Source organism: Eurytemora carolleeae, unplaced genomic scaffold, assembly GCF_000591075.1.
Source record: "Eurytemora carolleeae unplaced genomic scaffold, Eaff_2.0 scaffold299, whole genome shotgun sequence".
Lineage (NCBI taxonomy): Eukaryota > Metazoa > Arthropoda > Copepoda > Calanoida > Temoridae > Eurytemora > Eurytemora carolleeae.
The window spans coordinates 1-114,325 of NW_019396463.1; the positions used below are offsets into that span (position 1 = coordinate 1).

Here is a 114,325-nt window from a genome sequence, read left to right on the forward strand (position 1 = left end):
ATATATGACGGCGCATGAGGAGTTAGGCCCGCGGAATAGGACTAACCCGATCTGCAATGTCAACAGGTTACACAAATGATAGATATAAACAGGTTTAAATACTTGTATAAATCTTATTAAGTGTAGATTTTATATACCAGTTCAATGCACGCTTTGTGGTTCCCAGATACCACACAATGTTTTTAACTAAATTAATCCATCAAATTATTGTAAACCACTGGTGCTCTTAACATTTCTAAAATAATTGAGATTGGTAAAGGGAGTGTTTGCGAAAAATTAGAGGGGTGTAAAGCTGTTAAAATGTATTGAAATATACTTATATAATTATAGACCTGTTAAATGTTTTAGGTTGGGTAGTGTTGCGAAGCTCCCACTTTAAAAACAGGCACTTTAAAGGGAGTGTTCACGAAAAATGAAAGGGGGTATATAGGCTCACATCAAAAAATATTCGATGGTGATTGCTACTAATCTTGCTTTATCTGTTGCGTCTATAAAAAAATTGTTAAAAACGAATCATACCGAAGAACAAGACGTCCTTACAAATTTAAAAAGTTGTAATATTCGACTCGGATCGTAAAGCATCAACTTAATTCCAATCAAATCATTCGGATATTACAAATTATAATCATCGTTTTTTTTGACGGATTCGTACATATTTGATATTTCATAACATTTTAAATTTTTTTAGTTTTTTATTAATGTTTTGCTTAAAAGTTGGTCTGTTGCTTTATTTTTTGTCTAATAGTTAACGGTTTGCAAAAGGCAGTATTGAAAATTTTTGTATGCAAATTTTGTATTAATTTTTTAGCAACAAAAAAGCGTTACTTTAACTGCATCTTAAGATTTTTTTGTTACAGCTAGAAGTAGTTGAGCTATGTATTATACATCGACTTAGTTAAACCACTTTTCTTGTTTGCTAGTTTAAGATCAAAAGAAGTGGCTCAACTCGGTATACATAGCACTGGAAATTCCGGTTCATTTTGAATACCAGACAGATCTATAACCTTCTAGAGCAATCTGTGCTGTACATATTGACATACAGATGTTATGAGGCAAAACAGGACGGTTCATCAAACTAACAATCCTCTTCTAGCGAAATTTATGTGATGGTTCCGCTATATCTCGCTAATTAATTTTGGTTCCTATTTTAGTCTACCTGATGAAGTTTACCGAAAAAATTCAGGGTTGGGATTTGAAAGAGAACTGAATGATTTCTGAAGTTCTTTTAATCCTCATCTCCCTGCTCTTAATTATCAGAGCAACCCAAGGAGTATGAAATAGAAGGGAGATACAACGGACGCGGCCCGACCTACCATATAAATATACTTGCTTTGTAGACGGTACTCTATTTGTATAAGAAATATTTGTCTGATGTACAATTACCGCGAATACAATAACCTATTCTGAATATTTCTTATACAAATGGAGTACCGTCTAAAAAGCGTGTATAATCTTATTCATACGGAGCAACCATCAAATTCCAAAAAATTTTAAAAATTAAATTGAAATTATTTTGATTTATATTTTGGTGTTAATAATGCTCCGAACCTCACAGAGTAAATAAAACAGGTGTCAGAAAACATGATTTGTTTGGAATTAAATAGATTTTTTTACGGTCTAAGTAGTATGTTGCATCTTTCTGAATTTGTATGACCACTACGTTCTTTGGTATTTGTCGTCTTTAACAATTTTCTCCTTATAGACGCAACAGATAGAAGTAAGATTACTTGCGATCAAAAGCGCTTTTTTATCGCATTAAGCCTAAACCCCCTTTCATTTTTCTCGAACACTCCCTTTAAATACGTATAATTGCCGCATATTAAATCTAAACCAGAAATCTATCCAACCGTATCTTGTAATTAATGGTTCTTCATAAACCTTTTATTGTTTTTTATTTTATATTACGTTGTTATACTGTTTTAAGGGGTTCCACGTCAGCATATAGGATTTCAGAAATAAAATAAAGCTTTTCAATTTATATATTTATAAAATAGAAGAAATATTTTATTTCCAAAAGAAATTTAATTTAAAAACTAAATCCTAGTTTTTAGTTAGGTTTTGGTTTCTCTGCAAAAGCAACTTGCAGATTTACACCAGGTCAAGGTCAAGGTTAAGGTCAAGGTCAAGGTCAAGATCAAGGTCAACACTTTTCAAACTTAAAGTTAACTTTTCTTAAAAATGTTGGAATATGAAAACAGAGTAATTATTGCAAGTATTTGTCAATGATTTGTGATTTTTTAATATTTGATGAGTTGCCTTTTTGCAGAATCATATATGGGTAACAAGAACACATATTATTGAATAATTTATTAGTATTCGAAAACAAAGTTTTCAGTGCTAAATAGTTTCCTTCGGGATTTAAATTTTATGTTGTAAAATTTTTTAACTTTATTTGTCTCTTCTGGTTTTTTATTTTAATATTTGTTAAGGCTATGTAGGGACCTTTAATTAATGTGTTATTCAATAAACAACATCAGTAATATTTCTAGTACAAAATTGCAACTGCTTTAGAACTAGAGGCCAACGTTGTACAAGGTATTCAAATTGAAATACAGATTGTAATACTTAAAACAATAATGTCGTTATATTGTGATACTATTACTCAGACTAAATTATTATTCACCAATTGGTTTCCAATCTAAATGATTTTTGAATACTGTTTAAAGATGCAAAGTTATGATTTTTACCGCCTTTTGACCAACAGAGGGAAGTTAGGTTACTTAACGCCCCTTGGGGCAATTATCTAAAATAACCAACTATTCTGCGAAGTTTTCGGGAAAAAATTCGCGCTTTTTCATCTCAAAAGACAATAAAATTGTGTACAACTACCTTTTTGGCAAATTAAAAATGTTACTTAACCACGGGTTTCCTCGACCAATTTTGTCTACCAAACATCCCTCGCTGCGCTCTGAATGTTTAGTAGACTAAATTGGTTTGGGAAACCCTTGGTAAAGTAAAATTCACTTAACTGCCCTGTTAAGTAGTTGTAAATAATTAATTTTAAGAGTTTTGGTTTTAAAAATTATAAAGAAATTAACTTTCTGAAAAAAACGTAAAGGATGAGACTGTAAAGACGACCTGAAACTTTTTGGATGAAGATGTCTTGGTTAAACTTAGACTTCTGTCTAGAATGTCTAGAATGTCGTTTTTTGGATTATTTCATGATGTGTCGAAGAAAAAAACAGTTTACAGAGAGCCTGTAAATCATAAATAAAAGGAAACAGACAGTATACATTCAGTACAGTCTTCTCTGAAGTCTTTGATAGTAACTCTGTATATACGGTAAAGCATTCAAACGTTGATAACAGAGCATGAAGAACATTTATTTTGTTCTTAAATTTAAACAGATTTAACTGATGTTTTGTGGCGGATACGTTTGCTTTTTGGAACTTTTAAACTTTGAAATTTAAAATAAGTAAAATTCCCTGTAAGAGATTGCAGACGCTAATCAAACTCTGTTTATTAAAAAAATGGCAGATTTTTAACTTTTTTTAACTGATTTTTAACTGAAAACTGATTAATTTTATTTGTGGAATTGCTCTTGCGGAATTTACAATCGATATTGAAGTAGTGATTCTGCGGATAGATAACTACCATGGAACCTACAAAATATTGGCCACAAAAAGTAGTTAATTCATTCGTAGCATATTCAAATTTATAAATTCTGAACTTAGATTTAACTTATTATCAAGAATCAAGAATGAAAATGTTTGGTTTTCTGTTTTATATCCTTTTGCTGTTTTGTCAGGAAATCAGGTTATATCCCTAGTCACATATCTTAAAGTGGAAGTGCAGGGGAGGAGGGTGGGGGGGATTATCAGGTTATATCCCTAGTCACATATCTTATAGTGGAAGTGCAGGGGAGGAGGGTGGGGGGGGGGATTATCAAAAATTCATTATTTTCAATTATCTGTAAAATTCAGAAAATTGGTAGATTTTAAAATTTTATTTGAAATCTCTATTTTCTTTGGATGATGATTATATGTCCAATAAAATCAATTAATACTGAAAAAAAATGAAAAGTCAAACTTCCCTGTGATTTTCAGGTCTCAAATAGCAACATACTCTCTTGAAATTAATGAAAATGTGGCGGATGGTATATTCGTTTTAGATTTTCAGGTCAAACATTATTATTTCTTTGCTTAATTCTTTTCTAATTTTAGTGTGAAATTTATACGGGGTATCCCAAAATAACGCCCTTTAAGCTCTGATCATGGTTCAATTTTTGGTCATTTTTGGTCATTTTGCAATTTTGGTTTATTTTTTATTTCTTATCTTTTGTAATTCGTGTAAGGTATATGATTTCAATAGGTCAAACCTGTAAAGGCTGGGGGGTCCGAATCTAGGGGGGGCGTTTGGCGCCCCCCCCCCCTAGAAAAAGGCCTCAGAGAATAGGTATAGGGTTGAAATGAATGTTCATAGCCCAAATTTTCATGGCCAGCTCAAAGAAAAAAATTAGACCGATAACTTTATTAGTTTACGTACTATGGAGGGGGAAAAAATGCCTAAAAAGGTAAAAAAATGAAAAACATATTTTTATGTTTTAAACAAATATCAAAGTGTGACACATGTTTCTAAATGCATTTTTAAAGGGCTTTTCTAAAAAAGTTTTTAGATCTGTAGCTTTAGTCACAAAGAATTGTTATGGGCTATTTTAGAGTTATTTGTTCAGACCGGACTTTTTCCACCCTGTACCCAACCCTATTAATAAATTAAATATTTTTTTTTACTAAAAAACCTTTAAATTACTATATTTTAAAATTCACAAAATTTCACGGTGATANTGTTTAGAGCTAAAATAGAAAAATTCTTTAAAAATATATGAAATTTAAGGATCATCATTCATTACACATTAGATGAAATTAGATGAATTTTACTGAAATTCATTTTTGTCAATATTTCTAATATTTTACCATAAATTAAAGAGTGTTTTTGGAACAACCTGTAGGCTGTATTTTGCTGAGTTCTTCATTCAGCTAAACGAAAACAGTTTAATTCTTACTTATGGGTTAAAGGTTGTATCATAAGGGTGCAAGTTTGTACAAATACACCTTTATTAATATTTACTTTCCAGCCCTGTTTGCAATTACAAAAAAAATATTTTTTTTGATAAAAAAAGTTTAAAAAAATCTTTAATCGGTTTTAAATTTAATTAAAAGTGTAGAAAGATGGGTATGCTACTACCAGTTCCTGGGCAGAATACAACGGAACACTTAGCAAAGAAAAATATATGAATACAAGTGGTCTTCTTTCCTTTACATACTGTCACAGGTATCTGTATCTTTATCTGTATCTGTATCTGTATCTGTATCTGTATCTGTATCTGTATCTGTATCTGTATCTGTATCTGTATCTGTATCATGTATCTGTATCTGTATATGTATCTGTATCTGTATCTGTATCTGTATCTGTATCTGTATCTGTATCTGTATCTGTGTCTGTATCTGTATCTGTATTTGTATCTTTATCTTTATCTACTAAGGTTTAAGCTGTACTACAACAGACCAAGAATGTTTATTATGACCTATGCTTACAATGACCAGGATACAAATGAGCTTTACTCAGGTTGGATTTAAACCCAAAAACCCAGCAAGAACGGGTAGTCTAAAATTGACGGGGATACGACGTCCTCAAGATCCACAATTACTCCTACCGAGGTAGTCAAATTTAGACCGATATGACGAGGTTCAGGACGCTGCTCATGAACCCTGGGGTATCGGGTTACTAATGGCATTTGACTTTGCAGGGGTCCCTTGTGTGTGTTCGTATTTTTGTCAGTGTGTCGCCAAATTTGTTTCTCTGGCAGCTGTCAAGCTGTTCTCCACCCCCCCCCCTTCCCTCCCTCCACTCATCTTATATTAACTGACTTAATTCTTTAAGACGTCCTGACTGTTCTTCACAGTCGCTGTCAATTAAGGGCGTACACAGGGTCCCCCTCCCAAAAAAATCTCTTCAGTAGGATGTCCTCAAGAAGCATCTTCAGTACATCCGGACTGGGTCTTCACAAGATGATGGCATACATCATCCTGCTGACAAGAATATTAAAAATGTATTAATTGTATAAAATTGTACTTTTTACCTCAGAGTGGCAGATAACACAGTACTTTTGGCCAATAGTAACTTCAGATCTAGGTCTAGGTTTCCAGTAAGGATCTGCAGCTAACTGTACAAATTCGACTACAATCTCAACTAATTATATTATTTTAATTTAATATGAGAAAAAATTGGGCTTTTGTGAACACTCATGAGTGGCTGGGGGTGTAATAGGCCTAAAAAATCGAAATTTTATTTTTTCAACATTTTTAAAATTTTTTTTTTTAATTTAAAAAAAATATTTCAATGTCCGGTCCTTTAGCTATTATCTCAATATTACTAGATTTTGATATTTTTTGGAAAATAGAGGGTTTTGGGGAGTCTTCAGGACGTCCTCGACCTCGTCCAAAACGCTCTCATTCTTGCTGGTTAGATTATCAAGTACAATAGGGGGCAACAGAGAAATGGACAAATTATACACAACTTCACAAGTGTCAAATATAACAAGGAAACCGAAATGTTCTCACATTAGTTGACATGTTATCCAAGATTAGATAAAAAAAAGTGTAAAAACAGGAAATAAAGAACACATAAAATTGCAGTAAGCAAGATAAGCACTTAACACTAAAATGTTTACTTATATATTGTACTGAATCTATTCACTTAAACCTAGTTTTGAAATGGTGTCATGATTATAACGTAAAATCACAGGAATTTCATTATCAGTCCTGCCTTGGGACCTTTTGAGCAGGAAAAAGCTCTCCTCCTGAGTCCCGGGAAGGTTATCCGATTTGTTATTGGTCCGAACTTAACAGAATTCGGGTTAAACTGAATTCAACGCATTCCGTCCTACGAGGCCTTTTGGAAGAATATTTAGACTCTGTGCCAAGATTTTTATAGTTTTAAGAAGTTGTTTACTTGTTTACAAGGTTAATGGTGTAAAATGTAGTCTGAAATCAATGTTTAGAATATCATCTTGGAAGATCTGCTTTTCGAGCCTGTAAGATAGGAACCAAGTTCTGTGCTTGGCATTATGAAATGCCACAATATTACATCTGGAGACATACATGTCTTGTGAGTAGTTTTTATTTATTATATAACCCTAAAAGGCTGTTGGGAAAGGGAGATGTACATGGTGTAAATGTGTAAAACCTNTCCTCTTTATTATTGTTAATTATTTTTTATAAATGATAAAGCCATGTTAAATGACATAAAATCATATTTATAAAATCATGTTGAACTTGTCTGTAGTAAGATGGCTAATTTACATAATGGCTTTTAGCTTAATTTGTCAATAAAGATATTAGTGCAAATATATGGATTCGAATCGTGTTATTGTATCTTTGGTCTTTGATTTAAAGGAAAGTCATGCAAATTTTTTATATAGAGAACGCAGTTTCATTGTTTTTAAATTATTTTTAACTTCTGTCAAACTCTGGATCTCATTAATCCTACTCTGATGAAAAGCTTTTAACTAAAAGAGTTATTTTGTAGACCTACGATGCATACAGAGATACGTGGAAGCTTTTTGTAGATGGAGAAAAGGTTTTTTATATTTCTATTTTCTTTTTGTAAGTTTTGGTTTTACTTTTAGTGAGACAAACAAATATTTTAAATTTTTTCTGTCTATAAAGCTCAGAAAAAAATTTGCTTAAACATTTAATTTTGATAAATAAAACTATGCTTTTAGACGACGATATGATCGTTTACTTGAAAAAAAAAACAATAGTTTTTGAAAGTTTGTCATTGATAAATGTTTTTACATTTAATTTCGAATATAAGAAAAGTTTAGTCGTTTTACTTAGGTTTTCAAATCGAGGAAAATGATCTTGATATTTTCTGACCTAAGTTTTTTCTAATCTATGAGATTTCAAACCAAAAAATGTATTATGTCTAAAAATGGTTGACATGTACATGCCCCGAGAGAAGTTTATGAGAGTTGCCTGGCAAGTTTTGACATTTAAGCAAACAAATCAACATTAATATGATAAATATTATAGAGACAAAAAGATACATTTTTAGATTGATTCTGGAGCATTCGCGAACGATAGAAGAGTTGAACCTATTCGGTCTGGTGGAGTATTTATCTTAGGACAAAATCAGGTTTTAAAAATAATATGAATTTATTTATCCAGGTTCCTAAATCATAGATATATAACTGTACTCCAATAAAAACTATTCTTCGTAGTAATTTCGCGCCAATGATAAAACTCTTTCCTGAAGTAGAGGGATATATGCAAGGTAATAATGCAAGGAAATTTATTTCAGAGGTGTCCGTATCTTTTGTACTGCAGTGTACTGTCTCTGGGCGGCAATATAAACTCAAGACATAAAAAATCAATTAAATATTCTGGTTATAGGAAACTGTTATGTGAATTATCAAAACTATCAAAATTAAAGGCTTTTAACCTCCTCGGATACTAAACGAACTTTCATGCATCTTTTCTTGTTTACAAATTCCGCCAAGAGAGAACTGGTTTCAATATGTACGCAGAGTATACGCCACTTCAATTAACTTTCCTTGCATTATAACCTTGGATATATGATGATATGTACAACATTTTGTTTAAACAATTTTGTGATTCATTAAATATACAGTAATAAATACTCATACCGTAATTACCAGAAAACTGTGGAATACGGAGACGACATTAAAGTAATAAATAATTGTATTTGATGTTGTTACAAAGCAACTAGACTAACTATAGCATACACCCGAGTAGAATCTATGAGTCTGAAAGGGTCTGAAATGTGCTCTTAGGCGCCTGGCAGACCTTCTCAGACCCTATGTATTTGGAAAAAAATATCAAATTTCACCAAATATTAGTAATTGGAGAAAAAACATTAAAATATTTGAGCATTCCTCTCCCCATCACTTTCTTCAAGCACCCCTCCATATATGTGTTATATGTCCCAACCCCAGTTTAGGCTGTCTTAGGCAGGCGCCTGTTTTTGGGGTCTTTCGAGTCTTTTTCAGACTCAAATCAGAGTCTTGGGTTCTATGCGGGCAGCATGGTTCATACAAACCTCGTTCCATTTTTCGCAAACACTCTCATTAAGTTGGAGCAAAGAGGAGGATATGACCCTCGTCAAACCTGGAGCGGAGCTGTTACTCAACTCAACATCTGGGATTTTCCTATGGAGGAATACCACGTAGAGGTAAACTTTCATTAATCAGAGTTGTAAATTAATAAATAACATTTAGTGTCTAAAACAGCCATGGCTTGTTACAACTTCCTATCTTTCGTTCATTAAACTCTTTGTGTCATTTTAGGTGAATTATATTTTAATATTCTTTATTAGAATTTGGCCAAGTGTCGATCTGATGCTTATGGTAATGTTGTTCGGGTAAGGTATTTTTTATGAACATTCTTTTTAATATTGGCTTCTAATCCATCTTTGCAACCTAATATTTCAACATATGAATTGTCTGATATCAAATAGTCAAAGTTAGATTAAACATAGTGATTAAAAATTAGAATTTGAGTTGAATAAAAAGACCTATTTATGAAGTGGGATGAAGCCTACTGGATACTGGGTAGTGTCGATGTCAGCAAGGTTCAACAGTATGAGCTCTGTGCTGATTCTAGAACAGATTCTTCGTAAGTTAATTTACATTTCAATCAACCCTTATATGCCTGAGATGGAATTTAAAGAATTTGAGCCGCGGTTTAAATCCGCCAAAACCCGGTTTAAATTCAGCGCCGGCTTAAATCTTGAAACCAGGGGTCAATATAATTCCCAAAAAAGCTGATTTTCTCGATCCCAAAATAATTTTTTGCCCCCAATTTTGAAAAAAAATGCCCCCAATTTTTAAGAAAAATGCCCCCAGTTAAAATTTTTTTTTCAAATTCCACTCACACATTTGCCCCATTGCCCCCAATTTTTAAATAAAATGCCCCCAATTTTCAAAAAAAATGCCCCCAATTTTTTTTTAAATTATCATATAAAAAAAATTTGCCCCCAATTAAAGAATTTGCCCCCATTTCTTTCAAATTTGTCAATCCCAAATGGGATTGAAAAGGGAATTATATTGACCCCTGCTTGAAACATGTGATACAATTTTAAGTGGAACAAACCATATTTAAACCGCGGCTTAAATTTAAACCGCCGCTCAAATTCTTTAAATTCGGCCACTGGTGTCTCAATAAACATGGGAATTAATTGACAAATCTTTGATCTTTTATATTAGTTTTAGAAACCCGTGTTAAACAGTTCCAATTTTGTGAATCAATTATGAATATTATACATACATTACACACTGATTGTTATTCTTTTAATTCATTAAGAACGTTCTAACATACTTAGATAATTATTATTATCTTCGTCAACTAAACGTTTTTAGGTAAAATATTTTTCATTCATTAACTACAAAATCTAATTCAATGTATGAGATTAAGTCGTCTGTATAAAGTTCCAATATTGTGAAACACCTTGTCGATAAAAAAAATCTTTTTTGTTGCACCAAAAAGTGGTTGTTTGCAAATTGTAGTTGCACTGTTCTTTTGATTATGACCATTGTAAATATTTAAGCATTATTTTAACTTTTTACTACACATTGAAAAACACTGAATGGAATGAATAGTATACTTATCTATTTTTTAGATTTTTCCTGTTTCCTGATCCTTTTGATTTTAAATTTTATAATTCTTTTTGCAAAAGCTTGGGAGGAGAAATACCATTTCCAGTGAGTATTCTTTTTTAAAATTTTTTATTTATCTCACAAAACTTTGATTTTAGACTAGTGAGGATAATTTCCAAGAGATAATGGATACTACAGAAAATCTTGTTTCTGGAGAAATCCATGAAAGATGTATGCATGCGTCAGGTATTATATTTCCCTTCTACACTGCTGGACTAACCAGGACTATATAGAAATCAATCGAGTTTTCTTCAATAATTTAACTATCTTTAAATTAAGTGGTTTGTCCAGTGTCCACACCTTTTCATATGTCGAGATAAAAGTGTCGAAGAGGAAGTTAAATTGTGATGAAAAATCTAATAAGATAATTGTGATGAAAACTCACAGCTTGGTGGAATATGATCAGAACTGGGAACTTAAGAATGGTGGATATCAGGATAAATGCTTAATCCTCTGTTTTTGCTAATCTCAAGACTAACATTATCTCGAGATTATGTTAGTCTTGAGATTAAATATTTAGATCAACAAATTGGATTCTAAGAACGCCAGATTTGTTGGTTTTCTTGACTGAAAGAGCCCTTAATTAATTTCTCACCCATTTATTTCTTGATACATTAGTTAAAATTGGTTACAAAAGAATCTCAAACGTATTATTAAATATTTTTCTTCACCGATTAATTTACAAAATGACCGACACTAAATTCTTGATTTGTTAGAAATTTGCGGATTTCTCTCATGGGATAGAATTTATTTACAAGGCTGTCATTGGTCAATACAATTTATGAACTATATTCCTACACTTTCATTGGAGAACATAAGTTAAGGATATCCAAAGAGAGAGAAAAAGAGTGGATTAAGGACTAAGATTAAAAGTTTCCACAGTGGATATTCGGATTAAGTAGTTGGGATTAAAGGTTATCCATTCTAAAGTTCCCAGCTCAGAACTGTTAAATCCGCATAGAGAAAGCAGTTTACATATCATTTTGGTTTGTAATTTTGATCAAAACTGCAGTGGTTTCCGGAAAACCTTGTAATTGGAAGATGAATGTTAAACTTGAATCATAATTTTAGTCCCAATGATCAGCATCAAATACACATGATTGCTCAAATGTTGTTATATAAAAAGCAATAGATTATATTGGAAATAAATACAGAAAAAGTTAGAATGATGGACGAAGAAGAAAAAAGGAATTTTTAAACGTAACATAAAAAGTTAAATTGTGAAATTAGAAAATTGAGCTTGCATTGCACTAAAACTTAGTATTTTTACACTTCTCTCAAATATTAAATATCGAAGAAATTTTTTTTTTAAATGATTAATTTAAGGAAACGTGATTGTTTGGCTTGGAATAACTGATGAATACTCTGAGGGATTATGGGTCAGCTCATTCACAGGGTATCTCATTTATCAAAAAATATTTAAAATGATTTATTTTGAAAAACACTTTCAGGGAAGAGCTTTCATTTCCTGGTTATTGGGAAGTAGGTCGACCTCTAAAATCAGATCGAGATAATTGTGCAAGGAAATTACAGATTTTTATCAAAATTACAGATTTCAAACAAAATTACAGATTTAAAAAAAGATAAAAGTTTTAATAAAAATTAAAGATGTAGATTTTAACTTACAGATTTTTAAAAAGCTACAGGCTTTAAACAAAATTACAGATTTAAAACAAAACTACAGATTTAACCAAAATTGCGGGTTTTAACCAAAATTACAGATGTAGATTTTAAATTACAGATTTTAACTAAAATAGCAGAGATTTTTAATAAAACTACAGATTTAAAAAAAAATAAAAGCTTTAAACAAAATTACAGATTTGAAACAAAGGAATTGAGTCTCTGCCACAAACTCTGATTTTCTAACTTCTATATCTTTACAACTAATTGTCGTAGACCTTTGATATTTCAAACTATTAATTCTACTAAAGCTTATAATCTAAGTTTTAAATATTTAAGATTTACACCATCAGGCTGGATAGATATTGGGGTTATAAAATCAGAGTTTGTAGCAAAAACTCAATTCCATTACAGATTTTAAATAAAATTACAGATTTTAAACAAAACTACAGATTTTCAAAAAATACAGGTTTTAACCAAAATTACAGATTTCAAACAAAATTACAGATTTAAAAAAATTACAGGTTTTAACCAAAATTGCAGATTTCAAACAAAATTACAAATTTGAAACAAAATACTTTAAAACAAAAACTATGTAAAAAAACTCGCTTGCTTTCAGCAAAATCACAAATTTGCTACAAAATTTTAACATTTTAAACTAAATCTCTGTCTTTTACCAAATCCTGTATTGCAACAAAATTACAGAAAAGAAATAAAATTAAGATTTTAACTAATTTTCATAACAAATACTTTATATATTTGTACTTTTCTAAAGAACTTTTGTCGACCGACGGTGGGCAGATGTGGAATGCAAAGAAAGGTAGAAAAATCTTAAACAGTAAATAAAAAATATTTAAAATTCCATTTTTAAGTTTTTGTTCTGTTTGTAAGTTTGGAGCAAGGATGAATCTGACAATGCGAGGATTATGTAAACGTGGTCAGTTAATTTATTCCTTTTTATTCAAAAAAATAAATCATTCTTGATAAATAAAGCTTAAAACTATAAAAGGTAATTTTTTGTGAACTATTCTCTTCTGTTTCAACGATTACATATTGTTTTGATTGTTTAGCGTTCAATAATTAAAACTATTTTTTTTCGTAATTGACGCTGCCAGAGGCTGGGGATAGATGTCATATTTGTGTCTGCATATTCTTTGTCATAGCCATTTTCTCTCCAAAGAATCATTAAGTTCTTATAATCATGTCCAAATTGTGAAGCAAGAATATCAATTGACGACAAGTACAAATTTTGCAACAAGGATAATGAAAAAAAGAATATTGTAGAAAGGGACTGCGTTAATAAACATTAAAAAAAAATCTAAAATTATATGCAACCCTTAATAATGTGACACATAATGGGTCTTTAAGAATATATATATTAAACAGGAAATTATATTTTATTCGATATTTGAACCTTAAAAATTCTAGATCTGTTAACCATTTTTGAGAGTACAATTTTGCACATATTCCTTTCTATAAAGTAGTATTCATATTAAAGTGTTACATTAAAAACCTTGAAAGAACTTTTCCATATAGTTTAAGCTCAATTTTTAAGGAATTTTTTTTTTCATCGTTACATCTTTTTTTGCTTAGGCCTTATGGGTATTAACGAGCATATAACTCTTCAAACAAAAAGTGACTTGAAGTGAAGAAGACAATCCCTTTGTAAACAAATAGAACGCAATTCATCTATTTACCCATTCATAAACAATAACCCTTTAGTTGACTGATAAGCTTATATGTTACAGATACAAAGCTTATGGAGGGATTTTTCGACACTGAATACTTTATATCCGGATTCAAGAACTTTAAACCACTGTGGAGAGGATTAGGAAAGAGTCATATATTTTATTTACCATCTGAGAAAACATGGAAGCTGGAGTCACTTTATGCAAAGGAAAAGGTATCATGAACCAACTTTAATAATACATATACAGGTGTCTCACGAAACATGACAGTATGGTGAATAGTTTTAAATGTCTTCTCCATAATTTTCCGTTTTTTGATACTGCAAAGACGATAATAAAAACATCATTTATAAGTCATTTGGCAGTGAAATGGATTTCAAAGCGAAATTTATCAGAGCAGAAGATTTTTTGACAATCAAAATAAACTGCAAAAAGTCTTTAATATATAATACCGTATATTATAAAGAAGGCATTCAAATCTATGATCTTTGATTTGTTTAATATATCATACATCACAAAGAAAAAAAAAATCTTAGATTTTAATCAATATCAGAGATATGAAACAAATTCAAACACTTAAGACAACATATAGATTTGGATAAAAAAAAATTTGAAAGATTTGAAAAAAAATCATGAATTTAACAACATCATAGAATTGAAACAAAAGCATAGGTATTTACTGTAACTCTAAGGAAAAATATTTATTTTTAATCTGCTTTCAGTTTGCTATTCTTGGGGCTGATGACACTGATCCAAACAATTTTTTCCCCCTTGGAAGGAAAACTTGGAAAGTTGCTTCTGGTATTTGCCAATTAGAAGATGGTAGGTACAAAAATGAGGGGCGGGGAGGGATAATACCCCGCCCCCCACACACACAAATTATGCAAGACATCAATTACAACCACTTTTAAATAAAAGCTACTTACTTTGAAAGGAACTGAGTTTATGGTTGTTTTATTCTTGCAACCCGATGTCATGATGTTATATTTCAAAGTATGAATAATATTGGATGAAAGAGTCTTAGTTTGAAATAAGAAAGGTTTACACCATTCAAAGATAAAGGGATTAGAAAATATTAGTTTGTCGCAACTTCGCAAGAACTTCAAATCAAATCATATATTTTCTGTAATAACAAATTGAACAATATATAAAAAATAAAAACATAACTAAAATTACTGCAGCAGGATGGCTCAGCTAGCTTAAAGCTGATTTCACAGAGCAACGCCCCCCCCCCCCCCCCCTGTTGTCTTATTGAAATTATATTCTTAATTTAATTGTTCAAATCAAATTCTACAAGATTTTGTTGAAGTATGAACGGAATATTTTTCATTCATTTTTATACTCATTCAAAATCAAAATAAGCTTAAGAAAATGATAAAGGAAGGTATAAAGGATAACCAAGCAATATATTTAACTAAAACGTTGAAAAGTTGAAAGTTAATAAGAAACTTTCATACTTTAATTTACGAAACTGTGCAGACGATTTATTTAGCTTTTACATCAATAATGACTTTCTTTTTATAATGATATAATTGAATTTCAGGTGCTCCGCATCAGCTGACTTTGACCACGTGTTTTCCAGATAAGTTCACGTGCAACGACGGAAGCTGCGTTAGGGAAGCCATTTTTTAGTCGAAAACCACAAATAATAAATTTCTTTATAGTTCTGGCAAAAGCAAATAATATTCGAATGTTTGTTAAATTAAAAATTAAAGATGTTTGTAAAATAATATGTTCAAAACATTAAATATGGTTTGTTCAGTATTACGCAGCGCTGTAATCTTGCAATTGACTGTAAAGATGGGTCAGATGAAGAAGTAAGTTTAAAATAAAATTCATAAATTCCGTACAGTCGTCTTTGAAGTCTCATCCTTTTTGAGTAACCCTTCAAGATAATTCAAGCGTAAATTTTTTTTTATTAAATTGTTACTTACAAATTACATATTTTGTTTTTAAGTAACTTTTCTTAGGCCGAATTTAAAGAATTTGAGTCGTGGCTTAAATTTAAGACGTGGCTCAAATTTGGTTGTTTCCACTTAAAATTGTTTTCAATGTTTCAAGATTTAAGCCGGCGCTCAATTAAAACCGGTTTTTGGCTGATTTGAGACGCGGATAAAATTCATGAAATTCGGACTCTGGTTACTTCATTAAAAAATAGTGCCTTCAACGAAAGAACTAACTCTGCAGTCAGCAGGCCTTATTGTACGCTATAAAATAGATATATTGGGTCAATTAATGCTGATAATTTTATTTATTTAATTCATTGCCTTGCACTGAAAAGAAATTTTAAAAAAATTGGCAATAAATGATAATTATTTAGGATAGTAAACTGCTGGCGATCAATTATGATTATTTAGGATAGTAAACTGCTGGCGATCAATGATGATTATTTAGGATAGTAAACTGCAAGCGATCAATGATGAGTATTTAGGATAGTAAACTGCTGGCAATCAATGATGATTATTTAGGATAGTAAACAGCTGGCGATCAATAATGATTATTTAGGATAGTAAACTGCTGGCAATCAATGATGATTATTTAATATTGTAAACTCCTTGCGATCAATGATGATTATTTGGGATAGTAAACTGCTGGCGATTAATGATGATTATTCAGGATAGTAAACTGCTGGCGATCAATGATGATTATTTAGGATAGTAAACTGCTGGCAATCAATTATGATTATTTAAGATTGTAAACTGCTGGCGGTCAATGATGATTATTTAGGATAGTAAACTGCTGGCGATCAATGATGATTATTTAGGATAGTAAACTGCTGGCAATGAATGATGGTTATTTAGGACAGTAAACTGTTGGCGATCAATGATGATTATTTAAGATAGTAAACTGCTGGCAATCAATGATGATTATTTAGGATTGTAAACTGCCGGCAATCAATAATGATTATTTAGGATAGTAAACTGCTGGCGATCAATGATGATTGTTTAGGATAGTAAACTGCTGGCGATCAATGATGATTATTTAGGATAGTAAACTGTTGGCAATCAATGATGATTATTTAGGATAGTAAACTGCCGGCAATCAATGATGATTATTTAGGATTGTAAACTGCCGGCAATCAATGATGATTATTTAGGATTATAAACTGCTGGCAATCATAATGATGATTATTTAGGATTTTAAACTGCTGGCGATCATTGATGATTATTTAGGACTTTTAAGCAGCTGGCGATCAGTAATGATTTTTTAGGATTGTAAACTACTGGCGATCAATGATGATTACCGCGGAGAACTGTTTCCTCGAGAAAAAGATAATTTTGCTCTTCGTGTTTTCCTCAATGTTTCAATTCTTTCATTTCCAAAAATAGATTCATTGGAGTTATTTTTTACAGGTCGTTTTTTTGAAACAATCTGAAAATGTAAAAATATATTTTCATGAACAATGGTTAAGTTTGACCCCCCCCCCCCGCAGTCTTTGTATTGGATGAAATTCTTCTTCTTAAAACGTAGAATTGCTAAATCGTTTGTAAGCAAATCCCAACATATCTCTTAAATTTATAGATTCTTCATATATCCACGGGAATGTTTTGAGCTTGGTTTTAAGATTCTAAGTTGAGTAGGTCGACTTAAAAAGCGAAAATTCAGTTTCCCGTAAAATCGTTCAAGCCCTGGCGGTAGTAACTTATAGTAACCTGGGCAGCGCTGAGTTCCCAGGCTAGTTCAAAGTAATCCAACAAACATGAAGCTTAGCAATTGTGCAATGTATACACAGAAAATGGACCCATTTCATTATCAAGCTACGTAAAACTAGTTTAGCCATCTTAAATGTCGTCTTCGTATATCACTCTTTACGGGCTTCCTATGTATTTATTTTTTTTTAAACTGAAAAAATAGAATCAAAGCAAAGCAAAACACATACCTTACATAGAATTTTTAAAGAATTAAAAAAAACATAAAATCGGGCATTATCTTCATCTTTGAAGATACTTTAATAAAAATTTAATATTATTTTTATCATTTGTTTAGCTGATTTTGTTTTGAGCATGAGGTGGCATGATCCTAGATTAAAGTTTACAGATCTAAGAGAGGATACTTACCTAAATAAATTATCCTCAAATACACAAGTTAGTTCAAAATTTGTGTTTACATTTATTATTCAAGTATGATTATATTTTACCCAGAAACGACAATACATATTTTCAGCGTGTTTCTGAGCCCAATACTTAAGACAGCGTATCGCTTTGAGATCCAGTTTTAAAACCCGGGTTTCATGAAAATCAATATTTTATTTAGTTTCTTCATATTCTCCAAAATCTACAGAAATGATAAGACCCCAAAAAGGAAACTCGGGAGTTTCGTTCAATGATACTCTTTTTAAATTTAGCCCTCAGGTCAAAGTTAGCGCTTATCTATACAGTCATAATCAGAAAGACCAGGAATTAATTATCAATTAATCAGACACTTTTAAATCTAAATTTTTTTTTAAAGATAATTGATGAAACGATAACGATAATAAATAGCCCTAGTCTTGCCATTTCCAAAATGTGGTCTGTCTCATGGTTATATAATAGGTCTGTCTTTTTTCAGCAATTAAAATTAAAAGTAAAGTAAATGTAAAGTAGTCCCAATTATCTGTCTTTCTCATTATGACTGTAAAATTATTATCTCTTGTAACCTTAAACAGGCTGGGAGGGGAGGGGGGCGTAAGCATCCAAACTATTAAAGTTATCAGTCTAATTTCTATTAATGGGCTAGCCTTGGAAAATTGGACATGAGCATGCATTTCAACCCTATACATATTCTCTCAGGCCTTTTTCCAGGGGGGGGGGGGCGTGAGACGCTCCCCAGGCTTTACACAGATTTAGACCCCCTAGCCTTTATAGGATTAAGTGAATAAGACAGCTGATTTTTATTTTATAGTCTCTAATTAGTCAAGATCAGATTTTTTTTTGCTTCGGATTGGTTTAATTGATCTGATTGGTGGAGATAACAAAAAGGAATTAACTTAACCCGTCAGACCATCTTCAAAGTATACTTATTAATCCATTCTAAAAGATTTCGCTACCAATATAAAACGTAATATTTAATATAATATGAATTTGCATAATTTATAATTTAAAAATATTAAAAGGTTTGCTCATAAGTTTGCAAATAAATGAGGTTTAGAAAATCAGAATTTGTGGCAAAAAATCAGATTCTTTTTTCAGGCTCGCATCTGGTCTCCTTCTATTGGATATTCTAACGCCAGGGTGATAGGAGGAACAAAGGTACAATTTAGGATTGTTGATTGTTCTGGTTTGTTTTGGAGAGTTTTTGGGCTTTTAAAACTTTTGAAGTTTTTTTCTAAACATTTGCTTTTCTTAAACTATGCCAAAACAAAGAAAAAACTATTGTTTTTTTGGCTAGTTTTCTTTTATATTTTCTCTTAAGACAAAAAATATTAAAAAAGCTAATAGATGTAGAAAGTTTTGGTAAAAGTTTTAAACACGAACCCAAAAGGATAACAAACTCTGTGCAAAAAGCTGTTAAGGGGATATACAGAGATACAGAGAGCTATTCAAATTAAGAATCAATTATCTAGAACAGGCGGACTTTGAAGTTTCGTTACATCTTGGACTAAAGGGGTTTTTCTTTCACAATAACCCTCAGGCATAGTCCCAAAGGAGTTACGCGTAGCTCTCTGTCTGTCTTGTAATTCAACGCCGCATGTGCGTAACTCCTTTGGGCTGGTACCTCAGGGTTAATGTGAACCCCTAAAGCTTGAAAAGTTTCCTATCTGTTATTGTTAATTAATCTATTATGCTAACAATCTCACTTACATTTGGTCGCTGTTTCTAGCTTTAGTTTAAAATTATTGAGAGAGCCTACACATTTTTATCACTGTCGCAGGCAATGATCCTTAAAAACATGATCGATATTTTTCCAGAGAGTCGGTAAAGCAAGATATTATAGTCGGTAAAGCAAGATATTATAGTCGGTAAAGCAAGAAATAATATTCGGTAAAGCAAGATATCATGAACAAGCATTGTACTTAACCCTTGAGTTTAAAAACTATTTAAATAATTGTGTCATTTTTAATAATTTTAATTGAATTTATTAATCTAAAACGCTATTGCGGTTATATAACAATATAATTACAAAGAAAATTTAATATAATCAAATTTTTTTCCTTTAATTTCTTCCTTTTCTTTTAGGTTGATCGTATTACAAGCACGGTGGCTCAAAAGGGAGGAAAAAGAATAGATGATGATATAGAAAGAGCATTTGAGGTAAAGTTATTTGAACTGACTTAAGCAGTGAACACTTGACACAAATTCTAATTTTCTAACTTTCTAATTTTCTAATATCTTAACAACCTTTGATAATTTTTAAATTTAAAATATCAAAATATCTTTCTTCTTCTTTATGAATAAACATTGATTGGTTACGCAGCGCATTCAAACCTCAACTTGTTCAAAAAATGAAAACCTACACGTGTTGATAACTAGTCAGCTTTAAAAGTTGTTCATACATTTTTTAGACAGCCTCTACTTTAAAGCGTCGCAGTGCCTTTGCCTTGTTATACCACACCAACTCAATAACACTTTTGTTATACCACACCAACTCAATAACACTTTTGTTATACCACACCAACTCAATAACACTTTTAGACTGCAGTGTGAATTAAAATGTTAAAAGCGACTGCAGTGTGAATTAAAATGTTAAAAGCAAATGCAGTGTGAATAAAAAAATACAATTTGAGTTTCTCTGCATAAAAATGCAAATTTATTCACTGAAGAATCAAACAGACAAAATTTTAGAAAATTGTTTTGAAGAAAAACGACAATATCTTCCACATAAGATCAAGGTTTAAAGGGTACCGTTGTGAATCGAGAAAGCATCTTTTAAAATGTAGACTTGTTCGAAATTACGTCTGCATTCACTTTAATCAAGAGATTTTAGGTCAACTAGATTACATTCACTCATACATTTTTTATCTTAAACACTTGATTTTAGATTTGTAAGATGTTGCTTGAGTTGAGTGGAATTACGAAGGAAAATGTCGAGCTTGAAATAGATTACGACGGAGTAGAGTACACCGGAAAAAAGGTTTGGAGGATTTTTACAGAAACCTCAATTTCAATTATAATTTTCTTGTTTAAGGTTCTGCTTGAGTATGTAATAGGAGACATGTTGCTAAAAAGCCTCACCAACGAAAGCGACACAAAATATTCAACTCTGAAGGTTTTATTAAACCCCTAAAATTCCTGTTGCACTGCCCCCTTATGTTGACCTATTTATTGATTTAAGGAATAAAAATCATTAATTTTCCAACCCTGACATTTTCATTTCAAAATATCTTTTTATCAAGATATATTTGTGACCAGTTTGTAAAGGGAAAAAGGGAGAAAATACCCCCCCCCTGTCAGCTGATTTCTGTATTTATTTCAGGTTTCTCTTTCGTTTACTCGTAGATGGATTTATCATCTATTCGCAGTGTTCATTCAATCTATTCTTCTACTACTAGTTGCTTACATGACATTCTACTATAGAATAGATAACTTCAAGGTCAGGATCTATTCTTCTACTACTAGTTGCTTACATGACTTTCTACTATAAAATAGATAACTTCAAGGTCAGGATTTATTCTTCTACTACTAGTTGCTTGCATGACATTCTACTATAGAATAGATAACTTCAAGGTCAGGATCTATTCTTCTACTACTAGTTGCTTACATGACATTCTACTATAGAATAGATAACTTCAAGGTCAGGATCTATTCTTCTACTACTAGTTGCTTGCATGACATTCTACTATAAAATAGATAACTTCAATGTCAGGATTTATTCTTCTACTACTAGTTGCTTACATGACATTCTACTATAGAATAGATAACTTCAAGGTCAGGATCTATTCTTCTACTACTAGTTGCTTACATGACATTCTTCTATAGAATAGATAACTTCAAGGTCAGGATCTATTCTTCTACTACTAGTTGCTTACATGACATTCTACTATAGAATAGATAACTTCAAGGTTAGGATCTATTCTTCTATTACTTAGTTGCTTACATGACATTCTACTATAGAATAGATAACTTCAAGGTCAGGATCTATTCTTCTACTTCTAGTTGCTTACATGACATTCTACTATAGAATAGATAACTTCAATGTCAACAACATTGTTTTAACAAATTTTGTATACTAATCTAATGATAGTTTTTATAAAGGTCTTGTGTACAGTTCATGCTCAATTTTATTTTAGCAGTCTGTAAACTAATCATATTTAAATCTGTCTGTTAGATTAACTGTAAAGTACATATTGCTCTGTGCAATAAAGTTTATTTTTTTGTAAAGGTTCGTTAATTTGTTTAACATTCATAACGATATATCTTAAAGAATGTTTAGGACCGTATAATGGTTGCTATTACTTGCATGTTGGTTATTGCTAATGTTCAGTCAGCTATTAATCAAGATATACCTATCACTTCATATGTAAAGGTAAACTTTTGATGGAATTAAGCTATAAAGGTTTAGCTTCTGAATCTTACGTGACAACTTTTGAAGTTTGGAGTTTTACTTGTTTTATAAATTTAAATATCTTAAACAGCAGAATTTTATATTTGCAAAGAAAACGAACACTTGCCACAAACTCTATTCTTATAACCCTTAAATCTTTGCAACCTGGTGAAAATTTCTTATTTGTAACCTTTTCCCAAACGATACATTCTGCAATATGTTAAAACAAAAGTTTGAAATGCAAAGATACAGTGAAACCCTTAATAACGAATCCATCGGAAGAATTTATCAAATGTCGTCTTGACAATTTTTCATTGAGTTTTATACTATATTACGTTAATTTCTGTATTTGCGAAAATAAATAAATAGCCATGAATATGCGGGAATAGTTTTAAAGAGTTCCATATAATCATTTAATTAAAAAATTAAATATCTGCAACATTCCATCATCAGAAAGTGAAGAATACGACATTTGATGAATTCTTTCGATGTATTCGTTATTAAGGGTTTCACTGTAGTAAAAAGCCAATGTTGTTTATTAAATTTAGAATTTCATCTTCAGCCAACTATCAGCTATACGTTATATGAATATTTTAAGTACATTTCTAGTACATTGGAGCGCTTCCAGAATATCTAACCTTAATAAACAACCTTGCGAAAAGTATAGTTGAAATAGGTTCTTTTTGATACATTTTAAAAAGAAGAATTTCAATGACAACTTCTAAAATAAAACAAAGTATTTTCTCGTAAATATTCAATAAAACTTTTTCTTTTAAGTCCTATTCATGAATTTTGATGAGAAAATAAATCAGATAAAAACAAATTCTGAATACATACATAATTTTTTAGAGAAATACATGTAAAAAGTTTTCTGAATTATTTTTTAAAATTTGCAAATATTTTGTAATGCTTTATTTTACCTTTTTCAACACAGAAACTGAAAATAATACTATAAAAGGAGTTTCAGTAAGTCTGAGACAACAGCTTTTTATAATTTAAAAGCAATTAATTTTGAATATATATTTTACAAGAATTTATCATCATTTATTATTGTTTAATTATTAGATGGTTGATTACTTTCTGCTGTATGCATTCAATATTATTATTGTTATTATGATCTATCATACATATATGGTAAATATGCTTTATATCTTGAACAAAATATAATTTAAACACAATTTAAGTTAAACAATGTTTAATTCCTAGCACTTTTGTAAACTTTAATTAGGACAAAATACTAAAAACTACACATTTCTGAAATCATCCGATTTGTGAAAAGGTGAATTCACTTTTTTTGGAACTTAGGTTTTTAGATCAGCGTGATAATGATAAAAGCTTAATTTGAAACCAACATTTTGATAGTTCATGATCGACACATGTTTATTGATACTGTTTTTGAAATTTTCGTTTGAGTTTACGAAATCTCGAAGATATCATTTACTGTCGTGGCTTTATTTCACTGTTTGTATTAAATAATAGACCATTAAAGTTTCAAGGTGTATACAGGTTTGCATTAAATAATAGACCATTAAAGTTTCAAGGTGTATACAGGTTTGCATTAAATAATAGACCATTAAAGTTTCAAGGTGTATACAGGTTTGTATTAAATAATAGACCATTAAAGTTTCAAGGTGTATACAGGTTTGTATTTCTGTTTATATCTGAATAGATTGCTCACATATCTGAAGAATATTTCTGAATAGATTGCTCACATATCTGAAGAATATTTCTGAATAGATTGCTCACATATCTGAAGAATTTTCTCCTAACGAAGACGACTTTGAAATTGAAAAGGTTAACATACTCCACAGGGTAGCCCGCAAAAGATGAGACTGTAAAGACGACCTTTAACTCATATAAAATGACGGTCCAAATTAAGTCTTCTGTCTTGAATATAGTTTGGTTTGGTTTGGTTTGGTTTGGTTTGGTTTGGTTTATTTCATGATTTGGCAAAAAAAAGTTGATACGGTAGCAGAGAACTGTTCAGGAAACAGATAGTATTAATTCCGTACAGTCGTCTCTGTAGTCTTTTCCTTTGTGGGTAATCTTGTATCTATTATATACTTTTCTCCGATCAAGATTTTTTTTTTAAATCAAGAAATGAGCTAATATTTTAGATAAAGAAGCTTGCAGATGACGACATTCAGGATGGAATTCTTGCAAAGTTTTTTAAACAAGTAAAATTTACTCTTTTACATCTAAAAGAAAGGAAAAGAATTTCAGATAATAAATTGCACAAAAAATAAGCATAAAATGTACTTACTGTTTGTCAATTAAACAAATATATATTTCAGGGCAGTTTCGCAAATAAATTAGAAGAAGCCGCAAGAATAAATAAACAGGTTTATTTAACAAACTCATGACTTAGAAGACGACCTTGAATTTGAATTATCCTGTTTTAGGGTCAGATTGCGTTTGTTGTTGGATTTCTTGTGTTTCAACTTGTTTTTTGGGCGATTTCTCTCAGTGAATATTTCTCAGAGTAAGTGTTGCATGTTTTCTTCTCTCTAGAAGTAAATATGATAACATTGAAGACGACATTATATTTAGGAAAGATATTGTGGCATTAACCGCTTTTCAAGAGAAACTGGAAGCTTATCAAATTCAGAACTTTCTTTAAACCTATCTACATTATTGATGTATCGCTGCATAAATGATTAAATCAATTTTATACCTAAACATATAATTATAAAACAGTTATTTAACATTAAGGTTTTTATATTAAATCATGTGATGCTAACTTTAAAGAAAATAAAGGATATTAGAAAAATAAAAGTATTTAAAGACCTATATTTTTTTATTTTAGAATAGATAGAATAAATTAATAGATTTCGAGGTGTTTGTTTTCCTTGCTTAGAAATTTAAATCCCGTACAGTATGTACAAGGTACACTCTAAGAAATTTCAAATTTTCATTTAACAAAATTTGTTGGAGCACCGGCATCAAATTCACCTTAACAGAATTTGACAAATGTTTCTGTTAAGGGAAATTTGATGCCGGTGCTCCAACAAATTTTGTTAGATGAAATCTGAAATTTCTTTGTACAGTATGTACAAGGCTCACTATCTATAATTGCGCAAACTACAGTATAATTGTACAATTGTACAATCATACGTGGTATATTTATATAATTGTAAAGGGTTAATAAGTATATACTACTACATGGTATGTATATTTGTACAAGGTTTAGTATGTATAAGCCACGGCTATAAAACCCAGTAAGTTAAATCTATATTTACGAAAACCAAGTTATAAGCTGAAGCCTTCTTTTAGTCTTGAACTTTGTGTTACTTCAAAACAATGAAAACACAGCTAGTATAATAAAGTAAAAAAAGAAATAAAAAGTTTTGATTTCAATTCAATGTCAATATCTCCTCATTGGAAGTTTGAAAATTTAGAAGTTATTGCCATTGCTCAGATAAATATTTTGAGTCTTTATTGAAATATTGAAATTTACATATTTACATATTTAAAGAGATGCATTCATCTTTATAATAAAAACCAAAGGGATTAGATCCGACCTAATTCTAATATAACCTTTCATTTCAAATTTAAGCTGTAAATCTTGTAGATAATACAAGGGAGAAATAAGCTGTAAACAACTTGTAGATAATACAAGGGAGAAATAAGCTGGACAACTTGTAGATAATACAAGGGAGAAATAAGCTGGACAACTTGTAGATAATACAAGGGAGAAATAAGCTGGAAATCTTGTGGATGCTTAAAGGATAAAATAAACTGTAAAATGGCTAAATTAATAAGATTTCAAGACCTGCCGGATATCTACCATCTTTAATAAGTTAAACGTGTATTTTCATGGTATTGTTTTAATCGTCATGATCTGTAAATTGAAGAGACAACTAAAATTATGTTTACACTCCCTTTATTTCAAAACTAAAATGATGTTTACACTCCCATTATTTCAAAACTAAAATTATGTTAACACTCCCTTTATTTCAAAACTAAATTTATGAAGGAAGATATCCAGGAATATAGGTTAGCTGAGGTGTTGACAATCCAATACTAAGATACGATTGTCCAAACTGTCCGAGTTGTCCGAGTTGTCCAAACTGTCCAAGTTGTCCAAGTTGTCCAAGTTGTCCAATGTGACCAGGAGGCCCAAGCCCGGATAAGAAACCCTGTCTCTGAACCAACTTCAACCTAAATTATTTCAAAATTATTCCATTTCTATTTTTACAAGTTTTTCTTCAAGTAAGTATAGTAATTACTAATTAAGAATGAAGAGGTTAGGAAAATATTTTTAAATTGGTTTAGATCATGCAAAATATAAGCCAAGTTTTGCCATTAGAGACTCTTAATGCCTAGAATATTTCATAAATTTGTGAAACTTTATATAAACGGTATAAAGAGATGACTTTTTGGTCTCAGTTTTTTAAGCACTTGTTGCAAATTGCAAGCGCCCCGCATCTCTTACATTTCAAAAATTATAATTTCTATAATATCAACATATAAATATACTGTGATTCATTAAGCTATGGAAAATTTTAAGAATATTTGAATATACATTCTTTTTTTTTATTATGAGATTCTAGGGTTTTAAAGGGCGTTTTGCGACTCTATTCCCGTAACAAATTTAGCTTTTTACTGTTGGACTCAAAAACCATTTTTTAAACGTACTCAAAGACAAAAGATTTCGCGGATTGTTTAGTTGAAACTGGTTAATTTTTAAAAAATTGTAACAGCTATCCCTAGCTATAAAATCAAAAATAGAAAACATGAGTTCGTAAAGTCGTCCCTCTGTATTTCCTACCTAGCGGTCATCTGTTTCTTCCATTTAGTTCTCCTGTTTTGAAACCAGGTTTTAATCTGAACCTCAGTCAGGTTTAAACTCCGGGATAATTCCATTCTCTTAGATACAGACAGATATTTGTCCGTCTAAAAATAGTAATTTATTATCTACAGGGTGTCCCACGATAGCTCTGGGATTTCCAAAATGTGGTCTGCCTTTTTTGTGCTCTTAATATTACGGGAGATATTTTTTATCTTGTCCCGATTTCGAGATTTTGGTTTTATTTAAAAAAATTGAAATCTGATCGAAATTCTCAATGTCTTTGAAAATATTGGCAGCACAAAAAATACAGACCAAATTTTGGAAATCCCAGAACTAGGAGAATTTTGTGGATATTGTTTCAAGATTTTTAAATTAGTCTTTCTCCTGTTATGTTTGTGGGACACCCTGTAGTAAAACCAGGATAAAGCAAAATAAAAGTCGTCTTTGTTAAAATTTGATTCAGAAACGTTGCATTAATAGGATTTTGTTATTTATAATTGTACAAATGAGAAACTAGCTTTGAACTTATAACGGGATATTTCAATCAAAACAGTTTTAGAAACAGATTAAGCAGATTATTAAAAACTTTTCAACTGATATTATAAATACAATATCATAGATAAAGGTTGAATTGCAAAAAAAATATTTTTTTTGTCAATGGTGGAAAGGAACAAAATGTCGTAGACAAAATTTCAAGTGATTCTTTGGTTCACAACAGGACCCTTAAAGGGAGTGTCCGCGTGAAAGGGGGTACAGGCTTAATGCGATAAAAAAGCGCTTTTGATCAGGCGCGCAACTAGGGGGGGGCCAGGGGGGCCAGGCCCCCCAGCCTGATTAAGGGGGAGGGCATGCCCTCCCTTAAGAAGTCTTGCCCCCCCCTGAAGGGGGGGGGGGGTAAGAAGTGACCAAGTCCACCCTGTTTTGCAATTTAGCGATTCATGAATCCTGACCCTGAGGAAATTTAAGAGCTCTTATCGTAAAATAAAAAAAGATGTTGAACGTTAGTTTATTGAGCTTATAGTTCAATCGATATAGCACTTAATACACCATATACACACACACAGACCCCATTCGTCTACGAGCCTAACTACTGCCGTAGATCAGAACAGGTTGACAAGGTTACAATTGGTGCCTTAATCTTTGTTTTTTTTTTATTATGCTGTTTTTTCCTGGGAAAGAGAAAGGGGGTTTATCAAGTATTTTTTAGATATTTTCACTATCAGTTCTGCCACTTATTATGATATTGCTTTAATACTGTAGTACAACTGTTAAATTAATCCTACATATTCACCCCAAATATTGTGTGATGTGTCATATTAAAAAAAAAATATTTTTCATGTAAAATCATGAATTTTTAATAAAAGGCATTTCTTGTCAGTTTTTGAGTACAATGTACATATTTGATTTATGGATAACTAATGAAAATTTATATATTTATATATAATTTGTATTGAAAATTAATTATTTTTGTGATTTATACCAGAATCAGGGGCGGATGAAGGATTTAAGTGAAGGGGGGGGGGCAAGATTATTAAGGAACAAAAAAATTCATAATTATGAACCAAAAATCGCGGCGCAGGCGAAAATTTTTTTGACTTAAAAGACTCAAAAAGACTGAAAATTAATGACTAAAGACTAAAAAACTAGATTTTTAACTTTTCACACATTATAGTTTATAAAGANGTTAGTTATCAAATATGATAATCAGTTAGAAATTTGCCAGGTTCAGAATTTTCTCTAGATTTGGAACTGAGTTTTTGCCACAAACTCAAATATTCTAATCCCTAAATCTTTGCACCGAGTGGTGTAAACATTTGATATTTCAAACTTGGAATATTTTACCATAAGAATTCAAAGTTTGATATCTACGAGTACTCTATAAACTCAACACAAATAAAATGCAGTTCAGAACTTTTTTTTACATTAAATGTTTACAATACCCTTTAGCCTTGAGAATTGAGAAAGACAAAATTATTCTTTTTAAAACTAACTATAGTATAATAAAATTTCTACAATAACTCTATTGGTTTTCTTATTCCTGTGATACTGATTTTCGCCATTCTTTCTTTCTTTTCATTCTGCGGGGGGGGGGGCGCCCCCCCCTCTCAGGTGCTAGGGGAGGGCGCGCGCCCGGCCGCCCCCCCCCCTAGTTACGCCTCTGCTTCTACCGGTCCTACCATATCCTTGTACTGTACCAGGATTAATTCTGTCCACAATACACAGACTGCTTATCTCCTTCCACAGGGTGGGCTACGTAGGCCTAAGAATTGACCCGGCACGATATGCTACGTTTTTACGACAGGTTTTTAGAGTGCCATTTTACGGCCACTTGATGAATATAATACCCATTCAGGGGTTAAGTTTAACAACTTTTAAAGAAATACTTCAATTTTAAATATGAAACATAACATTTATGAATTCAGTCTTTTTTTGAAGATTTTGTGTTTCGTATCCAAAGGATCCCTAAATATCCCTGAATACAGATGTTTGCAGATTGGCCGTGTACTGTACTTGTACACAATAGACAATGGTTCTGTCCCATGATTGGTTATATTTCAATAGTTTATTAAAAGTACGACTAATTACAAAACTATTTTCCTTGACTGGAATTTACATGTATCTGGTTTGTAGTGACCTCAAAAACAATCTGGAGGAAATTGTCAGAATTAGACACTTCTCAAACTAGAAAAATGACGTCACTTGTCAAATTTGTAACCCTTCGAGAAGATGCATGCATTGTTATTTGCTTGAACCTTATTTCTATGTAACATTGTTTATAATTCACATTTTACAACCTGCAGTACCTTGAACTCTGCTTCAAGCATATCTAGTTGTTTGGCACTATACGCTTGACGGGGTTTCCGGTCTACACCAGGCTTCCGGCTTCTCCGCCCACCAGATTTGGGAGCTGAAACATCAGATTTAGTAGCTGAAATATTAGATTTAGTAGCTGAAATATCAGATTTAGAAGCTGAAATATCAGATATAGGAGCTAAAATATCAGATATAAGCGCTGAAATATCATATTACGGAGTTGAAATACAAGATTTAAAAGCGGAAAGATCAGATTCAGGAGCTGAAATTACAGATGTAGGAGCTGAAATACAAGGTTTAGGAGTTTACATACCAGAATAAGGAGATGAAAAACAAAATTTGAAAGCTGAAATATCAGATTTAGGAGCTGACTTATCTGATGTAGAGCTGAAATACGAGATTTAAGCTGAAATATCAGATTAGGAGCTAAAATGCCAGATTAATGAGTTGAACTACAAGATTTAGGGACTGAATTACCAGATCAAAGAGCTAAACGGCCAGATTTAGAAGCTAAAATACAATATTTAGGAGCTAAAATTTCAGATTTAGTAGCTGAAATATCAGATTTAGAAGCTGAAATATCAGATTGAGTAGCTGAAATATCAGATTTAGGAGCTGATATATCATATTTAGATGCTGAAATATCAGATTTAGTTGCTGAAATACCAGTCTTAGAAGCTGAAATATCAGATTTAGGAGCTGAAATACTAGATTTAAGAGTTGAAGTATAAGATTTAGAAGCTGAATTACCAGAAGTAAAAAATGTTAAAGCTGATTTTTTGGTTAATGAAACAGAACTAATTAGGAATCGAATTATACTAGAATAAAAGAGATAAAATACTAAATTATGAACAGGAACCAAAACAATTGGAAGAACATATCATGGTGTATTAATCAAGGTGTATTATTTATGGTGTGAATAGATCAAACGACTTTTTCATTATTTTTGGACCTACCGAGCCAAAGAATTATAATGTAAAAATAGTTATTTCAGAGGTGTACGCATTTTTAGTACTGCAGTGTACTGTCTCCGGGCTGTAAAGTAAACACAAGACGAATGTCACAGTCTGACATGGGATCCATCTTTTACATAAAGAAATCAATGAAATATTCTGGTCATAGGAAACTATTATGTTAATTATCAAAGTGTTCAAAATTAAAGGCTTTTATCCTTCTCGGATACTAGAAGAACACTGATGCATCTATTTATGTTTACAAAACCGCCCAGAGAGAACTGGTTTCATTATGTACGCAGAGAATACGCAACTGCAATTAACTTTATTTACCTTATTACCTTTTACCGAACAAAACAACACACAACAACCTGTAGGTTTTGCTTTTTTATATTAACTCATTTTTGTTGTCAGCCCACCATGCTGAAATAACTAAACAATCTATAAATTTATTAAATTTAATCTCACCAACCTTGTAAACCAAAAAATAAAGCAGATGGGTTGCTGTGTTCTAAATTATTACAATTATTAAATGTTTTTAAGAAACTTAATATTTTAGATGTTTTTCCAAATGTTTTAGAATGTAATATATCTCAGAAAATGTTTTAAATGCAATATTAAACGATACAAATATTACAAAAGCATGACATTATAAACCATAAAAAACGTTTTTTCTCTATCACTTAACCCTTAATATTGAGAAAAATCTGAAGAATTTTTAAACATTTTCTATAAAATCCTACATAAAAGTATTGCTTCTCATCGATTTTACATAAAATTTAACAACCCCCCCCCNCTTCCTACCCATGTACTTCAAGACTACGAGATACAAAACCTTCAACTGATTAACAATGTGTAAGATATTGTCCTTTTTTAGGTTTTGGGAATGAAATATTCCCCAAACCTCAGAGTATTTGGGAAATTTCCCAAAAAGAAAGGCATGTTGAGAAATTTCATATTAATTAAATAATAAAACACCCTAAGATTCTTTAAGGATTTTGGGGAATTCCCCAGATTCCCAGGAATTTTGGGGAATGAATTTCCAGGTGTTAAGGGAATTTTCCATGGATTCCCAGGTATTTGGGAATCTGGGGAAATTTATTCTTCAATTATAAGAAATTTCTCAAATGCCTAGCTTTTTGGAAAATTTTCTAATTACTCAGAGAATTTTCCAGATTCTCAGGCTTTTGGGGAATTTACCGGATTCCCAGGTATTTGGAGATTTTTAAATGCTAACCAATTTGTTGTACTCCCTCCAAATCGGTCATTTCCATCTTTGCATAAAGGGTCACTTGTAATTACGCTTACAGAACTTTTAAGATTTAGAATAATTGTTTTTCCTTGAGTCCAGGTAGTACTGAGAATAGATGAAGAAGAATGTAGAAGTTCTCCCATCATATCCTAGACATTTATAACTATTAATTAAATTCTAAAAACATTCTTTAAATGGCCTCACTTTTTAACACTCTGCTGCACGTAATTTCGCGTAAGAAAAAATGTAATTACGTTGGAAAGCCTATCTGCAATAATTAAAGATTTTTTATAATATAGTGCAAAACCAAGTAGATGCAATTTTAATTTGTTTTTACATTTTTTTACGAACAATCAATTTGAGATTAATTTCAAAATGGCGTCAATAGAAAAGTACCTGATTATTGTGTAATGGAAAAGTTGGGTGTCGAATAAGAAAATGGGGTCGTGGCTGTATTGGAACTAGTCCTGTTCTTGAGGGCTGCAATTGATGTTCATGCTGCTGTTCGTGTTGAAGCTGCTGGTCATGTTGAAGCTGCAGTTTTTGTTGTAGCTGCTGCTGTTCAACTTGAAGATGCTGTTCCTGCTGAATCTGCTGTTCTTGTAAAAGCTGTTTTTCCAGATCTTCTTGTTTCAGATTCTCCCCAGGCTGATATTGGTCTTCCTCCTGTCGAAGTTTCTGTAATTTCTTTGCATGAATCTGACCTTGATCTTTCTCTCTAAACAAGTCGATATGTTCATTGTTCTCTGGCAAAGATATTTTAGATTGATTTCGATTTAAAAACTTAGTATAGTCATGAGTAGATTTAGGTCTTTTTAGTCTTGAACATTCCAGCCCATCGTTAATCTTGTAGGGTACAGAGCTTCGTCTTATTCGTTTTGTATTTTCACTTTTATTTTCCAAATTACTAAATTTTGTTAGAACACCAAACAGCAAATCTATTCCTTCACTTTTTAAAATATCTTCTTTTTTATCGCTGTTGGCAATAGTCTTTATTTTATTAAATGCTTCTTCCGAATTTCCGCTGTCATCATATTTTTCAGATTTAGTAAAATTTGCTGTTTCAGTTTCCTTATCAATTTTATCAAAGATGGAGGCTATTTCTTTTTCCTCGTCTGTTTCATCAAAACTAGATTCTTCTTTAGCATCATTTATGTTTTCCTCTTCCTCTTTCTTTCAATTTAAAGATTAGAAAACGTAAAAGAATTTTCCGCAAAAAAATAGTATTAACATTCAAAATTCATTAGTAAGTCAATTCTTGAATAATGTTTCAAACAAATAGGTTAGATACATTTTTTTTAATTTAAGAATTAAATATAGACCGATAGGCTTTTTGTTTAATTCTTCTTTTCTAATTAGTTCCTGAAATTTAGATAATAATGACTGTTCTTCATAATCTCTGCCTAAAATAATTTATATAATAAACAGAAAGCAATCTACACAGGGTTAGTTAAAAATGAATTTATAAACAAGATTCATAAATTTGAACTTTTTGATCTCTTTTATTTAAAGGCCCTCTACCCCCCCCCCTAATTAATTTGTTTTGAATTTGATTATTTATCTTGTCGCTTGCGCAACTATCTAAGAATGCCGCGAAGCGGGGAACCACTCACATTTTTCGAAATCCGTTAAAACGTTTTCTAAAAAAATAAAATATTATGAATATAAACTATATACAAATGTGGCAAAAGATAATCGATGACTATAGGTTGTAATATCTGAATGATTTGTTTGAAATTAAATTGATTTTTTACGGTCTAAGTTGAATGTTGCAATTTTCTGGAATTGTATGGGCGCTAAGTTATTCCTTATGATACGTCTTTAACAATTTTCTCCTTATAGACGCAACAGATAGAAGTAAAATTAGTAGCGATCAAAAGCACTTTTTTATAGCATTAAGCCTATAACCCCTTTCATTTTTCGCGAACACTCTCTTTAAAAGCTTAGTCTAACTAAGTATGCATGAGAAAACAATAATTTTCTGACATTTTCTTAATTTCTAATTGTAGAAATAATTATTATGAAAACTCTATATTATTTAAACTTCTACCCAGAGGCGCAACCAGGACTTTTGCTAGGGGGGGGCAATATATTATTTTGTTAGGGTTCGGGGACCTGGGTATTTTCTAAACTGTATTTGTTCCTCCGGACCTGGGTATTTTCTAAACTGTATTTGTTCCTCCGGACCTGGGTATTTTCTAAACTGTATCTGTTCCTTGATCGGCAGGTTTTCTACAAACATATATTCAAGCTCAACATTTCTCAAATTGCAACAATTTTATTTAAAAATTTTTTATAAAAATGACAAACATTCAACAAAAATATGTATTGCAATCATTAAAGACTTTCTCCTTGAATTAACTTATAATTCAATGAGAAGAACTTTTCAATCATCTTAATCATTGATTTTTAAAGTAGCATTTTTGTTCCACTAAGAAATAAATGTCCGTTTTCGCTGATGATTTCGTAGGTCTAGATAAAACTGGGTTTAAACATGCAAAGGAATACCAAATAACAGTAAAAAATAATCTAATGTTTCTGAGAGTAAATGATAAATTTTTTTATTGATCCACCATTGCATGGAAATTGAACCATAGCTGTTTTTCTTTACACTAGTCTAGAATAAATTGACATACGTACAGGGTAAACCACAATAGATAAAACTTCAGAGCCGACTGTACGAAATTTATACTGTCTGTTTCCATGAATTCAGTATTCGTAAACATATTTTGTTTGCCAAATCATTAAATTAGCTATGAAAAGAAAATATTAAAGACAGACAACTTATTTTTAACCTTTGGATCGTCATATTTTAAGGGTTTTCGGTCGTCTTTTAAGTCTTAGACTTTGTGGGTAACCCTGCACTTAAATTTTATAAAGTATGCGAGTAAACTAAAAAAAATACCTGGTGTGGATAAAAGATTATCGATGGAAAAATTATATTTTTTAAATTTGGGTTGCTCCATTTTTGGCAGAATGTTTAACTTTTTCGCACTTTTTTACAAGTTTGTAAATAATTGTCTGAAAGATATTTAATTTATAAAATTATCAGATTATGATTATACTGTGATAACCAGAAAACTGTAGAAAAGAAAGACGACATTAGATCAATATTAAAGTGCATTTTATGAAAATAGATTTACTGGTAAGTTATAAAATCACTTATTAAGTGAAATGGGTCTGTTAACACTGCACATTTGCTGTGCCTCGTGTTCATTGGAATATCTGAAGTCGAAACTTGAGTCTAAAAGTCGACTTCCTATTCCAGAGTTTTCTGGTTATCACTGTAGTAACCCCAAACCTTCACCAGACTATAAATATAACACATTTCGTGTCAAAATCTTGAAGGCTTTAATTCTCTCCTAATTCTTTCAAATATTTGTTCTTTCTTTTTAATAATATTAATTTTTCCTACTCCCCTAGCCCTTTTAAGATTATAAGGAAGGCCTCAAAGCTTTCCCTGTGATATTTAGGATGATGAACATTTCCCTGTATGATAATTGAAGGTCTGCAGTTTGAGTTTAGTGAATTATATTGACGTTATGACTACTGAGCCCAGGAGTGCCAGAATCGATTTTTTCGTATATTTTTGAAATTTTTTTTAATTACCAGGCTTAGTTCGTCAATATAATTTACCAAAGATATACTGCAGTCCTTCAATGATCATATGTAGAAATTTTTATTTTCCTAAGTAACCCAGGGACTTGACTCCTAAATTTAACTTTTTATTAGCTTGAATATAGTTGGATATGCCTTTAGCTTCTTCCGTTGTTGACATGTATGGTACTGTGATAACCAGAAAAGTCTGGACTAGGATGATGACTTTTAAACTTAAATTATGACTTCAGTCCAATAAAACTAAAAACTAAAACTCCAATCAAAGGAATTACCACAAAACTAATTGATTTAGGGGCTTTAGCTGTGTAGAATTTTTCATTTGCACAAACCGACACCATAAAAAGTTGCACGTGGAAACAGAAATTGTGCAGTGTAAAAAGACTCATTTCACTTGATTTGTAATTCAATATGTGGCTAGTAAAATTATTTATTTTATTTAATAAGTGTATATTAAAATTATATAACACCATTAAATACACTTACTTATTAGTAGTGCTATAAAGTCGTCTTCCTATTAGAAGCTTTCTGGTTATGACTGTATTTTATTTTTAAATTGTTTGTATTTGGTTCAGACTCCGTTCTGGACGGAGCTATGGTTTTAGGCTCCGGTTTATACAGAGCTCTGGTTTCAGGCTCTGGTCTGAACGGAGGGAAGAGAATTACTGTAAGTTTAGAATAAATTTCTCATGGTATTCCATCCTCTGAATACATATCCGGTAAATCATAATTATATCCCCTTCCACCCTAGATCTTAGATCATAGATCTTAGATCCTAGATCTTAGATCCTAGATCTTAGATCCTAGATCTTTGATCCTAGATCTTAGATCCTAGATCTTAGATCCTAGATCTTAGATCCTAGATCTTAGATCCTAGATCTTAGATCCTAGATCTTAGATCCTAGATCTTAGATCCTAGATGTTAGATCCTAGATCTTAGATCCAAGATCTTAGATCCTAGATCTTAGTACAGATTGTTCATAAATCCTTCCATGATCTGTTATTTCTTGAATTTTCCTATTTAATAATTGTGTGACCTGCTATTTCTGAACTCTTTCATGATTAGTCATATATATATTTATCCTATTGTGATGGCCTATCATTCATATACATTAAAAATATGTATCATCAAATCCTTTTTACACGTCTAATGTTTATTGATTAGAAAAATAATGTTTTAAAACATCATTTGTTTTCTCTTACATTCCCTTGTTCTGAGAAGAATAGAGAATATATAGAGTCTATATAGTTTAGTAAAAGTATCCCTTTAGAAGTAAATACCCTGTACTGTTCCAATGATTAATGGCGGAATCTCGTGCTTACAAAATGGATCATCTAACAACACAAAAGGTGTTGCCACCATCATAATATAAGATGAATCTTACCCAACCTCATGCCATTGAGACTCCGATCCTCCAATTAGAACGCTTCTCTTCAAATCCTCCAATAGTGTTATTTTATGCTTTCAGATTTCGACCAATGAGAGCAGATGGAGGACAATCCTCAATTTGAGGTTGGCGGATTTTCAACTAGAGTTAGACCGATTTCAAAATCAATAACTAAAGTTTTAAATCATAATTCATTCACTTTGTTTTGAATTTTTCAAAAGTAAGTAAGAGGTTCTTCACATTTTTGACTCTAAGAAAAATGGCTGAAAACCATCTACACATGAGGAATAAGTTTATCTCTTTAAAATCGGCTCAGATTTTTCAATGTAATAGTCCCAGCTCAGTTTGATCATATATGTCTAAAAACCTTGGCAAATGTAGTAAATATGAATTATCAAACTATTTTACCAATGCAAATATTGTTGCTTGAAATATGATTGCTAGAAACTGGCTTTCAATAAAACTTACTATTTTAATGCATAATGCATAATTATTTATATATAAATTTATAACTATATAAATTGCATAATTTATTGCATAATGCATATTAAATACTAATTCTACTTTTCTAGTTAAAAGCTTCCATTTACAAATCTGTTTACAAATTACTGAATGAATAAAAGATTATTTTCTAACTTAATGTTGGTGGCACAAATATGTGCGAAATATTCCTTTAATTCTGTTTATATTTTTTACAAAATGGTTGTGATTTCGATATTAGAAACAATATGTCGTTTCGGATGAAGCCTACAGTACGGGCAGTTTGCTGAGATTGTGTAAGTTTAGCACCTGTTCTCCTGTATATAGTGTATAGATCTAATATATCATTCAAACCATCTCATCTCCTTCAACTATTCTCTAATATCTTCTAACTGTTCACAACATGCAACTAAACTAAATATCTTAGTTTTCACGCCAGTACCCAAACCAAATATAATGGTTTATAAATATTCTTAGTTTTCACGCCAACCCATACCAAACATAATGGTTTAACAATATTTTTAGTTTTAGTCTAAATAAGAAATCTTTCAGGTTTTGGTAAAATACTCATTTAAACCTGAAACTAGAAATACTTAAAAAACTTTAAATCTTTTGCTGAAAAAATAGATTTTGGTGTTAGCAAGGAACAGCTTTAACTGACCAAGGCCTGATGAAACTTTAAAGTCTGCCCAGTCTCAATATCGTTAGAGCATAATTCTAATATATCGCTGCGTCTTGTATCATTCTAGCTTTAGTTTCATAGAAGAGTTATTGGCAAAATACTGCACAATTTTTGCGTGAGAGCGTGGACGTCTTGGTTTCATGCAGTAAGACTGCACAGTAATCTGTATAAACAATTAACAATTTAATCGCCAACTTCTGTTTTACTGGCACAACTATTTGACCTCGTAGTCCTTTAATTTTTATTTTAGACAATGAGGAGAGAATACTTATTTTCGGGTTGTATATCTTTTATTCTCAATAGCTCTTCTAAGAGCTGGGGAAGGCAGGCGGCCACATATTAGCTTTTTTCTCTTCCGGCAGCCGTGAGCCACCACTATTTCCCCTTCCGTACCACCACATGTGACTCTTTCGGGCAAAACTACTTCTTAAATAGTATATTTAGCGCCTTTAAAGTCTGATTTTTAAGAATCCAGCCGCGTCACTCAAAAAAGCACAACTCAAACCAATTTTTCAATTCTATTAATGTTTTGTGTGTTGAATTCTTAAACTGTTTTACAATGAAATTTTTGACAAATTTGACTTAGTATTGCATCTTGAAATATCACAAAGTCTAATGATTATTCAATTACTGACTCATTATCCTAAATCCATCTTAAAATCACTCATTAACCAACTTTGTAATATTTCAAGATGCAATACTCAGTCAAATTTGTCAAAAATTTCATTGTAAAACAGTTTAAGAATTCAACAAGAATTATGGCCACCTGCCTTCCTCCGCTATTCTAGGTTTACAAAATGATTTTATGTTTAAGTTTACAAAATAGATTGCTAGGTTATTTTTCTCCAGAATTGGAGTCTTTGCTACAAACTATGATTTTCTTATCCTTATATAACTATGCAACCCAATATTGTACCTTGGATGTTTAAAATAATGAATACTGTTGGATCAAATAATCTTAGTTTGAAATATCTAAGGTTTACATCAGGTTGCAAAGATTTATTGAAATTTGAGTTTGTGGCCACGGCTATAATTCCTTTCCCCAAAAAATGTTATTACAAATACGAACATTGAATTAAAGATATCTGCAATTGATTCTGCTTCTTAAACGTTATCTATCCAATATTTATAACTTGATCATTTTACATTTTTGGAAATTATAAAACTGGGATGTTAAATAAAGTATTTATGATGGCCCTTCTTTTACTTGATATTACTTTAAAATATTTAAAATGTAGTTTTAAATCTGCTTAAATCATAATTCATACTTCAGTTCTTCTAAATTCTTTAAAGCCGTTATTGTTCATTTCTTTACCTCTATTCTATAGTTTGAGAACTTAAAGAAACAAATACATACAGGATGAGTTGTTCCTTTTTGTGCAAAAAAAGTGTGATTATTGTCGTCCGGTGCATACAGTTGTAACTTTTTTGTGCAACTCTCCTGAATATAGCTTTTTTATTTGGAATTCTAAAATTTGCAAGTGTTTGTTTAAAAACTTTAAAGATATGTAAACAAAAAAAATCAGAAAAAATTAAGGACACTATGAACATTATTGTACTACATTTGTTTAAAGTGAAACCAAATTACAAATTAAATGGGACTTTGTATTACATTTAGCTAGCATATCCTTTCTCTATTTTATATAATTCCATATTTAAAAGAGTTTAGACAATTTCCTCTATTGTTTTGCGGCTCCTGCACAAATAACCTTTAAGAGAAACCACAGCAAAAAAAAATTTCGGATGGAAAACATAGATATCTCAATTATTCTTCATCAGAGGATGGTTTCATGAATACCGTTGTGAATCGGACATTCATCAATCTATAAATGAGGTTTGGTTCAATTACATCTAAACTGTATGCAGTCCCTAAAAATACTGTTTTTATGTTTTATCATCTCTGCAATATGTATGATGTATGCAAACCGATATAAATAAAAAAAACTAATTGTTATTTAGAAAACATACAAATAAAGTTACTGAAAAGGAATTGAGTCTTTGCCACAAACTCGGATTTTTAAAACCCAATTTCTTTAAAACCAAATATCGTAGACCGTAGATATTTAAAACTATGAATTCCGGTGGATCAAACAATGTAAGTTTGAAATATGAAAGGTATGCATCATCTGGTTGTTGAGATAGGAATTATAAAATTGGGATTTGTGGCAAAAACTCAATTCCTTCCTTCAAATTGAATTTTCATTTATTTTGTAGTTTTCTAAGATTTGTTAATAGTATTTTTGCCTTATAAGAACACCACTAATGTTTTTTCTTTAAATGTTTTCTTTTTGTTTAACTTTTGTCGCGTCTGTTCTGATGCACAGTCAATGATAAGATATTAAAAACTATCCTGTGTAAAATTAAAAGTAGTTTCTAAGACATTAACACTGTCCTGTGTATAATTTTAAGTAGTTTCTAAAACATTAAAAACTGTCCTATGTATAATTAAAAGTAGTTTCTAAGATATTAGAAACTGTCCTGTGTAAAATTAAAAGTAGTTTCTAAGACATTTAAACTGTCTTGTCTAAAATTAAAAGTAGTTTCTAAGACATTAAAACTGTCCTGTGTATAATTAAAAGTAGTTTCTAAAACATTAAAAACTGTCCTATGTATAATTAAAAGTAGTTTCTAAGATATTAGAAACTGTCCTGTGTAAAATTAAAAGTAGTTTCTAAGACATTTAAACTGTCTTGTCTAAAATTAAAAGTAGTTTCTAAGACATTAAAACTGTCCTGTGTATAATTAAAAGTAGTTTCTAAAACATTAAAAACTGTCCTATGTATAATTAAAAGTAGTTTCTAAGATATTAGAAACTGTCCTGTGTAAAATCAAAAGTAGCTTCTATGACATAAAAACTGCCCTGTGTAAAATTAAAAGTATAGTTTCTAAGATATTTAAAACTGTCCTGTGTAAAATTAAAAGTTATTTTCTAAGACATTAAAACTATCCTGTGTAAAATTAAAAGTAGTTTCTAATGGGTAAATAATATAAATAATATGTACCCCCTAGGACACTCAAATAGGTGTGAGAACAAAAAGAAAGAAACAACTGTGAGAGAAGTGGAGGAAGGGGGGAAGGGGAGGGGAGGAGTGGGAAAAGGGCGATAAATGTATTGTGTGAAAGATTGCTTTTCAGATGTTTAATCTTTTCTAAACTGCGGGTGGTTAGTGTTAACTGGTTATAACTGTAGACGGGCGGGCAGGGAATGGGGAGATAAGAGGCAGGACCGTTTTAGTTTAAAATCTTGTATGCTATCAAGCAAAACTTCTAGAATTATTTTCCATAACAATTATTGATAAGAAAAAGAAATATTAAAAATCCTTTAAATCCAACCAACCAAGTTTACAGGTTATACCTCTAGGTCAGTGCTTTAATTTGATCACTTATGTTAAAGATAATGTCGTTTTCTGGCTTGAGTATTTGCTTCTGTTAATTTCAATCCTTCGTTTCTAAAGCAAAACAAGCGCAATGAGCGCAAGTCACAATTGTAGAGAAACCAAGAAAACAATGGATATCCAATGCGTTATACTTGATCAGCTAGAGCTTTAGGTTTTAAGGTTACCGTTGTGAAGTAAACGTACATGTGCCACTTTATAAAAGAAGGGTCTTTTTAAGGAACAAAATGTTTATTTTTTATGTATTGAATATTCATAACGTGCATGGTGCGCACGGCGGAATGTTTATCTTTACAGAGACTGTAAGGGTACTTTTGTTTGTTTAAAATGTATATTTTCATTTCCAGTTTCTCTGTGTAAGTGTGGAGAAACTAGCAGAAAAAAAAAACACTTTTCAAGTCAGAAAAATGACGATATCTTCCACATTTGATATAATTAAGGTTTCAAGGGTACCGTTGTAAATCTTTGCATGGCGGGAAACTTAAAATTAGGCTTACAGTCCCTTTAACCATTTTAAATCATAATTTATTCAAAAAGTAAAGAGGAAAGACATGAAAATGAGCATGCAAGGATACGGACAGGAATAGAAAAAAAAGAAAATAATAGAGGAACAAGAAAGTATTTATTGAAAAGAATATGGTAAAGAATATTTTTAAAAAAAGAGAAAATAAATGATGAGGAATAAGAAAGAATATGGTAAGGAATAGAGAAAAGACATGATGAGGAAAAAGAAAGGATATTGTAAGGAATAGAGAAAATAACTGATAAGGAATAAGAAAGAATATTGTAAGGAATAGAGAAAATAACTGATGAGGAATAAGAAAGAATATGGTAAGGAATAGAGAAAATAACTGATGAGGAATAAGAAAGAGTATGGTAAGGAATAGAGAAAAGATATGATGAGGAATAAGAAAGAATATGGTAAGGAATAGAGAAAATAACTGATGAGGAATAAGAAAGAATATAGTAAGGAATAGAGAAAAGACATGATGAGGGAAAAGAAAAAGTATGGTAAGGAATAGAGAAAATAAATGATAAGGAATAAGAAAGAATATGGTAAGGAATAGAGAATAGACATGATAAGGAATAAGAAAGAATATTGTAAGGAATAGAGAAAATAAATGATAAGGAATAAGAATTAAAGAATATGGTAAGGAATAGAGAAAATAACTGATGAGGAATAAGAAAGAATATGGTAAGGAATAGAGAAAATAACTGATGAGGAATAAGAAAGAGTATGGTAAGTAATAGAGAAAATACATGATAAGGAATAAGAAAGGATATTTAAAAGAAAAGAGAAAACAAATGATGAGGAATAAGAACTAATATTGAAAGGAATAGAGAAAAGATATGATAAGGGAAAAAAAGGATATTGAAAGGAATAAAGAAAATAAATGATGAGGAATAAGAAAGGATATTGAAAGGAATAGAGAAAATACATGATGAGGAATAAGACAGGATATTGAAAGGAATAAGAAAATACATGATGAGGAATAAGAACTAATATTGAAAGGAATAGAGAAAAGAAATGATGAGGAATAAGAAAGAATATGGTAAGGAATAGAGAAAAGAAATGATGAGGAATAAGAAAAGATCTTGAAAGGAATAAAGAAAAAAATTATTAGGATTAGAAAGAAAATAAAAAATGAATAAAGAAAAAATATAGAAATTAAAGTTTCATGGGAAGGAGAGGAATGGATATGGGAATTTATCTGAAGGAACATTAAAGGTATAGGAGTATGGTTCAGCTGAAAATGTTAGGGCAAGGAATAGATATGAATAGAAATATAAAAAATATATCTAGTTATTTTAAGAGATATTGAAGAAAGAAGTTTTTGGAATATAAACAATGGATGTGGACAGATGGGGGGCAATTGGGGCTCAGCTACCCAAGTGGATCAGTAAAATCTAATACGGTTTCCACTTCCATAGAGTTGTCAAGCAAAAATGGGTGCTAAGCCCCCCCCTGAAAAGAAAAACGTTAACACCCCTGGACAAATTCCTTTGTACGCCCCTGGATATGGACAGTAATCTGAAGAAGTATATTAAGGAAGAAGTATTTGGATAGAGGAAGGAAAGGATATATGGAATTGGAAAGGAATCTTTAATAATCTAAAGGGATATTGAAGAAATAAATATGGGAGGATATGGTAAGTAGAAGGAATGAATGCATGGGAAGGAATGTATGTAATAAATATAGTAATAACCCTAATTCATATGTCTTGTATATGTTTGTTAATTTCTGAACAGACCTATCGGTCAATACATTTAACCTGTAATATATTAAACCCAAAATATAGTTTAGTTAAACCAGCTTAAAATATACCAATGTTTGGTAAAGAGTATAGAGTTCTACAGCTTTGTGTGTCGAACAACGAACCAACGGAACTATCAAGAACGATCCCATCCAAAGAAATCTATCAAGGGAAAGTATGGGAGGAAAATGGGAAGGAGAATTGGAATCTACAGTCAGGGGCGGATACAGGGGGGTGGCGGGGGGACATTCGCCACCCCCTGACAGATTTCGAGGCAAAAAATGTTCCCAATTTTATAAATCGTATGTGTTTTTCAATTTCAAGATTTTTTTTTTAATGGAAATTTTGACTTTCTTTTCTTCAGTTTAATTTAAAAATCAACGACAACAAGTAAATGTTATTGTTAGCGATAAATTTAGAATTAGAAATTTATAAGAAACTAGACTTAAGTTATAATATTGTGCATATCTAGTAATGTTTCTTAATCAATACTCATTTATCAAAATTGTAATATTGGTCCTAATTTTCATGCATAATTTCTTTTTGTTTTTAAATTGCTAATGTTCCTATTATTGTTCCTGTTCCTAATACTGTGTCCGACCAACCTTAAATCCCTGTCCTAATCCTATATTTTTGTTCCTAATTCCTGAACAATCTTTTTATTGTTCCTAAATCCCTGTCCTAATCCATTATTTTTGTTCCTAATTCCTGAACAATCTTTTTATTGTTCCTAAATCCCTGTCCGAATCCTTTAATTTTGTTCATAATTCCTGAACAATCTTTTAATTGTTCCTAAATCCCTGTCCTAATCCTTTATTTTTGTTCCTAATTCCTGAAAAATCTTTTAATTGTTCCTAAATTCCTGTTCTAATCCGTAAATTTTGTTCCTTAAAGTTAAAAATCTAGTTTTTAGTCTTTAGTCATTAATTTTGACTCTTTTTAAGTCTTTTAAGTCAACAAAAATTTCGTCTGCGGCACGATTTTTTGTTCCTAATTATTATTTTTTTTGTTCCTAAAAAATCTTGCCCCCGCCCCTGTCTACAGTAAATTCAATGGACGGATCTAAGTTAGTCAGTAAGTATTTTTTAATGAAATTTAACGAAACATACAAAATTAAGTGTATAAAGGAGAAAATATTTAAAAACCTCTAATAATAGACGTGGTGGGAATTAAAAATTAAATTTAAAAAAGTAAGGAAAGGAAAGGAGTATTCTTGGATGGGAATGGGCAGTAATCTGAAGGAAAATTGTCCCCCTCCCCCTTCCACTTTGATAAAACTCTGTATGTCTTTACTTCTTTACTCTTGATGGTAAACAACATTAAATGGGAAGTTTAAAAGGTTTAAGGAGTATAAAAAGTCAAAGTATAAATACTAAAAAAATATGAAATTGAAAAAGCTGGTCAGAAATAATAAAAGGAAATTTACTCAACCAATCAAAAAAGGAAAGAAATTGGGAAAGGGAAAATGTTTTACTTTTATATAGATAAAATTACAGAAAAGATAAAAAATAAAATAGAAAGCTATAAAAAAAATAAACAAACAAAACATAATATATCTGTGCAGACGATTATATATATACAGTGTACAGCTTTCCTGTGTATACGTTAACCTGGTAATGCCACCAGGCCTCCTGCTATTGGTTGATAAAGGTATCGTGCTACTCTCCTATTGGTCCAGCAGAGCCGGGATATCTATGTAGTATACGTCACTCTTCCCTTGGTTTCTCTAGTTGAAGCTTGTGTAGAATCAGTGTCTGCTTGAGTTCGTAGCCAAAAACTTAATTTTTTTTCATCTACAAGTAAAATTAAATAATAAGGTATTTTAAATTATTTTAACTTTAATTTTTTTATAAACTTTTGACCAACAGTTATATTATTGCAAATCTAATAATTTAAGTTATAAACAAACAATGCTGATCGTTAAAAATTAGAAAACATTAAGTAATAAGAAACCTTGCTGCAGAATTTAACTTTGTAAACGCTGGCAAATACTACCTTAATAATATGAAGTATAAAATTTTACATAATCTAGGACTACATTTTTAATAAGTTTTCTTTAATAGGTTATACAATCTGCAAATCATGATTGAAAGATCAAGGTTCGGATGGTTGGGCTGCATCCTTATCCTAGTCCTTGCTGCTGGAGCTAGAGCTGAGGAGGATGATATAGTCCTGGATACAGTTGAACCTGATCTTGGGAGCAGTAGGGAGGGTAGTAGAACGGATAGTGAGGTATATATGTATTGTATTAGTAGGGAGGGAAGTAGAACGGATAGTGAGGTATATAATATATATGTATTGTATTAGTAGGGTGGGAAGTAGAAGGGATAGTGAGGTATATAATATATATGTATTGTATTAGTAGGGTGGGAAGTAGAAGGGATAGTGAGGTATATATGTATTGTATTAGTAGCGAGGGAAGTAGAACGGATAGTGAGGTATATAATATATATGTATTGTATTAGTAGGGTGGGAAGTAGAAGGGATAGTGAGGTATATATGTATTGTATTAGTAGGGAGGGAAGTAGAAGGGATAGTGAGGCATATATGTATTGTATTAGTAGGGAGGGAAGTAGAAAGGATAGTGAGGTATATATGTATTGTATTGGGAGGGAAGTAGAACGGATATCGAGGTATATATGTATTGTATTAGTAGGGAGGGAAGTATAACGTATAGCGAGGTATATATGTATTGTATTAGTAGGGAGGGTAGTAGAAGGGTTAGTGAGGTATATATGTATTGTATTAGTAGGGGGGGGAAGTAGAAGGGACAGTAAGGTATATATATGTATTGTATTAGTAGGTAGGGGAGTAGGAACGGATAGTGAGGTATATATGTATTGTATTAGTAGGGAGGGAAGTAGAACGGATAGTGAGGTATATATGTATTGTATTGGGAGGGAAGTAGAACGGATAGCGAGGTATATATGTATTGTATTAGTAGGGAGGGAAGTATAACGGATAGCGAGGTATATATGTATTGTATTAGTAAGGAGGGAAGTAGAACGGATAGTGAGGTATATATGTATTGTATTAATAGGGAGGGAAGTAGAACGGATAGTGAGGTACATATGTATTGTATTAGTAGGGAGCGAAGTAGAACGGATAGTGAGGTATATATGTATTGTATTAGTAGGGAGGGGAGTAGAACGGATAGTGAGGTATATATGTATAAGTAGGGAGGGAAGTAGAACGGTTAGTGAGGTATACATGTATTGTATTAGTAGGGAGGGGAGTAGAAGGGATAGTGAGGTATATATAGGTATTGTATTAGTAGGGAGGGAGTAGAACAGATAGTGAGGTATATATGTATTGTATTAGTAGGGAGGGAAGTAGAACGGATAGTGATGTATATATGTATTGTATTAGTAGGGAGGGGAATAAAACGGATAGTGAGTTATATATTTGTATTGTATTTGTATACTAAACAATTTGGTACGGTTGAAACTCGATATGTGAAACTATTTCAAATATCTAACAAGTTATTATAGGACAGTAAATTGTCATACTTTACTATGTTTTTAACTATTTTGTTTTGAGGTTTACAGTACAACTCCATTTTATTCTAAAAATACTATTGATTGATTCACCAGTAATCAGATATACTATTATGACTTAATTAAATTTTTGGCAAATTCTTCATGAATAATTTCCTTAACATCAGTTTTAAATAATTACTTGATTTTACATAGTCAATAATGTTTCCTTAATTTGATTTCCATGTTTAAATAATAAAAATATATTTTGTTATCAAGGTTCTTGACAGAGAAGAAGAGGCTATAAAGTTGGATGGTATGAGTGTTGCTGAAATGAAACTAATGAGAGACAGCTCGGAAAAACACGCTTTCCAGGTACACCAATTTTACAGCCTCGATTTACAACGGTACCTTTCATCCTTAACCTGAGTATTAATGCGGAAGATATTGTTGTTGTTTCAGCTTAAAGGGTTTTCTTAATCTCCCTCTATTTATGAGGCCCTCTTTTAAAAAGCCACAATTTAAAATGATTATTTTTCGAAGGGAAAATTTAGGATATCTTTTTTCAGATAATGCTTAAACAGTACCCTAGTGAATCCGAAATGAATTTATGTAAGAGCAGAATCACCATAGAGAATAGAATATATAGAGGAATTTACTAGAAAAAAGTGTAAAACGGCCATTTTGTTGTACTGTTTCAGAAAATCCAATTGATACTGTTTTCTCGATATTTTTTATTCTAACTTCAGTTCTTGATTTTTTATTTATGATATCACTTTGCAATGTGCATAGTGCATGTTTATTTAGAAACACTAAATTATTTAGTTTTTAGGTTAGATGCTGAAATTTTAATATTGTTTTGTATAGGCCGAGGTAAACCGAATGATGAAGCTGATCATCAACTCATTGTACAGGAACAAAGAGATCTTCCTCAGGGAGTTGATCTCCAACGCCTCCGATGCTCTAGACAAGGTTCGACTCCTCTCTCTGACGGATAAGAGCATACTGGACTCCACTGCGGAGCTAAGTATAAAGATCAAGGCGGATAAGGATAACCATGTGCTGCATATCACTGATACTGGTATAGGTATGACCAAGCAGGACCTGATCAATAACCTGGGAACAATAGCCAAGTCCGGAACAGCTGATTTCTTAAGTAAACTTCAGGATGCTGCCTCAACCTCTGAATTCAGCGATCTTATTGGTCAGTTTGGTGTCGGCTTCTACTCCGCTTTCCTTGTAGCTGATAAGGTTATTGTTACCACCAAGCATAACGATGACGAGCAGTACGTTTGGGAATCTGACTCCAACAGCTATTCCATTGCAAAGGATCCCCGTGGAGACACTTTGAAAAGAGGAACAACCATCTCTGTCTACCTCAAGGAGGAGGCTTACGACTTCCTGGAGCACGACTCCATCAGGGAGCTCATCAAGAAGTATTCACAATTCATCAACTTCAATATCTATCTGTGGGGATCATCCACAAGCACTGTTGAAGAACCTATTGAGGATGAGGAAGAGGAGGTTGCTGAGGAACCAGAGAAGAAAGCTGAAGATGAAGATGATGTTGTTGTTGAAGAGGAGAAGGAAGAAGCTGAGGCTAAGCCCAAGACCAAGAAGGTTGAGAAGACGACCTGGGACTGGGAGCTGTGTAATGAATCTAAACCTATCTGGACGAGGAAGCCTGAAGAGATCCCCGAGGAGGACTATGATGAGTTCTACAAGGCGATCACCAAGGATAAAAACGGACCCGTCACTCATGTTCACTTCATTGCTGAGGGAGAAGTCACCTTCAAGTCTCTTCTTTTCGTCCCCAACACCCAGCCCAGTGAGGACTTCAACAAGTACGGACAGAAGAAGGAGAACATCAAGCTGTATGTTAGGCGTGTCTTCATTACCGACGATTTCCAAGATATGATGCCTAACTATCTTAGCTTCGTCCGAGGTGTTGTTGATTCCGATGATCTTCCCCTTAATGTGAGCAGAGAGACCCTGCAGCAGCACAAGCTCCTGAAGGTGATCAAGAAAAAGTTGGTGAGGAAGACCCTGGACATGATCAAGAAGATTTCTGAAGAGAAGTATCCCGCTTTCTGGAGTGAGTACTCTACCAACATCAAGCTTGGAGTAATCGAAGATACAGCAAACCGAACACGTCTTGCCAAACTTCTCCGGTTCATCTCATCCAGTGGTCAGCTCACCTCTCTTGCAGAGTACGTGGAGAGGATGAAGGACAAGCAGGAGCACATCTTCTATATGGCAGGAGGCAGCAAGGAGGAGGTCGAGAAGTCTCCCTTCGTTGAGAGGCTATTAAAGAAGGGTTATGAGATCCTCTACCTAACTGAGGCTGTCGACGAGTACGCTATCTCTGCTCTGCCTGAGTTTGAGGGAAAAAAGTTCCAGAATGTTGCAAAGGAAGGATTCAGTATTGACGGAGATACCGAGGCCGCCAAGGCCAGAAAGGCGGAGGTCACCGAGAGGTTTGAGCCTCTGGTTAAGTGGATGGGAGAGGATGCCCTCAAGGATCATATTCTCCGAGCTGAGATCTCAGAAAGATTAGCTGAGTCTCCTTGTGCACTTATCACATCCAAGTAAGTTAAAAACCTGTTTTCCGGAAATTTATTTGAATTTTTCTTTCGGGTTTGGTCTGTAGATTTGGTTTCTTTTATGAAATATTTTCTTCAGGTTTGGATGGACTGCCAACATGCAGCGTATTATCCAGTCCCAGACCCACAGTAAGACTCAGGATATGCAGCGAGACTACTACCTCAACCAAAAGAAGACCCTGGAGATCAACCCCCGCCACCCCTTGATTAAGGAGCTGTTGAGAAGGGTGGAGGATAACCCAGCGGATCCTGTTGCGAAGGATATGGCGCTCATGATGTACAACACTGCCACTCTAAGGTCAATATTTGTAACATATTTGGGTTATTTGTAGTAAACTTCATAGTTTAGAATTTCTTTAAACCCCCTCCCCACTTTTCAAAATTATTTCCCTCTAGATGTGTTTTAGGACTTCATCCTCTAAATGGGGAAAATAAATGATTTTTAGGGTGACGTTTTTTATTTATAATTAAAGAAAATTCCTTTTTTTAAATTTTTACCTTTAGCTTTGGCAATGATTAAAAAGAACCTAGAAACCAACAGAAGTTCTATTTTTAATTGCCACATTAATCCATTACTAATGTCGTTTTTCTTTGCGTCAGTCAACAGTTTTATGTCTGGACTAACAGATTCATATTATTTTTTAACTATGCAAAAAAATGCGTTCAAAACCCTCTCAAAGTTTGATATTCTGACTTGAGATCTTTGAAAAATATGAGAGTTATTCTGAACTATATCCTGGCTCAGAGAAATATTTATTTTGAATGATTTTCTTTAATTTCAGATCTGGATACATGTTGAAGGACACGGTTAACTTCGCAGAGCACATTGAGAAAATGATGAGACAGACCCTCGGAGTATCAGAAGACGAAACTGTTGAGGATGAGGAGGATCTCCCCGAGGAGGATCCTGTTGATGATCAGGACGATGAGGATGAGGAGATAGATGACGAGGAAGAGGAGGAGGTTGGAGATGAGGCGCATGATGAATTATAGATCTCTAGAACTATTGACGCTTTAGTTTGCGTTCTTGACGCACAAAATGTTCCAGCGTCTTGTTGACGCACAAATGTGATTTACATGTTAATACACCCAGCAAAGTTGAGTTAAATTGTTATTATGATGAACGGATGTGAAATATGGATGAATTGTGAATTTTTTAATAAATATGTAAACAAATTTAATATCCCTGAGTTGGAAATATTTCTAGTTAAAGGTATTTTCTAGCTTAATTATAAATTACTCTTATTTGTGTTTACAAATATGTATTGCAATTTTGGGAGAAATATTTACAAATAGCCTAAAGCTTATTTACGCTCTTGACTTCTACTGTCGTAGGTTAGGCGCGTCATCTTTACAAACGGGGTCATTTATAGGCCTGTGACGAGGGGGGGGGGTGCAAGGGGACAAGTACATCCCCCTTTCTCTTCAAATTCAATTAGTACCCATGCACATGGGGGGTCCAGTGCCCCTTTTAAAAAGCTTTAAAAAAGTGCACACCTAGGCTGAATCTCCGCTACGCCCCTGCAAAAATATTTTTCAAGCAACCTCTGTTTTCCAATATTGTAAATTTAAACTAAATAATTTTCCAAGTGCCATATTATGCAAAACATCAAATTCAGGTAACGCTGAATATCCACTTTAGGCTTAAATTACTAGTATTGTTGACAAATTAGACAATTTCCTACATAACATATAATTAAAGCTAAAATTACTCGATTTTATAGCAAAATTTTGAAAAGTTTCCTTGTAGGAGGGCTAGCCGCTCTGCCCCTTTTTTCCGGCCAATTGATGCAATTTTAATTTGTAGAAATCTGTTGTTGATTTTTCATCTACAAGGTTCCAATAAACATGGGAATTAAGTGACGAATTCGATATCGTCATTTCAAATAATCTTTAATTTAGTATAGTGATACTTACGATATTCACAATTTGTTTGTTTATGTTTTGACTGCATACGCGGTTACATTATATGTACTCATCTTTACAGCCATTTACCGTTTTCATAAAATAAATTCTTGCAGACATAATAATATAATGTCTAATTTAATATCGGGTATTACAATGCTAATTCATAACAAAGACGATAACGAATTCTAAATTCCCAGGTTTCTTGGGACAACTTGTAGATGAAAAATCTACATAAGATTTCTACAAATTTAAATATACAATTGTAGTTAAAATTAATTACTAAATTTTATTATTGCCGTTTTAAAGATGTAAGAAAATTGAAAGTCGGAAATTTATTAGATAATAGCAAAATCTTTAGATAATAGAATCTATAATATTTCAAACTTATGGTAACATGATCTATCAGAATTCAAACGTAGTTTGACATATCTATGGTCTGTAGGTCGATAAAAACATAGGGTTGCAGAAATACAGGATTACCCAAAATGGATGAGACTGAAAAAGACGACCTTAAATGTTTTCAAGGTTAAACTCAGTATTATGCCATGAATATAGTTTTTTTGCAGTCTTTTTAATGTTTAGGCGAAGAAAGAAAATAGTTAAAGTTTCAAGGAATCATTTGCATCATAAAAAAATAAAAATAAACAATAAATTTCGTACTGCGTACAGTCGTCTCTGAAGTCTCATCCTTTGTGGGTAAACCAGGAGAAAAAAAATCAATTCCTCTGTATTATTGTATTAGGTATAATTCTGCTACGATATGCAGAAATATGCGAATAGAAACCCTATTTTAAATCCTAAAATTCAGAGTTTTTAGAACAATGTCGTCTTATTTAGTTTGTACCTCTATTCTAAAGATTTATGACAGAGATATTGTTTTCCCGCATTAATTCAAAAACATTTCAATGCAAGATTTTTTAAACACCACCCAGAAACCTAAAGGTTACGTACACACGAATATTCGAGATTCTAGTTTAAATATTTGATTAAAATGTTGGTGATCAGAAGACGACTTTTGTTACATTTCTATAACATTGGTTCACTCAAACATTAAAATAATAAAATCTCCGAAGTTCAGCTGAGATCCGTGAACACTAAGCAAAAATTCACCTATAGTTTGTAGAATCAGTCTTCAAAGCAATTGCAAGCTTTTTTCGCGAAATCAAATTTTCTCGTCCCTATATCTTTGCACCTTGTGGTGTAAACCTTTGGTATTTCAAACTCAGATTAATAAAATCAAACATATTTCTTAGTTTGAAACATCAAATTGGGGTTCAAAGATGGGGTTTATAAAAACAAAGTTTTTGACAATAGATTCCTTTTGTTTATTGTTAATTTATTAGACGCATAATGAGAACTGGCGCTACTACGGTGCTCAGGCAAATTTTGTAAATTGAACATCAAAAAGTGTTCTGGATACAAAGTGACCCACTAGGCATGAAAATACATCTTTATTTTATTCTGATTCCTGATTGCTTCTCCGATGACATCACTTACATCAAGAACTGTAATCTTCTCACTAAATAAAGGTATATAGTTTATACTATTGTGGGGTAAACTACTGTATACGTATTGCGTCTTCTGTGTTCTCTCAGCTGGGAGAGAAAGGGCTGGGCGTCGTTCCTGGGGAACAATAGTTCTTTCACAGGAACGAACAGAACGGAACGATTTTTAAAAAGTAGGAGCACGCCCAGCCTTAGGTAGAAAGGGAGAAAGAAAAGGTTTTCGGGATTAAATATTTTTAAGTCGATTGAGACAATTAATTTTAGATTTGTAGATAGTAGGACTGAAGATAAATATAGCTACTGAAAACTCGAAATATAGCAATTAATTCATAAATAATTTGATTGAAAAGTTAGACAAGTTATTATTAATATGCTCACAAAACTGAAAATTGGTCTTAGAGAGAAAAAAAGTTTTAAATTTTAATATACCGACTTCTAAAAGTTAATTTAGAAACCAAAAAATAAGGAAAAAAGACCATAGGAACTCTGTTTTTGCCACAAACTCAATCCAATGGATGTCGTAGATCTTTAATATTTCAAACTATAATATTTGAAAAAAGTTCCTTTATTAAATATTTTATAAAAACTCTCTGTATTTATGCGATTAAAAAATGCTACTTAAGCTTTAGGCCGACAAAGGACGTTAAAGAAGTTGAGTCTTTGCCACAAACTAAACCTTTAATATTTAGAATATATCAGGTTTATGATGTTGGGTTGCAGAGATATAGGGATTAGAATATCAGAGTTGCATGCAAAGACTGAATTCATTCAGAATTCCGATTTTTTCGATCCATTTGATTCCGAAAAATATCGTTTGCAGTCTTTTTTGAAGCTGTTACAAATGAAAAACCAGTTTTTTAAAAGAAATTTACATAATTGTAATTTTATATTTAAATTAATCTGGAAAATTTAAATTCTTCGTTTCGTAAGTTTCAAGTTGAAACTTACAACCTTTTTTTAAAAAAGTTATTTTAGATTTACATTTTTAAAACTTTATATTATTTGATCCAACAGAATTGATAGTTTGAAATATCTAAGGTCTACGCCAGTGCAGGGAAGGATATTTCATTGTCCCCCCCCCCCCCATTCCTTTTAATATGCTAAAACCACCTTAGATGTCCGTAGTCCTCTGTAACTGTATTGGAAACAACCATCCTCTTCAGCTGAGGGTGCTGGAATAGTTCCCCGGGAACCTTAACCAAACACAAATCAGTTAAATAAATTTGCGCTACGTCGCTGAGCTACCAACTGTCGGTTCAAAGAACCACTGATGCAAAGTTAAAGATTAAGGAAGGATTTGAATCGATGATTTATATTTGAACCGGCGGTATGCAGTTCAAGGATCCTTCATATTTATTAAATTCGGTCCCATTTAGTTTTATATGAAAAATAAAGAATTTCAAATTGATCAACTTAACATAATTAAGTTTTCCTTTGAACAACTGGTTACTTGAAATAATTATATTTGATTTATTTGATTAGTTAGTTGATTTGATTCATAAATTTGATTTTTGTTTAATGATTAAGTGATTAACTAACCTGAGATAATACTGCATGTGTGACCAGAATATAGATACTCGCTGCTCCACCAACACTATACAGAGAGAACCAGTTAAAATAACAGTGTAGGAACATTGACAGGGTGTCTCAAAATAATGAAATATCAACCTTATCTACCATATCGACTTACTTGACCAGATGGTTTAGAGCATTGAGTAGTGTATAACACGTATCTACCATATCATCAACCAGAATCACAGTTTTATTCTTTACATCTCCAGATATAATATGCTCAGAGTTCAACCTAACGAAAAAAAAACAACAATAACGTTTGCTAATCAATTTTATTGTTTTTTAGCATTATTATTATTATCCTTATTATATTTATTATTATCATGAGACTATAAGAAAAGGCGGAATCTGGGTTTAGAACATAGAGACGGGAGGAAAAACAAATCAGTTGGGGAAGAACCCTCTTCAAGAGAGGAAAGAGCAAATCCAACACCAACTCCCCATGGTGTTATGACGGACGACCTGAGTCCTGGGAAGCAGTAAATCTCAGGGACGGAACTTCAGATGAGCAAGGATCGCCTGAAACTGCAGAACCTGTGGTTCTGAGGAAACTGTAGTCTGTAGTTATTTGTTTAACTTGTATAATAAAAGTGTTTAACTCTTTAATGTTCTTTTGTTAGGGGGGAGACTTGATGACAACTAGAATATTGATACCCACCTTTGTTAGGGGAGACTTGATGACAACTAGAATATTGATACCCACCTTTGTTAGGGGGAGACTTGATGACAACTAGAATATTGATACCCACCTTTGTTAGGGGGAGACTTGATGACAACTAGAATATTGATACCCACCTTTGGGTGGTTCATTTCATATGTAATATTATTATTATTAATGTTAATATTTTTATTATTATTATTATCAATATTATTATTAATATTATATCATTATTATTATCATGAATACTATTATCATAGTTTCTACAACCTGTCTCTGTGTATTAGAGCCATAGGTAGTCTAAAGGCAAATACTATTATATTATACCATTAATTGTTTAATTTGTTTTAGAAAACTTCTATTTAAAAAGGGCAAAAAAAGAAATTAAAAGTATTTTCCTTAATCTCTCCGCCAGCATTCCTGCTCTTCTAGTTCCACCCTCATCCGGAGAACATACAACACTGCTCTCCCAACCAGAAACATTCTCTTTAACCCAACTAAAATATCCTCTTTAACCCAACTAAAATACACTCTTTAACCCAACTAAAATACACTCTTTAACCCAACTAAAATACTCTCTTTAACCCAACTAAAATACTCTCTTTAACCCAACTAAAATACTCTCTTTAACCCAACTAAAATACTCTCTTTAACCCAACTAAAATACTCTCTATAACCCAACTAAAATATTCTGTTTAACCCAACTAAAATACTCTCTTTAACCCAACTAAAATACTCTCTTTAACCCAACTAAAATATCCTCTTTAACCCAACTAAAATATTCTCTTTAACCCAACTAAAATACTCTCTTTAACCCAACTAAAATATCCTCTTTAACCCAACTAAAATATTCTCTTTAACCCAACTAAAATACACTCTTTAACCCAACTAAAATACACTCTTTAACCCAACTAAAATACTTTCTTTAACCCAACTAAAATACTCTTTTCAACCCAACTATGATAATCTCTTTAACCCAACTATAAAAATCTCTTTAACCCAATTAAAATTCTCTCTTTAACCCAACTAAAATAATCTCTTTAACCCAACTAAAATATTCTCTTTAACTAAACATTTTTTCCGGCCTAGAAGCCCCATTTATTAAACACAAAGTATATAAAAGGACATTTTTCGCGTAATCTCTGACGTATCAAAATAAAAAGGATTCCTGTTTTTTATTTATTCATTTTTAAAACTTTAAAAATGTATCAAAAGGTTAAAAAATAACTCTTTTTAACCTTATTATTCAGGGGGGGGGATATGGGAACAAATTTTCCCCAATGAGAAATAGAAATAAAATATCAATCTAATAACAATCTAATCTGGAGCGTTAAAGTCTCCTGGGGCTGACTTGTGAAAAAATAAGAAAAAGTTTATTGAAACAGTTGTGTTTTACTTAAAGAGTGAATATTTTATAATATAACTACTTTTAGTCCCAAAACAAGGTTCATATATTCTATTTTTCATGTTAGCTCTTTAGAGGGTGAACAGTTTATAAATTCCTCATTTCTGAAATGTTTGGCTTTAGGCAAAGCTTCCATCAAATTTCGCAAAACATCTATTAGAATTTATGATTTAATTTTTATTGCTAAAAAACATGGGGATGACCCACAAAACCAACAAAATAGTCCATTCCAGTTTTGTTAATTTTTTTCTCATAAGTCTCCTCCCCCCCCTTGAAGAATTACTAAAGCTTACCATTCGAAGAGAAACCTGGTGGTTAAGCAGTCTACTGGGATAGAGAAGAATGCTTCAGTCTGGGGGGAATGGATATCAACGGTTATAACCTGAATTAAATCATTTTAAAAGAAGAGCTAATGGATTTTAAAACTTTAGTTTTTGACCGATCCGATGTATCTTGGTAAACGCATCCAAATCAAATCTTGAGCCATTTAAAACCTAACTAGAGCAGCCAACCTGCTCTGACAGAGAAATTCTGAATTTTTGGAATTTATTTATTTTATTTTGGAATTTTTGTACGTAAAAATAAATATTTTTAAGGCATATTCAAGGTCTAAAACCAAAATGTTAAGAAGTTGAATATAATTTTGCATGCGCATTGTTCCTTTATATATACAGCTAATTCCACAAATTTCTTAAATCCATTCATAGATATCAATTATTTTCAATCCAATCCAATATTCTTTCACACAAATTCACACCATCATTATTTCTTCATCTCTGTCCATCTAATTAAATCAAAATTCATTTATGCATTTTGTCTGTATCTTCAACAATTACGTTTTCAATATTTACTATGCTTCATACACTTACCATTATACCTGTTCTAAGACTGTCAAAGTAGAACTTCTATTTTATCCAAAAATCGAGAATTTATTGGCCTTGATTCTAATGAAAACATCATTTTACTCCAAAATGATAGAAATTTTAAAATATTGTAGTTACCAAAATGTTTGCATTTAATTCTAACAATTTTCTTGAAAATGATAAAATATTTTTAAATTCTAACTTAAAAATGCATTTTTGTGCAGTTGGGGTTTTGTGAAGAAAAATTAGTTGGCATCAAACTTTTCAACTCAAAAAATTACTATTTTTTAAGTAAAGAAAAATCCGAAAAATACGTAAATATTTGTAAAATAAAAACCTAAAAAAATTTACGAAAATGCACGTATTTTTAAGGTGTGCCTCAAACTTTTCAACTCTAAAAAATACAATTTTTAAAAAAAGAAAAAAAGAAAAAATACGTAAAAATATAAACCTAAAAGCTTAGAAAAATTAATTGATATAAATTCGAAAATATACGTATTTCTAGGTTTATATAAAACTTCAAAACTGTTTAAAAAAAGTTAACTAAAGAGAAAAACGAAAAATGCGTAAAAGTGCGTAAAATAAAAGCCTAAAAACGAATGAAATGAACAAAAATATACGTATTTTTAGGATTGCATCAAAACTCTAAATAAAAATACAATTTTTTAGTAATGAAAAAAAAACGAAAAAATACGTTAAAATGCATAAAATAAAACATAAAAACCTAAAAAAAAAAAACTTGGTAAAAAGCATTCTTCGTAAAAATACGTTTCAGGAAAACCTAAGCTCTTAAAGAAATCGCTTGGTATGATAAATACGTAAAATTACGTAAAAATACGTAAATGTACCCACAGTTCTTTACCAAAAAGTTGAATACGAATTTTTACGTAATTAAATATACCTAAAAATACGTATACCTATATAGAGACTTCAGTATTTTTAGGTGTTCAGGTTAGTAGGGAATTGTTACTGGAAAAAAGAAGCTAGAGGTTTCCTAACAGCATAGTTTAAACAAAGGTAAGCAGTTGAGCAAATACTATTTTCAATTATTGTTTATTAATAAATTCTAACCTGGCTGACACCAGCTGTTTCAAGTATACCGGCGATTATTTTGGCGGGAATCGGCATACGTCGATCCGGCTGCTTATGATCTCCTCTGGATGATAAACAATTTAAACATTAAAACAAAATTAAAAAATAATTAGAACACATTTTAAAATCCAAATGAACATTAGCTCTTGGGAATTTTTTTCTCTAAAAATAATTTATCGTTTATATTTTGTTTTCTCTCGATGACTGTTATAGTATTATACATTGGTTCACGATAAAAAACTCTTTAAAGAAGTTTAAATTTGTTTTATTATACTTTTTTCAGCGAGTTATTTTACCATTTGGTAACCTGAGAGTCAGAGGGACGTATCCATGAATTTAACCGGGGGGGGGGGGGGGCCTCTTTTTTTCTTTCCTGGGGGGCTCAACGTACCTTTTGGAGACTGTAAACCCAGGGAGGGAGGCTTTGCCTAACTAACCAATTGGCGATGATGGATAAATATTTCTTTTTCTTTCTATTTGAACATGACAACTTGATAATTATATTTCTAGAGTTTCTAAAATTTTGAATTTTCTACCGCAAGTAGAAAACAGTTATTATAGTTTTCCATCTTTTAAATTTTAAAATACGCTATAAATGTATATTTATATTCTAACCTGGCATAGGGAAGCATTGGTAAAACTGCTGTTATTCTACGCGCCCCAGCAAGTTTACACGCCTAGAAATATTTCTTATATATTTATTCATATTTCATATTTTTATTCAACTATAAAGCATGAGATATTACAAATAAGAAAACACAATTTACTATGCAGTTTGGACCCGCCTAACCAGAGTAGGTTGTTTAGAGTGGTTGGCCCTAAGTTAGTTAACAATACTAAATATAATTGGTTTTTGGATAGGAAATGAGTTATTGCTGAGATTGTCAGGTGATCTGTGGCAGGGTGAGATTAGAGGGATTAATGTAGAGATAAATTAAAATACAGGGTGTTAAAGATGGTGGATACACAAACACAAATAAGCTAATAAAGTTACATTTTTAGTTTTTTTCATAAAATTTATTCACACTAGGTTTTTCGCATTTAAACTTCTCATAATTCTCAAGATAAATATTGAATACTCTTTGGTTCAATATCAGATTTAGTTTCTTTAAGGTCACGTTTTATTTGGATAAAAATACTGTAAATATGAACTTACGCAATAAAATCTGTTCGCAATAATATATACTTTTGCTACACTAAAAATATTTATTTCTAAAAACGTAAACCTATCTAAATTAGAATTTGTAAACCAAATTATGAACATTTCGTTCACATTAAGATCGCATTACATTAAGACATTACTACTCCATAAGATGATTCGATTATACCTCTAAACTATGTACTTGAATAAAGAATAGGAGTCCCATAAGATAATTATTAGTATCTCTACTACAAGACTATACCTGTATGAAGAATAGGAGTCCCATAAGATGATTATTAGTATCTCTACTACAAGACTATACCTGTATAAAGAGTAGGAGTCCCATAAGATGATTATTAGTATCTCTACTACAAGACTATACCTGTATAAAGAGTAGGAGTCCCATAAGATGATTATTAGTATCTCTACCACTAGACTGAACTACATAAACGTTCTTCCCTCTCACAGAATCCTGGATCTCAACCTCACTCTCACCTATATAGGAAGTCCATTGAAGTACAGATAGTACAGGGAGTACAGTAAGTACAGGGATTACAAGGAGTACATGGTGTACAGAGAGAACAGGGAAAACAGGAAGTGCAGAGGTTACAGAGAGTACAAGGAGGAAATGAAGTGCAGGGAGTACATAAAGAACAGGGATTAAAGGAAGTACTGCGAGTACAGGAAGTGCAGAGGGCTCGGAGAGTACAGGGAGTACAGAGATAACAGGAAGTACATCGAGCAAAGAATGTACAGAGAGTACAGACGGTACACAGAATACACTACAGAGAGTACAGAGGGTGCACTACAGAGAGTACAGAGCGTACACTACAGAGAGTATAGAGGATACACTACAAAGAGTACAGGAAGTGTAGGAAGTACAGGAAGTACAGAGGGTACTGAGAGTGCAGAGTGTACAGAGAATTACAGGGAATACAGAGGTTCAATAGAGTATAGAGGAAGTATAATAGGATGTATTGGCAGAACAGGGAGTGCAATAGTGAAAAGGGAGTAAAAATCAAAATATCATTATAGTAACTTATTTTAGGATACGATCAAAAATGGTTTTAAGAAATAAGTCTTTGCAATCAGACAAAAGGTTTTTTAAAAATTCAAAATGTTTTTGAGGATCGTTATATTTCCCTGAAGCTGGACTAGCCATGGCTACAAATAAGAACTCACTGTATTCGTGAATGTGTGATAAACCCGAAAAGTTTTGTAAAAGGGAGAGAAAAGCTTATATATACCATTTGTGCAAATATTAAAATCAGCAGAACTAAGCTTGACTCCGCAATATTTTGCAATTTTTCTGCTCAGGCCAGGATTAGATAATCCGCTGAATACCTAGAAAGAAATGCTATTATTAAATTATAAAAACAGTCTGCAGGTTCAGATAGACGACTGCGAAACCCAAGTTATGGTTTTAAATACTCAAATTAAGATGAAACAAGGTGTTTTTGCAGTGTCTCATTTTTTTATCTACTAGTAATAAATGAAAGCGAATTGCCTTAAAAGAATATGAAATATCGCTTGAATGTTGTCTTCTTATTCCACGGTTTTTGGGTCTCTCTGTGTGAAAAAAACGAATGAAATCGAAATAATACTAGAACGGGGAAAAAGAGAATTATTGATGGTTCAGCGACCTCTCCAATTCATTAAATTCCATCCCAGGACAACACTAAGATAAGACTAGGACAAGGACTAGGACAAGGATTAGGATAAGGACTAGGACTAGGACCAGGACAAGGACATGGCCAGGACCAGGACTAGGACCAGGACCAGGACTAGGACCAGGACTAGGACCAGGACCAGGACTAGGACCAGGACCAGGACTAGGACCAGGATTAGGACTAGGTCTAGAACCAGGACTAGTACCAGGACTAGATCAAGGACTGGGACCAAGACTAGAAAAAGGACTGGGACCAGGACCAGGTTATACCTTCATATCATGATTTGAAACTGGATTTGTCATCTTGCCCTGTTTCAATTCCCTTTTACCTAAAGAAAGACAAATCATGAATAGACAATTAATAGGTGATTTAAATACCTCCTACATATCATAAAATAATAACAAAATCTAAAAAAGATTAATGCAATTTCATGACTACAAGATTGAGAGGGTTACCTACAGAAGATGAGTCTTTAATAACGACCTAAAACTCTTAAAATATGCCATTATAATGCAATGGTTAATTATTTAATATGTATTCAGTAAAGTGTTTTATCGGTGTATCGAATGATATGAAAAAATGCTGCAGCAGCAGGGACCCAGAAATGTGAATAAACATAAATTTGTACTGTCGTATTTATATGATTCTTTTATAAAATGCATTTAAAATAGGTTTTAAATACTTTCTTTTTAAATTCAACAATTGGTTTCATTTGTACATTTTCAGGCTTCCTTTTTACATAGTATAATTGTTATGTTTAGAATTAAAATTTTGAAGAAACCGGAGCGTACTGCGCAACTTAATAAAAATGCCGCGTGTCAATCTCATTTTCGGAAAAACTAATATTTGTTTTGAAAACATTTAAATAAAAGTATAATGAATATAACAAATCTCTAAAGTTTATTTCTGTTATATTTCAAATACTCTACAAAAAAAAATCGGTTAGAGTTGGCGATTTGACGATACCGATCTTTAGCTGTCATTTTTCGTTAAGAAATTACAGGGACAGCTGTTAATGTACATTTGAATTTCCGAGCCGGGTCAACCTTTCCGTTCCCAGTTTGTACTGTACCTAGCTCTATGGACAGGACTAGCCGGTGAAACAAGGTTGACGCGGTCGACAGACTTTATGCTTCATATAGGTTAAATAAACTTTTACTAAAGGGGCAGAGGTGCGTGTAGCATAATTTCAAGATATTGTAGTTTATTTCTAGGTTTAAAAGGGATTTTATCATGATAATTTCCATTCGTTTTCCTGCAGTAGAAATACACAAGTCACTTTTGTATTAAAAATAGTGAGCTTTCAAAATTATAATCATTGATATCTAATTCATACTTTTCAGACAAAGGTTATAAGGGTAACATTGTGAATCGGGCATTGCCATCTTTGCATGAAGGGTCACTTGAAACTAGGCTACAGTCCCTTTAATCTGGAATTTTACCAAACCTTCTACAGAACCTTGAGACGATAAAACCCACATTTCACACGTGACACATGTGCTGCTAGATTTATCTAATCTTTTTAATTAAATATAGAACTTTAGTTTCACAAACACTTCTCATCTTTCAAAAATTCTAAATCTGAAAGAGATTTTTAATTAGTTTTTAAACTAAGTTAATTTGATACTTATAAAACTGCATTTGATGAATTACATGAAAATATAGAAATAATAACCCCTAAACCCTGACATTATATATTACCAATCAATACTTTGCTGCTCCTAAGTTTTTAATTTTAGATTTTTTTTGTGTGAAGGAAATTTTTTTCACACGCATTCAATCATAGATTTTATTAAGCATTATTTCTTTGGAATCAAGAAAAATATGCAAATTTTTTTAATACTAGGCTTTTGGCCTAGTATTAAATTAATTAATATTCTATTTAAATTGTGTTCTTTTTGTTTACATTTTAAAACAAAGAAGAAAAAAATTTTGCGGATTTTAAAAAAATTCGCGGATTTTTCAAGAATTCAAATTTTTTACAAAATTAAAAACCTTTAAAACACATTTTTTTAAATTTTTATAATTCATAAACCTTCCCTGTGATCATGTGATGTCCCACAAAAAATTTGGGCCCGATCGGTTCAGCCGTTTTTACGTTTATTGGATACAAACAAGCAGACACCCAAACTGACAAGCAGACAGACAAGCCAAATTTATATTCAATACTAGCCTTATATTGTGAACATGTTCTCTTTGTGTACATCATAAAACAAAACAAAAATAATTCGCGGATTTTCACAAAAAAATTCGTGGATTTTCAAAATTTTAAAAAATTTAATGAAGATCGAATTTTGACAAATATTTAAAATTTTGATCATTCATAAACCTTCCCTGGGGTCCCTAGATGTCCCACAAAAAATTTGGGCCCGATTGGTTCAGCCGTTTTGACGTTTATTGAATACAAACAAACAAACAGACAAACAAACAGACAAGCCAAATTTATATATAGATTAATGGGCTAACAAACAAATTGAGTAACATTTTTTAACACACAAACAAATAAACACAAAGGCATCCAACCCAAATATATAAACAGAAAAAAAGATAAATGTACACCGGGCCAGAGATATTAAAAAACTAAGCTATTTAAGGTTTACTGAGTCATTCATAAGGATTCATGCACGGAGGATCAATAATTTTGATTACAGAACATAATTTCAGCAGTCACGTTGTTTAGATTATTTAGAGTAGGTTTTCAAATTAACAATACTAAATCAAACACGACTGTACAGTGTACGTCCTGTATACATGGGTACCCAAAAAAGATGAGACTGAAGTTGGTAATCAAATATGTATATACTGTAGGGTAAAGTACTGTGAAATTTGTTTTCATACTCTTTTGACCCACTATAGCTTAAACTCTGATCTAATATGAAAGGAAGAATTGATCTATACAATGTAAGATTTAAAAGATCTAAAATGTGTAAAATTATTTCTAAATGCTTAAAATTATATATAACATTAAAAAACATGATTTTCTTAAAGAAAATGGTTTTTGCCGCAAACTCAGATGTTCTATTCCCTAGCTTTGCAACCTGATGGTGTAACTGTAATTGGAAACCTTTGAAATTTCAAACTTAGATTATTTGATACAACAGAATTTATTGTCTGAAATGTCAAAGGTCTACGGACTACGAAACTGGTTTGCAAAGATATCTGAGTTCATGGAAAAGTCTCTATCCCTAAAACAGTCCTACAGCCTGCATGTCTTCTTTATTGTGTCTTTAATTAACTAAATTCGTAGTTTTCTCTATCAACTGAAGAATTATATTGCCAATATAATAATGGACAATATAATGTATAAACATACCTGAAAAATATGATTTACTCGTTCAAACTGTTATAGCATTTTGGTCTAAAAAAGGTTTGACAGGGTTTACAACACAAATTTTTACTAATTATTAGATTTCACAAAACGATTCTCCAAAATCTAAAAAATCCATTCATGAAACTGACATTTATAATAGACAAATTATATTATTCTTAAGTTATAGACGATAAATAGTGCATATACATGAAAAAATACATTTAATGTGAATATCAACTTTTGCATTTTTGGAATTTTAATGATTCTAAGAATGTTTAGTCATATGAGCTTATACTTTTAAATAACATGTTTCTTAAGCCTGATATATATGAACAAATATTTTTTTGTTATTCTTTTATTCTCGGAACATACATAAGTTTAGAAAAAATATTTTAAGTTTGATGAGCTAGATAAACAGAACAGAAAAGGGTATTTCCAAAAATGAAATAAAAAACTCTGCGAAACTTTAATAACATCACCATCAGGTTTCAAAAATAAGAGGTGGCAAGCACTTAATTTCTTTAAAAAATAAGGCCAAAATTAGATGGAAACTACGTAAAAATGAAAAAAAAAATGAAAAATATTTGATTTTATTAACCACTGAAACCATGATTCAAGCAGAGAATTCAGGATGAATAGTTAGAAAAGTAATTTGAAAATTTGTAGCTATGCTAAGCTACTCCTAGGATTTGAGTGGAAATTGATCTAAAATCAGGAAACCTTCACGGAATAAAATTTTCTCTATATCTCGAAGGTTCTAGCCTTTTTAGATTGTATGTTGTCCCTCAGTAAAGCTTGGGATAAAATTTAATCCAAAAAGGCTCAAATTGAACCTTCTCAATAAAGAGAAAATTTCTGTACGAAAACTTTACAACACTGCGAACCAAAATTATAGTGTTATAAATAGTTACTAGATTTCTTGATCCTATAGTTAAACCTACTTCAGGTTCAGGTCAGCTGTATATAGAATATACATCCTTATATTATCAGAAATCAGAGCTTTTGTTTGGTTAATTAAGCACGTCAAGATATAGAAAACTCCACATAAGATTGAAATCTTATATTCTTTTATCATAAATCCTCTAATTGAGAAGAACGAAATTGTTTTGAATTGACAATATGTAGCCAAATATACATNAATTTTACCTTCTCCTCTTGGTGTAATGTCAATTGAATTTTACCTTCTCCTCTTGGCGTAATGTCAATTAAATTTTACCTTCTCCTCTTGGAGAATGTCAGTTGAATTTTACCTTCTCCTCTTGGCGTAATGTTAATTCAATTTTACCTTCTCCTCTTGGCGTAATGTCAATTGAATTTTACCTTCTCCTCTTGGCGTAATGTCAATTGAATTTTACCTTCTCTTGGCGTAATGTTAATTGAATTTTACCTTCTCCTCTTGGTGTAATTTCAATTGAATTTTACCTTCTCCTCTTGGCGTAATGTCAATTGAATTTTACCTTCTCCTCTTGGCGTAATGTCAATTGAATTTTACCTTCTCCTCTTGGCTAATGTCAATTGAATTTTACCTTCTTCTCTTGGCGAATGTCAATTGAATTTTACCTTCTCCTCTTGGCGAATGTCAATTGAATTTTACCTTCTCCTCTTGGAGAATGTCAGTTGAATTTTACCTTCTCCTCTTGGCGTAATGTAAATTTAATTTTACCTTCTCCTCTTGGCGTAATGTCAATTGAATTTTACCTTCTCTTGGCGTAATGTTAATTGAATTTTACCTTCTCCTCTTGGTGTAATATTAATTGAATTTAACTTGTCCTCCTGGCTAGTTTGTAGTGACGGAGTAAAGATTAATTTAATTCCTATGTGTTTTGAAAATAGGCATTTGATCTATTCCCATTTACCTATATAGAATATGTACATTTCCAATTGCTGTATGCACGCCTTGTAAAGCCTATTTAAATGTATATGCATGGATCCTTGGTATAACTTCAGTAAGACCTAAACCAACCAAGGACACTGATGTAGACATATTTTGATTTCTTTTCTTAATAGATGACACTTATGTAAGTAATTAAATGCAATCATTATAAAAATTGTTCTAATCAATGTTATATTATTGCTATATACTTCAATCTATTTCAGTAAAACCACACTCTCTTCTTCCCTTCCATCTTTTGTTAAACTGTGACAAATCTACCAAGTATCCCCATCTGAATAAAGAATCAAAGAAAAAACAGTTTATATAGAGAGAATAGTTTGAAACCTGTCATCAAAAGAATATCAATATACTATGTGGTATCCCACGTTGGTCATACCCTGCAGGGATAAATTCAACCAAGGGATCACGAATTTATCCTAAAACTTAGAAATCCCTAATTAGATATCAAGATCAAGCGTTCAAGATTAACGATACTTAAAACAAATGTTCCAAACAGCATTTATCAACAAAATAACGAATCATTGTCGGGTTTTCGTAGGATGAAAAGAACTTGCGACGTTATCATATTCGCGGATTTCCTTAATTCATGGTGATATTCCCGGTGTTACAAAGCAAATCTTTGCATTGTATTCAAATTGTAACCTTAATTTGAAATACCAAAATTAATGATCTAGAAAAAAACATCTTTTTTTATATGAAAAAAATGGTGAACTATTTTCATATTTGTTTATTAACAAATACCGTCTAATTATTATTCTAAACAAAGTCTAAAATTGAAAAACAACAATAAACCAGTTTAAATCAATAATCATGAAATTATGTTTCACAAAGCTAACAGACTGAGTCCAAAGAGTATACTGTCTGCTTGACTAGCTAGAGGGGTCAACGTGTTTTAGCCTCGATATCAGGTTACTAGTCGACTATACTCTAAACACACATCTCTAATCGATCCAAAATATTAAAACAAAGAATTTTTTTCTTAAAATTCTGGAGTATTGCTTTATTTTTATAATATCTTATGTGCAGCTGTAAATATTAAAACTTGTTTTATATTGCATACCTCTATGTAAGCAATAATAATGAAATTATATCACAAGTTTCAAGATTAAAAATGTTGAATTAAATATGCGCGTAATTTGAATAAAACGAGGATCTGATTGACCGCGAGTAAAAATGATTGATTAAGAGTTAGAAAACTGCTTTCTCTCCTCCGCCCACAATACAAAAAGTTGGCAACAGCACAACATTTGAAAAAGTAGTTCCGCAAACAAATTACACAAAGCGGAGGGAAGAGATTTAAAAAACAAGTTGTAGAGGGGGGTGAGGGGGGGGGCTAATATAAAAGTGTAGAATTTTCTAAATCCTTTTTTGAATTAATAGATATGAATGCTTTTTTATCGAAATTTTGTTTTGGCAAGAAATCAAAAATTTATTAATCATGAAATGCTACAAATATCATTTTCTGATTTCGGTCTCCTTTGTCTTAATCTTTCTAATCTCCTGAAAAACAATATTGATTGAAGAGAGATAAGAGTATTCTTGATTTTGAAAGGTAATTTTGATACAAATTTTTCATATATTTAATTTAATTTAAAATAATTGGTTGTTATGCTCATTACAAATGCTTTAGTCGCCATTAAATGGAATGCAGATGTAATGTATTATGTAAAGTGATATTAAATTTTAAAAATGGGGTATACCCGATTCACAACGGTACCGTTGAAACCTTTAGCTGTTTAATAATGTGGAAGATTAAATCGTCTTTCTTCCTTTAATAGTATTTGAGTGCTGGTTCCAATTTTGCAGAGAATTCAAAATTGAAAATAATCAGTTTTCAAAAACATAAACAAAGATATCTCATTCATAATCAATTGTATAATGATTTTAAGGCTACCGCTGTGAATTGTAGATAAACTGAGAAGAAGAATACTGACTCTAGCTGCTACCCTGAACCTAACCAGGGGATTCCGTCGCAGCATTAACTAAAATCAATTAAACATCATTCAAATCAATGAATTTTAGATCAATTAAACATCATTCAAATCAATGAATTTTAGATCAATTAAACATCATTCAAATCAATGAATTTTAGATCAATTAAATATAATTTAAAGGATCTAATTCTAGATGATTATACATTATTTAAATCTAGCAATATTAGATCATTTAAACATCATTCAAATCAATCAATTTTAAATCATTTAAAATCATTCAAATTAATTAATATTAGATCAATTAACCCTATGAAGGCTGGGGGTCTGAACCTATGTATAGCCCAGCTGGGGGGGGGTCCCTAGAAAAAGGCCTTAGAGTATATAAGTATAGGGTTGAAATGCATGTTCATAGTCCAATTTTTCAAGGCCAACTCATTGAAAAAATTAGACCGATTACTTTGGGTGCTAGGGAGGGTTTAAAAAATGCCTATAAAAGGGTCAAAAAGGCTTTTCAAAAATAATTTTTTTTAGATCTGTAGCTTTATTTTTTCCGCCCTGTACCCTACCCTATAAATAAAAAAAAATATTTTTTAATAAAGAATCCTTTAAATTACTATTCAATAAAAGTCACAAAATTTCACTGTGATATGTGTCAAAAATGAGAGTGCTATGAAAAAAAACGCCTGTTTAGAGTTGAACAACATTCAAATCAATCAATTTTAGATCAATTAAACCACATTCAAATGAATCAATTTTCGATCCTTTAAAAATCATTCAAATTAACAAATTTTAGATCAATTAAACAACATTCAAATCAATCAATTTTAGATCAATTAAACAACATTCAAATTAATTATGGTATCCAGGTCTCCTGTTCTACTATATCCAGTTTCTAACCTGTTATCCAGGTCTCCTGTTCTACCATATCCAGGTTCTTACACGGTATCATGGTCTTCTGTTCTACTATATACTGGTTCTTACCTGGTATCAAGGTCTCCTTTTCTACTGTTTCCAGGTTCTAACTTGGTATCCAGGTCTTTTTTTCTACTATATCAATTTTCTAACCTGGTATGTATACAGGTCTCCTGTATTATATCAAGGTTTTGACCAGGGATGTATCCAGGTCTCTTATTCTACTGTATCCTGGTTCTAACCTGGGATATATCCAGATCTCCAGTTCTACTGTAATCTGGTTCTAACCTGGGATGTAACCAGGTCTCCTGTTCTACTATATCCAGGTTCTAACCTGGGATGTATCCAGGTCTCTTGTTCTACTGTACCCTGGTTCTAACCTGGGATGTATCCAGGGCTCTTGTTCTACTGTATCCTTGTTCTAACCTGGGATGTATCCAGGTCTCTTGTTCTACTGTATCCTGGTTCTTACCTGGGATGCATCCAGCTCTCCTGTTCTACTATATCTAGGTTCTAACCTGGGATGTATCCAGGTCTCTTGTTCTATACTGTATCCTGATTCTGACCTGTCATGTATCCAGGACTCCTGTTCTACTGTATCCTAGTTATAACTTGGGATGCATCCAGGTCTCCTGTTCTACTATATCTAGGTTCTAACCTGGAATGTATCCAGGCCTCTTGTTCTATACTGTATCCCGATTCTGACCTGGAATGTATCATGGTTTCCTGTTCTTCTGTATCCTGGTTCTAATCTGGGATGTATTCAGGTCAGGCCTGTTCTAGTATATCCAGGTTCTAACCTGGGATGTATCCAGGTCTCAATTGTTCTACAGTATCCTGGTTCTAACCTGTTATGTATCCAGGTCTCCTGTTCTACTATTACTAGGTTCTAACCTGGGATATATCCAGGTCTCCTGTCCTATTATATCTAGGTTCTAACCTGGGATGTATCAAGGTCTCTTGCCCTACTGATCCTGGTTCTAACCTGGGATGTATACAGGTCTCCTGTTCCACTATATCCAGGTTCTAACCTGGGATGTATTCAGGATTCCTGTTCTTCTGTATTCTGGTTCAAACCTGGGATATATCCAGGACTCCTGTTCTATTATATCTAGGTTCTAACCTAGGATGTATAAAGGTCTCTTGTTCTACTGTATCCTGGTTCTAACCTGGGATGTATTCAGGCTTCCTGTTCTATTATATCCAGGTTCTAACCTGGGATGTATCCAGGTCTTTTGTTCTACTATATTCAGGTTCTAGCCCAGGATGTATAAAGGTCTCCTGTTCTACTGTATCGTGGTTCTAACCTGGGATGTATCCAGTTATCCTGTTCTATTATATTCAGGTTCTAACCTGGGATGTATCCAGGTCTTTTGTTCTACTATATTCAGGTTCTGACCTGGGATGTATCAAGGTCTCTTGTTCTACTGTATTCAGGTTCTAACCTGTGATGTATCCAGGTCTCTTGTACTGATGTATCCTAGTTCTAACCTGGGATGTTTTCAGGTCTCCTGTACAACTGTAATCTGGTTCTAACCTGGGATGTATCCAGGTCTCCTGTTCTGCTGGGAAGGTTAAAGAGAAGGTTTCGTTTCTCTTGAATCCTTGGATCAGCTATGCAGTACATACTTAATGAACCGTCAACACCACCTAGAAACATTATCTTTTATTTTAAAAAGTTTATTAAGAATTTCTGAACTTTATCAAAGTAGATGAATGATAACGAATTTTAATCTAAAAGTTTGAAGGTTTGAAATTTAAATAAAAGTATATTTCTAAAAAAGAAGTATTTTTCGGAGATTAAAGGAGGGTTCACCTTTTACAGTTAAATGTGATTTAAAATCTTGCTTAATATTGTTTTATAGCATGCAATAGATATATTAGATAAATATATCTGTATAAAAATCTAACCTTATATATAACGACCCACTGAAAAAGAAGTAGGGGTTGTGTTACATATTAGATATAAAGGGTTATCCACTTCAAGGACGACTTTTCGGAATGAACTGCATCAATTTAAAAAAAAAAATTTAAATATCATATATTGTCTACATATATAAAGTTGTAATCTCTGTTTTTCTGTCTGTTTGTTTGTTTGTCCGATCATAACTCAGGAACCCCTGGACCGATTTGCATCAAATATTGGTTAACTCGGGAGACCTACAGGAATTTTCTTGGTTTTGAGATTCTAAGTTGAGAGGGTAGAAAAGTTAGTTTCCCGGTAAAAATCGTATTAGTGCGGGTAAACGGCGGGAATAACTCTGAGTACCCTGTTCAACGCTGGGTTCCCAAGCTAGTATATAATAATTTATATATATATATATAACCTGCTAGTAAAGACCATGAGGTTGACGCTATGGCTAGAATATCCCCTGCTATGCACAAGTTACTGATCATTACTCCTTCCAGGGTTCGAAACAATCTGATAGTCTTCCTAAATTAAACCTTTTATTTGTTATTGTTTCTTTTTTACCCTTTTAAAATAAAAAGATTTCTTTTACTAAAAAACTTTTTTTCGTTTAAAATTCTCAAATGTCGCTGCTGTAAAGCTTCTGACGTTAATTTTGTTAAAAGAATAACTTCAGGACTCGAACGCTCCAAATTATTCTTAAAATTTTTCAGTTGTACCACCCCCCCCCCCCCCCTCCTCCCCTTAACTATATGAATGAAACAAATATGAAAATATATTCCAAAGATTATTTTAAAAGAAAGTTTAAATTATAGTTTACTCTTAAATTTTAAGATGCTTTAACAGTTAAAAACGGTAAATCACAGGAACCATTCAACTCTAGCACAAGCAGTAGTTTTTTTTTAATCTTAAAAGGGTCAAATCTCTAATATTTTGTTGCACGTCTGTGCTGTAAAAATTTATAAGCAACTTTTAAGAAAAGTTAATTCCGCAAATTGATCATTTCCGACAAAAAGAAGATATCTCCATCATCAAATAAAACTCATGCGTTGTTGTGGCAGAATGGTTTGTGGCATTTTTATATTTAGGTCTTACTTTAAATAATTCTAACAATCCCTTGAGAAATGAAATGATTACCTTCCACTGTGATAATACCAAACATATTCTTCATTCTCTGTAAACCCTGGAAATAATTCAGATCGAGGCTCATCTCTTTTCATAAATGGTAAATGATAAATTTTTTGGTCCATTTTAAAATTTTAGAACGGCGAATTTGGGAATTAATACATCATCCAAATCCAATCAATCTATATTAAGTATAAAAAGAAATTTATCAGTATAAAATGATTTTATTATTAATTACTTTCACTACTAAGCTGGCTGTAGTTAAACCTTTGTACAGGGTTTCCCATAAAGGATGAGACTGTAAAGACGACCTAAAACACTTAAAATATAGCGATTCTAGAGTTCAATACAGTTTTCTGCCTTATAGGGACTGAAAAGGAAAAATGAAAGGGGGTATAGGATGAAACCTGAGAAGCTCAGGCGTTGAACGATACATATAAGACATCTATCTGATGTTCCTGTCTCGAGAAATTGATATAAAACTGTGTCAAAATTGTACGAAAATCTATATATATGAAACTTTGTATAAAAGTACTAGGTTTAAACGACTATGTCCCATAGAAACCTGAGAATCTCAGGTTTGTTCCATTAATAATTTTTTAATTTTTGTTTACATTTTTAATGGATATAATTCATAATAAAAATTTACGAGTCAGTATTACGTCACAAGAACTCCCGCCAATGAGACTATATGAAATAATATTATCAATTATATTTATTAAAAATGCAAAATAAAAATTGAACAAGTATAAAAGGAACAAGATTCTCAGGTTTCGGTGGCATATCGTCGTTTTCAGATTGGTTTCGTATTTGTGGAATATGATATGTTTTATACTACACATTTTTATACAAAATTGCATATATATGAATTTTCGTATAAATTTTATTTCAATTTCTTGAGACAGAAAAATCAGATAGATGTTTTATATGTATCGTTCAAAGCCTTCAAGATGGCTTATTTAATGATTTGGAAAAGAAAAAACTTAAGTTTGCAGTTGCAAAGAATCGTGAACATAAGAAAGCAGACAGAATTAATTCCGTACAGTCGTCTCTGAAGTCTCATCCTTTGTGGGTAACTCTGAATAGACCTACGATGATAATGATTTCCTCACCAGCATTTCTTCTAAAAACACCCTCGTTCACTTGCTCTATGTAGGTAGCAGATATATTCCCTGATTTCAAATCTAAAAATACTATTTTTACACTTTTAATACTTGTCATTTGGAAGTAATATTTTGCTTGGTCAAATTTGATTTAAACAAGCTTTTTCTGATCCAAATTAAATACACAAAATATCAATAATTGTCTCTTTGCAAATTGATAAGTTTTAACTTTGGGTCCTCAGTATTTCTGCCTGAGAAAGAAATGGTGAATTAAACAGTTTTCAAGTTAGAAAAACAAAGATATCTTCATACCATAAATAAAGTTATCAATGGGTCTAACACTTTTTAAATGAAATGTCAGTTGAATTTACAACAATAATTTCTTTAATTTAGACAAATTTTGAAAAAATCTATTGAATATTTTATGTTATATAAATAAAGAACTATTTAGTCTTTATTTTCTTTTTTCCTACTTTTACTAAAAGGTTAAACATTTATAGTGAACTTATAATTCAACCATAGTCATTCTTACAAAAATATCAAATATATATTGGTATCGACTCAAATCCCTCAAGACTTATAAAACATTATGAGAACTTGCTACGTAAGAATAAAAATATATATTACAAAGAAAAGAGATAAATTAAGTTACACGCAAGCTAAAAACAGGGGGGTGAAACAATTTACCTATGAGATAAAGACCCCCTCTGGCGGGGGCACCAAGTCCATAGTTCTGATCTTTAGTTTTCTCTCCACTCCATTTTAAAATCGACCTGGAAAAAAAAATCAAATGCCTTTGAAAGTTATGCATAAGATTTTAAGACTGCGTCAACTTTGGAGTGTCTCAACGACTTGGGTTTTAACTTTACCTCACCAACTCCCTTATATTTTTGTAGCCTTGGACATGGGCAGTTTAAAACTGCAATGTGTCTGTTTCTAGTTTCAACTTAAAAGAGTAATTGGCAACATCCTGATTGCTTTTTGAGTTTGAGCTTGCATATTTTGGTTTCCGGTGAAAATATGTTTCATAATCTATTTTGAAAACTTATAGTCAGAGGTTTATAAAAAAAGGAAATGAGTTTTTTTTCCACAAACTCAAATTTTTATATCTTTGAAACACGATATCGTAGATCTATGAATTCAGTTAGATCGAATAGTGTAAGTTTGAATCATCAAAGGTCACCATCAGGTTAAGCGAAGATTAGGAATTCCAGCAAACGAAAATTTTTGCAAAAAATGCGAATATTTTCGTACGTATTACACCGTACACGTACATTTTTCGCGAAAATTAATTATAAGCGAAAAATTGTGAAATTGATGCGAAATGTTCATGAAAACAAAAGCTCAGCATTAGAGTTTTATTGTATCACAATTATTAATTTCTCTTTCTATACTTTAATTGATGTTTCGCGAAATTTTCGTTGTTCTTATTTCGCGAATTTTTTTCGCGAAACATATTAAAACAAACGAAAATTTAGTGAAACGATTTTCCTTTTCGCTAGAAACCTTTGCAAAGATATAGTAATGGGAAAAATGCTTATGTGTTTATAAAGGCTGCGTTATAAACCCATAGATAAAACTATACCTAGAGAATTTCTTTTCTCTGAGATTAATAAGATTTGCCTTCTCCGAGTCTATAAGAGCTACGTGAAACTGATTAAACCCAACTAGTCTGTAAACGTCCCGGAGCTGGGGGTACCGGAGTTGTATCCTAGTAAAATAGAAAAAATTAAATTATTTATAGTCCAACAAAGGACGTATAGAGGTGGTAGGAAATGGGCTGTGCCTTCCCCTAGACCTGTAAAGGGGGGGAGGTGTAGCCCCTCCCCCCCTAGAACTAAGAGCCATCAAACTTTTCAAATCTTAAACTGAAGAGTGAAGAACATTAAAAAAAGTTTGCTGTTCTGAATTGAGTTCACAGAATTTCATTCTGGGTTGAGTTCACAGAATTTGTTTTTCAAAAATTTCTTTTTCTATCTCTAATATAACTGAACACTAACAGAACCTATAATATATATATATGTATATTTTTTAAACATGTTTTTTCTGCTAGTTTTGTTTGAAGGAGAGATAATGTAGTATTTGCAAGGTAACTATCTTATACTTATGTCTGATATCCGAAAAGCCATTGAGTCCAACCGCAACCAGTGCAGTGCAGGGGGCCGAACTAAGAAAACTCTTGGTTTTCTTGAATTTAGTGGAAACCATTATCTAACTTACAAAGCGACTTTCGATTACGACTTTTGAGATTAAACATAAATTATTCTCTTTTTATCTATTTTACTAATTGTCGACATATGCGTTTTTGATGAAAAAGTAAAGGAAGAAAAAAAGAAGTTTAAAGATTGTTGAATTAATTAAAGACCAAACGCGGTTGAATTAAAACAATTGAAGAAACTAAGTTAGTGACCAGGTTTGGCATGAAAAATTTTAGAGAGCTTACAGCATTAAAACTGGCACATTTATTCTTTTCTCATGAGTTTTCAAATATGTTGCGATAGAATAAGTCTATAAAATATCTTTATCATTCATATGTGATAAGTGATCTAAAGAATTTTTCGGTATTGAACAGTGGTCTTCCTTCTTAAGCATATATCTACCGATTAATCTGAGTAGCCCCACCCCCAATCAAAAATATATATCCAAGTGAGAAAATAGAATTAGTCTGAAATTCATAGAACTAAAATATCAAAAAATTGCAGTAATTCCCCTGTAAAGGCCCCCTATGAAGAAGGAAGGTGATATTATTGTATTTGAAGAGTACTTATTATGTTTATAGCTTAACTATAAAGTTCATCCATTACTTAAATAGTCTTATTATTATGAATTAGTATGAATTTTAGTAGGTTTAAACTACTTTCAAATTGAAAAACCCAAAAAAGCCCAAAAAAAAATAAATCCCTTTGGGCTGGGTTTTTGGGAAAACATTTTTTTCCAACGGTTAGTCCAGGGTGACACACGTTTAATTTTGTTCGAACGTCACAGCTTGCTGGCACAAGGCCCGAAATGTTTAACACACATACATTCCAACATTCTCTTTAAAAAATAGCCATGAACCTGAATAGATATGTTCCTTTATAAAGATGATAGATAGATAACTGTTCCTTCCTTGCAGTATCATCATAACCCAGTAGGACCAGATAGTAATTGTCAGGGGTTACACAAACCTAAATAGGGGCATATACAGGAAATCTTTCCAGGGGGAAGGGGTGCTTGAAATTGTTTTTATTTTCTGTAGGCACAGTACCCGATTGCAATGGATCTTGAGCTAAAACCCCTGGAAAAATTTATTTCTCTGATCTAAGGGGAGCTGAGCCCCAATAGCCCCCCCCCCTACACCTCTGGATATAAATTTATTTTCTTCTCTATTAGTCTATGGGGAAAATCCCTCCCCCCCAAAAAAAATATCCGGTTTTTGGTCGATCTTAAACAGTTAAACAACTTAAACAACAAAGACGACCTTTGAAATATTATTGAAATAGGTTTCTAATCAAGATTCAGCGAGGACAGGGTGGCTGCTGTCATGGTTTTGAAAGAAATTCCTCCCAGGGTTTTGAAGTGCTCCCCAGGATTTTAGAGTTGCTCCCAGGGTTTTGGAATAAAATGTGAAAATATATCCGACCTTTAATAAGGGTACTTTAAACGAAAACTGAAAAATGGCTCCACAACCCCTTTTTTCAGTTATTTTGTTCAATTATTTTGTTCAATTATTTTGTTCAGTTATTTTGTACAATTATTTTGTTCAGTTATTTTCATCAGTTATTTTGTTCAATTATTTTGTTCAGTTATTTTGTTCAGCTATTTTTGTTCAGTTATTTTGTTCAGTTATTTAGTTCACTTATTTTGTTCAGTTATTTAGTTCAGTTATTTTGTTCAGTTATTTTGTTGAGTTATTTAGTTCAGTTATTTTGTTCAATTATTTTGTTCAGTTATTTTGTTCAATTATTTTGTTCAGTTATTTTGTTCAATTGTTTTGTTCAGGTATTTTGATCAGTTATTTTGTTCAGCTATTTTTGTTCAGTTATTTTGTTCAGTTATTTTGTTCAGTTATTTTGTTCAGTTATTTTGTTCAGCTATTTAGTTCAGATATTTGCGGGGAAAAAATCGCAAATTACCGTCCAAGTAGTAATTCATATAGTTTTGATTAACCAAACTAAAGACATTTGTTTTTCCTTATACATTAAAGATTATTGGTTAATGAAAAAATATCTTTTTTTAGCCAGATACATAAAGGTTTCATTTGAGTTGATCTAATACATCTTTATAAGGATAATTTATAAAGATGTAGAGATCTATTACCAGCTAAAATGAAACCTTTATGTATTTCGCTGAAAAAAAAATATTTTTTTTTTACATTAACCAATGTATAAGGTTAAACAGAATTGTTGTCAGTTTGGCTAATCAAAACTATATGATCGCCAAAGGCTACTTGGACAGAAATTTGCGATTTTTTCCTTGCAAATATGTAAACAAAGAGAGTAAAAAAGGGGTCGTAGAGCCCTTTTTTCAATTTTAGGGTTTAAAGTACCCTTTATAAAGGACTTTTCAAAAAAGGTCGGATAAAGGAGTTGATAAAGGATGTAAATGCCTGAAAAGATCAAGAAAAGTTGAAAAACTTCAGTTTTCCTAAAACTTAAATTCGAAAGTAAATGCCCTGGAAGCTTGAATTGTTTCTTATTGCTGTACAATGGTTCATTAGAAATTAGAATCATTAAGGAGTTGAGTTTTTGCAACAAACTCTGATTTTCTAATCTCTATATCTTTGAAACCCAATGTCGTAGACCTTAGATATTTTAAACTATTAATACTTAAAGATAAAATAAGCTTAGTTTGAAATATCAAAGGTTTGCACCATCAGGTTGCAAAGATATTGGGATCAGAAGATTTGATTTTGTGGCAAAAACTCAATTCCTTTTCACATTTTACTCCAAAACCCTGGGAACAACTCTAAAGTCCTGGGATCAATTCCAAATCTTGAGAGCATAATATTACTCTAACCTGTCTAAACTTCTTGATATATGTTTGTATATCGTAGATAAGGTTTAAAGTAGAAACCTCTCTGCAGGATATGTAAACCTGATTTTCCAAAGGTCTAAACATAAGCTACAAGATATTACACATATAGTGCAGTTAGTGAACTCTTCATATTGAGATTAAAAAATAAAATTTCCAACGATAATATTCATTTTTAGTAAGCATCAAGTATAATTAATTTAGACGAATATCTAAACCATAGATTAAATAAAATAACAGATAAGACATTAGTTGTCGTCTTTTTAGAGAGAGAGTCTGTTATACACAGACTACGCGTACGCGTAACTCCTTTGAGCTTCTGCCTACTTATAAATCTTGAAAAGACACATGCATCTTGTGTCCTATCTGTTACTTGAATTGATCTATGGTCTGATACAACTGAAAAGGCACTATATCTGTTATACGATCATGATCACGTGACTGTAGAAAATTTATCTGCATGCATAGTGATTTCTTCAAATAATGTTGACTACTGAAGATTGTCGTGAAACGGGAACATTTTGTTTCGTAAAATTCTTTTTTGAAAAAAAAACTGAAATACATTGACCTGGCAGTGATTATTCTTAAATCCATGGAATTAAAGAACATTTGTTCTATTCCAGGCTCCTCAGTAGCTGATACTACAGCTCTAGATAATTAAAGCAAATCTTAACAGGGAATGTACTTTTAAGATGCTCAAATTACAAATATACTCTTTAAACCTTTATCAACAATAATTCTTGTCTTAACTTCGAGTCATCCGGCGCTTTATTTGTAGCATATAGCAATAAGAATATCCACGCCATCCGTGCTTGTACAATAGTTTAAAGGATACTTTTGGGAATTAGACATGTCAGTCTACAGAAATTAAAACCTCACCAGACTTCTTTAAAAGAAGGTTTAGGGGCGTTTAGGATCAAATATTATTATCTGTTTTATTTCTGTATATTATTTGATAAATTGTTTTTTCTTAAATTGCTTCCTTTTCTATTTCACGAATATGGAATACGTTTTCTAATTCACAAATATGGAATACATTTCTATTTTACGAATATGGAATACGTTTTCTAATTTCACGAATATGGAATGCGTTTTCTATTTCACGAATATGGAATACGTTTTCTTTTTATTTAATTTTTTGAACATGTATGATAAAAGCAGACTTATCGGGTCCGTCCTAGTATTCAATTTTAGGATAGGCTAGGGGGCCGAGCGGTGCGGCTAGGATAGGCTAGGGAGCCGAGCGCTGTGGTTAGGACATGCTATGGGGTTGAGCGCCGAGACTAGGGCAGACGAGGGGGCCGGGCGCTGCGGCCACATGATCAATTATTCAAAATGTACAAAAAATTGATAGGGGGAAGGGGGGAGTATAAAAATCGTTCTCTAGGAAATTACCTACTTATCCGGTTACATACTAGAAACAATTTCTCAATATCTTTTTCCTTTAATGAAGCTATAATATCAGACTTCAAGCTTATTTGCAATTTACTTTAGTCTCATGTGACCTGTATCAGTTATAAAATCATTATATGTTTGATTCTGAACAGAAATATATTTAATTTCAAATAATGATTATTATGATATAATTATTATGTTTGATTCTGAGCAGAAATATATTTTCAAATTGGAACATTATTGTTGACAGGGTTACCCATAAAGAATGAAACGTTAATGACGAACTTATGTAAGAAAGAAAAACTTAACAGAATCCGAACAGTCGTATCTGAAATGTGAACAGAATCCGAACAGTCGTATCTGAAATCTCATTCTTTGTGGAGAATAGATCATGTCGAGAAAATCTAATTTTGTCAAATTAAAAATATGAAAATTTCCAACCTGTTGGTTAAGCTCCAGATGTACAGTTTATCCGACTCTGATACAGCTNTATACAGTGATCTTCGTATACATTAATACATTGATTTTTTATACAGTGATCTTCGTATACATTAATACATTGATTTTTTATACAGTGATCTTCGTATACATTAATACATTGATTTTTTATACAGTGATCTTCGTATACATTAATACATTGATTTTTTATACAGTGATCTTCGTATACATTAATACATTGATTTTTTATACAGTGATCTTCGTATACATTAATACATTGATTTTTTATACAGTGATCTTCGTATACATTAATACATTGATTTTTTATACAGTGATCTTCGTATACATTAATACATTGATTTTTTATACAGTGATCTTCGTATACATTAATACATTGATTTTTTATACAGTGATCTTCGTATACATTAATACATTGATTTTTTATACAGTGATCTTCGTATACATTAATACATTGATTTTTTATACAGTGATCTTCGTAAACATTAATACATTGATTTTTTCTCCAATTTTTCAGACAGCATTAGAAACACATATAGGTTGTCAATTACAGTTTATCTTTGTTAACTTGTAAACTTGTAATTTAAAAAAAAAGCTTGTTTTAAAATGAAATTAAATCAAAATGCTTGACATAAAAACTATAAAACTTTAAAAGCAGAACAAACTTGTTCAAAAGAAACCAAAAGGTGTACACAAAATAACAGGTTTCCAAAGACAAAGTTGTAGACATAAAAACGAAAAGGAAAAAAAATATGATCCCCATTTTGCCATGAACAGAGCTTGTTTGAAATTTTTTTTTAAATATTATAAATATTAATTTGTTCGGCTAGGATAAAAGATCCGTAAAAATAAAAAAATTTGAAAAAAAGTGAAGGAACTAAACACACACAAACTGCATCATATAGCTGTAAACCTTTAATATTTTAAACTAAGTGAAGGAACTAAACACACACAAACTGCATAATATAGCTGTAGACCTTTAATATTTTAAACTAAGACTATGACGAAATGATAAATCATCATCTGGTTGCAATGTTGTAGGGACTAGAAAATTAGAGTTTGTGACGAGTGTTTAGACCCTTGTGTGTTAACCAACCTTTGAAATATTAGTTGTTAGTTCTCCAGTTTTTAGATTCCATATTCCAACATTACTCCGGGTCATGGAAACAGCCAACCCTACAATATTCCAACATTACTCCGGGTCATGGAAACTGCCAAATCTACAATATTCCAACATTACTTCGGGCCATGGAAACAGCCAACTCTACAATATTCCAACATTACTCCGGGTCATGGAAACTGCCAAATAAAAATAATGCCAAAGAATGTGTTCAAAGGAATTGAGTCTTTGCCACAAACTAAAATTTTCAAATTCCTATATCTTTGAAACCTGAAAGTACAAACCTTTAATATTTAAACTTTTATTATTTAATCTATCAGTATTCATAATTTGAAATATCTAAAGTCTACAACATTAGTTTGCAAAGAAATAGAAATTAGAAAATTAGAATTTGTAGCAAAGACTCAGTTCCTTTTTGATAAGATTTTTTAAAACCTTGGAAAATTGAGGCTATTTAAAAGAAATATTTTTGTTTTGAATTTCATCAATTCGAGACACGTGAAAATTTACAAACAATTAACCTGCACTTTCTCCCACCTCCAGTTTTTCTATTTGATTTTCATGTTTCTGAATATGATAAACCTGCTCTACAATATTAGACATTGACCAAACCTGGAAATATTCATCATTTTGTCATTTAAACAAAAAATGAAAAAAATATTTGAAATTTTTAACCTTAATTGTTCGATCCATTGAAGAAGATACAGCGCAGTTCCAATCTCCTTCGAAAAGATTTTTAAATTAGAAATAATTTATAAAATGCTAAATTGGTTTTTGATACCCATGAAAGAGATTGAAAAATATTGGAAAGTCAAAAAGAAAATAATTTAAATTAAAAATAATTAATATGTTAACCTTCTGTAAGTGAGGACATGTGAATGATCCGTCCATAATGGGCCTAATAAATAATAAATGATGTTTTGAAAATGTATTATTACCGAAGACATCGTAAGAATGTCTATTTTTGTCATCGTGGATTTTTTGCGGGGAAAGGGTAGAGTCAAAGCTTTCATTGATTTAGGAAAAAATAGCTTAAAATTCAGAATAAAAAATATTGCTAATTGCATTTAAAATGCACAGGACTAAAATGATGAGGGTTAGAATATTTATCTTTCGATTATAACGGGGCTCTTGTAACAACCAAATTTATCTACAGTTGTCGACGGTCGACGTTTATATCAATACAATTACGACGACTTTTCTATTCAAGTTTTGATTTCCAACAAACTTGTTTCAGATAAAAAGTTTGCAAGTAAACAAATAAAACCTGTTTATTGACAGCTTCTCTTTGTGATAATGTTTAAGGTATCCTAGCTGTTTGAAATTAGAAATCAAAAATTGAAATCGAAAATAGTCTTCATTGTATTGATCGTGTACACGACTCTTCAAGAATATTCAGAATTGTCAAAGAAAGCAGCACTATAGTTTCAGTAGAAGTAAATATTTCCATTTACTGTTAGCGCCGATTAAAAGATTCACAACTCTGATTGGATAATGAGATAGAAATATAGATGTTACCACCATACTATTTCTATTGGTTCAGAATACACAACAAATACATGACTGAACCCTGATTGGATCATGCGCTAATGGACTCGGCATACAGGAGTGGCAGTGTTGGTTGTTTACCCTGTTTACACATTCAAGGAATAGGGAAAACGGAAACGACACGATTACCCACAAAGAATTAGACTAAAAAGACGACCCATAACTATTTAAAAATTACAATCTAAATTTTTAATTTGCTGCCTTCAATACAGTATCTTGAAGGTTCACTTGATGGTTTGGTAAAGAAACAGTATCTTGATGGTTCACTTGATGGGTTGGTAAAGAATCAGTATCTTTATGGTTCACTTGATGGTTTGGTAAAGAATCAGTATCTTCACTTGATGGTTTGGTAAAGAATCAGTGTCTTGATGGTTCACTTGATGGTTTGGTAAAGAAACAGTATCTTTATGGTTCACTTGATGGTTTGGTAAAGAATCAGTATCTTTATGGTTCACTTGATGGTTTGGTAAAGAAACAGTATCTTGATGGTTCACTTGATGGGTTGGTAAAGAATCAGTATCTTTATGGTTCACTTGATGGTTTGGTAAAGAATCAGTATCATGATGGTTCACTTGATGGTTTGGTAAAGAATCAGTATCATGATGGTTCACTTGATGGTTTGGTAAAGAATAGTATCTTGATGGTTCACTTGATGGTTTGGTAAAGAATCAGTATCTTGATGATTCACTTGATGGTTTGGTAAAGAATCAGTATCTTTATGGTTCACTTGATGGTTTGGTAAAGAATCAGTATCATGATGGTTCACTTGATGGTTTGGTAAAGAATCATTATCTTGATGGTTCACTTGATGGTTTGGTAAAGAATCAGTGTCTTGATGGTTCACTTGATGGTTTGGTAAAGAAACAGTATCTTTATGGTTCACTTGATGGTTTGGTAAAGAAACAGTATCTTTATGGTTCACTTGATGGTTTGGTAAAGAATCAGTATCTTAATGGTTCACTTGATGGTTGGTAAAGAATCAGTATCTTTATGGTTCACTTGATGGTTTGATAAAGAAACAGTATCTTTATGGTTCACTTGATGGTTTGGTAAAGAATCAGTATCTTGATGGTTCACTTGATGGGTTGGTAAAGAAACAGTATTGTTTTCAAATTTTTGGAATTGCATTTATGTAAGAAAAAGAATTATGTACAGTAACCCTATAGTTTTATTGTAAAAAATAACAAAAATATTGTAAACAATAACACACATATTGTAAACAATAACAAACATATTGTAAACAATAATACATATTGTAAACAAGGCTCGTTATTTTAGATTTGTGTTGTTTACAAGAAACTAGATCTAAAAAGAACATGAACAAACCCTTCTTTTATTTAGTTTTCAGTTACAAATGCTGGTAGTTTTGAGGTTTTTGAACCTCCATGGTTATTTGCCTGTAAGAAGCTCCACATTAATCCGAGATGATTTGCCCATTTACAAATTGTAAGCTCGATATGTTTGCTTTATTACGTTAAACATTAAAAACACTTTATTCATTGCCAAAAAGATATTAACCAAAATCGTTTTAGTTATTTTTGCTTCATTTCGTAAGATAAATGCAAACTAGTAGAAAATAGGGTATACTACAGTGATAACCAAAACACTCAGATAGGAAGTCGACTTTAGGACTCAAGCTATTTTTTTAATATTCCAATGAACTTGAGGCACAGCAATTGTGCAACGTAAACAGATCCATTTTTCTTAATAAGTGATTAATTAACTTACTAGTTATTAGTTAAGCTATTTACTTTGTATCAGCATCTAATGCAGGTCAGTATTGCAAACAATGTTGTCTTCTTATTCTACAGTTTTCTGCTTATCCCTGTATGTGTTAAACCTCTGGACTTTTTTAGAGCACAAAAATCATTGAATGTGAAAAAATCAAATCAAATCGATGTTAGTCTCTGTAACTGTAACTGTAACAAAAAATATTGTAAATCGTCATAGTTTTTTTACAATTAATTTTCAAATTAAATTTTTTTATTTTTTTAAAAAGAGAAGTGAATTTGTTTTGTGACAGTTATTATTCATATTTATATTCTTACAGGTTGGAAAAATAAAAGTCACTGCTAAACAGGGGTTTGAAAATTCTGAAGATCCATTGTTAGAATTCCACATTATTAATGAAAAATGGGATAAGAAAGGTTAGGCAAGGAATGGATATTTTCGACAAAATAATTCTTGATTCTTGTAAGTTCATATAGGACAGTGCTTCAGAGTATGGTTTCGTCTACAGCAATATTTTCCTCGCAGCTGGCAGAGTATAAACTGGCAACATAGTATGGTGCACAGTTTATATGAATTCTAATGTGAATGTTTCAATTTTCCTTGTTTCTGGCAAGAGGGATGGGAAAGGGAAGCATAGAGAAACCTCACGTTCTTTACACTTTTATTTCCTTTTTTTCAAGTAGAGTGTACTGCCAGGTTCTGTTCAGCCCAGCAAGACCTAATTGTTCTTTCTCTGCAAGCTAGATGTACACTACAAATCGTCATGGTGTGGCGGAAGACGATCCAAGTTTAAACCGGATGGAGAGACGCGGCAAGAGGGAGTCAGATCTGCCACGTCACCATGAATAGACATATTATTTTTATTTCTAAAATTGATAAAGTAAATTTAGTCAGTAATAAAGTATTTATTTAAACCCAGCGTTTATCCTTCCGAGCGTAGCTAAATTGGTGACCCCTAGTTCGAAACTATAGGCAAGGATGGAAATGACAAGGAGTAAGTTTCACTTGCCCTGTCCAGTGTACTAAATAGCGTAAATAGACTGTTTTCCCGTGCCATTATAGACTTTTATAGCTACACGCTCGTCAAGTGAATCGTTCGAAATGCCTAAGGACAGTGATAACGTCCAAGCACGAGCTGAACCCAGCTCGCTGGATTTATTAAACTCTGTATCAGTGAAGGTTCCAGCCTTTTTGCCAGATTGGTTTCTTAAAAAAATTAGCAATAAATTTGTATTCTAAAAAAATGGGAAAACTATTAAAAACGATCGTTATACAATGTTTGTTTTTGTTTCGTCTTTTTGCAAATTTCTTTCTGTCAGGGACAAAATTGGGCAAAGTGTAATTCAACCAAATATTCATAAAAAATTTTTTTTTTTTTTAAACAAACCCAAGGATGTAATGCAAGGAAAGTTATTTAAGAAGTGTACAAATCTTTTGTACTGCAGTGTACTGTCTCTGGGCGGTAATGTAAACATAAGACGGATGTCAAAGCCTGACATGATGGCATCCATCTTTCACATAAAAAATCAATGAAATATTCTAGTCATAGGAAACTATTATGTGAATTATCAAAATTATCAAAATTTAATGCTTTTAACCTCCTCGGATACTAAACGAACACTGATGCATGTATTCTTGTTTACCGCCCAAAGAGAACTGGTTTCAATGTGTACGCAGAGTATACACGACCGCAATTAACTTTCCTAGCATTACACCCTTGAAACAAACCAAGGCACATCAAAAATGGTTTACCTTGAAATATTTAATCAGTGTTTCCGAGTGGACATCCCATATGAACATGTACTCACGTACACCAGCTATAGCCTTATCTTTCTCCTGTACAGTTTACAATTTGCACTGTACAGTATAATGATTGTATCCAAACAATTAAAAAGATTATTATTTCAATTTAAAAATAATATTTATATGATAAATAATATTATATTTTATGTATTAAGGGTGAAATTATTTCAATAAACATGTCAAATCCTTTGAAACATCTGAGTAGAAGTCAAGACATTTTTTTTTTAAACAAGACAATCTTGATGTAACCTCATGTAAACGTACCTTGTTAATAATACATGAATTAGATCCTGCTGGTCTTGAAATAACATTTCTGAACTCTGTTGGTAGATTTAGTTTAGTCAGGGTAGATATTCCATTTGGCCTGAATACATTTTTTTAACCTTTTAATAAAATATTAATAAAAATTGTAAAAAAAAAATTTTATAGAGTTCCAGTTTTCCCCTTTTTTTAAATTTTCCACTTGGAACAATTAAGGAGTATGGAATGGAGAAAGATTATGCATGCATTTTTAAATTTAGTTGTTTGCCAATATTTTTGCATCTTAAAAAAAGTGTGTTTGTTTGGCGTTATTCAGCCTACTTTTTTTACAGTTCAATGCATACAATAACTTATTCTGAATATTCAAATGGAGTACTGTCTGCAAAGCAGGAACAATAATATGGTATGGCGGGCCGGGTCGATTCCTTCTCTCTTTTATTCCATACTCCTTGGTAAATAATTCTCTGTGTCTAAACGATTTGCATTACATTACCAAAAGTGGCTAAATGATAATCATATACACTGAATACACTATGCAGCCAAATTTAAAAGCTATTCTCAAAATGTTAGCGGCAAAATATTAAACCTACCATGATGGCTAAATTAACCAAAAGATGTTCCAGTGAAAATATATATCCCTAATATAGAGGTAAAATTATGAAACTATTCTATAAACAAAATTATACCCTAACCTACTCAAAATTATGAACAACGAGGTTATAGTATATAGAGCGATGATAATCATTTACTTATTGTACAGGCCATGTACTCCACTTACAAAGGTCAATCTGTATATTACAGTACTCGGGGGTGATTTCTGAAATACTTAGTTATGAGATTTTGTTTTCCATTTAACTATTGAAATCCACTTCTCCTTTATCGTGTGCAGGATTCCATTTTCGCAGGCAGACGTAATATTACAGTCTTTTACAGAGCAATATTTCATCAATAACAAACCGTTCTGAGAAAACTGAGTAAAATTCAAGATACTCAACCTCCCCACACACTTGTACTCCGAAAGCGTACTGCATATTTGATGTTTGTACTGTATGATTAGGCCATGATCTCTTAAAATCCTTGATCAGTAAACTGTCCGAAGTATACAATTGGGCTAATACAAACAGACAGGTAGTCTAAGATCCAGGCCCCCAGATTATGAAGCTATTCTAGTGGCAAAATGACAGTTCTACTCTAGCATCAAAAATGGTGAACCTATCCCAGTAAAAACTGATAACTCTACGCTATCAGAAAAATGGTACTCTAGCAGCAAAATTATAATCATACTCCTGCAGCCAAATGATTAGGCTATTCTGGGCCAAACTCAGAGTTGAATGACGACATTTTATGTCCCAAGTTATAAAGCTATTAGCAGGAAAATGATAAACCTACTCTACCGGCCAAATTATAAAGCTATTAGCGGGAAAATGATAAACCTACTCTACCGGCCAAATTATAAAGCTATTAGCGGGAAAATGATAAACCTACTCTACCAGCCAAATTATAAAGCTATTAGCAGGAAAATAATAAACCTACTCTACCGGCCAAATTATAAAGCTATTAGCGGGAAAATGATAAACCTACTCTACCGGCCAAATTATAAAGTTATTAGCAGGAAAATAATAAACCTACTCTACCGGCAAAATTATAAAGATATTAGCGGGAAAATAGTAAACCTACTCTAGCAGCCAAATTATAAAGATATTATCGGGAAAATAATAAACCTACTCTAGCGGCCAAATTATAAAGATATTAGCGGGAAAATAATAAACCTACTCTAGCGGCCAAATTATAAAGCTATTAGCAGGAAAATAATAAACCTACTCTACCGGCCAAATTATAAAGCTATTAGCAGGAAAATAATAAACCTACTCTACCGGCCAAATTATAAAGTTATTAGCAGGAAAATAATAAACCTACTCTAGCGGCCAAATTATAAAGCTATTAGCAGGAAAATAATAAACCTACTCTACCGGCCAAATTATAAAGCTATTAGCAGGAAAATAATAAACCTACTCTACCGGCCAAATTATAAAGTTATTAGCAGGAAAATAATAAACCTACTCTAGCGGCCAAATTATAAAGCTATTAGAAGGGAAATAATAAACCTACTCTAGCGGCCAAATTATAAAGCTATTAGCAGGAAAATAATAAACCTACTCTAGCGGCCAAATTATAAAGCTATTAGCAGGAAAATAATAAACCTACCCCAGCGGCCAAATGATGAACCCCTCTACAACGCTACCAATAAGGTTCTCTTTATCATTGGTTAAGCTAAGTTGATATAGATCAGGAGCAGAGCTGGAAATCAAACCTGGAGTAATAAAAACTAAATTTAATTAACATAATATTTGATTCTTCTAAATTTAGTAAATTATGCAAAATATGTTTTGATTTAAAAAATATCAACGGGGAAATTTTTTTCCCCATGCATTAAAATAAAAGATAATTAATTTATTTATTTAATTCAATTGAACGGTTGTTTTGCCATGACAAAATTCTAATCTACAAAACATAATAGATTGACCTAGCTTGGTCCAATTTCCAGCTTGAAGCCCATGCTTGACAATGCTCATTGTTTTGCCCTTTCCATCTAAAAAATAATACAAAAATAAGACAATTAATTTGTTACTTTAAAAAATATTCTTTTTTTGAAAAGTTTTAAATTTTGGGCAGAACATTGAACGTAAAAATATTGCAAGATGAATTGAGATACATATCATCTAACTGAAAAATTTATTAATTTTAATCTATACAAATTGTCAGGATAAATAAACTAAGGTTTAAATGGTACCACTGTCAATCGGAAATGCCAACCTTAACCGGAGGGTCTCTTGACACTACGTCTACAGTCTACAGTGATAACCAGAAATAGTAAGACGACTTTTAGAATTAAGTTTTAACTTTAAAAATCCTATGAGCATGAGACACGGCAATTCTGCACTGTGTAAACAGACCCATTTCACTTAATAAGTCTTTTTAAGTGTCTAGTAAAACTATTTGCTTTATAACAATATCAAATAGACTCAAGAATTGCTATAATGTCCTCTTCCTACTCCATTGTTTTCTGGTTATCAATGTATTTAAAAGAATAATATGGACATTTCTTCCATCAAAAAAGTATATTGAAAAAATCTGCATTTTTGTAACTACTGTGACCTAAGCCTGAAGGTAATGTTGTGTATACTGCTTGTATTCCCTCCTGGTTAATATCCAGACAGTAGCACTGCAGGCTGGTTAAAATATCAGATTTGTTTCTGTTCTCACTGTGAAGAATCTCAACTCTTCTGCTCAACAAACCTTTTTTCAAGTAAATGAGACTTTCAAGGGACAATTTTCGCTGTTACCCATTGATCTTTAAACTAATATTTTTTCTTTGTAAATCGTGTTTCGCAGATTTTGCTGGCAAAATTTTTGTCTTCAACCATCCTTAAACCGTTTTACCTTTTATTGGGTACAAAAAAACAAGCAGACATTTACAAAGTATACATACATAACATACATTAGATGCCTTACCACTTGTTTAAGATTTTAACATTCCTGGACATTATATAGATGTTGCGTCAATAAACCAAACTATATTCCGATTAGAAATCGAATGCAAAGAAAAAGAAAAAGTTGAAAACAAAATTTTGATTTTTTTAAACTAAAACCAAGCTGCTGAGCTGTTAAACAAAATTAAACGATACATATCAAGAAACGAAGAGAAAATGAAAGTTGAAACCCCAAATTATCCAAAAATAGGTTTCTGTCAAAAAGTAAAACTTTATTTGAGAAAATCGCTGTTTTTTAAAAATTGTCAACAATAATTTCTAAATAATGAAAAAAGGAAAAATGCGATTATTTAAATTTTGCAGAAAACCTGATACTCTCATAATTGTCAAAACACCTGATTTTACTAAATTTAACGATACATATTGAAGCAATTAAGAATGAAAAAAGACATAAGTAAGAAAAAAATCAAACTTTTAAAAAGGATTCCTATCAATGAATTCCTCATCTCCCGACCAGAAAACTGCAATATAATGTTCTACATCCAGGAATATCATCTCTAGAATCTGAGGCAGAGCAACAGCAAAATATTCTTCTTCAATACTCTTTCCCTAAAAATATTTTTTTTTTCTTAAATAAGAAATTTAAGTGCCATGGTACCCTTTAGCTATAAAGTGATTACATTTAGTTAATTTTCTTTATTTTCTCTTTTACATGAAGATTTGCACAAGCCACTTTCAAAGAGTAATCAAAATTTTGTTTTTATCAGGTTTTAAGATCAGATGTTTTTTAAATTGAATGTTTCATAATTATTTTATATTTTATTTTTTTTAACACAATTTTCATTAATACTTCTGATGAGTTGATGAAAGATTAAGATTTAAATGTATTTATCGTTCACTCTTCTGTCAATCGATGAGATTAAATCAATCCCTGAGATTAAATTCAAAATCTGAAGGTGCCCATTCAGTTTCACATTGACCTTAGCCGTAAAAGACCGGTGGGGGGGGGGGCTGTAATGAAAAAATATTATTTATTGGATTTATTCTTCTCTAATTTTAAGCGCTTTACAAAAGAAATCCTAATCAGAGACAATCCCTTTTTAATGAATTACCTTTAAACTGAATCTCCTCCAGTAATGGCTGTTGTAAACTACAATAGTATTCTCTACTATAAACAGTCCAACTATCTCATCAGACCGGTCTAATGGTCCTTCTATTATCATACACTGTCCGAGCATTACATCTAATACAACAACCTGAAGTACATTACATCTAGTACAACAACCTGAAGTACATTACATCTAGTACAACAACCTGAAGTACATTACATCTAGTACAACAACCTGAAGTACATTACATCCAGTACAGCAACGTAAAGTACATTACATTTAGTACAACAACTTGAAGTACATTACATCTAGTACAACAAACTGAAGTACATTACATCTAGTACAGCAAACTGAAGTACATTACATCTAGTAAAACAACCTGAAGTATATTACATCCAGTACAACAACCTGAAGTACATTACATCTAGTACAACAACCTGAAGTACATTACATCCAGTACAACAACCTGAAGTACATTACATCTATAGTACAACAACCTGAAGTACATTACATCCAGTACAGCAACCTAAAGTACATTAAATTTAGTACAACAACTTAAAGTACATTACATCGAGTACAACAAACTGAAGTATATTACATCTAGTACAACAACCTGGAGTACATTACATCTAGTACAAAATATTGAATCAAAAAATCTATATCCTTGGATTCCTTCCCCCGCCACGGTAAATAAGGGATTCCATGGTTAAAAGTCAGTTAGGCTTACTTTGGAACTCATTTTCATCCGAAAACTGGGGATTTTTCGTATTTGCATATATCTTATTTTGATTGTTTTTTTTAAAGGATTTTGAATGAAAGATCAAAATTTATGCGCACCATATATCTATGATGCGGACAGGATGTATTTTGTTTATAGTTTTAAGTTTTAAGTGCTCCCCAGCTCCCACCTGGACTTTTTCTGAAAAATATATAACCTTGTTTTTACAAATTCTTGAAGTTAGGAGAGTGGTGGGAGGTAGGTTTGAAGTCCATTCACAAAGTTTTCAGAAAAAAATTCCCCGTTACCTGATTAATACTTGTATAAGCAGCAGCATATCTGTTGTCTTTACTGAATAAAGTATTTTATAAACAAACTAAAGTTGTAACAAATTTATGATATCTTCATTATTGTCAATATTTGTACTATTCATCATCTGTTTTATTTTCATTATTATTATTATCATCTTTTGTTGTTATTATTTAAATATTTTAATTAAATTTTTTCTGTGAATTAATATAATTTATTCTCACTTAACAGTTTATTCATATTTCTCTTTAATGTATCTATTCTTTAGATTCATACTATTCATTTTAACTTAAAGGGAGTGTTAAAAAAATCAAAGGGTTTCAGGTTGATTTCGACACATTAGGATGGATCAATGCCATAATGGACGTTTCTAACGAGAAAATTGTGAAAATCCGTTTCCCAGAATTACAATAACGGAAAGCTTTTTTTACATCAAATCATACATCTTTTACATCAGGTATGAATTAAACTTCTAAAATTGAAACTTTTTAATAAATGCAATTTTATTATATTTTTAAAAGAAAGTTGTGGATTTATGTATAATCTTAAGTTTTTTAATATAGTTAGTTAAATTAATGTAATGGACACTGGACAGGTGTATCAAATAATAGCCAATTGTTTGTACAATTTACGAACTTTACTTTTAAATTTGAAATAGTATGCGTTCGTTCCATAAAACATTTCTTTTCGTTGGAAAACTAATTGAAAAATCAGGGAGTTTTTCGTTTTTTACATTTTCAATCTCTGAATATGTGGATTGTGAATACATTCATGATCTAGATCCTAGATCCCTCTTATACCTGAGAGCTAGACCGATCATTAATCCTTGAATCCATGATCCCTTATAAATACCTCACTAGATCCTAGATCCTTTACCTGAGATTAGTCCTTGCATTAAAGGGAGTGACCGGCAATGTATGGTAGTTGTTCTGAGAATGTAGTATTGTAGAGAAATTGTTTAGGATTCATTTGAGACATATAAAACGTTTTAATGATGTATAATTACTAAACTTGAGCGTAAAGTCAACGTTCAAAATCATCCATTTGGGTGTTACGCATAGAGAATCAATATTTTAAAAATTATTAAACAACAACGACAAAAATCTAAATTCTACAGAAAACTAATTAAACATATTTTCTCAATAAATCAATGTTATAATCAACTATTTCTTTTTCATCATCATATTAAATTTCTTATTCTTTCTAAAACAATTATAAGTGTTGTCTTTTCAATAAAAATTCTAGGAAATCTACAGAAGATGTTTGGGAACAATGAGACATTACAGAAACCTTTAATTGAAAAAGATTACTTATTCTCTCAACCTGTTCCTAAACAACTAATTTGTTTACTGTCGAATTTTGACAACATTTTTCGTCGTCGTTATTGAATTTTATTTAAACGATTATCAAAACCATCCCTCAAAAATATACAATCTATGTGGATTTTAAAGATTGTTGCGCTCTTGCTGAACAAATATGCAACGTAAAAACGTCTTATAGTTCTAAAATGATTCCTAAAAATTTCTCCACAATACTACATTCATAGTTCAACTACCATACATTGCCGGTCACTCCCTTTAATTCCTCAATGAAGATCAACATCCATACAGACCTCACTAGATCCTAGATCCTTTCCCTGAGAGCAAGGCCGAGCATTAATCCCTCAATATGTGGATTCATGATCCCTACACAGTACACACCTCATTGGATCCTAGATCCTTTACCTGAGAGCAAGACCAAGCATTAATCCCTCAATATGTGGATCCACATCCCTACAGACCTCACTGGATCCCAGATCCCAGGTTAGAAACTTGTTTGACACAGAGATTACATATCTAAACAATTTCGTTATTTAGTTTTTAAAAAATCTTTCTGACTAGTAGTGTAGAACCGTAGAACCCGTAATCTAACTTAAATTATTTTCTCAAGCAATAGATAAGTTTTAAATGTGTTATTAATATGGTTTTTCATATTTTGTTTGATTTAAACTTGAACCAGCACAAAAGAGCAGTGGTTCAGATAAGTCTCGTATTCAATTGAGTTGGTTCCTAACTCCTATAGGTTGCAAATATGTAAGGATTAGAAAATAAGATGAATGAGAAGAGAAATCAGTTCCTTTGGAATTTAATTCTCAAATTTTTCTAAATAATACGAGTTGGTTAACATGTATTCATACATTCTGTTTTGAAAATGTTATACTAGGCTTTTAGCGCTTAAATGTTGCTTTTCAAGCTTCTCTTCTTCTTTAGAGTTGCAAAACTCAAAATCTTACGGATTTTTCTGTTAACATTGATCAACTTCTAAAATTTTACTAATTCTAGATTCTTCTAGAAAAAATTTTTCAATTTTGACCTTCTACGGGCCCGCAAAGTTTTAACGTTTTTTTATATAAATAGACAGACAAACAGAAAAGAAAGATTGTTCATATTGTTTACCTGCAGTCTGATGTAAGAGAATATCCAAAGATTGCAAACTGATGTCCTTCAAGAGAAAACTTCATAGGACCCCCGGGGGATAGAAGACAATGCCGGATTGGAACTAACATCAACAAAATAATCAAACAAAAACATTTTCATTAAAGAAGAGTAATTTCAAAGGTGCCTGATTTACAACGGTACCCTTTAAACCTTTAAAAGATTACCGAGGGCAGAGACGTCTGTATGTGTATCTTTTTTCCGAAGAACTGGAGTGTTATAAGATAGCATACAGCTGAAGTTTAATATATTGTTCGAAAACTCCCAATATTCTATGTCCACTGTCCAGTACGGTTGGCAGAAATTTTAATGCAAACATTTATTTCCTGTGACTTCTATAGAGAGTAAATATTTATATTTTAAAAAACAAAAGACCTTGAAAAAAAGTGTTTAACAATTACTAGTCCGTCTTTCTTGATTAGTCGAAGGTTCGAAGGTTACTGTAGTGAATCGACACGACACTAATTTATAATTAATTACCTAGAGCTAGTATTGTAAATCGTTTTTGATAGCTTTCAGAAAAAAAAATAATAAACTTCGAAGCTTTCAAAACTGCAATTATGTTAAACTTTGATTTCATTACACTTTGACATAAAAAAATAAAAAGTCCTAAAACGATCCGATAAACGATTGTTACAACACGTTTGTTTCTTTGTCGTTCTTCAGTCGTTTTTTGTATAGTGCTGCTGTTAGGGCTAACATTTCACCTAGTGCAAGATAAAGTAATATTTAAAATACACAATTTAGAATACATTTCTTTTTGTTACACTATGCTAAATTTTGACCATGAAAAAAAAATGTAAACAAAAAACGACCTAAAAACTAACAACCCGAAGGCACATCACTACCTAAAGCATTGCGAAGCGGGGTAATTTGATTACCTAAATTGTTCTGAAGCGGGCTAATCTAATTACCTAGAGCATTGCGAATCTAATTACCTAGAGCATTGTGAATCTAATTACCTAGAGCATTGTGAATCTAATTACCTAGCTAGAGCATTGCGAATCTAATTACCTAGAGCATTGCGAATCTGATTACCTAGAGCATTGTGAATCTAATTACCTAGAGCATTGCGAATCTAATTACCTAGAGCATTATGAATCTAATTACCTAGAGCATTGTGAATCTGATTACCTAGAGCATTGTAAATCTAATTACCTAGAGCAATGTGAATCTAATTACCTAGAGCATTGTGAATCTAATTAATTAGAGCATTGTGAATCTGATTACCTAGAGCATTGTGAATCTGATTACCTAGAGCATTGCGAATCTAATTACCTAGAGCATTGTGAATCTAATTACCTAGAGCATTGTGAATCTAATTACCTAGAGCATTGTGAAGCGGGCTAATCTTGTCACATTGTCTAATCAACTCCTTAATGTCAGGGAAGTTCCATATTTCAGGCAGTAATCTTCCGATAAGCTGGGAGGCAAGGTTGTCAGGAATCTAAACATAAAAAAGGGAATGTTCACATATTAGATAACAGGATCAGCAGAGTGCAGATACCACCAGAAAACAATCGATAAAAACAAATATTGTTATATTAAATTTTCTTTTTTGAAAATTTATCAGCAATATTAAATCTTCTTAGATTATAAAATTAGAATTAACCAGATTTTGTTAACTGACACTCTTCATAAAATATAGAAAATTTCCGAAATCAGATTCATGCCTTTAAAATATAATCTTGAATCATAATTTCAAAGGCGTTAAAAAAAGGAGGTCTGTAGTCTGTTCCCCTACAATCAGCACCTTCCTCTTAATCCCGTTAAGTTAGGCCCCCTCCCTATAGCTCGCTAGCACTTCTATGGTGTGGCCGGGTGGCGGGTGGCGGGGGGCGGGTTGTAATTTGTTTAAGCTTTTATTTACCTTGGATAATATATTTCCCCCCAACTTGAGGGCATCAGCTACAAGCAGAACCTGCCTTTTAGAATCAGCATCTTCTAGAGCATCTAGAGTATCCTGCACATTGGGGTTTTAATCGTTTTTATAAAAACTAACGAACTTTTCTTAGTTTAAAAAAAGGTCAAACCTTACGAACGAACTTTTTATCGTTTTCACCCTTTGAAAACGAAAAACAAAACGACGATATTAAAAAATTGTCAATTTACATTTCAATTTTATAAGATTTTTTTAAAATTCGGCAGTAATAGATGTGCTTGAATGGTGATTTTAACGTTTGTGACCAATCATCCAACTTAAAAAAATAACAAATTACGTTCATGATCATTAACGATCATCTGAAACGATTTGGTTTATATTTTTCACGTCGTTAACGAAACGATCAGTTCGGTTTTTTAGAAAAGTAAAAGCGACTCATATCCCTACCTGGAAATCTGATAAAAGAAACTCTAAGGGGAACGCTGATAGTTTGCCATGAAGCCACTCATAATTAAAAAGCACTTGAGTGAACAAATCCTCAAACCTTTTTGCTTTTATCAAGTGATGAGGTAGCTCGGAGAATTTTCTAAGATTGAATCTTGAAATAACTCCGTCCAGGTTGGTATAAAATAACGGCTGAGGAGAAACTCTTCTGTCTGCTTCGGACGATTGTTCTTTAATAAAAAGCCTTTGTCTTTGAACTTGAGTGTAGGGGAAAGGTTTTTTCTTTCCTAAGCTCCATGTTCCAAGAAAGAAATCTAACAAAACAATAAAATTTATAAATAAGATGAAAAATATTGTTTTCAAAGAGGTTTTTTCCGTGAAAAATTTTAAATTATGTTGTTAAACATCTTTAATGCATATAAGAATAATATCAACATATAATTTTTTGGGGGCCTCATTTTTTTCTTAATTCTAAAAATTGCAATTTTACTTTTTAAAGAGATTGTTGACCTTATTTAAAGGGACCCTTCATGAATATAGTCGCAAATTCGAATTATTTCAAAGCTTTGCTGATCAAGGCTGAATGAGATATCATTTCCTCTTTAAAAATTGATTATTTTCAAGTTACTCTATAAGGAGAGAGCAACAATAAGAATTAAACAGTTTTTGAGCCTGAAAAGTGAGGATTATTGTTTAAATTTAGATTTAAAAAGCACTTTTAAAAATAGAACATGCCAGCCACTCTTAAAATAAAAGTTTAAATGAAATAATAACAACAGTCCCTTTAACTAGATAATAAACTAACCAGATAACATGTTGTAGTAGTGGTTCACAACCTTGGGATATTTAAAGTATCTGTTCAGAGCAGCATCCTTAAAGGGCTTGTGCGCCCAATTTAAGACACAAACTCCATCTGCTAGAAACTCGGAGAGGAATTCTCCAAGATCTCGCCTGATTTTTAACCATAATATTGTTGGAAGACGTCGGTTTGCAGGTATCTAAATTTGCAAGGTTAAAATTAATATTTCCAACAATTTTCTGTTTTAAAAAGTTTTTATTTTCAAAATTTACTTGCCCTTTAAGATCCCATAAACTTTTAATATTTTTAATGAACTATAAAGTTTAACTTCCATAAATTCAAAAGTGAAAATTATTTCAATTTTGAAGTACTTTATTTATTTATTAATTTATTGTCTGAGACTGAAAAATGGGTACCTGGTGTGCATAAATACTATTGAGCACAATATCATCTAAAGATAGAATATCTTCTAGTTCTGATTCAGATAATCCATATTTAGCAGCTGATATATATGCCAAGGAGTGCTCTACTAGGGTACAATTGTACTTGGTCTCTAAAGAAGTAAATAGCTGTGCTATACTAGTGGGAACTGTACTACAGATGAAAGTATTCTCCTTCGGAGTGTAACTTCGCCACTTTAACACTTCAGCAAAGGCGATCTTACAGAAGAGAGGGGTGGGGCACGAAGCTGCAGCATTCATTACTACGCGCCACTGATAATTAGATAGTTTCTTCCTCGCTATTTCGTTCCATTTTTGGAACAGGATTTCTGGGAAATTATCGGAAAAATTACTGATATGGAGAATATTTTCCCCAGCAGCCCCTGAAAATAAAATTTAAATATTTTTATGGTAAAATTCAATCCAACATATTATACTAGACTTAAGGGACTGTGTCACTGTAAACCGTAATTTTAAGTGAACCTCCAAGAAAAGATGACAATGATCGATTCACAACCGACTCAAACCCTTTCTTAGATCAATAATGTTTAGATATTAAAACCTGTAATAATCGATTATTTTTCGACGCATTTGTGTACAGTGTATATTTCATAATATTGCGTATTTGTTTTATATACAATGCACTTAAACACGGATTAGTTTGTCCGAGGTGTCTTTGCTTTCGATGTTCCTAATGATTCCACGTGAGAGAGACACCTAGCGTTGTTTCAAGTGCATTGTATAAAAAAAAACATAATACATAATACAACTGTATTAGAATGCGTCGAAAAATAATCGTTGACTATAGGTTTTAATATCTAAATGATTTGTTTGATATTAAATTAATTTTTTTTCAGTCCCAGTCGTATGTTACAACTTTCTCATTTTGTATGGATTAGTAAGATTAGTAGCGATCAAAAGCGATTTTTTTCGCCGTAAGCCTATACCCCTTTTATTTTTCGCGAAAAGTCCCTTTAAGAAAAGAATGAGATCAAGTATTGACCTCAATATCCACAATACAAGAGTTCCCAGCTCTGTTTAAACTTATATCTTAAATTTTGTCAAATATATCTATTTTCAGAAAACAAATCCTTGAACCCATTTGAAGTTAATTTAAGTTTAAGATTGAAAATTTAAAATCTGACTAACCTAATGCAGTAATAAACTTTTGTTCTTCTTTAGCTCTAGCTCCGTTGTTTTCCTCTTGAAGGAACGAAATTATAATTTTACAATATTTTGGCAAAGGATTAGGTATCCAGGAGGCACCGTTGTTATGCTCATCAATGAACAGGGTTTCAAAGGAGTCGAGAAATATAATTATAGGATTTCTCACTGAAGCATAGTTGAGAAGGCTTTTAAAATAAGTTTTCAGCGGGATGATTTCCTGTGGTATGTCGTCGTAGGACAGATCAAAATTGTATGATATCTGCTTGCACAGGGTTGTTAGCAGGTTTTTCACTGAACTGCTTAAAGGAGATATACCCAATATTCGAACCATTATTAGAGGTCTATCACATCCAATCCAGTTCTACAAAAAAGTAGTTTGGTGTAGATGGGCTTAAGCTTTATACAGGAAATTTTTATATTTAAACTTTTGATTGAAATTTTATATTCAAAAATTTACTTATTTAAGATTTCCTAGCTTGAAAATTTGTCACTTTGTGAAATTTATATTGGGTAGTTATTATTTGCGATATTCCTAATTCAAAAAAAATAAAATCCATAAAAATTTGTACATTAAGAAAATTGTTTTTTTTTTATTGAGACTGTTATGCTTTGGAAGTTCTAAACTTGGAATTATTTTTTTGTGAAATCCTTCATTTGGAATCATGGCATGAGTTTGTATTTTTGTGAAATCCTTCATTTGGAATCATGGCATGAGTTTGTATTTTTGTGAAATCCTTCATTTGGAATCATGGCATGAGTTTGTATTTTTGTAAAATCCTTCATTTGGAATCATGGCATGAGTTTGTATTTTTGGGAAATTGTTGGAAAATCATTTATTTGGAAAATTACTGAGAAGGAATATTTTGGGTTTGGAAAATGATAGAAATGTTTTAATTAAGAAGTTGGATTGGGTAAGTCCTTGGCATGATTATTTCTCACGTCGAGAAAAGTAAATTGGACATGAGATATAAATCTTGTTTTAAATCATCACTTCTCTTATTAAAGACCTGCATAGTATGTAACCAAAAAAATAGTTTTTCTCATATTTATGCGTTAAATTAAAAAAGGAACAAAGAGGTCACAAATACGTACCAGTAAAGTAACTGAGGATTTGCCACAAACTCAAGATTTTGAATCCCTACATTTTTTTTAACCAGACGGTCAAACCTTATATATTTTGAATTTTGCTCATTTGATCTAACATAATTCAAAGTTTGCAATATTAAAGATTGAAATAATATAGGGATTAGAAAATTAGAGTTTGTTCTTCTCCTTCAATCTAGTGAACCGTGTTCTATGAATACTAACCTTAACTCCATGAACTGCTTGAGAAACAAGATATGTTTTTCCACTTCCAGATGCACCATACACAACCATACTAGATCCAGAGTCACCTAATTTCAAGATTAGTAAATTGTATTTATATATTTACTTTGTCTGTCTGTCTGTTTTTTTAACCAATAAACGTCAAAACGGCTGAACCGATCCGGCCCAAATTTTGTGTGGGACCTCAGATGACCCCGGGGAAGGTTCCTGGATGCTGAAAACAAAAAAATGTGTCTAAAATGTTTTGATTTTTGTTAAATTTTGAACATTTTTTGTTATTGTTTTATCGAGAGAAGATCCGTACAGACAGAGCTGCACTATTAAAAGTTGAAGTAGAAGATGGCTAAAAGCCTAGTAATATATATTTCGTTGAACCATGTAAGTGTATTATTGAACCATTTCTGTTATGTGTCTGTAGAAGGTAGAGTAGCGTGTTGTTGCTCTTTAAACCCTTGACTGATCAGGGATGACAGACTGATTTGTATGTATCTGCAGAAATACATGTAATTGCGAAAAACTTTTATGCAAGCTGTTTTATATTTGAAAATTATTAACATTAACTTTCTAGAAGTTGCAAAACATAATAATTGTTACCAGTGGCGTAAATAAGGGGGGTTATTGGGGTTATTTAAAACCAATAATTTGATATACATCATGATATTTTTCTAGGGGGGGGTAAAAAAATTTCTAGGGGGGGGTAAAAAAAAATTCGGCGCGCTTCGCGCGCCAAATTAAAAATATTTACCCCCCCTACAGAATCCTTATTTACGCCCCTGATTGTTACCATTAAAAAGTGGTTTGAAATGAAGTAAATCTATGGCCTGACAACTGCATGGGAGTAAATCTACAGAGTAAAGGAAAAAATGTATTTACGAGTAAAACATTTACAAATAAATGGATAGCCGGAGCTCTCTGACAGACTCTCTGCCTTTCATTCGCCTCGTACGAAGAGTTAATCTTCCGTCTTCCGACTCTTGGTGATAACTAACTTTCATTTCGGATTTAGCAGAGGCCGATCCTAGTTTTCCCAACCTCATGTCAAGTCGTGTCTCATGCCTATTGGCGTGAATTTAGATTGAATTCCTGGTCCAACGGTGGCTTTGATTTTCCATGTGTTTAAACATGTTTTCTAACGGCTAAATCTCCCTACACGATAGATGAGATGATTTGTTATCTGTCCCACTGCTATTGTTGACTACAGTTTATTTAAAAGTAAACCTTTCTCCATGCTTACAATATGTTTATCTAAATTTTAAAAGCCGCATTGGACATTTTAGATGATCCGGAAATTTCGATAAAATGTAAAGTTAGCTGTGTAGCTAGATTCACACTGTACGCCTAGTGTACACTCTCCACTGCTGTAATTTTCCGGTAATTTGAACAATATTTTAAGAGACAAACACACAGATTACTCTGCAATCAGTGAGCAGACAACGGTTTACAGGGTACCCTTGTGAACTAGGCATACCCCTTCTTAAAAATGAGGTTCACTTAAAATTACGCCTACAGTTCCTTTGAGTTAAAGAGAGGGGATTCAACGAAATCTAAATTGTTTAACTGCTTCTCGCTGTAAATCAATAAATTCCCAAGAGCTTATTTTCAAATAAACATGTAGATTAATTTTTATTAGAGCAAATAACATACCTGTAATATATTTCTTGATATTATCCAATTCTGTTTCTCTAGGAACACTCCACAACAAAGAGTTCTTTAGTTTCCATAAATGAGTCTGAAGTTCTTTAGTTAACACACCCTGAATTTTGCATCAATGGGGGTATGGACTTATTTCAAGCCAAATTCTAATTTAAAACATTTATCTCCGTATCATTGAGGGTAATATCGTTATTTTTTGCAGTTAAAGTTATTGTTTTATCTTAAGTTTTTCTAAAAGAGATTTAGAGAAACCATTGAAAGTTGGGTATATCACTCTTTAAATAGCTAGAGGGTCACTTGAAATTAGGTTGCCGGAAATAATAAACTATTTTACCCGCAAAAAAAATGTGCTATTGGAAAAGTTTGTATCTGTAACAATTAAAGGGACTGTGAACTTAATTTCAACCGAAATGCTATTTAAAAGAGTCTAATTCACAATTAGAATGTTACCCTGTAGACATTTATACATAGTATCAATTTTCAGTAGGAAAAAAAGGATAACTCCATAATTGTTTTCAGTGTAGTGGTACATGTGCGAAGTTGACGGTCATAATAAACGATTGCACACAATAAAAATAAGTTTTCATTTGGAAACATCTTATTATACCTGTTCTGTGTTATCTAGTTTTGTTATTCCTCTCTCAATCTGCTTGACGACCCCTCTGTATAGATCCTTGACAAACTGATTTAGATAAGGTTGATGGGTCTCAGCACTTATACCACTAGTTCCGATCCAGTCTAGTTCATACCTATAGCACAATTGATAGTTATTGTACATTTTTGTATGGTAGTTTAGAGCAAAAGAATTGTTTGTGTATAATTCTAACAAAAATAGTAATTACTTCTCTTTGTTTTAGTATCTTAATTCATTTCAAAACTTTTATGTTTTTACCTAAAAATATTTTTTGAATACAGAATATTGGGAAGAGTAGTATCCCTGAGTTGGGTTATATAATCAGCTGCTATTCTTTCTGGATTCCCTTCAGCACCTGACAATTTAAACTATTATCACTATTTTTCAATCATTCTGGGTTGTAAATCGTTTCCTAGATTTTATAAAACCAAGATATCTATATATGTATATCTACATAAAAATTTAGCTTGGGTGTCTGTCTGTTTGTTTGTGTCCAATAAACGTCAAAACGGCTGAATCGATCGGGCCCAAATTTTGTGTGGGGCCTCACGTGACCCCAAGGATGGTTTATGAATGATCAAATTAAAAGTTTTTTAATTTTGTAAAATTTTGAAAATGCGCAAAACAATATTCTTAAATTTGCAAACTTTTTTTTAATACTGTACAAATATGCTCACAGATACAGCTACAATTAAAAGTTAAAATAGAAGATGGGCCTAAAAGCCTGGAATGTTAAAGTTTGGTTTTATTGAACTTATTTATTAAACTTTATTAATCTTTCTCCTAAAAAAAGAGAAGGATTCAAAACCGATTCAAGAACGAGATTGTTAAAACACGTTTGTTTTTGCAAAGTTGTATAGGATCGTTTTTGGGTCTTTCTTTTTCTTCATATATCTTCTGTCTGGGTCAAAGGTTGACAATGACATACATATGGAAAGAATGGCAAATGTTTAAAATAAAAAATTGAGAAAATCTCTAATTTAAAATCTGCCAGAAAAAGATAAAAGATTGAATCTATACTTTCATGCAGTTTTCGGCGCATATATCTACACAATAAAGAGGCGACTTTCTTATAATTAATTAAAAGGGTGTAAACAATCAAAACTTCAATAAAAAAGTCGTCTTCATTATATTGATGCAATCGCCTACTACGGTACTAAAATTCAAAGACCAAAAAAATTATAAATTTCAAATACAAAAGGTCTTCTCATAATAGGAATACCTGAAAATGGGTTCAAAAGTTCTAAGTTATGAAGGATTTTTTATTTACGGTAATATGATATCCGGGGCATTCGCGCCCATCTTCTTTTTCAACTTTTAATTGTTACTCAATCTTTAAGCATTTTCTTTTCGATAAAACAATTTACAGTTTTTAATTTCGGAAATTTTCAAAATTTATGAAAGTTCAAATTATTGGAGACAATTTTAGCTAATTCTTAGTATACATAAACCCTCCTATGGTGTCATGTGAAGTCCCACACAAAATTTGAACCCGATCGGTTCCGCAATTTTGACGTTTAATGGAAACAAGCCTACAGTCAAATAAACAGACAAGTATATACAGTGAAACCCTTCATAACGAATACATCGGAAGAATTTATCAAATGTCGTCTTGACAATTTTTCAATGAGTTTTATACTATATTACGTAAATTTCAGTATTTGCGAAAATAGATAAATAGCCATGAATATGCGGGAACAGTTTTAAAGAGTTCCATATAATCATTTAATCAAAAAAAACTAAATATCTGCAACATTCCATTATCAGAAAGTGAAGAATACGACATTTGATGAATCCTTTCGATGTATTCGTTATTAAGGGTTTCACTGTATATATAGATTACCTATATCTAGAAAATGGTGTGCTCTGGACCCCTCGGCAAAACTGATATTCTTGATAACCCGGGAGAAGGTGAGACAATGAGATTTACTGTCTTCATGTCCAGCAATCCCTTGACAAATCTCACGTTCAACTACAGACATCTTTAAATTCATATTCTCCTAAACAAACAAATTAGATGGATCGTATGCAATCTGAATAAATAATTGATTATATTTGGCTCTTCGTTGGTTGGTTAATTTTGTTCTCCGAGTTTTAAAACTAATTTTAAAAACAAGAAAATCTGTAAAATTAGTTTTTTTATTACATATTCGCAATGAAAGCAACTTACAGACAAAAGTCACGCAGCACCCCATAAGCCTTGTTATTATACATTTCATCGACAAAATCAATTTTTTCTATGAAAATAATTCAAAATTTGTTTAATATTTTTTCTGTTTATATCAATATTGTTTTGATTACTCGCCTCTTTTGATATTTGTTTTGTTGTAAATAGGTGATCAGCGACCTGAGAAAACACCTAAAATTTAATTTTTAAATTATTTAAACAAAATAAAAAAACTGCAACTTTTTATAAAGACGCGTTATACTGCATTAAACGGATTAGAGAAAAATTATCTATTTCAAATGTAAATTTTCGAAAATATTCAAAATTATGTTTACAATTTGGCGGAGGCTAGTAGTTTGGCCGGCCTATCAATTTGAAAGGTCGATGGATAAAAATATTTTTTTTTTAAATAAAAAACTCACAAAACAAATATTTAAAAATATCCGTAAACAGTGCGAACGACGAGATAATATAGTAGCCATAGAGTTTCAAAATAGTTGTGTATTAAACGAATCTTCATCATAATATATTCGTTAAAAACTGAATTATGATTTTACTTGTTGCAATTCTTTAAGAATCCTGAACCATTGTTGTTGATCAGCTGCTTGTAAAGATGGAATCTAAATAGAACTAATTTAGTCTCAAAGAAAAGTTTTTAGATCATTAATTTTTCAGAGAAATAGTTCTTGGTAGTCTCAAGTTTAATATTCACCCGGATAGTTTACTTATTAAAAATACTCATACAGGGTGTCTCAATAAATATGGAAAATTAAATCGTCTATGTTTAGAATACCTACTATTTATGGTCGTAATAAAGTTACGTCTGAGAGATGTATTTATGATATGAAAAAAATATCGTTTTTGATTTTGAAAAACGAATTGTATGATGAGTTTTTTAATGTTTCGTAAGATAAACAGTGAAGAGGGACAACTATACTTTATTGAGCTCGGTTTTCAAATAATTTGAAGGAGGAGTTTTGAACGTCGAATTTGCGCTCAAACTCAGGATTTACAGATCTTTAAAAAGTTTAATATGTCTCAAATGAATCCGAAAGAAGTTTTCCACAACACTGCATTCTCAGTTCAACTACCTTACTCCCTTTAATACTTTTCCATATAAAACAAATCCGCCGCGCCGGTAAAAAAATCAAAGAAGAAGAAAATCTGAAAATATCAGTTGAATCGGTCAAATTCTACCTGTTTATTAATAAAGTTTGATAGAATTGAGCTGATGGGCTGTAGCAGCATTTGGTTTGGTAAACAGTTTGTGTCTTTTCTGTAGAAACCAAGCAATAAAAATCAATCTTTCACTTTTTTCAATGATTATCAAAAATTACTAAAAATGTTGAAAAGAATAATGAAATAGTTTTTTATCCATTTTGGGACCGAATTTAATAAATTGAAGAGCTCGGTGAACTACCAACCGCGCCCTGGTTCAAATTTTTATTTATTGAATCCAATCCTCCAATCCAATCCAGTGACCTGGCTGAAATTCAATAAATGAGGTCCCTGAGGCCAATTTAAGAATTTGAGCCGCGGCCTAAATTTAAGGCGCGTCTCAATTGTTGGTTCCGCTTAAAATCGTATTCAATGTTTCAAGATTTAAGCCGGCTCACAATTGAAACCGGTTTTTGGGGAATTTAAGACGCGGCTCAAATTCATTAAATTTGGACTCTGTACACAAATTAAACTGTTATTAAATATTAACTTTATTTGTTTCCTGTTCATTAATCTCAAAAATTCCCTTTATTTTCAAAAATATATTTTATTTATCTTTCCTATACCAAGTTTGCAGAAGAACCCCGCCGCTGATTATATTCAAACTTTCTAAAAAAAAAATGTTAATGAATGATGTTAAAAGTTTATTTAAATTTTTAATATTCTTATTCATAAAGTAAGATTGGAGTTTATTACTTTTAAACGGAATTAATATTTATATTGAAAAGATGTTTTTTTAATCAAAAATTATAAACCCTTGATTGCGTTTCTTTTATATATTCTCTCAAAAGTATAAGATTAGGCGAAAAACTAGATTTTTGACTAAAACTTTTTTGTGAAGCAATAATCTTCACGATCGAATTATAGTTCAAAATTAGCCCAAAAAGATAAAATTCTAAATATTTGCTCTTTTCATAAGCAACATAATAATGATATTTTTAAAATGAAACTGAACTCTTATTATTATTACCTACCGGATTAACCGGATGTTAAACAAAATATATCTGCAGCCCAATAGCTCGTTTTCGAGTCTTGCTAACCGACCCCCCCCCCCTAAACACTTTGATGCTTAAAAAATTATAAAATAGGATTCCAAATTCTATTTATAAATCTATCAAAGGTGATTTTAAAAGTCATTAAATTTCAAAAATTTTTCTATTTTATCTTACCTATTGAGCCTAGAATTAGATTAAAAAGTTGAACTGGTATTGCGCTAGGTAAAGGCCTAAATAAATAAAAGAGATAATAATACAAATTATCCCAGATTTAGGATTTTTTGTTACAAAATAACGAAATTATTCCTCTCTTCTATTGATCGACGGTCCCAGAGATCAAGATTCAGTTCTGAATATAGAATTAAGCTTTCGTAGCAACTTCCATAAAAACTTCCAACCTCAGAAAACATTCAATTAATGATACGACGGAATACTCAAGATGTTTTATAAATTTTGTCAATCAAAACAAAAATAATCATTTATTATTAATATATTTCTATCATGATAAACCTGTATCCATATGTCTATCATGACATACCTGCATCCATATGTCTATCATGATATACCTGTATCCATATGTCTATCATGATATACCTGTATCCATTTTTCTATTATGATATACCTGTATCCATATGTCTATCATGATATACCTGTATCCATATTTCTATACATGATATACCTGTATCCATATGTCTATCATGATATACCTGTATCCATTTTTCTATTATGATATACCTGTATCCATATTTCTAAACATGATATACCTGTATCCATATTTTTATCATGATATACCTGTATCCATATTTCTATCATGATAAACCTGTATCCATATTTCTATCATGATATACCTGTATCCATATGTCTATCATGATATACCTGTATCCATATTTCTATACATGATATACCTGTATCCATATGTCTATCATGATATACCTGTATCCATATGTCTATCATGACAAACCTGCATCCATATGTCTATCATGATATATCTGTATCCATATTTCTATACATAATATACCTGTATCCATATGTCTATCATGATATGCCTGTATCCATATTTTTATCATGATATACCTGTATCCATATTTCTATCATGATAAACCTGTATCCATATTTCTTTCATGATATACCTGTATCCATATTTCTATCATGATAAACCTGTATCCATATTTATATCATGATATACCTGTATTCATATTTTTTTCATGATATACCTGTAGCCATATGTCTATCATGATATACCTGTATCCATATTTCTATCATGATATATCTGTATCCATATTTCTATCATGATATACCTGTAGCCATATTTCTGTCATGATATACCTGTAGCCATATTTCTGTCATGATATACCTGTATCCATATTTCTGTCATGATATACCTGTATCCATATTTCTGTCCAAGCAAAAGAATGAATGAGGGTCCAAGAGAATTAATCTTGCAGTTTTTCACTTCCTTGATATGAAAATATACAGTATATATATCTATGTCAAAGATATTTTTTCTGATTATTGTCATACAGTCAAGGTATGAGCTTACGAGGAGGTTTAGAACTAATTATATGGGAAACGTTGTTTGTTTACATAATACATTGACGTGTATAGACAGATTTATTGTAAAAAAAAATATTTAACATATTTATTTAGGGAAGGCCAAGTGGCCTTAAACCCCATTCTCAATTAGCAAGCCTCTTTTCTTAACTACAGAATATTCTCGGCCGAGGTACAAAGCTAAGAAATAGGAATAACAAAGACTAGCTATAATATGTCAAGTACTTATCCAGTTTAATATCCACTCCACTTAGCGATCGGAGCCCTTTCTGGAAGAGTCCTGTCCCTGCTCCCTGAGCAGAGCTGTTAACAGGGGACAACTCCGCATTCTGCATGCAGCAGTGCACACTAAATGCGATGCATCCTAAGGAATTCCGCTGGACTGGGAAACAGTATAGCACATGGACAAATGGAGTGATTTTAACGAAACATCCCTGATACGCCACTCCTACAAACCCTTATCCTCATCTCCACTCTCCTCTACCTAAACAGTATACACCTAACCTTCTCACAAGAAGCGAAATGAGACTTGAGGACATTTCTCTGTTGGATCCTACATCAAAATTACCTTCGCGTGGGTCACTTGATTATCTTTCGTTGAAAAGCAACCATCCTTGTACAGGAAAGTAAAAATGTGTGGTTCATAGCAGTGAAGCTATTGCTCCCTCACTGCAAATAGAAATTAACTTGAAGTTCTAGGAGGGGTGACATAGCAAATGCAAGCAGACAGAATGTGCAGAGCTGAGGCTGCTATTACAATTCAAAAAAAAACATTTTTTTTAAACGTAGAGGGGGACATCCATACAATGAATGGTTGATCGTGCACTGTCTTAAAATGGCACAAAAACAGCGACTCGTAAATAGGGTTGTTAATCTTTTTTTGAAAACGATCGTTAAACAATCGTTTTTTTAGTTTTTCAACCATTTTGAACTTTTAGAAAAAGAATAACGATCGTTTTTGAAAACGGTCGTTTTTATAAAAACGGTTTGCGACCTTTTTTTATACTATTGTTTATTATTGAAAAATCGCTTTTAAAAAAATCGTTTTTGAGAAAAAAATTTTATGACAATTATGTTAACGATCGTTAAAGAAGGTTCCTCGTTAACGAAACGACGAACGATCATTTCTTTTTCGATTGTTCGTCGTCGTTTCATAACGAAACTATCGTTTTCAAAAAATGAAAACGTTAACATCCCTACAGTCGTAAACATTCTTTCAAAAGCAGCGCCATAAATGGACGGACAAAGCAAGAAAAAGAGAAACTGCGGACGCGCAGATTGAGAAAGGAGAAAAAAGATGAACATTTGAAATTATAAACTATGCCTCATACCATTTTATTTTATAAATATTATAAAAAATGAAATATGAAAAGTTTGAAAAAATAAACAAGTCTAATCATAATCATACATTTATATTTGTGCATATTGTTTGTGGCTTGCTTTTAGTATAAACCACAAAAGGATTCAGTATCATTAAAATCCTCGGCAATTTATAAATCCAATTTAAAAATTCTTAAAAATTGTTAAATAGAAGATTTAATAATGGAAATAGCTTTAAGGAGAAGAAATATTTTACGTCAGGTTCTGTTAACAATTGGAGTTGCAACAGGTGACAAACGTTTTTTTAAAGATTTGAGTATTATCCCCAAACTCAAATTTTGTAATTTCTATATGTTCACAACCTGATGGTGTTAGCCTTTGATATTTCGAACGTAGATTATTTGATCCTACATAATGCATAGTTTGCAAAGATATAAGGATTAGAAAATCAGAGTTTATGACAAAAAGTTATCGTTATATGCATGGATCATGATTATTACCAAGAAAAGAGCATTTTTAACATTTTTACTATCCAAAACTGTTCGTTCCATGGTGTATATCATCTTTACAATTTCTTAAAGAACAATTTTAACTACATTACTTAACATTCCATATGATATGATGGTTAACGGAAATCTTGTTCATAACCTGCAGATAGCTTTCTTTAGATTGAAAAAGAATTTGTGATTTTCAGCGGTTTTTGGTCTTTTTACTGGTGAAAGTCATGTCAGCAGCTAAAAATGAAATGCAGTAGAACTTGTTAGCTTATCTTTGCAACTTGGTAATGTAAACCTTCGATTTTTCAAATTTTATTTTATTTGATCTAACATCTATTCATATATATAGATTTACTTTGCTTGTTTGTTTTAGTGTTTGTTTGTAACCGATAAACGTCAAAACGGCACAATCAGTAGGGCCCGAATTTGTTATGGGACCTTATGTGACCCATAGGAAGATTGTTGGTTAGAATAAAAATATTTGCCTTGAAAAATTCCGATTTTTCAAATTCCACAATAAAAGAGCAACAATTAAAAGTTAAACTCGGGGATTAGTGCGAGGAAGTCTAGTACTTTATAGTTTATGTAAAGATATAGGGATTAGAAATCCGAGTTTGTGGCAATGACTCAATTCATTTACGAATTAGGTTCTTTGAACATGGGTCTTGCTCTGGGATGGTGTAGTCCAGCACTATCAGATCTACTATCTGTAGATTCAAAACCTTGTGATAGAATAACTCTGGCGCAATCTGGATGGGTTGGGAGTCTTCTATCCCTTGGTAAGATTTAACAAATAAAACTGTTTTAATGAGAGTAAAGCTGGACGGTATGCGTATTTTCAAGTTACCCTACATGGTACCCTGTAGCTAACTCATTTCTGATCATGTCTAATCATGTCTAATCATGTCTGATCATGTCTGATCATGTCTGATCATATCTGATCATGTCTGATCGTTTCTAATCATGTCTAATCATTATCAAAATTAGAACTTGTTGAGTCATGAAAACGACAGAATCTTTGATCAGATTAAGGTGTCAATGGTATCTTTGTAAATCAGGCATTGTCATCTTTGTCATGGGGGTTTACTTGAAAATACGCTTCCAGTCCATAGATGAAACCACATCTGGAAAAATTGTATTGAAAACTATTATTTTAGCTACTCGACGTAATTCTATAACAATGAGAGAGTATTTTAAAAACGCTACCAATCAAAGTGATCGGAGCAATGCCTTTCTCAACTCAGAGAAGTCCAATATTTGTGCATTTAGTATTTACACTCGAACAAACAAGCGTTATCGTACAGGGTTATCGTACAGGGTTATCGCACAGGGTTATCGTACAGGGTTATCGTACAGGGTTATCGTACAGGGTCATCGTACAGGGTTATCGTACAGGGTTACCGTACAGGGTTATCGTACAGGGTTACCGTACAGGGTTATCGTACAGGGTTACCGTACAGGGCGATCTTCAAATAATGAGACTTCAAGGACAACTGAAAGCTCTAAAACTACAATTGTTTGATGGAAGAACGGGTATTTTAAAACAATTTTATCGAAAAAAAATCTTTTTCGCTCACAAATTCCTTGTTTTAATGTTGCATTTTAGTTTTTCTTCTACGCATTCCAATTCCACACCTTCACCTATATCATCTATTTAAAATTTTGGTCTTATTTTTCTACACTGTGCATGTTGTATTAAAAAGTACAATAATATACTCTGTGTAAAAATCATGTATACAAAGTAGGTTGCAAATTTAAAAAAAAAAAATATATATATAGTTTGAAAAAGGAGGATGTAAAAATATATAGTTTGTAAAAGGAGGATGTTAAAAAATACATTGTTTGTAAAAGGAGGATGTAAAAAATGTATAATTTGTAAAAGGAGGATGTAAAAAATATATAGTTTGTAAAAGGAGGATGTAAAAAATATATAGTTTGTAAAAGGAGGATGTAAAAAATATATATAGTTTGTAAAAGGAGGATGTGAAAAATATATATATATAGTTTGTAAAAGGAGGATGTAAAATATATATATATATTTTGTAAAAGGAGGATGTAAAAAATGTAGGATTGATTCAAAAACTAAAAAAGATTTTATCAGTTAATTTTAAAATTGAAATTCATGACACATGATTAGATACTAAATGTTATGCAGGTGCTATGCTGCAAGTGCCTATCTTTGGAATTATGATGGAAAAACTTGGAAGAAAAAGATTTCTAATGATCACAGCAGTTCCTATTGGAGTTGGATGGATGCTTATATCTTTTGGGACTACACTTCTACAAATATATATTTCAAGAATTCTCATCGGATTTTCGGCCGGTATGTTAGTTACTAAATACTTTAAAATTAAAACAAATCTGTAAACCTGATTTACCAAAACGCGCAATGCCTGCAGGCTTCAGGCATCATGAATCAGGCATTCAAAACTTTGAGGTCACTTACAATATTATAGCGAAGTAGGCATTTAAGAACATTAGGCATTGGTATCTATTTATTATAATTTAGGCATATATTCTGTGTTGGTATCTATTTATTATAATTTAGGCAAATATTCTGTGTTGGTATCTATTTATTATAATTTAGGCATATATTCTGTGTTGGTATCTATTTATTATAATTTTGGCATATATTCTGTGTTGGTATCCAGAGGC

General features: G+C 31.8%; 9 protein-coding genes and 1 long non-coding RNA gene across 13 annotated transcripts in view; 4 read left to right on the plus strand and 6 right to left on the minus strand.

Moving 5' to 3' along the window:
- The first annotated feature begins 2,512 nt into the window (after positions 1 to 2,512).
- LOC111703755 (uncharacterized) lies at positions 2,513 to 21,186 on the plus strand. Its single transcript, XM_023475799.1, has 26 exons — positions 2,513 to 2,535; positions 4,047 to 4,119; positions 5,165 to 5,271; positions 5,483 to 5,565; positions 7,001 to 7,107; positions 7,528 to 7,578; positions 8,056 to 8,136; positions 9,094 to 9,192; positions 9,337 to 9,381; positions 9,547 to 9,635; positions 10,639 to 10,720; positions 10,774 to 10,861; positions 12,002 to 12,071; positions 12,127 to 12,198; positions 13,071 to 13,115; positions 13,168 to 13,232; positions 14,044 to 14,198; positions 14,706 to 14,805; positions 15,527 to 15,599; positions 15,746 to 15,800; positions 17,195 to 17,336; positions 17,971 to 18,068; positions 19,152 to 19,211; positions 20,139 to 20,213; positions 20,941 to 21,033; positions 21,088 to 21,186. Exons 3-26 carry the CDS (start codon positions 5,231 to 5,233, stop codon positions 21,184 to 21,186), a joined length of 1,968 nt encoding a protein of 655 aa, XP_023331567.1. The 5' UTR covers positions 2,513 to 2,535; positions 4,047 to 4,119; positions 5,165 to 5,230.
- LOC111703739 (uncharacterized) lies at positions 20,922 to 25,155 on the plus strand. The gene is made up of 10 exons (XM_023475775.1): positions 20,922 to 21,033; positions 21,088 to 21,168; positions 21,376 to 21,961; positions 22,333 to 22,425; positions 23,509 to 23,577; positions 24,181 to 24,237; positions 24,561 to 24,620; positions 24,738 to 24,785; positions 24,846 to 24,925; positions 24,994 to 25,155. Exons 3-10 carry the CDS (start codon positions 21,929 to 21,931, stop codon positions 25,061 to 25,063), a joined length of 510 nt encoding a protein of 169 aa, XP_023331543.1. The 5' UTR covers positions 20,922 to 21,033; positions 21,088 to 21,168; positions 21,376 to 21,928; the 3' UTR covers positions 25,064 to 25,155.
- Positions 25,156 to 26,377: 1,222 nt separating this feature from the next.
- LOC111703743 (putative uncharacterized protein DDB_G0291608) lies at positions 26,378 to 37,359 on the minus strand. The gene is made up of 8 exons (XM_023475780.1): positions 37,255 to 37,359; positions 33,617 to 33,657; positions 32,651 to 33,427; positions 32,316 to 32,403; positions 31,475 to 31,513; positions 30,040 to 30,143; positions 27,215 to 27,339; positions 26,378 to 26,604 (listed from the first exon to the last, which is right to left on the minus strand). Exons 1-8 carry the CDS (start codon positions 37,262 to 37,264, stop codon positions 26,412 to 26,414), a joined length of 1,377 nt encoding a protein of 458 aa, XP_023331548.1. The 5' UTR covers positions 37,265 to 37,359; the 3' UTR covers positions 26,378 to 26,411.
- An 8,403-nt stretch (positions 37,360 to 45,762) lies between these two features.
- LOC111703750 (endoplasmin) lies at positions 45,763 to 51,329 on the plus strand. Of its 3 annotated transcripts, none has more exons than XM_023475789.1 (6): positions 45,763 to 45,886; positions 46,130 to 46,301; positions 47,825 to 47,920; positions 48,413 to 50,133; positions 50,228 to 50,446; positions 50,931 to 51,329. In XM_023475789.1, exons 2-6 carry the CDS (start codon positions 46,152 to 46,154, stop codon positions 51,139 to 51,141), a joined length of 2,397 nt encoding a protein of 798 aa, XP_023331557.1. In that variant the 5' UTR covers positions 45,763 to 45,886; positions 46,130 to 46,151; the 3' UTR covers positions 51,142 to 51,329. The 3 variants fall into 3 exon arrangements, with proteins under 3 accessions (XP_023331557.1, XP_023331556.1, XP_023331555.1); XM_023475788.1 differs by having other exon boundaries at positions 46,133 to 46,301; XM_023475787.1 differs by lacking the exons at positions 45,763 to 45,886; positions 46,130 to 46,301 and adding an exon at positions 46,982 to 47,230.
- A 2,158-nt stretch (positions 51,330 to 53,487) lies between these two features.
- On the minus strand, positions 53,488 to 63,533 carry LOC111703744 (ribose-phosphate pyrophosphokinase 2). The gene is made up of 13 exons (XM_023475782.1): positions 63,410 to 63,533; positions 62,232 to 62,290; positions 61,540 to 61,636; positions 60,675 to 60,787; positions 59,767 to 59,828; positions 59,131 to 59,215; positions 57,490 to 57,578; positions 56,190 to 56,288; positions 56,062 to 56,091; positions 55,252 to 55,365; positions 55,101 to 55,155; positions 54,672 to 54,754; positions 53,488 to 53,575 (listed from the first exon to the last, which is right to left on the minus strand). Exons 1-13 carry the CDS (start codon positions 63,441 to 63,443, stop codon positions 53,488 to 53,490), a joined length of 1,008 nt encoding a protein of 335 aa, XP_023331550.1. The 5' UTR covers positions 63,444 to 63,533.
- Positions 63,534 to 68,193: 4,660 nt separating this feature from the next.
- LOC111703745 (uncharacterized) lies at positions 68,194 to 90,757 on the minus strand. The gene is made up of 21 exons (XM_023475783.1): positions 90,633 to 90,757; positions 90,001 to 90,066; positions 89,682 to 89,787; positions 87,480 to 87,579; positions 87,165 to 87,248; positions 82,989 to 83,031; positions 82,809 to 82,855; positions 82,655 to 82,745; positions 82,106 to 82,189; positions 80,999 to 81,044; positions 79,731 to 79,811; positions 79,148 to 79,241; positions 77,207 to 77,316; positions 75,735 to 75,860; positions 74,837 to 74,922; positions 74,159 to 74,230; positions 73,059 to 73,104; positions 72,340 to 72,446; positions 71,550 to 71,662; positions 69,081 to 69,148; positions 68,194 to 68,666 (listed from the first exon to the last, which is right to left on the minus strand). Exons 2-21 carry the CDS (start codon positions 90,047 to 90,049, stop codon positions 68,603 to 68,605), a joined length of 1,617 nt encoding a protein of 538 aa, XP_023331551.1. The 5' UTR covers positions 90,050 to 90,066; positions 90,633 to 90,757; the 3' UTR covers positions 68,194 to 68,602.
- A 641-nt stretch (positions 90,758 to 91,398) lies between these two features.
- Positions 91,399 to 105,976, minus strand: LOC111703742 (NACHT and WD repeat domain-containing protein 2). Its single transcript, XM_023475779.1, has 16 exons — positions 105,766 to 105,976; positions 104,181 to 104,277; positions 103,896 to 104,037; positions 103,280 to 103,388; positions 101,618 to 101,703; positions 100,292 to 100,670; positions 99,119 to 99,525; positions 98,709 to 98,901; positions 97,907 to 98,217; positions 97,448 to 97,540; positions 96,904 to 97,024; positions 95,539 to 95,641; positions 94,828 to 94,938; positions 93,103 to 93,145; positions 92,080 to 92,223; positions 91,399 to 91,576 (listed from the first exon to the last, which is right to left on the minus strand). The coding sequence occupies exons 1-16, from the start codon at positions 105,914 to 105,916 to the stop codon at positions 91,442 to 91,444; spliced, it is 2,625 nt and encodes an 874-aa protein (XP_023331547.1). The 5' UTR covers positions 105,917 to 105,976; the 3' UTR covers positions 91,399 to 91,441.
- Positions 105,977 to 106,192: 216 nt separating this feature from the next.
- Positions 106,193 to 107,378, minus strand: LOC111703749 (uncharacterized). The gene is made up of 3 exons (XR_002765680.1): positions 107,287 to 107,378; positions 106,647 to 106,709; positions 106,193 to 106,281 (listed from the first exon to the last, which is right to left on the minus strand). It is a non-coding gene; the product is annotated as an uncharacterized LOC111703749 (long non-coding RNA).
- Positions 107,379 to 107,854: 476 nt separating this feature from the next.
- LOC111703746 (NACHT and WD repeat domain-containing protein 2) overlaps positions 107,855 to 114,325 on the minus strand; it is a 17,154-nt gene continuing 10,683 nt past the window's right edge. Inside the window, exons 4-6 of the mRNA XM_023475784.1 lie at positions 109,685 to 109,758; positions 108,477 to 108,532; positions 107,855 to 107,916 (exon numbers count right to left, since the gene is read on the minus strand). Coding sequence (XP_023331552.1) covers positions 107,855 to 107,916; positions 108,477 to 108,532; positions 109,685 to 109,758 — 192 coding nt within the window. The remainder of the gene's footprint in view (positions 107,917 to 108,476; positions 108,533 to 109,684; positions 109,759 to 114,325) is intronic.
- The window catches only part of LOC111703741 (facilitated trehalose transporter Tret1), a 9,373-nt gene continuing 6,360 nt past the window's right edge, over positions 111,313 to 114,325 (plus strand). For both annotated transcript variants that reach the window (XM_023475777.1, XM_023475778.1), the window contains exons 1-3: positions 111,313 to 111,462; positions 112,318 to 112,449; positions 113,826 to 113,993. In XM_023475777.1, the coding sequence (XP_023331545.1) occupies positions 111,396 to 111,462; positions 112,318 to 112,449; positions 113,826 to 113,993 (367 nt within the window). In that variant the 5' untranslated portion in view covers positions 111,313 to 111,395. The remainder of the gene's footprint in view (positions 111,463 to 112,317; positions 112,450 to 113,825; positions 113,994 to 114,325) is intronic.

Coding starts and splice junctions, on each gene's coding strand:
- LOC111703742 (XM_023475779.1), bottom strand. CDS start 105,916: ATGAATTTAAAGATGTCTGTAGTTGAACGTGAGATTTGTCAAGGGATT. Junction 104,038..104,180: donor TATTCAAAAAATATTTTTAG/GTAAAAACATAA, acceptor ATTGTGCTATAG/GTATGAACTAGACTGGATCG. Junction 98,218..98,708: donor CTACTACAACATGTTATCTG/GTTAGTTTATTA, acceptor TTGTTTTGTTAG/ATTTCTTTCTTGGAACATGG.
- LOC111703739 (XM_023475775.1), top strand. CDS start 21,929: ATGACATTCTACTATAGAATAGATAACTTCAAG. Junction 24,238..24,560: donor ACGACTTTGAAATTGAAAAG/GTTAACATACTC, acceptor CTAATATTTTAG/ATAAAGAAGCTTGCAGATGA. Junction 24,621..24,737: donor TTGCAAAGTTTTTTAAACAA/GTAAAATTTACT, acceptor TATATATTTCAG/GGCAGTTTCGCAAATAAATT.
- LOC111703750 (XM_023475787.1), top strand. CDS start 46,997: ATGTATTGTATTAGTAGGGAGGGAAGTATAACGGATAGCGAGGTATAT. Junction 47,921..48,412: donor CGGAAAAACACGCTTTCCAG/GTACACCAATTT, acceptor TGTTTTGTATAG/GCCGAGGTAAACCGAATGAT. Junction 50,134..50,227: donor TGTGCACTTATCACATCCAA/GTAAGTTAAAAA, acceptor TATTTTCTTCAG/GTTTGGATGGACTGCCAACA.
- LOC111703755 (XM_023475799.1), top strand. CDS start 5,231: ATGAATACAAGTGGTCTTCTTTCCTTTACATACTGTCACAG. Junction 12,072..12,126: donor TGGGTCAGCTCATTCACAGG/GTATCTCATTTA, acceptor AAACACTTTCAG/GGAAGAGCTTTCATTTCCTG. Junction 19,212..20,138: donor GGGTGATAGGAGGAACAAAG/GTACAATTTAGG, acceptor CTTTTCTTTTAG/GTTGATCGTATTACAAGCAC.
- LOC111703743 (XM_023475780.1), bottom strand. Junction 30,144..31,474: donor TTTATTTTTTGGTTTACAAG/GTTGGTGAGATT, acceptor CTGATGTTTCAG/CTCCCAAATCTGGTGGGCGG. Junction 27,340..30,039: donor TGCTTGAAGCAGAGTTCAAG/GTACTGCAGGTT, acceptor TACTATTTTTAG/ACGGACAAATATCTGTCTGT.
- LOC111703744 (XM_023475782.1), bottom strand. CDS start 63,443: ATGTGGGTTTTATCGTCTCAAGGTTCTGTAGAAG. Junction 59,829..60,674: donor GACTCCTACTCTTTATACAG/GTATAGTCTTGT, acceptor AAATATTTCTAG/GCGTGTAAACTTGCTGGGGC. Junction 55,156..55,251: donor GCTCTAAACCATCTGGTCAA/GTAAGTCGATAT, acceptor CTCTCTGTATAG/TGTTGGTGGAGCAGCGAGTA.
- LOC111703745 (XM_023475783.1), bottom strand. CDS start 90,049: ATGAGCATTGTCAAGCATGGGCTTCAAGCTGGAAATTGGACCAAGCTA. Junction 82,190..82,654: donor GGAGGTGGGAGAAAGTGCAG/GTTAATTGTTTG, acceptor GGAATATTGTAG/GGTTGGCTGTTTCCATGACC. Junction 74,923..75,734: donor AGAGAAAAGAAATTCTCTAG/GTATAGTTTTAT, acceptor TTTTTTTTCCAG/GTCGATTTTAAAATGGAGTG.